Source organism: Eretmochelys imbricata, chromosome 1 (assembly GCF_965152235.1).
Source record: "Eretmochelys imbricata isolate rEreImb1 chromosome 1, rEreImb1.hap1, whole genome shotgun sequence".
Taxonomy (NCBI): domain Eukaryota; kingdom Metazoa; phylum Chordata; order Testudines; family Cheloniidae; genus Eretmochelys; species Eretmochelys imbricata.
In genome coordinates, this window is record NC_135572.1 from 167,057,012 (window position 1) to 167,201,190 (window position 144,179).

The 144,179-nt window shown below is 42.4% G+C and overlaps 1 protein-coding gene across 1 annotated transcript; it reads right to left on the minus strand.

The window, feature by feature from the left end:
- Positions 1-30,070: 30,070 nt before the first annotated feature.
- HUNK (hormonally up-regulated Neu-associated kinase) lies at positions 30,071-113,931 on the minus strand. The gene is made up of 10 exons (XM_077807266.1): positions 113,674-113,931; positions 82,116-82,408; positions 72,400-72,455; positions 66,623-66,758; positions 61,623-61,750; positions 48,013-48,148; positions 42,380-42,548; positions 40,073-40,156; positions 33,026-33,206; positions 30,071-30,738 (listed from the first exon to the last, which is right to left on the minus strand). Exons 1-10 carry the CDS (start codon positions 113,929-113,931, stop codon positions 30,071-30,073), a joined length of 2,109 nt encoding a protein of 702 aa, XP_077663392.1.
- Positions 113,932-144,179: the final 30,248 nt, after the last annotated feature.

The following is a 144,179-nucleotide window of genomic DNA, read 5'->3' on the forward strand; positions in this document are numbered from 1 at the left end:
TATAATTTACAGTGTAACATAAAACCCTTAACAAATATATAATATAATAAGTCAAAATTATAATATTAAAACAAAATATCTCAACTCAATTAAACCAAAACATTTCAATCAGGTCAAAATTTTGGAATATGATGTTATGAAAATAATAATAAAATAAGAATAATAAAGGCAGAGATCTCTACTTTTCATCCAGATGCAGCATGAAATGAAATCTTGGAATTTCCCGTGGAACGGGAATTCCATTTTTTAAGACACTCTAATATTTAGGTTCCCTTATGTTCCCCTTATAGTATCCACAGAGTATGATGATGGAAAATAGATTCATGTATTTTATTTATTCATGTTTTAGGAGCCCTGGTGTTTGAAAGATCAGTGCCATGGAGTAGCTGAGAGAGTCAGGGAGAGTTGTTATCTGGGGAGTTGGAGTAATTTGCATTCCTCATTATGCAATCTCTGAGCATTTTACAAGTGTGATGAATATAATTGGCTGAATAACTGATTAATTCAAGTTCACAGGAAAATGAGCCAGAGGCCCCTCACACTGAAAATCACATACCTTTTGGCAATTCAGAGTCTCCTAGGCTTTCCCAGCAAATACTAAAATATATTTGTGGGGAATGGGATACTTAACACAATTTATTGTCATAGATCAGGAAATGAGGGTAAGCCAATTATTATTACCCTAGGCAAGCATTTACCACCAGCTTGTCACAGGCTCTTACACAGGTGCCTGAGGGTGACAAGAAGTCGGGGGGGGCACAGGTACAAGAAGTCTGTTCCCCTTGCACAGCCCATTCAAGCACCCATCTCAATTGCATCGCCGTGTGTGGTGGAGCACAGGAACTGCTCCTTTCGAGCACCCCAAAAGTGGGGGTGGGGAGGTGGCAGGGCCACAGCCTTGTCCCCCCTTCCTGTCAACCCATGGACTGGGCCTGTGCATAGCAAGGAGCAGGTTGCACCATCCAGAGACAGCCTGCGCACCAGGCTGCTAAGGGAGGGATTGTGACTCCCTGAGACCCAACCCCTTCCAGAGCCCCTCTTGGGGCTTGGGGCTGACACAGCTCCACACTATGCCTCACTCAGACCAGAGCAGAAACAGCACAATATGGCCTATACATTTACCAAGCCTTCTTAGGCAGTGGGTATAAGAGGCCAGCGGGCCCACTGCCTTTGGAACATGCCACCATTGAAAGGGTGGGCGTCCCAGCCATGGCCCTGCCCATGCTCCACCCCAAGGCCCCACTCTTGTTCATCCTCTTCTCCCCAAGACCCTGCCCTCCCTCCACCTCTTCCCATCCCCGCTCCGCCTGCATGGGGGCCTCAGGGAGGGGCGAAGAGGCGCAGGTGGAGGGGGGCTTTGGGAAGGAGGCTGAGCGGAACTGGAGGTCGAGCATGGGGAGGGCTTTGGTGAGGAGGAGGCCGAGTGGAGTGGGCCTTGGGGCAGGGCCATAGTCCGGGTGCACCCAGCCTCCCCAAATGAAGGAGTTACTTGCTACCCATGCCAGCCTTTTACAATCCTAGAAAAGCCATGCTCCTTGCCCAGAAGAGCATGCAAATCCAAATGAGACAAAAGAAACAAACAAGACACAGGTCTGGGAGAGAGGGGCCTGAGGATGACTGATGAGGGGTGGGAGGGAGGAAGGATTGCTTGAAGAGGGAGGTATGACCTAATAGAACACAATGGGACAATTTTTTATCCATCTATGCTTCTGCTTTGCGTGACCTGTGGCAAATCCATTCAGCCCTGTCTGTGCCTCTGGGAAATGGGAATAACAATACATAGATGTCTGTGGAAACCTTGGTAATTCTCAGATGAAAGGTGCTCTGTTAGCATCAGTATAATCATTTATTGTTATTAGCATGGTAAGAAATCCATCTCCTAGCAACAGAACAGTAACTCTCCTCTCCCTCCTCCAAGCTCCCAAGTACTCGCCCTCATCTCAGCTTTCCAGCAATCTTTTCAGCTGGGGCAAGTTTGCAGGTCATGACTGTTGGTAATATTACCCCAAACCTACCCTGTCCTGGACATTCACAGCTGGTGCCATTTCACTCCCTTCCTCCTCCCCCACTCTCCCCCCGCATCATTGTTATCTTCTTGCAGTTCTTTCTTTCCCTTTTCCCTTTTCTCCTTCACTTCTCCCCTCCTCCATTTCCTGCTTTATCTCCCTTTGTTCTCAAGCAATTGTGCATTGAGGCTCATGACCCCCAAGTCCCAACCCTTTGGTTGGGTGGTGGGATTGTGACATCAATAGTCATTCAGCCAATCACCACACACAACAGTTTTACGCAGTGTAGTTGTAGCAGTATTGGTCCTAGGATATCAAAGAGACACAAGGTGGGTGCGGTAATATCTCTTATTGGACCAACTTCTGTTGGTGAGAGAGACAAGATTACAAACTGAAATTGGTCCAATAAAAGATACCCACCTTGTCTCATACACAACAGCTGACATTTGATCCTGTTGGATAAAGTGCCAAAAATGTCTTCGATCTTTTTTTTTAATCAACTAAATCTGTGGTCCGAATTTTTTATTTTGCATGTATTTATTTTAGATTACAGGAACAGCTGCCAAAATATACTATTTAGGTGACATCTCACTCACCTAAATCCAATCAGATCTGTAGGAGTAGCTGGCTTCATATATGTGCAGTACATCCAGACAAACAGCTGGACATTATTTTTATAAGCTAGGGAAAAGATTTGTCTTTATTTTACATACTAGTGTTAGGATAGTCAAATTACTCATTATTATGATTTTGGCAATTTCATTAGCCAGCATGGTGCTTTAGACATATACAAGGACAATGACCCTACCCTGCAGGAGCTCACAATGTAAATTAAACAGATAAAATATCAAATAATGACAACAGACCAAGGTCAAGGGAGAGAAGGAAGGAAAGGAGACAACCAAAAGACATGGATAAAGAGAAAACTATTCTTTATTTTACATGGTCAGCAATTCCTTGCATCTGTTCTTTTAGCAATGTACCTTTTATCTGTCTAGTCTTGTATCTAATCTAGTTGGTTTCTTGTTTTGTTTCTTTAGGGGAGGGAACAAATCAGAACCTCATATCCCAGTCAAGCCCAGAATTTGGAGAAGTTTGGATTTTGATCTGATTCTGAATCCAAATGTTGAAATCCCGACCTATTTCTATGGGTAGATCCCCAGCAGGTGTAAACCAGCATTGTTCCATTAAAGTCAATTGAAACAGCAATTGCCGCCTTGTGAAATAATGGGTGTCATTCTTTATGGACAGATTCTCAACTAGTGTAAACTGGGGTCATTCCATTGACTTCAATAGAGCAACACCAGTTTACACCAGCTGAGGATCTGGCTACAGTGTTTTTGTTACTTTAATTGTAATGATCAGATACACACACACAAAAAAACCCCAAAGCCTGATTTTAAGGAGGATGTACCTACAGTCTAAAAGAAAGAGAGACCTGCTCTCTTGCTTGTTATTCCAAAATGCTGGAGGGAGCAAGGACTTGGACTCTTCTACCCTTTGGGAGAAGAGTCCAATGCTAGCTTTGGCTTCATTGCTGGAGAAGGGCAGCTCATCGCCAATAAACCAGAATGGTCCCTGTAACTTCTCTGCTGATGTCCGGAGGCTGACACTTGACAGGAGAATAATGCATAAACTGGACATTTATTGCACAGTAAAACCCATGCTGCTCCCTTAAATAGTCATTAAAGGGGGGATTGTTGGAAATCAGCATTCAATACATGTCCAGCCAGCCCCCACGTAAAGGACAGTGAGGGACCAGTCATGCATTGCAAATGTTTCTTGGGCACAATACCATGAAGCAAACCCACCCTTTGTACCACACAAAAGATCTCTGAGGGGTGGAGGGGCGGGGAACACTCACAGAGCTTCTGATGTATCTGTCCATTGTGAAAAATCTGTATAGAGAACGTTTTGTTTATCCTTTCCAGGAAAAAAATTTCTTCCCTTTTGTTAATTATCCTGTCACATGCAGGAAAACAGGCTCTTTATTTTATTTACATAGTTATATCAACATTTTTCAATATTTCCTATGTTCTTAGATGGCATCCATCAATCTTAAAGATATTACTGCTGTGCTGTATATCTTTGGTTAGAAGCCACGCTTGGTTAGTGGCTACACTCTTGTTTGGTGCTCTGGCAATGTCCAGATCCTCATCACATTCTTTCATCCCCACCTTCTGCATCAAATGTAATATCCCCCACTCCTCACTCTTACAACCCTCAACAGGTTAGCTCCAGTCTGTATTCACTCTTATCCCTTGTCACCATTACCCCACCCTTAGGTTCTTTGCTCCACCCAAGCCAGAGAATTACCCCCATCCCCCTCCACACACTCTCCTCCCTATATCCTTCCTTCTCATACAATCCCCTTCCCTGAGCCTGTCTGTCATGGTTCCATCCACTCCTCCATGTCACAACTCAAAGGAGACTTCTCCCAGAAGACCTATAAACCCCAGCACCCCTTTTCCCTTACTCATCACCAGATAGATTATAGGAAATATTGCTGAAAAAAACCCAAATTGTGTAACGAGCAAGACTCATGCAAAGCTTCACTGCTTACTCACATTGCTCTTTCCTGCATCCCTTCCCATCATCTTCCATTCATACATTCTCCATCTAGATTGCCACTCTTTGGGACTTTGACTCTGTCTTCACATTGCCAGTACAATACCTAGAACACTGTTGGTGCTCTACATATAACAGGAGCAAGCCAGGGGAAAAGAATTCCATTGAACAGAAGACATGCATATTTCCAGAATCCCCTTGCCACAACACTGCTACAGGAAGCATCTTAATGGAAGCTAGGGCTCCTAACTGAAGATATACAAAAAGAAAAGGAGTACTTGTGGCACCTTAGAGACTAACCACAAGGTGCCACAAGTACTCCTTTTCTTTTTGCGAATACAGATTAACACAGCTGCTACTCTGGAACCTGAAGATATACAGTGTATACAACTCAACATCAGAACACTCATTTGAGTTAGGGGCATGATGATTAATCTAGGGGTCATCAGTAAGACTTAGTTTAAGCTTTCTGTGTGTGTCCAGAAGAAATATTACTTTAATTTTACTTCCAAAACTGGCCAGAAGGCATCTTAAATCCCCACAGCAGCTCCTCATGGGCTGTGACTTACTTACAGAGCACTAATATAAATTGGGGAGAAATACAGAAGAGGAACTCTTAACAAGGATCTTACAGACTGCACAGAAGACAGATGGGATGATCTACCTTCCATTGGAATCAATGCAAGTTTTGCCATGGACTTTCTTGCAAGTGGGACTGGGATGAGCAGTTCCGGCACTAGGCCTAAGCAGACTAAGCAATTGCTTAGGGCCCTGAGCAGCTCAAAAGAGCCTCTTATTCACTTTTTTAGTATGTGTTGTGTGGGGAGATATTCCTGGCTTATAGACCCCAATGGGGTAGCACCACCTCTGGGATTGGGAAGAGGCATTTGCCCTCCAGATATTAAATCAAACCTGCAAAGGTGAAACTGGAGTAGAATCCAGGCCTTCAAAGGCAAAGTCAGCACCATAGTGAACTCTCTTGGTGCAATATAGACCCAGCCCATGCAGTGTAGGCCATTCTCAGTGTTAACAGGGTTGTCACTGAGTTATATTTATCCACATGAAATCAAGTATTGCTGGGGGACGGGAAGAGAAGTCTTGAGGGGCTTGAGGGAAGCTGAGGGAGAAGACAATTGTGACTCATTCGGATGCCTGGAGTTAAAGGAGGTGGTTTTGAGACTTGAGAGTAGTGGTTGGAAGACTGGGAAATGCTGATGGTTGGTGATGAGAGCTAGAGTTTGCACTTGGTTGATGGAAATTAATATATAATATTCTATGGTCATGGAAAGTGCGAGGAAGTGGAAATCAGGACCCACTGCATGGACCCTGGTGAAGGAGGTGTGTGGGTGAGTATTGGTACCAGACTGAAAAATGCTGATGAAAGGAAATTGGGATTTGAAGGGTATCTGGAGAAGCATGGACTTTGGACTTGCCAGGAAAAGGGAATCAATCTGAATGGGGTATGGGAAGTCCTGGGAGAATAGGTACAGAGCCAGAAAGTTTGAAAATGTTTACTGATTGAAGCATAAATGTGAATACAATATAAAAATAGTTGAAAACCTGCATGCTTGCACTTGTTAATGGGGCATCAGCCATCTTGGGTGACACACCAAGGTTTGAAGCAAGTATCTCCAGAGCCGAAAGCATGAATTGCTATAGCTTGAGTTAAAGCTTGCTAGTTGGAGCTGCAGCTAGGGTTCCCAACCCTCCGGATTGTCCTGGAGTCTCCAGGAGTTAAAGATTGCTCTTTAATTAAAGATTATTTCAAGATTATATAACGATTTTCTCAGTCCCTGAAAAATCACAGAGCAGGTCCTCAAGGAATCAATTCTGAAGCACTCAGAGGAGAGGAAAGTGATCAGGAATAGTCAGCATGGATTCACCAAGGGCAAGTCATGCCTGACTAATCTAATTGCCTTCTATGACAAGATAACTGGCTCTCTGGATGAGGGGAAAGTGGTGGACGTGTTATTCCTTGACGTTAGCAAAGCTTTTGATATGGTCTCCCACAGTATTCTTGCCAGCAAGTTAAAGAAGCATGGGCTGGATGAATGGACTATAAGGTGGGTAGAGCGCTGGCTAGATCGTCGGGCTCAATGGGTAGTGATCAATGGCTCCATGTCTAGTTGGCAACCGGTATCAAGCGGAGTGCCCCAAGGGTCAGTCCTGGGGCCAGTTTTGTTCAATATCTTCATTAATGATCTGGAGGATGGCGTGGATTGCACCCTCTGCAAGTTTGCAGATGACACTAAACTGGGAGGAGTGGTAGATACGCTGGAGGGGAGGGATAGGATACAGAGGGACCTAGACAAATTGGAGGATTGGGCCAAAAGAAATCTGATGAGGTTCAACAAGACAAGCGCAGAGTCCTGCACTTAGGATGGAAGAATCCCATGCACCACTACAGACTAGGGACTGAATGGCTAGGCAGCAGTTCTGCGGAAAAGGACCTAGGGGTGACAGTGGATGAGAAGCTGGATATGAGTCAGCAGTGTGCCCTTGTTGCCAAGAAGGCCAATGGCATTTTGGGATATATAAGTAGGGGTATAGCGAGCAGATCGAGGGACGTGATCGTTCCCCTCTATTTGACATTGGTGAGGCCTCATCTGGAGTACTGTGTCCAGTTTTGGGCCCCACACTACAAGAAGGATGTGAAAAAATTGGAAAGCGTCCAGCAGAGGGCAACAAAAATGATTAGGGGACTGGAACACATGACTTATGAGGAGAGGATGAGGGAATTGGGATTGTTTAGTCTGCAGAAGAGAAGATTGAGAGCAGATTTGATAGCTGCTTTCAACTACCTGAAAGGGGGTTCCAAAGAGGCTGGATCTAGACTGTTCTCAGTGGTAGCTGATGACAGAACAAGGAGTAATGGTCTCAAGTTGCAGTGGGGGAGGTTTAGGTTGGATATTAGGAAAAGCTTTTTCACTAGGAGGGTGGTGAAGCACTGGAATGCATTACCTAGGGAGGTGGTGGAATCTCCTTTCTTTGAGGTTTTTAAGGTCAAGCTTGACAAAGCCCTGGCTGGGATGATTTAGTTGGGAATTTGTCCTGCTTTGAGCAGGGGGTTGGACTAGATGACCTCCTGAGGTCCCTTTCAACCCTGATATTCTATGATTCTATGATCATGTGATGAAACCTCCAGGAATACGTCCAACCAAAACTGGCAACCCTAGCTGCAGCATGCAGGGAGACCTCTAACACACTCTCACCAGTGGATTACAGTAATATGTACCAAAAAAATGCCAGACAATCAATTGGGCTTTAGCATCATTGAAGCCATGGTAGCAGCTCCAATGTATCAATTACTTTGTCTTTAAAAGAACACAAACACACATTATCCTTCCAGCTAGGTATATGAACATAGGAGCTGCCAGCATGTTGCTACATGGGAATCAGGAAGGACCAAGACACCAGCAAGTCTGTTCTTATTTCCACCAACAAATATAATCACAACAATAGACTTGTATAGTTTTGGAGAGATAAATTTTGATCTGAAAACCGATTTTGTTTAAATTCTCAGGGATTTATTAGTAAGAAAGCTTAGTGTAAAAACATTTAAAAGAGTATTTCAAGGATGTCAGTGTCCCTTTAACTAGAACCACAGTATAATCCTCTATAATCACAGTATAACCCACACTTCTACATGGGAAGCGCAAGTAACTAATTGGTTTTATAATCTGGCTGTATGCTGAGGATTTGATTTCTTCATACAAAAAGTGTCAAAGGTAACTGAATAAGGACTTAACTGGACTTATCAAAAATGACACTTTTCTAACAGGCTACATCCTAGAAGCCACAATTTGAGCAGAAATGGGAAATACTTAATCAAAATGTAGTGGAAGGCAGCTGTCAAAATAAGCAGACCCTATGCTTTCCCAGATAGTCCACAAAGATACAGATTTAAGATACTTCTTTGCTTTCTAACAGATCTCGTGGCTATTGATTTACTGTCCTTCAGTCATCTTAATGAAGTGCTCATCATAGCAAGACAAAACCACTAATTAACCAGTGGACCTAGGTGGGCTTCAAGCCCTTACTTTCTAGAATGAAGTTTAAACTTCTCCTTCAGTACCTGCTAGGAAAGCCTAGTCTCTTCCTGAGTTGCCAGTCTCAGTCTTTTCATTACTGAATCTTTTGGTACAGGTACGGTAGACTTGAAAGATGGCTCAAGTGTCACCTTCTGTGACGTCAGTACCTCAGGTGTGAAGAAAGTTTCCATGGCAGTGTCAGACTTTTTTTTTTTAATACTTTGACAGTCTCCACCAAATTCAAGATGGACAAATCAAAGAAGAATGAAAATGAAATACAATGTGATTCCACAAAGGCTACAGAATGTCCTGTCTCTGACAGGGGGATACCCATCTCCAGACCTTTATATCCTAGGGGTTCTACTCTGACTTTTTATTGACCTGTCCAAGTCATAATCCTCTGTTTGTGATATTTCAGTGAATTGCTATGGAGATTATTGCAATGTCACAAACAGAGGATGAGGGCTTCAACTTTCTAATACGCCGCCCAGAGGCGCTCTTAGGAAACAAGAATATTGCTTTCATGCAGGTGATCTTAGTAATAACAAATGAAGGGAGAAATTCTCTCTTTCCTTCCCCATCACCTTGAAAATATGTGCACAGGCAGAATCATTTCTGTGAGGCATTAGCTGCTTATTCAAGGCCTGATCTCAAATGGTGCAGAAGTCAGTGTGGGTTGGAAGTATTCAGAACTTCCCTGGATCTAGTTTAAAGTCCAAAATGCAAGGATACAATCTTTCCCTAGAAAAACACTGAGAAGGTTGGTCCCCTTGTTGTCGTTTACGCACATGACTGTACCATCCCATTTAAATTATAACTTCAGACCACCAGCTAGCCTACCTCTTAACTCAGGGGCTGGGGCAGGAACATCTTTCATCTCTCCACCTACAGCTAGGAGAATGAGTTTTCTCGTGAAAGGAATCTAAACTACAAAGCTTGATGTGAACATACTTTTGTATTACAGAGAACTGAGATTAGAATTTAACTTTGAAATTGACTTATTTCCTGCAGACTCAGCCTGAGCAATAAGTCAGCCTGTTGCCAATGAGTGCACACTGCAGAACAGTAATCAGCTCCAAGCAGTTTAAACTGTCCTTCTGGAGACTAAAGCTAAATGTGTCGTCTTTTCCATTTGGACAAGAAGGCTCACGTCTGAGCTAAAGAAAATGCTGAACATCCACAGGATTTACAAGATTAGTGACTTACTGTGCCAATAAATTTTAAACTTCATGCTAAACACACTAGGAAGTCCTCCACCTCCCCATCCCCCTCTATATAAGTAAATCTGACATATGACCCGCAGGAGTGGGAGAGCTCTAGATATGCGTTACAGTGTATGAAAAGCAGATGAATCCCCTCTGCACTACAGCAGTCTCTGAACAGCTGAAACTACAGTCTGACAGGCAAGGGTGATGAATAAATGCATCCAAAGGCCCCATGGCTATGTAAGTCAAACATTTCATAAGCAGGTGCTTCTGATTTAAAGCCATCATCACTATAACATATGGAACTTGCAGCACTGTCAGCAATTGGGATACTTATCCAACCAGTTTAAAGATACAGAAGGGTCCAGATAAATTCAGGGATGCAATGTTTACATAGATTACTATGAAAGGGGCTTTGAAGTCTGTTAATGAACTAGCCTTATACTATTGAAGACACTGAGCCTCATTCAGCACATGGGCCTCATTCAATCCTTGGATAATTTCCCCACTGTAGAAGAATTTCCCCCAGTGTGGCAGAGACTACTCAATATCGACATAACAGCTTTGAATGTAAAGGGGCATGGTCAGAGCACTGCTGAGGTCTGGCTATGCTGAGCTCTGGTTGCTGTAAAGGCCCCTTGGGGCATATACAGCCAGGCACAAGGTAGAGCAGACCCAAGGTGTAGGGGCTGAATCAGTCACTGGGCAATCCCAGACTAAAGTAAATGTAAAGGAGGTGTAAAACCACCTTTGCCTCCCATCCTTTTGGGTACTGCATCAAGTTCAATGTGAGTCTACTAATGAAACTGGCCCATTGGCTTTATTCAGCAATAGGCAGCAAACCTCAAAAGCTTTGATGGTTCAGAAGAGCACCCAAAATGTAGATGTTTATCCAGACTCTTATAATCTTGTGTGTCTGAAATATGACGTCCCCCCCTTCATGGTATTTGAACACTTTCTACACATGCAGAGGCACAACATTAAAACCATCAACCGAACATTTTCAAATCTCAGAAGAGGTTAGGGTTGGAGCTGGGTTGAAGATCTGGGTCAGTTCTGATTTTATCTGAGTCCCTTCATCCAACCTCGGTTTCAGACCTACGGTAGGTCACCAACAAAAGTAAGTTACGTAATAATTTTTGAATCCCTAGTCTATGCCACAAACTAGCCTAAATATAAAGGAATAATATGATCAACAGTCTTGGTTTAAGACTGCTCAGCTGGTTCGAACGGCGGTGAACCAGCTGAGCAGCGGGGGACAGCAGAGCAGCTCACAGCAGGAGTTTGCCTGGGAGTTCGCCTGGAGTGAGCCCAGTGAGGCTTACGTCTTGCAAACTGCTCTGAGGAAGCTCATAGTAGGAAGGTGATATGGAAGGGGGGGTTCAGCTGTTGTGACCTGCACTGGATGTGCCATGTTTGTCTTTCTTCCACAGGACAGAAGCGACTTTGTCTGTACAAAATGCAAGCTGGTCTCCATATTGGAAGAGAAGATTGAAGGTCTGGAGCAACAGATAACAACCCTGCGTTCCATACGAGAAACAGGATTTTCTGGACAAAACTCAGGATATGCTTCAAGGGGCACAAAGCTCTAAAGATATAGAGCAGGTTGCACAGAGGAGCCAAGAGGCCAGTGAAGAAGCTTGGCAACATATGACCTCCAGAAGAGGTAAGCGGAATGTCCGGGTTCCAGTAACACAGACACAGGTAACTAACCGCTTTCATGTTCTCTCCACAGGTACCGTTGTGGAGAGTGGACCAGATGATATGTCTGGGGCGAGAAAGCAGAAGGAGACTCCGCTGGTTGGAAGGCATGAGATGCGATGTCCTGAGGTTGGGGGTTCCACGACCACCACTCCCAAGAGGAGAAGGCGGGTGGTGGTGGTCGGGGACTCTCTCCTCAGGGGGACTGAGTCATCTATCTGCCGCCCTGACCGGGAAAACCGAGAAGTCTGCTGCTTGCCAGGGGCTAGGATTCGCGATGTGACGGAGAGACTGCCGAGACTCATCAAGCCCTCGGATCGCTACCCCTTCCTGCTTCTCCACGTGGGCACCAATGATACTGCCAAGAATGACCTTGAGTGGATCACTGCGGACTACGTGGCTCTGGGAAGAAGGATAAAGGAGTTGGAGGCGCAAGTGGTGTTCTCGTCCATCCTTCCCGTGGAAAGAAAAGGCCTGGGTAGGGACCGTCGAATCGTCGAAGTCAATGAATGGCTACGCAGGTGGTGTCGGAGAGAAGGCTTTGGATTCTTTGACCATGGGATGGTGTTCCATGAAGGAGGAGTGCTGGGCAGAGACGGGCTCCATCTTACGAAGAGAGGGAAGAGCATCTTTGCCAGCAGGCTGGCTAACCTAGTGAGGAGGGCTTTAAACTAGGTTCATCGGGGGAAGGAGGCCAAAGCCCTGAGGTAAGTGGGAAAGCGGGATACCGGGAGGAAGCACAGGCAGGAATGTCTGTGAGGGGAGGGCTCCTGCCTCATATTGGGAATGAGGGGCGATCAGCAGGTTATCTCAAGTGATTATATATGAATGCACAAAGCCTTGGAAACAAACAGGGAGAACTGGAGGTCCTGGTGATGTCAAGGAACTATGACGTGATTGGAATAACAGAGACTTGGTGGGATAACTCACATGACTGGAGTACTGTCATGGATGGTTATAAACTGTTCAGGAAGGACAGGCAGGGCAGAAAAGGTGGGGGAGTAGCACTGTATGTAAGGGAGCAGTATGACTGCTCAGAGCTCCGGTACGAAACTGTAGAAAAATCTGAGTGTCTCTGGGTTAAGTTTAGAAGTGTGTGTAACAAGATTGATGTAGTGGTGGGAGTCTGCTATAGACCACCGGACCAGGGGGATGAGGTAGATGAGGCTTTCTTCCGGCAGCTCACGGAAGCTACTAGATCGCATGCCCTGATTCTCATGGGTGACTTTAATTTTCCTGATATCTGCTGGGAGAGCAATACAGCAGTGCATAGACAATCCAGCAAGTTTTTGGAAAGCGTAGGGGACAATTTCCTGGCACAAGTGCTAGAGGAGCCAACTAGGGGGGGCGCTTTTCTTGACCTGCTGCTCACAAACCGGGTAGAATTAGTGGGGGAAGCAAAAGTGGACGGGAATCTGGGAGGCAGTGACCATGAGTTGGTTGAGTTCAGGATCCTGACGCAGGGAAGAAAGGTAAGCAGCAGGATACGGACCCTGGACTTCAGGAAAGCAGACTTCGACTCCCTCAGGGAACGGATGGCCAGGATCCCCTGGGGGACTAACATGAAGGGGAAAGGAGTCCAGGAGAGCTGGCTGTATTTCAAGGAATTCCTGTTGAGGTTACAGGGACAAACCATCCCGATGAGTCGAAAGAATAGTAAATATGGCAGGCGACCAGCTTGGCTTAATGGTGAAATCCTAGTGGATCTTAAACATAAAAAAGAAGCTTACAAGAAGTGGAAGGTTGGACATATGACCAGGGAAGAGTATAAAAATATTGCTCGGGCATGTAGGAATGACATCAGGAGGGCCAAATCGCACCTGGAGCTGCAGCTAGCAAGAGATGTCAAGAGTAACAAGAAGGGTTTCTTCAGGTATGTTGGCAACAAGAAGAAAGCCAAGGAAAGTGTGGGCCCCTTACTGAATGAGGGAGGCAACCTAGTGACAGAGGATGTGGAAAAAGCTAATGTACTCAATGCTTTTTTTGCCTCTGTCTTCACTAACAAGGTCAGCTCCCAGACTGCTGCGCTGGGCATCACAAAATGGGGAAGAGATGGCCAGCCCTCTGTGGAGATAGAGGTGATTAGGGACTATTTAGAAAAGCTGGACGTGCACAAGTCCATGGGGCCGGACGAGTTGCATCCGAGAGTGCTGAAGGAATTGGCGGCTTGATTGCAGAGCCATTGGCCATTATCTTTGAAAACTTGTGGCGAACGGGGGAAATCCCGGATGACTGGAAAAAAGCTAATGTAGTGCCAATCTTTAAAAAAGGGAAGAAGGAGGATCCTGGGAACTACAGGCCAGTCAGCCTCACCTCAGTCCCTGGAAAAATCATGGAGCAGGTCCTCAAAGAATCAATCCTGAAGCACTTGCATGAGAGGAAAGTGATCAGGAACAGCCAGCATGGATTCACCAAGGGAAGGTCATGCCTGACTAATCTAATCGCCTTTTATCATGAGATTACTGGTTCTGTGGATGAAGGGAAAGCAGTGGATGTATTGTTTCTTGACTTTAGCAAAGCTTTTGACACGGTCTCCCACAGTATTCTTGTCAGCAAGTTAAGGAAGTATGGGCTGGATGAATGCACTATAAGGTGGGTAGAAAGCTGGCTTGATTGTCGGGCTCAACGGGTAGTGATCAATGGCTCCATGTCTAGTTGGCAGCCGGTGTCAAGTGGAGTGCCCCAGGGGTCGGTCCTGGGGCCAGTTTTGTTCAATATCTTCATAAATGATCTGGAGGATGGTGTAGATTGCACTCTCAGCAAATTTGCGGATGATACTAAACTAGCAGGAGTGGTAGATACGCTGGAGGGGAGGGATAGGATACAGAAGGACCTAGACAAATTGGAGGATTGGGCCAAAAGAAATCTGATGAGGTTCAATAAGGATAAGTGCAGGGTCCTGCACTTAGGACGGAAGAATCCAATGCACCGCTACAGACTAGGGGCCGAATGGCTAGGAAGCAGTTCTGCGGAAAAGGACCTAGGGGTGACAGTGGATGAGAAGCTGGATATGAGTCAGCAGTGTGCCCTTGTTGCCAAGAAGGCCAATGGCATTTTGGGATGTATAAGTAGGGGTATAGCGAGCAGATCGAGGGACGTGATTGTTCCCCTCTATTCGACATTGGTGAGGCCTCATCTGGAGTACTGTGTCCAGTTTTGGGCCCCACACTACAAGAAGGATGTGGATAAATTGGAGAGAGTCCAGCGAAGGGCAACAAAAATTATTAGGGGTCTAGAACACATGACTTATCAGGAGAGGCTGAGGGAGCTGGGATTGTTTAGTCTGCAGAAGAGAAGATTGAGGGGGGATTTGATAGTTGCTTTCAACTACCTGAAAGGGGGTTCCAAAGAGGATGGCTCTAGACTGTTCTCAATGGTAGCAGATGACAGAACGAGGAGTAATGGTCTCAAGTTGCAGGGGGGGAGGTTTAGATTGGATATTAGGAAAAACTTTTTCACTATGAGGGTGGTGAAACACTGGAATGCGTTACCTAGGGAGGTGGTAGAATCTCCTTCCTTAGAGGTTTTTAAGGTCAGGCTTGACAAAGCCCTGGCTGGGATGATTTAACTGGGAATTGGTCCTGCTTCGAGCAGGGGGTTGGACTAGATGACCTTCTGGGGTCCCTTCCAACCCCGATATTCTATGATTCTATGATTCTAAGAGAAACTGAGGAAAAGGATAGCAGCGGGGCTGCAGGTGAAGATGGAGATCAACTTTCTTTCACTCTGTTATCTATATTGTGACACATGCAAACATGCATGTTTTCCATTTCTATTTGGCTTGTGGCCATTTTGGCTTAGCTTCTCAAGGTATTAGGTGCCTAAATCAATGGAAGTTGGGTGCCTAAATACCTTTGAGGTTCAGGCCTTTATGCTTTCTTTATTCTGGTTGTACTGGGGTGGCAAACAGAATGATGTTGCCCATCTGAATTATAAGAAAGAGAATGATTAAACTGGAATATGGCCTAAATTCTGCGCTGGTTTACACCCAGTGCATTTCCATTGACTACAGTGGAGCTGAACAGTTTGTGAATCAGAGTGCAATTTGTTCCAGTGTCTTTATAATTGGGATCCTTTGCCTGTGCTGTGCTTAAAGTGGTCTGAACAAGATGGCAGGGCTTATCATAACCTGGAGGCAGCAACTTTGGTAAGAGAGTGCTTAAAGTGAGTCCTTGAACAACCCAGCTTGATTTCTTTTCTGAGTCTGCAACCCCTTTCACTTTAAGCCCTGGGTTTTTTCACAATCTAAACATTAAATCCTTTCCCCTGTGCACAGCTCACCTAAGTGAACATATTTTGCACAGGGGAACTCTGTGGGTGAGAGGATTCCCAGTTGACGTCATTCTGCAGCCTCTATTACAGCCTCAGAACTCCCTGGAAGATTTTTAGTTGGTGGAACTTCATGATTTCCGCTGGCCAAACCTTTACCCGGCCCTAAATCCACCCCCCTCCTCATCCCATATTACTATACTTTTAGCATCAAATGAAGCACTGCTTCATTGCAGACAAGGTACGTGGATCCCTTTGCTCAGGCTGTCTCTGCATCCGAACTCCCCAGCACAGTGGCTCCACATAGTTTTGCTACCTTAGGGCCATGTGCACTCAGGCAGGGTTGGGCAAGATTTGCCCGTAAGGCTGAACAATTGGTACTAAAATGAGCAATAATGACCCAGTGAGACAGCATTATCTGGAAGATAATGACTGGCTGGGAAAGTTCAATGCCCAAGGCAAAGTGGAGAAATCTTACCCAAACCACTTCTTAACTGTCAAGAAAACCTCAAATTGGAGGAGGCAAATCCCATAAAATATTATTTTCCTTTCTTCTATCTGTTGTTCTGACTGCTGCTGCGGATGTGAAGGGTTTCTCTGTTAATGACACCAATCTTTTTCTACAAGTTAATAGCCAGTACAGTAAACAGTGGGAAAGCAGAACTTGCATCTTCTGCTGGGTTTATAATACAGTAACTCCCCACTTAACGTCCTCTCACTTAACGTTGTTTCGATTTTACATCCCGGCTCCCTTACAGAACATGTCCGTTTAAAGTTGTGCAATGCTCCCCGAGAATGTCGTTTGGCCTGCTTTGTCCACGGCTGGCAGCCCCCGCATCAGCTCCACTATGCCCCCCCCAGCACCTCCCGCCCTCCGGTGGACCCCGCGGATCAGCGCCTTCCCCCTGCTCCCCCCGCCTCCTGCCCGCAGCAGTCAGCTGTCTTGCAGCATTCAGGAGTCTGGGGGGAGAAGCGAGGATGCAGCGCGCAGCATCCCCCCTCTCTCCCCTGCCCGCAGCAATCGGCTGGGTTGTGATGTTCAGGAATCTGGAGGTGGGAGGAGCGAGGACGCGACATGTGGAGCAAAGGGGGAGGAGGTGGAGCGGGGGAGGAGAAGAGGCAGGGTAATGGTGGGGGCTTGCGGGAAGGGGTGGAGCGGCCTGGCCTAGGGTTGAGCCCCCCCCCCGGCAAAGTCAGTGCTCTGCTTGGGAAGCTGCTGCAGCTGCTGCACAAGGTGCTTCTCCGAGCCGACGGCACCTTCAGCCTCCTTGCCTGCCTCATCGTCTGCAGTGCCAGTGGGCGGTGCCTGTGTGGGGTAAGGCGAGGGCACCTCCCAACGATAGTACAGTACCTGTATTAAATTGCTCCTTTAAAATTGTTTAAAATGTATATAATGCCTTTTGTCTGGCAAAAAAAAATTTCCCTGGAACCTAACCCCCCCATTTACATTAATTCTTATGGGGAAATTGAATTCGCTTAACATCGTTTTGCTTAAAGTCGCATTTTTCAGGAACATAACTACAACGTTAAGCAAGGAGTTACTGTATGCCTTAAGATGGATCCTGCTGTGCCTTTGATTTACGTAGCCACAACCAAGATATATGGACCTGCCCAGCAAAGCCTGTCATAGGATGGGTTAAAATTAGATCTTTCCACTTAGCACACAGAAAATAAGCCCAAACCAGACAGAGCTACTTCTCCCTTTGCTAATAAAGTCATCAACTAGCAGTGATCGCAGAGCGGGAGGTCATATCCTTATATCATTTACACTCAACAATAAATGAACAGGTTTTTTTCTTTCCCCTTGGACGCCTGCCTCTCTGGGAGGTGTTACTCATTAACTTTTCTCTGCTGGCCTCCATTTCTCCCTTAGGCACTACTGATACTGTTAATGTGATGGGTGACTCTTGGTGAGTTACTGACAAGTATGCACACTGTGCCATCTGCTTAAAGTGTGGTTCTACTCTAGAAAGAGTCTGTAAAAACGGCACCTTCTTACTCATCAGATCAGCTCCTTTGTGTATTCAGAGTCATATGTGCTGCCTTCAGGGACAATTAAATGTTTACTCCCATTGAACTTGCAGAACTAACTGCTAAGAGTGAGAGTTAGCTTGAGTCTAATCCTTATGTTGCATCATCAATAAAATTGGCCCTGCCATTGGAATTGGGCAGCCCATTGAAGTCAAGGAGGTTGCTGCATAGATGTAAGAGCTTGGACTGAGGGACCTTTATTACTGCTGCTAATACATAAGGAGGAAAGAATTCAGTTGGACTTTCAGATCTCAGGCTGAGTTTGCAAGGCTGGCTGTAGGGAAGTACATGTAAACAGTGCAGAGTTCGCATGGAAATTATTAAGATACATATATAAAATTTGCTTGCCACAATGCCAGTTTTAGTCACTGCACAGAGCACGAGAGACCACTGGTACCGACCACCACCCAACAGAACAAAATCTTCAGGTCACAATTGGACCTTGCCTCCAATCCAGCCTCCAACCTGATCTCAATTGGTCCAGGAACCCTGCCTGCATGAAGAACTAGCCCCACAGTCAGCTGAAAGCTAACACTAACCCCCCACCTAACAATAGAAGAGATACCTATTCCTTCTTCCTTCTCTCATTGCCAAATGGAGTTGATAAAACTAACAGCTGGGTGAGTTAGAATGTCGGTTGCAACCCCATCAACATCATCTAACAAAAAGGATTTAAAATAAAAGCTGGTTTTGTAATTTGTAATTTTGCTGAATGCCTAAGTTACTAAATAAAAAGGCTTATGTCATGCATGTGGTTATTAAGAAGTTAAGCCTTAAACCGTAAGTAAAAAGCCTGAAGATTTTAGCAGTAGCCATGGGGTTCCAAGTAAAATCTAATTAATCCATAAATCACAGCAAATTGGTGGCTTCTACTGGGACAAGTGATTTAAGCAATTTACTTTTGGGGTGGCTGACTTCTCACTATGGAAAGCACGCTGTGAGAAAGTACGTGTTTCACTTCTATGAAACTGTTTTGCACTATTGCTTTTCTAACTTGGTCTTTGGAATGTGGTAATTGGTCAAGTGCGAGAAAGAAGCTGGGAGAGTGATGATGAAGGCCCTAATTAAAACATTAACGTTGATGACTGTCCCATGTCCATTAAAATATTCTCTGGAGTTTATTCCATATAATCTTCATGGGACAGCTAGAATTCCAGTCTTCTATTTCCTGGGCTTTTAAAGGGACACTGCACCTATTTTCTTCAAACTAATATATTGATCTTTCAAATGAAAAAAAATACCTCGCAGTAGACTCTTTCTAACACCCATTGAAGTTACTTGGGAGTCTTTCCATAGACTGCAGCTGGTATTGGATCAGACTCAGTCAGATCAACTCAGAAATGGATTTGAAAACCTATTTGATCTAATCATTTGAAAAGTCATACTTCTCAAATGAGCAAAATCTCTTACCCAGTTTTCACTTAATTGTTTTCCACTACCATGTCAGAGATACCAAGAGAGAGGAAATTGTTTATCTTTAGGGCTGTCAATTAATCACAGTTAACTCACGCAATTAACTCAAAAAAAAAAATCACAGTTTTAATAGCACTGTTAAACAATAGAATACCAATTGAAATTTATTAAATATTTTGGATGTTTTTCTACATTTTCATATATATTGTATTCTGTGTTGTAATTGAAATCAAAGTGTATATTGTTTTTGATTATAAATATTTGCACTGTAAAAATGATAAACAAAAGAAATTGTATTTTTCAATTCGTCTCATACAAGTACTGCAGTGCAATCTCTTTGTCGTGAAAATGCAACTTACAAACGTAGATTTTTTTTTTGGTTACATAACTGCACTGAAAACCAAAACAATGTAAAACTTCAGAGCCTACAAATCCACTCAGTCCTACTTCTTGTTCAGTCAATCACTAAGACAAACAGGTTTGTTTACATTTACAGGAGATAATGCTACCTACCCTCTTCTTATTTACAGTGTCTCCGGAAAGTGAGAACAGGCATTTGCATGGCACTTTTGTAGCAGGCATTGCGAGGTATTTATGTGCCATATATGCTAAACATTCATATGACCCTTCATTCTTTGGCCACCATTCCAGAGGACATGCTTCCATGCTGATGACGCTCGTTAAAAAAATAATGCATTAATTAAATTTGCTACTGAACTCCCTGTGGGACAATTGTATGTCCCCTGCTGTTTTACCTGCATTCTGCCATATATTTCATGTTACAGCACTCTCGGATGATGACCGAGCACATGTTGTTCATTTTTGAAAACACTTTCACTGCAGATTTGACAAAATGCAAAGGTACCAATGTGAGATTTCTAAAGATAGCTACAGCGCTTGACCCAAAGTTTAAGAATCTGAAGTGCCTTCCAAAATTTGAGAGGGACAAGATGTGGAATATGCTTTCAGAAGACTTAAAAAAGCAACACTCCAGTGTGGAAACTACAGAATCCGAGCCACGAAAAAAGAAAATCAACCTTCTGCTGGTGGCATCTGACGCAGATAACGAAAATGAGCATGCGTGGGTCCGCACTGCTTTGGATTGTTATTGAGCAGAACCAGCCATCAGCATGGACGCATCCCCCCTGGAATGGTGGTTGAAGCATGAAGGGACATATGAATTTTTAGCACGTCTGGCATGTAAGTATCTTGTGACACCAGCTACAACAGTGCCATGACAACACCTGCTCTCACTTTCAAGTGACATCGTGAACAAGAAGCGGGCAGCATTATCTCCTGCAAATGTAAACAAACTTGTTTGTCTGAGTGACTGACTGAACAAGAAGTAGGACTGAGTGGATTTGCAGGCTCTAAAATTTTACATTGTTTTATTTTTGAATGCAGGTTTATTTTGTACATAACTCTACATTTGTAACTCAACTCTCATGATAAAGAGATTGCACTACAGTACTTGTATTAGGTGAATTTAAAAATACTATTTCTTTTGGGTTTTTACAGTGCAAATACTTGTAATCAAAAATAAATATAAAGTGAGCACTGTACACTTTGTATTCTGAAATCAATATATTTGAAAATGTAGGAAACATCCAAAAATATTTAAATAAATTGTATTCTATTATTGTTTAACAGTGCAATTAATTGCAATTAATTTTTTTAATTGCTTGACAACCCTATTTATCTTACATATATGTGGGGATTGCTGCAGCATATACAATATTACATGCACACGCTCACACACAACCCCCTGTATTAAAAGAACACTATTAAGGTTGAAAAGTCAAGCACTCAAAAATTAGGAAATGCCAGAATTAAGATTGCCTGTACAACCTCAGTCCCCTTGTGTATATGTATTATGGTACAGTCTTTAATTACATGATCACATACTATTTTTTCCACAGGACCCCTGCTTCATTCAGATTTTGATATTCAAATACAAATTTTGAAATATATTTCTTTATGAACTAAGTCTGCACAATCATTCTGGTACTGCTTAGGATCTTAACCTTATTTTTTTAAACAAGCTTTGCAGCTCACCTTTAATCAAGGCAGTTTTCCTTATTCCTTCTCTCGGGGGCATACCATTGCCAAAGCATTAGCAAGCCACAGCAGAGAAAGTCAAATGAATTCCTAGTCACATTTTGCATTCTATCCTTCTGTCCCTTGGAATTGTGTTAGTTGTCTGTACCTAAATAATAGAATGTATAATATTAAAAGTTTCTTTTACTGCTAAATATTTAAAGGACAACAAGTGATCTAACCTATCTCCCGCCCACCGTGAGTCTGCAAGTCATTACAGTGAAAGACAATTGTGTGTAATGAAACCATGTCCATGGAAAGATGTGCAAATGATAACCCATTTGTCTTTCAAATCAAATGCTTAAGAAGCTCTGTTGCAGAAAACTGCTACAAATAATACACTCATTTACTGCTGAGGGAGCATGTTTTTCTCCTTGAAAAGAGATATTAAATGAACCAGCTCCCAGGATTCCTCTGAATTATCCTTACTGAGTCTTCAATGTGAGAGAAGAAAAACAAATAGTATAAGCAGGGGGGACTTACAGACCACAGAAGTCACAAGTACTTTATGATTTTGCCACACATTGTTATATTTCTGCATACCAAGTGATTTATATGTTTTATTCCAAAGAACTATGATGACTGTTTAGTAGGAAAAACACGTGTCTGCAGTGTACTCAGTAGTTTCATTGTGCTCTGGAGTTGAGATGGGGGAAGGAAAACTGACCAGATGAGGAAAGTAAGCCCTGGTCTACACTAGGAGTTGAGGTCGAATTTAGCAGCGTTAAATCAATTTAATCCTGCACCCATCCACACGACGAAGCCCTTTTTTTCGACTTAAAGGGCTCTTAAAATCGATTTCCTTACTCCACCCCCGACAAAGGGATTAGCGCTGAAATTGGCCTTGCCCGGTCGAATTTGGGGTACTGTGGACGCAATTAGACGGTATTGGCCTCCGGGAGCTATCCCAGAGTGCTCCATTGTGACCGCTCTGGACAGCACTCTCAACTCAGATGCACTGGCCAGGTAGACAGGAAAAGGCCCACGAACTTTTGAATTTCAATTTCCTGTTTGGCCAGCGTGGCAAGCTGCAGGTGACCGTGCAGAGCTCATCAGCAGAGGTGACCATGATGGAGTCCCAGAATCACAAAAGAGCTCCAGCATGGACCGAACGGGAGGTACGGGATCTGATCGCTGTATGGGGAGAGGAATCCGTGCTATCAGAACTCCGTTCCAGTTTTCAAAATGCCAAAACATTTGTCAAAATCTCCCAGGACATGAAGGACAGAGGCCATAACAGGGACCCGAAGCAGTGCCATGTGAAACTTAAGGAGCTGAGGCAAGCCTACCAGAAAACCAGAGAGGCAAATGGCCGCTCCCGGTCCGAGTCCCAAACATGCCGCTTCTATGATGAGCTGCATGCCATTTTAGGGGGTTCAGCCATCACTACCCTGGCCGTGTTGTTTGACTCCTTCAATGGAGATGGAGGCAACACCGAAGCAGGTTTTGGGGACGAGGAAGATGATGATGATAAGGTTGTAGATAGTTCACAGCAAGCAAGCGGAGAAACCGGTTTTCCCGACAGTCAGGAACTGTTTCTCACCCTGGACCTGGAGCCAGTACCCCCCGAACCCACCCAAGGCTGCCTCCCAGACCCGCCAGGTGGAGAAGGGACCTCTGGTGAGTGTACCTTTTAAAATACTATACATGGTTTAAAAGCAAGCATGTGAAAGGATTAATTTGCCCTGGCATTCGCGGCTCTCCTAGATGTACTCCCAAAGCCTTTGCAAAAGGTTTCTGGGGAGGGCAGCCTTATTGCGTCCTTCATGGTAGGACACTTTACCACTCCAGGCCAGTAAAATGTACTCGGGAATCATTGTACAACAAAGCATTGCAGTGTATGTTTGCTGGCATTCAAACAACATCCGTTCTTTATCTCTCTGTGTTATCCTCAGGAGAGTGAGATATCATTCATGGTCACCTGGTTGAAATAGAGTGCTTTTCTTAAGGGGACACTCAGAGGAGCCCGTTCCTGCTGGGCTGTTTGCCTGTGGTTGAACAGAAATGTTCCCTGCTGTTAGCCACGGGGAGGGGGAGGGGGGAAGAGCTAGCCACACGCTGCGGGGAGGCAAAAGACAACCTTGTAACGAAAGCACATGTGCTATGTATGTAATGTTAACAGCAAGGTTTACCGTGAAAGAGTGTACACATTGTTCTACAAAATGTGTCTTTTTAAATACCACTGTCCCTTTTTTCCCCCTCCACCAGCTGCATGTGTTTCAAGGATCACAGGATCTTCTCCTTCCCAGAGGCTAGCGAAGATTAGAAGGTGAAAAAAACGCACTCGCGATGAAATGTTCTCTGAGCTCATGCTGTCCTCCCACACTGACAGAGCACAGTCGAATGTGTGGAGGCAGACAATGTCAGAGTGCAGGAAAGCACAAAATGACCGGGACAAGAGGTGGCGGGCTAAAGAGAGGGCTGAAGCTGAAAGGTGGCGGCAGCGTAATGAGAGGCGGCAGGATTCAATGCTGAGGCTGCTGGAGGATCAAACTCATATGCTCCAGCATATGGTTGAGCTGCAGGAAAGGCAGCAGGAGTACAGACTGCCGCTACAGCTCCTGTGTAACCAACCGCCCTGCTCCCCAAGTTCCATAGCCTCCACACCCAGACGCCCAAGAATGCGGTGGGGGGGGCCTCTGGCCACCCAGCCACTCCACCCCAGAGGATTGCCCAAGCAACAGAAGGCTGGCATTCAATAAGTTTTAAAGTTTTAAACTTTTAAAGTGCTGTGTGGCCTTGTCCTTCCCTCCTCCACCACTTCTCCCAGTGCTTCTCTCCTCCACCACCCCTCCTGGTCTACCTTGGTAGTTATCCCCCTATTTGTGTGATGAATTAATAAAGAATGCATGAATGTGAAGCAACAACGACTTTATTGCCTCTGCAAGCGGTGATCGAAGGGAGGAGGGGAGGGTGGTTAGCTTACAGGGAAGTAGAGTGAACCAAGGTGTGTGGGGGGGTTTCATCAAGGAGAAACAAACAGAACTTTCACACCGTAGCCTGGCCAGTCATGAAACTGGTTTTCAAAGCTTCTCTGACATGCACCGCGCTCTCCTGTGCTCTAACTGCCCTGGTGTCTGGCTGTGCGTAACCAGCAGCCAGGTGATTTGCCTAAACCTCCCACCCTGCCATAAACATCTCCCCCTTACTCTCACAGATATTGTGAAGCGCACAGCAAGCAGAAATAACAGTGGGAATATTGGTTTCGCGGAGGTCTAACTGAGTCAGTAAACTGCTCCAGCGCGCTTTTAAACGTCCAATGCACATTCTGCACTTGCTCAGCCTGTAGTTGAACAGCTCCTGACTACTGTCCAGGCTGCCTGTGTACGACTTCATAAGCCATGGCATTAAGGGGTAGGCTGGGTCCCCAAGGATAACTATAGGCATTTCAACATCTCCAATGATTATTTTCTGGTCTGGGAATAAAGTCCCTTCCTGCAGCTTTTGAAACAGATCAGAGATCCTGAAGATGCGAGCGTCATGTACCTTTCCCGGCCATCCCACGTTGATGTTGGTGAAACGTCCCTTGTGATCCACCAGAGCTTGCAGCACTATTGAAAAGTACCCTTTGCGGTTTATGTACTCGGCGGCTTGGTGCTCCGGTGCCGAGATAGGGATATGGGTTCCGTCTATGGCCCCACCACAGTTAGGGAATCCCATTGCAGCAAAGCCATCCACTATGATCAGCACATTTCCCAGGGTCACTACCCTTGATATCAGCAGATCTTTGATTGTGTTGGCTACTTGCATCACAGCAGCCCCCACAATAGATTTGCCCACTCCAAATTGATTCCCGACTGACCGGTAGCTGTCTGGCGTTGCAAGCTTCCACAGGGCTATTGCCACTCGCTTCTCAACTGTGAGGGCTGCTCTCATCTTGGTATTCATGCGCTTCAGGGCAGGGGAAAGCAAGTCACAAAGTTCCATGAAAGTGCCCTTACGCATGCGAAAGTTTCGCAGCCACTGGGAATCGTCCCAGACCTGCAACACTATGCGGTCCCACCAGTCTGTGCTTGTTTCCCGGGCCCAGAATCGGTGTTCCACCGCATGAACCTGCCCCATTAGCACCATGATGCCCACATTGGCAGGGCCCATGCTTTGACAGAAGTCTGTGTCCATGTCCTCATCTCTCACATCACTGCACTGACGTCGCCTACTCGCCCGGTATCACTTTGCCAGGTTCTGGTGCTGCATATACTGCTGGATAATACGTGTAGTGTTTAATGTGCTCCTAATTGCCAAAGTGATCTGAGCAGGCTCCATGCTCGCCGTGGTATGGCGTCTGCACAGAAAAAAGGCGTGGAACGATTGTCTGCTGTTGCCCTGACGGAGGGAGGGGTGACTGATGACATGGCTTACAGGGTTGGCTTACAGGGAAATAAAATCAACAAAGGGGGTGGCTTTGCGAGAAACTGAATGGTCCCCTCAAGGACAGAACTCAAAACCTCAAGGACAGAACTCAAAACTGGGTTTAACAGGCTGTTGATTTCACAGAGGGAGGAAGGGAGGAGAAAATGAATACAAAACAAATTTGGTCTATTTCTTGTTTTGAGCCACTTAATCTATCTTTATACATCTTGCTGGCAGCAGACTGTGCAGTACGACTGCTAGCCATCGTCATCTCCTGGGTGCTCGGCAGAAGATGGTGCAGTATGACTACTGGCCATAGTCTTCTGCTGGCTGCTGATTAAAAGACAGTGCACTGCCGGTAGGACTGAATCACCATGAGACGAAACAAGGGAAATGACCCGGCTGAGTCACTCCCATGTTTGCCCAGGCGCCCGGTTAAAAGAGCACCTAAGACTACGTCAACGACGGCTACCAGTCATACTCACTGTCTGCTGCCAAAAGGCAATAAACTGCTGCTGTGTAGCAATGCAGTTGTCTGTGTCAAGGAGCTAGTTACAGCTCCCTGATCCTAAGTCACAGCTCCTGCCCAATACGAGGAAGCAGCAATAAGATGTGACACTGACATTAGGTCTTTAATGGCCCCCATGCTAAGTGGAGGCCTAACATTGTGGAACTATGCTCTGCCCTACCCTGGCCTTACCCTTTTCCTCCACAAAAAGGCTCCCGTTACCAGCCATAGGTGCAGATCCTGCTGTGTGTTGGGAATCTGAAGGCAGATTACCTTAGTGGTGCACAAGGGCCATGACCTCTGGCCCACAGATTGAAATCGTTCTTTTAATTTGCATTATGCCATGTTATGTCAAGATAAAGTCTGGAACATTAAGTGTGGAAGTATGCAAGCAATGTTGGCTTTAAGAGCAGCATTTCCTTTAGCACTCATGTTCCCTAGTATTTTACTATTCATTCCTGGGAGAAAGTGAAGACCAAGTGCCTTAGAAACAGATGCTAAACAGCCTTCTCTGCCTTGCCGAATAAATCTGACATTTATTGTTATAGGTTAGGCGAATCTGGACAAAGTCACCATACTGTATATTTTCAGCTATGGCGCAAGTTCATTATGGACTTGATGAAAATCCCTTTGAAGTCAATGGAAAGTTTTCAACTGATTTCAAAGGGCTCTGGATCAGGCCCTATGACAAAAAAAATGTTGTGGGAATAACAACCAAAGAAATATTCTGAATGAAATACTAAGTTTGACAGCCAGGCTGTATGGACCAATCCAGCAAAGCGTTAAGCTTACACTAACTTTAAGTATGTGAGTAATCCCACTTACTTACTGTCAATGACGCCATGCTCACAGTAGATGCTGATCCAGCAAAGTGGATCAGCACACATGCCTAAGTATAAATCAACAAGACTACCTATGTCCTTCAAGTTAAGCATGTGCTTAATTCGCTTCTTAGTTGAATCAGGGCCTATACGCACCAGTCAACTGCAGGATTTAAAGCAACAGCTTTTGATGGGTGAAGTTAATGTAAGTGATAATCATCTAGATCCCTTCATTTTTTGTGTAGTGTAGATATTTGCAATGTAAACATTTAGGTACATATGCTGCTGGGTGGCCTGGCACACAAAATCAGCATTCCATTGAGATCTCATTTAAAAAGCACATATATTTAATAACGATAGTAAATACATTCTTTGCTAAAAAATGAGAAAATGGATCAGTCGTTTTTTCCTGGAATTTACACTACTATAGTTCTGTAACTTTCTTCTGTAGTTACTGCAGACTGATGGTAAATAGCTGCTGGCTAAATTGGATACATATTTATGCTTACCAATGTAATACTCATATATTCTATATAAATATAATAAAATAATAAAAGATTTAACATTTTTTGTTTTCATTCTGTTACTTACATATATTTACTGTGAGTTCACAAAAATACACTTCTCTTTCCTGTCTCCCCCAATCTTCTATTGGGTTTCAAAGAAACCTGAGTTTATAGTTCAAGTTAGTATTTGCAACATATTTAGGTACACAACTCTGAAGCATGCAAGGGATTCTTCTCACTACACTGGACTTGAATGCAAGCATTTTCATGTTCTTAGTGTAAGTATGTTGTTGTTTTTTTAAAAAAAAAGATACCTGATGGTTTACACAAATGGCAGCGGTAAAATGGACCCAGAAGACGCACAGGTGCTTGATGCAAATAAAATAGGACACTTTGAAACCCAAAAATGTGTAAAAATGCTTTTAGTTATATTTAAAAATACCATTTGAACTATCTGGGGGACATTATATATCTATATATTTTCTAGTGCTGGTCTGACAGCCCCAGAGACTTGAACCCTCTGTACATCAAACAGAGCAAGGCTCCCTATACTGACGTACCACATAACTTTAGCTGTGACCTGAACGGCTCATCTCCAGGGGTAAGAAGGTGTTTCCTCCTCCATGCCCATTCAAGTCCTGATCCTCTGTTGGCATTGCCAGCAATGGTTCCCAATGTGGGGATTATTTGAGTGAGAGGGCTATCTATCTCATCAGTAGCTAGACTAACCATTACCTCAGGTCACATAGGCCATCAAGCAGGGGTAATAATTTAGGAGGCAGTGTGACCTAGAGAACAGGGTGCTGGGTTGGGTGTCAGGTCATCAGATTTCTACTCATGGCTGTCGCTGACCTACTGTGTGACCGTGGGCAAGTCACTTCACCTCTCTGTGCTCCTATTTCCCCACCCGCCCTTTGTCTTTTCAATTTAGACCAAAAGCTCTTCAGAGCGGGTAAGGTTTCTTACTATGCTTTTGCACAGAATCTGACACCATGGGGCCCCAGTGTCAGCTGGGACCTCTACTGCTACCGTAACACAAATAATAACTATGGCCAAGAAGATATGGGTTGGATTCAAAATGATGATCTTGAGATGAAGGTCCCCATATTTCATTACCAATCCCCTGAGCCATTTTTTTTTTTGCTCTTTTTTCTGCCTTGTCTTTTAAAAAGGCATTAGAACCCATTGATTACATGTGGAGGGGGCGGGGGGAAGGAGAAGCACATACATAATTGGTGGTTACCTGCCACTGACCCGGGTTAGTGATATAAGTTATCAAACAATCCTGTACACACAACTCATATGCCAGCACAGTACAGACAAACCACAAAATAGTCTTTGGTTAAACCGTCTAAGTTTATAGCAAATGGTTTGCAAAAAAATTAACCAAAAATGTTACCCCCTTTATTCAGATGTATTGTTTACTTAGGAAAAGAATGCCAGTGTGTAGAGTATGTTGCCTGTTAGGAAAGTTAATCTTCACATCTCAGAATACTACTAAATTTTTGGTAACCACTGCATTATCATCCTTGCAGTCTGAAATGGCACTGGTGTGTCCTTTTAACTCTTTTAAATTTACTGCAGTCTCTCAGAGAAGCCTTCACGTATGGTCAATGCTATTTTGCTAAAACAGAGGTTAATGTAATTCTCCCGTTATGTCTTCCACAGAATTAGTACAAATACAAAAGTCAGAGGTGACTGGATTGTTTAAACGACCAAGTTGCAGTTTTGACTATTGTTTTAATCATCCACTTGCAGACCTGTCTTATGAGTTGAGCAGGAAAATGTCAATTTGACCAAACTAGTTTTAAAACAATGTTTCTTTTCCATAATACCTCCTATAAAATGAACATTTTCTTTAAGAAAAAAAAAATTCAACTATTATCTAGTTTGTAAGGTTAACAGTAAAATCTGCTTTGACAATCAAAGCCTTCACTTGCTCTGAATGTCTAGAACTCATGCTGTTATCCAAGTTCCCACTGATCTGCTTTTCCTTCTTGGTGGAGCCTGTTCTTGAATTAGAAGTGTAGCTCTTGGTCTCAACAATACAATCTCTAGTGTTTTGCTTCTACTTCAGCCACATGAACAATACCTGTGTCAGTACGATACGAGACCGACTGTAGTCTCAATCACAGTTCCTAGCTGGGACCAGCAGTCACGGCAGCAGAAAGCCAAGGGCAAGTTTATTAATGCAGGTAACACTGGTGAATCAAGCTGTTATGCTTGCTCTTCTTTTGATGCTAAAAATTTTAATGTAATACTAGATTATAGCATCTCCTTATGTAGATTTTCAGTAGATCTTTTAAGACGCATTTCACTGTAGAGTCAAGCCAAATGAATGTCACCTTTGCTAAATTTTCTTAACAGCATTAAGTTGGGCCCTCTTCTTTCAATTTCAATAACTAGAACCCATCAAAACATTACAAGTAGACCTTTGATTTGCCAGGCTGGCTGCTATAATATATTACATAGGGAGACCAACATGCCTGCAGTTTTCTCTTCTTCTATAACATTTGAAGCCCTAGAAAGCAGCACTGCAAATCCTGGCTTTCAAGAGCGTCAGATTAACACTGGCCGTTCACAGCATCTGCTGCATTAAATGAAATCTGTGCTGGGTTCATTTGCTGCAACTGAGGCATTCTTGCTTCCAGCGACTTGTCAGTGGTTGACTGCATTGTCTGATTCCTTTTCCGTAACATCTGTCCAATCCCCATCATGGGGAATCTGCCTCTGCTTTTAACACAGTTAGGGCTCCCCAAAGGATTGGAAAGATTATTTGAAGCTGGCTGAGTAGGAGACATGACTTCTTCTCTCAAAGGACTTGTCTTTTCTTCATATGTGAAAGAGACTTGAGTGCCATGAACTGGAGTTTTGGCAGGAGATGCGCTTCCAGGCTGGAAAAGTGGAGATAGTGTCCTTTCACTTGAGCTTTTATAACTAAAATTCACTGGTGAACTTAAAATTCTATACTGGTGAGAGGGGGAAATCTGATCTATTTGGTCCTCTCTATCAACAGATTCAAAAGAATGCACAATATTCAGGATCAAAGGAGCATCCTTTGTCTGACTTCTGATGCTTGTAGACTCTTGCTGAGGAGAATCTTGCCTCTTAAGGAGTCTAGGTGTCCTTGGAAGAGGTGGCTGGATTTCCAGATATTCCAGAGAACAGGAAGTGACACAGCCCGTCTTGGTTGCCATGGGTTCATGGTAAGGGCTTAAACCACTGGTAGAATCTACAGAACAAAAGGAAAAGAAATCAGAAAAGTGAATGACATTCTCTAATACTTGCTCTGGCCTAGGGCAGAGGGTGTTTGACCTCACATTCCACAGAAGTTTAGCTGGCAGGATGGATGCAGCATAAAAACCAAATGGCCTTGCAGCATATACTCAGTGCAGTATATGGAGCTGATACTCTGATTTTTATTTTGTACTTACATGGTTGTTCTGTGGGTTTGTTACCTACCAGTGATCTCAGTGGCAGGACAAGTGCATTGACTTAGTAAGAAGAGGGCTTGAAATATGCAACCACATGCTGATGATGTCTTAATCGTTTGAATTAATCATGAACTTCTGAGCAAAGTCTAGGAAGTATGATATTTCCTTTTTATTTTTTTTTAAATCTTATTAGAGCATTGCATGATTCTTAGCAGGAACGGAACACTTTACCTATCAAATGCCTAGAGATACATGTAATAATAATGAGGTTAATCCTGAAGTATTTACTCCCATTGGACGAAATGTGTCCTCAGTTTCACAGGTCTACATATAGAATAACTGCATTCCAGATTTACACAGTTATAGCTGGAAGCAGAATTTCATTTGTTGACTTCAGAGGGAATTTTGCCTGAGAAAGGACTGAATTCAAATGGAATAAGGTTTTCATGATCTGGCCCAATAATAAAACAACAGTGCAATCATGAGATCTCCTTGGTTTTCGCTGAATGTTCGCATCTACCTACACCAAACTGATTGTAACTAGAACCAATGTGAGGCAACACAAATTTTTCTTGTGTTTGTGAAAATCAATCCACAGAGACTCTTTAGCTGGATTCCCCTTGATTTAGAGGAGAGAGGACTGGCAATAAAGCACTCTCCATAAGGATCCCATGCTTTAAAGTATCCTTAGTCTGAAATAGCTCAGGTCTGCTGATCTTCAGGACACACTGCAAAGTTTATATCTATTTCTTTGGGACATTAGGAAGGGAGGAGTCTGGGCAGGGGGCTGAGATCTGTGGGTGGGTGTGAATGTTCATTACTTGTGTTGAGTTTAATCTGGAATACATTGATGGAGTTTTGTCTGATTGGTCTGCTTTCTGAAGCTGGTCAAAACTTTTTGTCAAAATATTTGTCTGGTGAGTAGAAAATTTTCATTCTTATTAAAATCTGAAAGATTTTCAGATTTTAGTTTCAGAAAAGGGAGAAAGAGAAAGAATATAAATGGAAAAAATAATTTTATTTGCAAAAAAATCTATTAAAAATTTCAACAGAATTAAAATTTGCCATTACTTTTGAAATTTTTCATGGAAAATATGTACCATTTCTGACCAGCCCAATGGATTACTGTTACCTTATGGCAGACAGTGCCACGGCCTGATAATGCCCTTTATTGGACTTTTTTTTTTTTTTGTTATGAAACCTAAATAATCAAATGAATAAAATATCAGATTACTGGAAAGCGTATGATAAACACAGGTTTAAATTTATGTGTGTCTCCACAAACATCTGGGTCTAACCTCTCCCAAACACATTATTTACTCCCTTCTCTCACTGCCACTCCCCCAAAGTCCTTGCTCCATATACACACTATCCCATTTTCCCTCTTGAATCTCTTCGCTTCAATTCCTTTGTGTTGTCACACCCTGCAGTGCTCCCTCCCACCTATTCTCTCTCCAGCTTGCCTCCCCTCCAGCATGATTAACACTTTTTCTTACCTCTCTCCCTAGTCCTACATATTTTGCTTTCTCCCTTTGTTTTTGTTTCAAAGGTTTATTGTGGTTTGGGTTTTCCCTCCCCTTCCCTGTTGGCTGGCTGTTTATCCTTCCTTCATCACCCAGTCATTCCCCTCTGTTTTCTCCAGCTGCTCTTGGTTACAGGAACTCTCCTCCTCTGGCTCAGTGGTTGCTTTCCTTGCTCCTTTCTACTCCACTCCTACTGCATTTCATGGGCAGCAAAAAGAAATCTCTTTGTCAGGTTCACTCATCTGCTGACTAAATCAGCAGGGTGCTGGGGAGGGTGCTGTTGCTTTTAAAGTGCTGGTATAAAATAAAGGTGATTTTGCATGCATTTATGTGTGTAGAGAAAGGAAGACTTTAAACAAAGCCATGGCAACTCTATCACAAGGCAAATCAGAAGAGAGACAAAACCAAGAGTTCATGATTATCCAAAATTGTCATTGTGTCTTTCAGAAATTGTGTTTAAGCATGATTTTTTTGTTCAATCCTCTCTTATTTACAACTTCCTTCTACGTGTGGTAGATAGTGCGCACACACACCCATACCCACACAAAACTCTTTCACTAACCTTTCTCGGGAACACCAGTCTTGGTGATTTTTCGCTCTTTCAGCAGTGCCTTGGGGTTCTGTATCTGTGCAATAAGGCAGGAGGACGGCTGTCTGTAAGAAGGTGAATTTTTCTCTGTTTTCTTTGGGAGTGGGCGGTGGAGAAGCTCCCCTTTCTTTTCTTGTTCTTTTTGCTTTTTGTCCTTTAAGTTATAAAACAAACAAAAATAGTTTGGTTTATTTTAGAAAGTTTATGTGCCCTAAGAACAAAACGAATTAAAAACACCGCTTATCTAGCTGAATTCAAAGATTTAATGGGAATACATCTGGCTACCCAAAATAACTAAATCTTCCATGTAACATTTTCTTCTGATCTGTTAAACATGATTTCATGGCTCTCATCTACATTGAAAACTCATGCAGTGTGAAAACTGTTTTCAGAAACTCAAACAAAAGAAAAGCTCTTTCTTCAGAGGCCACTCAATCCTCTGACATTTTAAAAAGTGAGTTATGAAGCTTTGAAGAAGTTTAAACTTCCAAGTCATTTACAGTCTGTCTGGGCCCTGACCTGAAGAATATGGACCTGATACTGCAGATTTAGGGCCTGATACTCCATAGTCTTGCACCTTGCATAGCCACATACACCTGTGAAAAATGAGTCCAACAGGATATAAAATACTGCCATTCAGATTTGGTAACATTTTAAAGCTGTTACGCAAAGGAGTCCACACAAGATGAACGAGAGTTGAGAATTAAGCCCGTAGGCTTCAATCCTGCCATGAACGCTGTGTACCTGACTAGCACTCACTGCATAATTGGGGCTTTGCCCTTTAAACATGACAGAGCCATACATCTTAAAACAAACGATTTTATATTAACTGACAGTGGGGGGTGGGAAGCACATACTGAGCTTTAGGACTCAGAAGGTAAGTAAAAACACCCTAATTTTCAAAATTTTGTTTTAAAATGTAAATGAATTAGCATTTTTTCTAACACAAGGGGCTTGATTCTGCAAGGCATGGAGAGCCTCCACTCCCTTGATTTTAGTGGAAGCTTCAGATGCTATTTTACCTTGGAAAAATCAGGCTCCAGATTTGCAATTCACATTTAGATTTAGTTGCTAGACTGCAAGAATCTTACACTTTCCTAGGAAGACTTTGCCTGGTCCAGTTTTGGACCTATCTGTTCTTTCTTTCTTTCGGGGGGAGGGGCTGAAAAAAAGTCGTGTGTTGTTTTTGAAGCAACACTCTTCACGCTGTTATAAACTCTCTATTTAGCCACCTTTTTTGTTATATTCAATTGAAAAGTCTGTAAAACTACAAGTCTTTTTTTAAAGAAATGCTTCAGAGCTCTTTCCCCCATTAAGTCTTTACGTATACATTTTGATAGATAAAATATTAACTAAAAGGAGCCCATCTTAAGATTTCATTATAAAAAAAAATCAGTGGTACCAGCTGAGCACTCATTTCATTGCCATCCCTACAGTAACAACTCAGTACTCACGTAATAGCGGAAAACCAGTTCGAATGAAGAAACAGACATTTGTTATAATAACCCCTAGAAGATTTGAAACTAACAACTATAAGACCAACACATTAGGAAAATAGGTGGGCAAAGTCCATTTTAATCATTCCCATGGCTCAGGTACTTCATTGTTGCCATCCATGGACCAAGAAAAGGAGCTCTCAGATTTTTCCCCATGCTTGCTGCCCTTTGAACTTTGGAAGGTTAAATACTCCTGAGGAAGGGCATCAGTGACTCACAGAAGAACAGCACTCTTTAGGCTTTATGACCTATTACAAGGCTGTAAAGGAGGAATTTTTAGGGCTGGCAAAGAGATCTTTCTTAGAATCTAAAGCATCTCTGAAAATCTCTACTGAGCAACAAAACCTCTTTCACACAGGCTGTGGATTACGTGCAAACAATCAGATTAACTCCTACATGGATAATGCATTGCATGTGGTTTTAGCTGCACATCTCTCATTCGGTCTATTCTGTCAATTCTTTGAAGCAGATACCTGGCCTTCTTGCATATCTGCAAAATACCATGCACACACATGGCACTATATAAATAATAGATCATAAAAATAAAGTCAATGGGAGTTGTGCAGTTAATTCCCTGCACATCATGTTGAATAGTTACATGAGGCTCTGCAGCTATGATGCCAAGCCCAGCAGAAATTGGGCTTCTTTCAGAAGCATTTTTTTAAAGGTACTTGGGATGAGAGGACCAGATGGTGAAATATCAACACAAAAAGGCCATCAAGACTCTCAACAGCTATTTGGTATTTTGAGGGAAGGATTTGCATTTTGGTTGATACAGCCTCAGCGAGAACATTTCCATACAGCAATTATTTTTAGTCTAGTGATACAACAGACAGAGCTAAACCAGAACTCTGCCCTACTCTGAAACACATTCCAAGTGACCCTGACATTATATTACATTCATGCTGCTGTAACATTTTCATGGAGCAGTAGCACAGCTGTCTTGTACAGACTCAAGTACCCATGTGAAAAGGAAACCCACATATCCTGTGTTATCAGTGAGTTACTTCATCCTGGCGACATGCTGGAAATGGTCTTTTAATTATTTTTAAAATTTATTAGGACTATTTCCTCTAAAAAGAAAAAAAACCTGAGTCCCAAGGTGCCAAATGCCATTATATTTTGAAAAGGAAAGGAAGATTTTCTTTAGCGGAGCTATAAATGTTCAGCCTTCAACATACTGTATACATCCAGCTCACACAATGAAAGAGCTGTACCAGTAAGCTATACTTGGGAATATTTGGCATTACCTCATTCTATGCTATTTCCTGTCCTGACCTCAACCCCAAAAGCTACCCTAATCCCAGCAATAGATTTAAAAGGAAGATAACTGGTGTTTATATTGTCTTTGTCTGTTGTTATGATAGGACCACAGCACTAGCTCTCTGTGCTAGAATTCCTTCAGCTCCCTCCAAACCTGAATCTGACTCCGGCAGCTACTTTACATGGGGAGCATCACACCCAATCCAGCCTCCAGGGATCCCGTACATGGGGCACTACTTTAGCACTACTGTTCCCAATCCCCCGAGTCCTCCCAACACCCCTTCTTGCTTGCCTACACACCTCTGCTAAATATAAATATGAAACAAGGCTTTAAAAGACCCTATGTGGGTAGGGAACCTGTATCTTGGAGCTCTTTGCACCCCAGTTCACAGCTGTCTTAGTGACACCACTGCAGAGCTTGCTGCTAACTTCCCCCTCCAGTGAGCCCTATGGGAAAGGGGACTTGCCATGCTAACAGCTACAGCCCTATTACAATACTTCCTCACTAGCAATATGGGGCACTACGAGCCACAACCACTATGGTCACAGTCACTTACATTTGCATTTTTTACATTGCTGCTAACGTGATGTGGAAGAATTTCAGCCAGGTGCTGCAGAACCTTAGGAGACGTCTGCATGGCATCTCCATGGCAACACAGCTACATCATTTATCTAGGGACTAGTCTCCCATGTTTCTCTTTGGAGCTGAAAGGCAGACTGAGAGGGATGCTGATACTTGCAGCAGTGGTGGAAGAACACAGTCAAATTGGGAGATCCCAAATAGCCTAACAAAGGTTAGTTTGTAAGTAAACCTTTCCTTCTTGAGAGAATAAGGGGATGGACCCTGGAAATTTCCCAAAGAATATGAAAAGACACCCAAAGGATGTCTCCATCACAAAGCATTTGTTAAGAGTCCCTATAGAAACAGGTTTAGTTATAGGCTAGTGATTATTTTTAGGTAGGTTACTTCTGAAGCATTTCTTTTTCTGTTTCAGTGTGCTAACAGTTCATCTTCTGTTTTAGAATATTATTATTTATTTGTATTGCTGCCCAAATGCCCCAGTCAGGATTGGGCCCTAGTATGCTAGGCACTGTACAAACACATAGAAAGACTACCCAAGATTTTACAAGCTAACTTCAGTTTCTATAATCTGTCGTCTTGTATGTACCAAGGCCCCGCTCCTGCAGGATTTGAAGTTTATGGGTTTACTCATGTGCTCAAAAGTAAACACGTACAGACATTTTTGCAGGCTTCGACAGTAATTTTTATGTTACAACTAAGAATGTATTTGATATGTCTTTTTCCCTCATTATAAGACAGATTTTAATATTTATAAGGTACAGTAATTTAAGAAGGGAGAGAAGAAGGTTTCCATGTCCACCTTCAAAACATGTTGCAACAATATCATCGGGTTTGTCCACAAACAAAAGCTGTACTGTTTCAACTATCCAGGTACTGTAAATGCGATACAGCCCACCTAGTGTGGACACAGCTATAGTGTTATAAAGGTGTATATAGTTATTCCTGTGTGGGAAGGTGAAGAAGCTATATCAGTATAACTGCATCCACACTACTTGCTGTACCAGTATAGCTATTCCAGTTAAAAAAAAAAAATCACACACCTAACCAAAACAGTGATACTGATATACATAAAACTTTGTCTCCAGACCAGGCTTCAGAGGGAATAAGCAGCAACCCCTTAGCCATGAGAATGTATACTGCCAAAATAGGCAATTGTGGTAGCACTATCATTAGTTCTTAATTTTTCGTATAGAAGTCATACATCAATTCTCTGGTGGCAATTGGCTTTTAGGGCTGCAGAAGCAAATGCACTTCCATTTTAAAAATAACACCAAAACAATCTGTGTGTTTCTATCGTTGCACTATTTGCCAAATAAGTTTTCTTTCACTTGTGTAGAAATACAAGTTGTATGTTCTTATATATTACTATACATACACATATACACAATACACACATGTAAACAATAAGCTAACAGCTAAATTCGCATCTCAGAAACACATAAGTGGCTCCCAGTGATTGTACTGGGAACCTATGGGTATACAGAGAAGAATTTGGCTCTAAAGAGCCCTCAGGCACATCTTGAAATATATTTGCTCAATCTATCCACAGCTGATGTTTCAAATAAAGTATGTGCTCTTTATATAAATAAAATGCAGCACGTGCTTTGCCCTGATACTTCCATCTGGCTTGCAATTCAACTTGTCTATTAAATTGGTAAATGCATTTAAAAAAAAAAAAAAAACAAAGCCAGACACAATATAAATGTGCCCATGTAATTTTGGGCTTGGAAACCATTTTTAATAATACAGTGACCACCACCATCATAACTGTGAAAAGCAGCTTTAGAAAGAGGTGATCTTTTGGGAATACTGTAATTTATCATATGGTTGTTAGACCTGCACAATGCTTGCACCACTGTAATTCCTCCCTTCGGCAAAGAAAGGAAAGGAGAAGGAAATCCTAAAATCAAAGGGCCCTGGTATCTGGAGTGGATGCCTTTAAAACCCAGGCAAAAAGGATAGAGACAGGCAACACAAAAGGCAACACCTTCTATCTAATGAATGAACAGTATCTTTGTGATCACTGAGAGGGAACCATTGAGTGTAGGCACTCCTCATCAGTCAGCGTCCTAATTTACATGACCCATGTCTTCTGTCTCCAGACAGAACAGTACTAGCAGATTGCAGAACACAATAAAACCAGAGTGGCTTTTACCAATAGTGTTTTTTTACACTCCTAGGTCCCAACACAAGGATGAAGCACAGTTCCTGAGGGCAGAGAACATTTGTACAGTGCCTAGTACAATGATGTGACTAGGAATTCTAGGCACTACAGTAATACAAACAATAAATAATCATCAAAGCCACTGGTATGCAATGATAGGCCCAGACAGGCATTTCTTACACGGAGCTCTCACTGAAGTTTGGATAGTAAGACTGGGCATATAACAGGCCAGCAGTGTTCCTGTGAAACCAGGACCGACCTGAGGGGCGGGCGATTCGGGCAGCCAACATCCAGGAGTGTCAAATCCCCATTTGTTGTCCTGTTCCTTTTGCTTGCATTTGTTTTGTGGGGAGGTGGGTGTGCAGAATGAAGTGATGAACACCACAGTTTTCTACCCTGGGCCACAAAACACCTTGGGCCAGCCCTTCCTGAAACACTTCTCCTCAATGTTAATAAACATTGATGCAAAACCAAATATGTTCTGGGCTTGGAATGACATTTTTTTGGCTTTTGCTTGACTAAAACGGCAAGTTTTCTAGTTTTTTTTAATCAAGTCTAGAAAAAATTGAAAAAAAAAAAAATCTTCACCAAAATTTTTCATCGGGAAAAATACCCATTTTTCAAACAGCTCTGCTCACAGCCTGTCAATGAACCTGGGCTGAACATTGTCTAATTTTTGAGTTACATTGCTCAAATGCAGTGAAGGCTGTGACCGTAGGCAAGTTACTTAAGTTCTTGGTTCTTTGGTTTCCTATTTGTACAATGGGGATGATAATACTCCTTCTACCTCCCAGAGAGCTCTATTCTTCCTCAGAAAGATACATGCAGCACCGATTGCCTTCAATCATGCAACACCAGTTGCCTTCAATGGGAGCTACTTGTATCTTAGAGTTGGAGACTAGCCCTCATAAATATTGTGAGGCTTAATTTATAAATTCTTGTGAAGTGCTTAGAGAGAATCAGCTAGAAGATGTTGTAGAGGAGCTACGGTGGTTTTTTTTATATCCCTAAGAAAATTTCACACAGCCCCATGCAGCCTGTATTACAGCAGAATATATCTGAGGAGAAACACAATAGCTTTAGTGATTAGCAGTTATTATGAACTCATCAGTGTTGGGAGTGTTCTCAAAGTCAAATTGTGGGGTTCAGAATACCTAGATGGACAAATGGAATTTGCTGTCTAGAACATTCACATCTCTAACTTCTATTCTTCACTGTCACTGAGATTCACATTTAGGCTTACATGTTGGGGTATTATTCTGACCTTTCTGTCCATTTGTTCTGTGCAAGCAGATCAGTCACTTTTTTAATGAAGATGCCCAAACCTCCCTGGCAATTCTTTTGAAATGAGTCATTTGGTAACTTTCTCTCTTGTAAGCAACTTTCCCTGTTTCTCTGGGCTTGGAATTATTTCTGTTTCCCCCCAGGGCCAGCAACCCATCAACTGTATTCACAATCAGTGGGAAATTCTTAAATTCAGTCCGGTATCAAAGTATCATTATAAAAGGCTCTACCTCATAGGCATCTTGGTTCACCTTGTATTTTTCTATCTGGTATAGCTGGTTCCTATAGCAAACGTTGTCATGGACATCTGACTTCTGTTGAAGAGGGGAAAAAATAATGTGAGATAATTTGAATCAACAAAACTGATAAACTACAACCTGCTGGGCCAAATTCACTGTGGCTTTCAACGGAGTTGCACCGCCTTATGGCAATGATGGATTTGACCCATTATATTTAAATATCATTCTTGCTCATCTGCAAATGGCCAGCGAGACATCATTATTAAAACATCTGAATGGTCTTTCTAATATAACTATGCTCTGAGGAGGAGTGAAGAATCCATGGCCATTCATCAGACAAGGAATCCCTCTGAGATAAAGCAGAAACTAGTAAGTTGAAAGGAAAAACCCATAAAACCCTGCCCCCTTATAAGCAGCCTTGTAGATGCTTACAGCTTCCTCACTATTTACATCTCAGACCCAGCTCGTGTCTCGCTATGCACAGATGCCACGGGAGGACAGAGTACGAGGTGCCTCAGCCCCTTGCATGCCCCATACACTTGTACAGGGGTCACCCATTATGTCGCTAGAGAGCACGAAACTACCCGTACTGGCAGTGCTAGGCTCCCTTAAGCAGGCAGGGAGGGGTAAGCTGAGGTGAGGTGGGGGCAGGATGATGGCCCCCCTCCCTCCTTAGCCAACATACAAGAGTGCACAGACTGTACTCCTTCAAAGAAAAGTGTTAGGATGGCTACTCCAGTGCATGCTTCCCCACTGTTATGGGCTCAAATCACAACTATGTGGACTACAGAATTTTGCATTGTTTTGATGTGAAAATAGGAGAAATTTGCTGGTTTCAATGGCCCTTTGCTTTGAATCCAAACCTCAAAGTCAAACATGGGAAGGGGGGCAATGCAATGGAGAGGTAGAAGTGACCCTAAGGAGAAACTGCAGAACTGGAATTAATTTACAAACTGGACACCATCAAATTAGGCCTGAATAAAGACTGGGAGTGGATGGGTCACTACAAAAACTAATTTTTCCCCCTGCTGATACCCACACCTTCTGGTCAACTGTTTGAAATGGGCCACCTTGATTACATTGAACTCATTAGCACTACAAAAGTGATTTTTCCTCCCTTCTTGTCAACTGTTGAGAATAGCCCACTTCCACCTTAACTGAATTGGCTCGTTAGCACTGACCCCCCCACTTGCTAAGGCAACTCCCATCTTTTCATATGCTGTGTATTTATACCTCTCTACTGTATTTTCCACTCCATGCATCTGATGAAGTGGGTTTTAGCCCACGAAAGCTTCTGCCCAAATAAATTTGTTAGTCTCTAAGCCAAAAGGACTCCTCATTGTTTTTGCTGATACAGTCTAACATGGCTACCACTCTGAAACCTAAGAAGACTGACACCAAAGAACAAAGAAAAGTGTTTGCAAGAACCCTTACAAAGTGAAACTGCCAAATTTCACACAACCCTAGTCATAATCTATGTGAGGGAGACCCTGGGCTGCAACTGCACTGTCAGTCTCTTAAGTCACTTATTGCTCTTCTCATCCCCAGAGTAGACATCTGTTGATGCCAATGGGAGGTTTGTGCAGAAACTGAATGCAGAATATGCAATAACAATCTTCACTGCAAGAAGCCTGCAATGCATATTGGACAGCAGGATTTTTGACCCAAGGTCATATGCAAGAGCTATTTGGTATTAATGCTTTGTGCCATGGGCCAAGAGAGTCAAAAACTAATCAACAAACTCTACATACATATTATTTTTAAGTACCACTTTTATCTTAAAGTTTTCACTTCACAACAAACACACACATTTTAATGGCTATTCAACTGTCCCACCTCTCCTGCCAAGAATCACATTACATTAACAAATGTTTCTTAATAACAGAATAATTGTATCTAAAGAGCATAAACCCGACACAACTCTAGGACAAAAATAAAGCCTTACATGGCAAGGATTTTGTTTCTGTAAGCCAAAAGCCTTCCCAGGAGCCTCTTTGTCCAATGCCTACATTTGAAAACCATGTACATACAACCTACAAGCAATTACTTCCCATGCATGGGAATTCTGATCTGAATTAATGTTATCTATTTACCAGCATTATCTCCCTTTCACAACTAATGTTATATGAACAGTGAATCTCAAGGGGCTACACTTCACTAAGTTAAAGACACTGAATCAAATGTCAGTGCGTGGGAAAATATTTGTATATTACAGCACTCTTTTTATATTTATTATATAATTATTATTATTATTATTGTTGTCGTCATCTTCAAGAATCAATATCAAGCAATACTTACTCTCAGGCCTGTCAAATAGCGCTCTAGTTTCTTATTAAGTAGAAAGTAGATGGCAAGAGTGTTGCTTGCCCTATTAGAGAGGACAGTGTTGATCACATCGCTGTTCTTGTAGCCCAGCTTTTCAGTCATATGGAGCAGCACACTTTGGCTGAGGTCTTCTAGGTGAATTCTACACAAAGAGAGACCGAACAAATTATTCTTACAACCCTCCAGATGAGACATTAGAATGCTTGTTAGCAATGAGGACACCTGCAGAGTATGCACTAGAGATCTGAAGGCCATTATATAGCTAAGTAATGTAAACATGACTAGCCTTACGTTCTTGTGAAGGTAGCTCTAGTTCAAAAAGCAGCCAAAAATTATTTTAGCGATAAAGAATACCTTCTGATACTTTAACTCAGCATACACTCTGTACTCAAGGATTTTGGATACAGTTTTCTATGTGGCTTTCAGCCCTACCACCCTACACTGTGTTCCATTCAGATCTGACAAACTAAAAAAGGTCAAGGCTAGTTATTACTTGGATGGTAGATTGCCAAGGAACAGCTACAGTATGCGCTGTGGGAAGTGACACTGATCATTAAATAGATGGCATTCTTCCCTCTGAGTCAATCGTGAACCAATGGCCCAGCATGGTGTTAAGAGGCACTGTAGTGCTGCAGATGCCACAGTCTGATTAACACATAAAACCCAAGGTCTTGACCACTGTAGTCATTAAACATCCCATGGCTCCTTTTGGAGGAGAAGAGCTAAAATCCCGCTCAGCTAGCTACGTTCTGCTTACCTATATGTTTCTGTTCTTTCCATTAGATACGGTACTTCTTCATCTGCAATCGTTAACTGTTGCTTGGGTGTTTCTCCTTGCATTAAGTAGCTAGCTAGAGTGTTTCATCCCACAGATCGGTATATTTCAACAGTAGGTGAAGTGAGCTATATGTAACATTTCTATAGCAGTTTGTTAAATCTGTAGAAGTGCTTTGAGGTAGAAGGCACTATATAAAGCTAAGTTATACATAAAATATGTGTGTGTTTGCGCACGCTCTCAATAATGGACTTATCTGAGTTGAGGAATGGAGGGCAATAGCCTTGTGCAGTTATAACAGTGCCTTTAACAGTACATTGGAAGGTCAAATTTCCCAAAGAGCTCATTTAGGCTTTTAAATGAATTGGCCAGACTTCCAGGTGTGCCCAGCACCCAGTAGCTCCCATTATTTTAAAAAATAATTGTTTTTAAAAAAAGCTATTCCTTGTTCCAATAGCTATTTTAGCCACTTATTTAGGTGCCTTACTAAGGACTGCTGGGTGCTGAGCTTTTTAAAAAAAACTGACCTCTACTTTTAATAGGTTCATCATTTCCCATCTCACCCCCTGCACTGGTATTTTTAATGTCTGTTACATTCAGCCGTTACTGCACGTGAGATGGGGTTGGCCATAGCAGGACTCTAAATAATATTCAAAATCAAGTCTGGTAAATCTTGACTAGCAAATGTTTACTTTTGTTCAATGTGCTTATTAAAATTAATTTTGTACTTAGGGACTGCTTTTAGGGTTTTTTTTTAAAGAAGTTACTAGGCAAACTGTATCTGCTGCTGCATGGTAAGTAAGTCTATCTTCGGATAGCAAAAAGAACCCAGGCAATTGTTGCTGGAAGTAGTCTGTAAAATGTAAAGTATTTTTTGTCTTCAGAGTATTTCTTTAATAAACGCAAGCTTATAAAAAGCCAGGCAGAATTATTTTATGAGAAATCTCCTGCATCTCAGTTTTACACCCTCCCCCTTCCACTCCTTCTACCAACTCCCTATCTAAGGAGCATTTAGTGATGCCCATAAAAGGGCAGAAGGGGTACCCGTGAGTACAATACATTGCTTTTTGTTAGTTCAATAAAAATAGTGGTTGGGATGAGAGTGGAGATTTCTTGGTGATTAAGCGGTGGATAAGAACTATGGTATATTTCCTGCTCACACACTCTGGCATACATCCAGAGGAACTCTTTCAAAGTTGAATTTAATTGTGTTACTCCAAATTTACACCAATTTAAATGAAAGCAAAATACGGCCCTAAATATTTACAATCAAGAGGATTTTTCTTATCACACTATTGCATAGCAACTTGTAGGTAGGTGAAGTTTGGGACCTAAGCTAGTTAAAAACAAAAAAGCACTATAGCCCAAAGATAGAAAGGCAATAATCTACATGACTTTAATCCTATGGAACTCCACTGACTTCAGCACAAAATGTGGGTCAAAATACACAGGGGTCTAATTTTCTGATTTTCCAGAGACGCGAGTGATGAGAAAAAATGATTCTGTACATACAGTAGAACCTCAGAGTTACAAACACCTCGGGAATGGAGGTTGTTCGTAACTCTGAAATGTTTGTAACGCTGAACAAAACATTATGGTTGTTCTTTCAAAAGTTTTCAACTGAGCATTGACTTAATACAGCTTTGAAACTTTCCTATGCAGAATTAAAATGCTGCTTTCCCTTTTTTTTTTTAAAGCAGTTTACGTTTAACTCAGTACTGTTCTGTATTTGCTTTTTTTTTTCTTTTTTTTTTTTTGGTCTCTGCTGCTGCCTGATTGCGCACTTCAGGTTCCAAATGAGGTGTGTGGTTGACTGGTTAGTTTGTAACTTTGAGATTTTACTGTAATATTTATTGTAAGAGTGATTTTTCTAAAAAAGGGATATCCCTTTAAACTAGACTATGTACAATACTTCCCTTCCCAGCTAGTTCCTTTGCCTTCAAGACAGAATGATTAGTGGGCACTTGAGAAATAAAGGACATTGCACTGCTCTTTTCTTTAACATTTTAGACTCTAGCTTCCTTTACAAGTCACCTAAATAATTATACATACAATCAGTTACACCTGTGAGCAAACTCAGAAAGAACACTTCCAATACAATCTGACAAAGTGCAACTCAAGTGCATGCCAGGGATTTAAAAATATATATCAATATAAAAGTGCATCTTGCACGTGCAAATGGAAAAGAGTTTGAAATCAAACGTATTTCAAGCCGCCCTTGTGTTGTGTTTAGTGGAGATAAGACTAGGAGTGAGAGTATTAAGTTACCCACACGGCTCTCAGTTACAGTTACATTTGCTTAACAGATGCCATGTTTAGTAGATTGATTAGACTCATTATGACAGTGATTTAATTAGCATAATGACTCATTCAGTTTACACTTATTTTCCCTTTTTTAACACAAAATGTTCATATGTACCATACTTTAGTACAGTCCAATGCACCAAGATTCCTCAGATCTGCTGTGTGTGTTTTCTGTTAGCTCAATTAGATTTGGTATCGGGACAAAAATGTTGAGACAATGACTCATCTCATTCTCTACCACATCCCTTGTAAACCAACCACTTCTTTATTCCTTCTTTATAGTCCATCCATTAATGTAGCCAATCACGTTTCCCTGCACCATAACTCTGTGTTCCCCTGTATGCCAGCCTAACGATTCATTGTTTCACCAGCCTAATGATTCATTGTTTCACCAAATCTCTCTTATGAACTTCCATTCCAGAATAAAAGCCCTCAGTCTCACTCAAGTTTGATCCTCCCATTTTCTGAGAACTAGAAGCTGCTATTCTCTATGTGACTCTAGGCTTGCAATCCCTGGGCATAAATAAGCCCACAGCTGGTGCTGAATTGCGTTTTACACAAAAGCTATTGCATTTTGACTAGTGGCTACATCCACAAAGGGGATTTAGACTCGTGATTGCAACACCTAATGTTTAGATGCCCTGCCACATAAAAGAATCCGTAGGTCTGAGGTAAGTACCCAGGCTTCCTGTGCAATGCATGCGAAGAGTTAGGCATCTAAGAATGGTATTCACAAAAGTCACCACGCTGAGCTGCTTAAGCAAGCCAGTAGGAAATGCTGAGAAGAAGGGTGTGGCCAAGCCGCTCAAAATCAGATAGGTGCCTAACTGTAGGCTGGTGGGATCTGCCTGTCTCCACTCAGGATTCTCCCCACGATCCCTCTCCTGGAATTAGGCACCTAAACCAAAACCAGATCTGCTCTTTTCCATAAAAATAAGGAGGAGCCCCCTATAGCCTTCACCCAGAATGTCAGAGAGCCAGATTCAAATCTTCCCCTCTGCCTGATCTGGAACGAAGGCCTGGGCTACACTTGTGCGGGGGGGGAGAGGGAAGAATCGATCTAAGTTACACAACTCCAGTTATGTGAATAACATAGCTGAAGTCGACATACTTAGATCTACTCACCACGGTGTCTTCACTGCGCTGAGTTGACAGCTCATGCTCCCCCGTTGACTCCGCCTGCGACTCTCGCTCCGGTGGAGTACCGGAGTCGACGGGAGAGCACTCGGCGGTCGATTTATAGCATCTAGACTAGACACGATAAATCAACCCCCACTGGATCGATTGCTGCCCGTTGATCCTGCAGGTAATGTAGACAAGCCCAAAGACTTGAACCAGATTCTCACTGTTCTGGGAGGCGGGGGGAAGGGGCACAGCTAACCACTTAGCTACAGAGTCATTCTCAGTCTGTGCCTGGCCCAATGAATGTTTAAGTATATTGTACAAAAACTGAACAGCTTAAGCAAGAGAGAGCCCCACCAGAGAGTGGGGAGACCTGGGTTCAAATGCCCATTCCATATCAGGCAGAGCAGGGATGTGACTCTAGACCTCCCACACCCTAGGTGAACATATAAACCACTGAGCTATAAGGCACAAGGCAAGGGGAGGGGAGGCGGGACACACACCAACCACTCCTCCTCTGATCGAATGCTTTGTGTGGGGCTCAATCCGACAGACAGCCTTTGGAAACACCTACTGCATCAGGCAGTATGGATTAGGTGAGAGCTAGACACCAAGCAACTCAGCAGTGTCAGGACATAGCTGGCACTGCACATGTCCACTGGCCGAAACTTAGGTGCCATAGGAATTTAGGAGCCAACAGTGTAAGCAGCAGGGGGTTGAGGATGTAAATTGTGGACTTAGGTGCGTAAAGTGACATTTAAGCACCTAAATCCCTTGGTGGATCAAGCCCTAAGTGTATCAAAAATAGCACTCTTTTTTTCCTGGCTGCATATGCATTTTGCCATGAGATCTGTCATCCACCCGACCCTGGTCATATGTCTCTGTGTCTGTTGAGGTGTTCAAGATTAATACTCATCTAAGCAAGTTTATCTAACTCTGATCCTCGCCATAACGGTTACCATAATAATGTTGTATTTATCACACAGAATCTGAGCTGGAGTTTTAGAAAGGCAGTAACTTCCAGTGACATAGTAATATCACTCCAACAGCAAACAAAGGGGTGCCAAGACTGATGTACAGTGGGCTTCCCCCATCAATTCTGAGAAGATCGAGGAGTCAACTAAGTATGTGGTCTTGATCCTGGGTCACCATGCAGCAGTATGGCATCTCTCTGCTAGTTTAAGGAAGTAATTTTGACTTTTGCACTAAGAACTCCCTCAAAACTGATACCATCTCCCATTTATTTCAGGCCCAGTCCTGAAATAAGCATAAGCAATCCGTACTCATGTATGTAATCCCAGTGAGTTCAATGGGACTTTGTTATGTGAGTAAGGGTATACAGGATCAAGCCTCTAATGGTTTAATGTGTTCTCACATTTGCGAAGTATTGTATTAATTACAATACCTGTTTGGATACGTGACATTATGCGGTGCTTTCCCAGGGTAATTCTCATTAAGCCAACGATTTGCTAAAGCTTGCTGGATGTTTGGTCTCTTTGCAGGATCTGGCTCTAGCAGAGATTGTAGAAAGTTTATGGCCACTGTGAAGATATTAAGAAAAGACGACAGCTATGTCATATGCTTTACAACTTAACTTAGCAACTGAGTTACTATGGTAAGTAACCTTACCAAAAATATACTATCAAGCAACGGTTTCCTTTATGATATGCTCTAATGTCCCTGAGAAAATTATCTGCTAAGGAGTTAATCCATATGTAAAATAAGTAATGTTTTATAGAATCATAAATGAGAAGAGGGAAAATTATCTGTGTGTGCTCTGAAGGTAACCTTCATGCTTCCAGGAAAAAAACCCAGCACGGTGAGAGGCATTTGTTCCAAATTATCCCCAGACCCTGACTCTGGTCAGATAATACTATTCTAGACAGGAGAATCATAACATGCACCAGATCTGATTTTACATTTTAAAAAAAGGAAAAAATCTTTGATACAAATCTAATCTAGAGACTACCCTGTGCAACATATTTCAATAGCAAATTGTGTGGGACAAACAGTAAGAGAAGTCATCTGGAATTTTACCTGTCTAGAGGTTTGGCCCAATATTAAACATGAGAGATGAGAGAACGTAGCCCCAGATCAGTAAAACACTTTAGCACATACTTCAGTCCTGTTTACTTCAATGGGACCTAAACACATTCTTAAGTGCTTTCCTGAATCAGGCCCTTAGCATTACAATCATTTCTTCATTATTTAAATGTTCCTTCGGCAACAACATAAGGGTTTCTTCCTTATACATCCCTTCAAAAAATCAGCAGAAGTATAAAGTTAGAGGCCCAAGGTGCAATCTAAAAAAGGAACTGCATGCCTCTGGAGCAGGGCTGAGCAGCCTCAACTCCCATTAACTTCCAGTCAGCACCAGTGCTCAGTATCACACAGCATCAGGCCCAGGGGACCAAATTAGTTTCTCAGTTAAAATGGTGCATCCATACTGAAATCAATGATAGGACACGCTGACCCAATTAAAATAGAGCAGTAAACTTAGTGGGCTCATTTCTGTTTTCAGATATGAACCCCTGTATTTCCATTGACTGCAACAGAGTTGCAAGGGAGTATCTAAGGGCGGAAGTGGGCCTATGTGACTCCATTCCTTTCAAAGTTTTCCATAAAAGAATCTCAAAGTGTTTTACAAACATTCGTTGACATCATGCCTTTAAAGTTGTTAGTTACAAGGAGAGAGAAAATGACTGGCCCAAGGCCACACAGGAAGCTGGAAACTTATCTCCATTTTGACTAGTCCTATATTTTAATCTCCAAACCATCATGACTAAAACCTGCCTTCTGCTGGTGCAATCTTAAGGAATTTAATATGCTCTCTAAAATTCTTCATGGAACAGACACAGAAACCTAATGTTGGAGGAGTTTGGGGTTTTTTAAGATTTTGTACACGAGATCACCCAAATGCTTGCAGTCAGCCTCACATACGCAGAAATTGGACACATCATATACACCACAGAAGCCACCAAATATAATAATGTGGCTAGCACACATGGGCTACATACTAAGGAAAAAATAGTCAGCCGAGCTGCAAAAGAATTCTGGATGAATTTCATAGCAAATACCAAAAACATGTACTCTCTTCTAGTTTATAGACCATTAATGTTGGGTCAGTGGATACCACCCAATTGTTTTATGCCATTTTTGTCTTTTACAACTGAATCCATCTTTGCACTAGAGTAGCAATGGCATATCCTCTTCACCATCGTCTCAAATGCTTTACATGGACTGCCATTTACACAGTAATCAATGGGCATCTCAGGGGCCAGAAACACAAATGATAGGCTTCGTTATTTCCGTACCCTCCCTTGTGTTTGGAGAGCAGCATGTTTGCTCTCTAGGCTGGGATGTAACCATTTGAAAAGGGCAAAAATGTTAACTAAAGATAAAGTGTACTTGCCTTTAAAAGGCTCTTGTCTGCAGTCATGTTGTTATCCAGTCCCCACCCTTATGTACATCACTGGTCCTTTTTGAGCATGCTCAGCTCAGGAAGTCACCATGAAGCCTGGTCTATGTGGGGTCAAGAAGAGGAAGTGTGTGCCTATGTTCTAAAGCAGATGAGTGGACAATGGATGACTGAAGTGTGAATTTTCTGTCATATTTTTATGCATGGCAGTGACTTTCTTGACTTAGTATTGCTACCCAGGGGGTGCAGGAAGTTAAGATGCTCCTGGGCCATTGCAGGAGACATGAGGCATTTGGGATGATAGGAATGGCTCATTCAGCGCTGACTAGAACCAACCCATATCAAGGAAGGATCCAGAAAGACAACAGGAACCCCAGCTACTGAACAACTGACACTTAACAGTGGGAAACTTCAGCAGATGGAACATGTGAACTCAGCAGCGCTCCCCAGGAGGAGGACAATGGACCAAAAGGTGTCAGATGTCTGCGTTAAGAGCTGAGCTCACAGAGACACAGGAAGCTCTCGCCTGGGACTGAGAATGCACAAAGACAGAGAAAAGAAACCCTGATGGTTCCTATAGCAGGATGGCTCAAGGGAGCCTGGGTGTGGGCTACTGTCTTAACCTTTGCTTCTCTACGCCAGCTAAGGACTTCCCAGTGCTGCATTCCAGTTGACTGATAAACCCTAGTCTGTTTTGAAAAGACTGCCTGGTGTCACCGCAAATACTTGCAGAGGTGCACTAATCCCTGAAGAGGGTGCAACCCTCTCTGAATAGGAATCTTTCCCAGTTGGACTTGCTGGACAGAGCTCAGAGTGAGAAGCAGGAGTGCTGGAGCCCAGTGGTTGAGTCTCAGGCCTGGTCTACACTGTGGGGGGATCGATCTAAGTTACATAACTTCAGCTACGTAAATAACGTAGCTGAAGTCGATGTACTTAGATCTACTCACCGCGGTGTCTTCACTGCGGTGAGTCGACAGCTGACGCTCCCCCATCGACTCCGCCTCCGCTTCTCGCTCCGGTGGAGTACCGGAGTCGATGGGAGAGCACTTGGCAGTCCATTTATCGCGTCTAGACTAGACACAATAAATCGACCCCTACTGGATCGATTGCTTCCCCTCAATCCTGCAGGTAATGTAGACAAGCCCTTAGAGGCATTGAGGCCATGTGGTCTAGCACGTTGAATGGGGGACTGTTTAAAAGCTGGGCCACAGCACAAATCCTATAGATTGTGACACAAGGAAGGGAGAGACTTGTATTATATAAGTCAGGAGGAGGTTCTGTAGGTGCTGAGCCCTACCAACTTGAGGAGCCTCTGTGTTCAACATCCTACAGAAACCAAATATCTCCTGGACAGGGCCCTGAGAGACTATCCAATTTAGACAGGCCTACTGTCAAGAAGTTTACATTTGGCAGACGGAGAGAATTACGATTATGCAGTTACCAGGTCACCTAAGCATGAACCAAATTTTTGTAGAGTTATTTCTATCTTCATAAATCATTAATTACCATGGGCTATTTTAGCTTAAATCTCTCCTGACTTTTCTGTATTTTCATACAGCAATAATATTGCAGTAACAGCAGGGAAAGATTAGAAATCTGTCCATAAATCTTTTGGAATTTGATGTTATGGCTGTTCCATGAGCGTGCTGCAAGCCCCATGTCACGTTTCTTAGATAAAGAATTCTCTATTGTCAAGAACAACAAATCCATTGTTCTTCTGTTTTGGCTTATGACTTTCCATTTTTCCCATTTTCCCAATTATAAAATGCACCTCCAACAGATTCTGAACACAGTTACAACAACAGTGCACAATGCTTATTGAAAGTGTTATGTAAATAAACTCAGTCTCCAAATGAGTTCAATTCCCTATACAAGCTCCCTTTTCCTCCAGCAAATGACTGACTAAGTGGATGAGACTTCTGCCATACTATAAAGATCAAAAGATTCAGGCTGAATGAAATGAATTCCAGAGCCAAGAACCCTCCACTGAGATTGCTCTGCATCTAGTATCTAGAAAAAGTACCTCAGCTGATCTTAAGTGTTGTGATGGCACAGATGGAGAGAGGCAGTTTCTCAGTTAGCCAGGATCCAAACCCTACAGGCATAAGTAGGGCCCTACCAAATTCACAGCCATGTAAAATGCATCATGGACCGTGAAATCTGGTCTCTTTGCATAAATCTGTTTTTGTGTGTGTACTTTTTCCTTATACTATACAGATTTCATGGGGGAGCCCAGCGTTTCTCAAACTGGGGGTCCTGACCCAAAAGGGAGTTGCAGGAGGGTCACACGGTTATTTTAGGGGGACTGCAGTATTGCCACCCTTACTTCTGCACTGCTGCCTTTAGAGCCGGGTGGCCAGAGAGCGGCGGCTGCTGAGGGCCCAGCTCTGCAGGCAACAGCACAGAAGCAAAGGTGGCAATACCCTACCAGGCCATTCTTACTTCTGTGCAGCTGCTGTGGCAGCGGCTCTGCCTTCAGAGCTGGGCTCCCAGCCAGCAGCCGCCGCTCTCCAGCTGCCCAGCTCTGAAGGCAGCGCCGCCGCCAGCAGAAGTAAGGGTAGCAGTAATGCAACCCCTCCACATAACCTTGTGACACCCCCCCCACACACACCCACACACACTAACTCCTTTTTGGGTCAAGACCTCTACAATTACAACACCATGAAATTTGAGATTTAAATAGCTGAAATCATGAAATTTACGATTTTTAAAATCCTATGACCGTGAAATTGTCTAAAATGGAATGTGAATTTGGTAGGGCCCTAGGCATAAGTTCTAACACCATGAATTGTACGGAAAAGCAAACATGAAGCCAACAGATCAATCTTTGGAGGTGGAGCATATTACATATGAAGTCAGATGCAAATAAAACTGTTATATCATTCCCTTGGTCCATGCTGAACAAAGTCGCTGAGCTAACAAAGGTATAACTGAATTATCCAGCCAACAGTTGTCTATATACACAAAGCTGGGGCTTCATCTATGAAATCAAGGATGGTGCTAATCTGGTTAGCCAATCACCTTACACTTGGCAGAATTTTCTTTCTGTGGTATAATTTTGGGATAATGTTTGTTCTCTTTACAGTTTCAAGACTAACATCACTGGAAATTTAGTTTCTCTTTAAATTTCATTCTGAGACCAAGCTCAGTTTTAAAAAGTTGTAAAATGAGTTTTATTAATAGGAATACAAACATTCTTCTGTTTTGACACTGAGAAGCCACATTTCTTGCAGTGGTCAGAAACAATTTGGTTTCTATTGTTTTTAGAGAATGCCGAACGTGAATGTCTGCCTGGTGAAATTATGCATAGAGTTGCTGTCTGTACTACTGACCACATGAAACAAGCTAAGGCAATTTCATACCACTGAGCCATAAGTTAGACCCAATTTTTAAAACCCCTTATAACTGTATTAGCAATAGAGGTCATTACATGATGCAACTCATTTACGGAATTTTAATTATCATTTGCTCAGCCGTCATAAATGCTAACACCTCATTTTCTGCTTCACAGGGTTTGCTTAATGGCGCATACGCTTACACACCCTGGAGATACTGTCTGATAGGCTTTACAAACAATCGTTGGGATGCAGTGATTAAAAGGTAAAATATCAGTGAATTTATGGACTATCAGCTGTGAAAAACTTAGAATTCTGTAACATAAATAAGTTGTAATAAGCAGAGAGAGGGAAAATAAAAGAAAATGAGATTAAACTTGAATGCTCTGCAGCCGTGGTTCCCAAACTTTTTAGTACTGCAGTTTACTTACAGATATTTTAAAACTTGGTGGCTTCCCACAACCAAATACCTTTGTTTTTTAACCAACTCAGGACACTAGATTCAAGAGAGACACTACAGCCTGGGCAGTTTGGGGACTTTATTCAACCACATACAGTTTGTTTAATGATATAATCGAATCTAATCCATGTTTTTAAAACTATAATTAAAAATATGGATTTTGGGGTGTGTTTGGACATAGTCCAAGATTTTAGTGAGAAGATTGGGTCTGTTTCAAACTGCACAGTTGCATGATGTTTGGTTGACTCTCTGATGGCACCGGACATAACTCATTTTTCCAATTTAGATTATTTCTGTGTTTAATTTTCACAGAAATCATTGCTGAAAGCCCAGACTCACCGAGTATGTTTACACTGCATTTAAACACCTATGGCTGGCCTGTGTCAGCTGAGTTGGGCTTGCGCAGCTCGAGTTGCGGGACTGTAAAATTGAGGTGAGACGTTCAAGCTCTGGGACCCTCCCCCTTGTGGGGTCCCAGAACTTGGACTCCAGATTGAGCCCAAATGTCTACACCTCAATTTTAAAGCCCTGTAGCCCGAGCCCTGTGAGCCTGAGTCAGCTGACATGAGACAGCCATGGGTGTTTAATTGCAGTGTAGACGCACCCACAGAGATTAAAGGAAGCAGCACTTTTATAGCTTCTACTGAGTTTTTCATGCTCTCCTTTAACGGAATTCTTTGCTTTGTTAGATTTGAAAACTTGGTCTTCAGTGTGTGATCAGTTGTCCATTCCAAGAGATTTTCTTGAGCTCAGAAGCTTGAGGTTGGAATGGAGTCAAGTATCTGGAGATTCATGTTCAACTCCAGAAAAATATTAATCCAAAAGGGAATACAATCCAGACACGAGTTAATATCTGGTCTAAGAGGTTTTCATCACTTTCACTCTGTTCTTTTTAAAAGTCTGATAACACTGGAAACATCTTGGTAACTCCCTTTTAAATGTGGCATCTTCAAAGACAAAGCTTCAAGAATCCCCTGATTTTCTCTAGTATATTTTCTCAAATATATCTAGTATACTTGTATTCCTTCCTTGAAGTATTAGATTCAATATATTCAATATGCCAGACATGTCCACCAGGTAAACTAACATAGTCATGTCCATATTTATACATGTAATCTGCAAGGTCTGTTTTCCGAAGGAGGAAAATTCTGATTTTGTCACACAATTCAAGGATACATTGTAACATTTTCCCATGTGACAACCACCTAACTTCAGTGTAAAACGGAAGCTAAGTGTGGGCAGAGCTCTTTGCTTCACACAGAATGTTGAAACAATGTGTTCACTGCCCAGGATTTTATAAGTAGGGCCCTCCCAAATTCATGGTCCATTTTTGGTCAATTTCATGGCCACAGGATTTAAAAAAATCATAAATTTCACGATTTCAGCTATTTAAATCTCAAATTTCATGGTGTTATAATTGTAGGGGTCCTGACCCAAAAAGGAGTTGTGGAGGGGGTGGTCATAAGGTTATTGTAGGGGGGGTTGCGGAACTGCTACCCTTACTTCTGCGCTGCTGCTGGCGGCAACGCTGCCTTCAGAGCTGAGCATCTGGAGAGCGGTGGCTGCTGGCCGGGAACCCAGCTCTGAAGGCACAGCCACCGCCAGCAGGGTAGAAGTAAGGGTGGCCTGGTATGGTAGTGCCACCCTCACTTCTGTGCTGCTGCTGGCAGGGCGCTGCCCTCAGAGCTGGGCACTCGGCCAACAGCCGCCCTCTCCAGCAACCCAGCGCTGAAGGCAGCGCAGAAGTAAGGGTGGCAATACTGTGACCGCCCTAAATAACCTTATGACCCCCCCCTGCAACTTCCTTTTGGGTCAGGACCCCCAATTTGAGAAACGCTGGTCTCCTCCCGTGAAATCTGTATAGTATAAAGTAAAAGCACACAAAAGACCAGATTTCACGGCAGGAGACCAGATTTCAGTCCGTGATGTGTTTTTCATGGCCGTGAATTTGGTGGGGCCCTGCTTATAACATTAATGATTTAAACATTGAGGGCCTCATGTACTTCAGGTTGCAACTTCTTTGAGCCAAAGTTTGGTGATGAATCATGCAGTGTGTCCAAATTGCTGCTTGTGTCACGTTCTTTACTTATGCTTCAAGCCCACTGTTCTTTCCAGCCATGGCTGCTGCCCCATCAGTGCATAGCCCCACACACATAGACCAGTTGAGACCTTCATCTATGATGAATTAATTGAGGATTTTGAACATTTCTTCACCAGTTGTTCAGATTGGGATTTCTTTGAGGAAGAGAATTTCTTCAATACTGTACCTACTTTGACAAATCTTCACATAACACTGAAGCTGAGCCTGAAGCTTGGCTATGTCTGCAGATTCATCAAGCTGCAGTGCAAAATATTAACTCTTCTTTAACTTGTTCTATCAACTGGTCCTGGACATTCTCTGCAAGAGCATCAGTGGGTCGACGGATGGTATTATTTGGCATAGGAATGGTTTGCAGTGTCATGGCTGCATGTTCCCCAATCATAATTCTACACGTGTCTATTGCTGCTGGAAATCAATGGGACTTGCCAGTAGTGTGTGCTTGTTTGCATTTCGCAATTCACGTGACCACACCAAAAGATGATTCTACGGCTTTCTGAGGAACAGTTGCTCCTTTAGACATTACTTTTTTTTTTTTTTTTGGGGCCACTTTAATTCTTCTGGTTTCTGAAGGAAAAAATCACAGCTCTTGTTTACACATTCTGGGTGTTTGGTTTCTAAATGTCTCTAGTTTCCCAGGCCTTGCACTCTTAGTTACGAACACTTGAAAACAAATGACACGCTGTGGCTGTGGATTTTCCACAGTAATAGCAAGACATAAAAATCCAAACATAACGTAACTTGTCATATTATCTACTTTGCTTCCTTTTCTGTTTAACTTTATGAAAATCATCTTCCTCTTCAGCCCAACGATTGTTACATATAGGCTGAGCATTTGGCAAAAATCATTCCATTATAAAGACGAGATGCACCTATCTCTACCTCAGCCCCCTTACCCCATGTGCTAGGGCTGATGCTGCTGGCCTCTCTTTGTCCTCTGCTCCAACTGTAGGCTTTCAGCTGAGAGACTTCCAGCTGACTGACTCCTCCAGCAGGAAGTCTCTCTGCAGAAGGCTCCCTGCAGGAAAGAAGGGCACAGCGGGTGTGTCTATGCTACAGCTGGGACAGAGTCTCCCAGCCCAGGCAGACAGACTTGTGCTAACTTCGCTCTAGATAACTTCGTTGCAGCATGGATGGTTGCTCAGGTTTGCCACCCAAATCCAAGCCCACCTGATCGGGTGCTAGCCCAAGATGCCACCAATGCCACAACATCTACACTGCTATTTTTAATGTGCTAGCTTGAGTTTCCGCGAGCCTGTCTACCCAGGCTGCAAGGCTTACTCCCAACTGTATTGTAGATATACACAGAGAGACTCCCAGCCCTGATAGCAGCATCAGCATAAGAAACAGAACCCTTAGTTAAACCACAGGTGATTTTTAAGCCAAGTTTAATAATCTCTTAACTAGAAAACAAAAAATGGGTGTAGCAATTCCATTTTTCTCCCAAACACTCATGGGATCCTCATGAACCCTTTGTGGCTCTCCAAGGGAAGTATGGCTCACAGTTTGGAAAGCATTGTGTTGATGAACACCCTTTTGGAAGTATTCCTGTAGTCCTCACTTCATCTCTCTATTCCCAAAGGAAAGTATTTGAGGTACAGAAGAAGTAAAGAGAGAAGCCAAGAGTCTCTGTGAGGTTGCTGTCAAGCTCTTTACCCATGGAAATATTGTTCATCTAAAACCAATACCAGGATGGCTCTGTTGTCTAAGAGGCCGAATGAAAAAAGGATTCCTAGAACGAAGATTGAACACCAACTTCAAATTCTGGCCCATTGTTGCCATATAGTTGCTTTGGGTGCTCATGGTCACTGAAAATTTTAATTTTTAGATAGATGATTTGTTATCTTTTGCAGATTGAAGTGGCTGCTTGTTTGATGTAACTGACTTTCTATTCATGAAATTATATGTTGACACAACATATACTGCACAGTTAAAGACAATCTTCTGCAAATAATTTCTCCTCAGACCGCTACATGCATCAGAAAAATACTTAAACCGTTCGTTACATGGCTAAAGAAAAAAGGCTGTCTCCCTAAAGAGTTAACAAATTCAATAATTTGCCAAGCAGAGGAGCAGAACAGCTGTTGTCTACTGACCCACAGCCTAATAGTGGCAAGAAAAATGTCATCTTAAATCACGGTTTGCCAAATCAGTGAATGTACAGGTCCCCTGCCTTAAATCAAGAACTGAGGCATACCTTTATGTACAGTAGGGTAAAGGCTAACAGATTTAAGTCTGTTCCATTAATCTTCTATCTCTGAAAGCTCAAAGTAACTACTGTAACTCCCACTGGATAAATGAAATGTTACTTTCGCTGTAGAGACTCATGTCAGATAGCTACAAATTACACAAAGATGCAATTTTTGGAAGAATTCTGATCCTTACAATGAAAATGAATAATGGACAAAGCCCACTGATCCAAGTACACCAGAAAATACCCAGTAAGAAACAGACCTGCATTGGCAGATGCCTCTCTGAATCCCGGCTTTGTATGATTTTAGCTCCACATCCTGATCCCACTGAGGTCAATAAGAGCTTTTGTCATTGACTTCAAGAGGATCAAAATTTGGGATCTCATCCAGTACAGCATAAAGCAGTTATTATAAACTTACTCATAACCCAAGTACTCAGTGGAGCTTTAGAAAGTGGACTAGGATATAAAAATGTCAATTTAATGCAACAGAATCCTACCAGGAAGACTCTGGAATGGAAATAGCAAACACTCTAATTGTATCAGATAGATACTGAGACTTGCAGCATCCCAGCTCACTCATAAAACACTAGCACATGAATCTTGGGCAGAAGAGGAGGGCCACACACAGGTCCGGGATGAACAAGGAGCAATGCTGACAGACTCCAAAGGGAGCCTTCTTTAATTCTCCTCAGTCAGAAGACAGAGGCTGGGATTCAGGGCCTGGAAAGCATGGATGGAAGGGATTTAATAGTAAACAGTGGTAATAATACAGTATTTACCACTTCTACAAACTTGCAATAACTAGGGGGATTCTCAGGCACACAGAAATCTCCATAGGAGCAAAACACTTTTACAGTGAGTTTCTATAGTGAATGGGAAGTAAACGCTGTAAATGTAGTGCTTCCATGCAGACCCTACCTATGCCAATGGAGGGATTCTCCTAAGGGTGAAGGTGTCCACCTCCTTGAGAGGTGTGGATTTTTCACACACCCGAACGATGTAGTTATACTGACCTAATTTCCTAATGTAGACCAGGCCTAAGTGAAATTCACCTAAATACCTTCACCTATACACGTCTGATTGTGAACACGAAAAGTTCCAACCAACTGCACGTTATGAAGGAACAAGTACGATTACATTTGAAAAAGCAAAACACATTCATACATTACACACGTTCATAGATTCCAGGCCAGAAGGGAACATTATGATCATCTAGTCTGGCCCCTGTATAACACAGGCCATTGAATTTTACCCAGTGATTCCTAAATGCAACAAATCATCTAAAATAATGGCTCAGTGATCGTGGGCACCTTCTACTGTGAGGAAGGGAACCAGTGGAAAATCCACACCTTACTTGTGCTTCCAACATGCTCTCTATCTGTGTTCCTTATCCACCCTTGAATGTAGGACCTAGCTGCTCCTCCTCTGCAACTGCCAACATGCCTTCTCTCCCCAACTCTACACAGATAACTGCAAAAGGAGCACCTACTCAACATGTCCCTAGATCAGTGCAAACTTTTTGGCCTGAGGGCCACATCGGGGTTCCAAAACTGTATGGAGAGCTGGGTAGGGAAGGCTGTGCCTCCCCAAATAGCCTGGCCCCTGCCCCCGACTGCCCCCCTCAGAACCCCGCACCCATCCAATCCCTACCCCCCCGTTCCTTTGCCCCTGACCGCCCCCTCCCAGGACCCCCTGCCCCTAACCGCCCCCCCCAGGACCCCACCCCTTATCCAACCCCCCGCTGCTCCCTGTCCCCTGACTGCCCCGACCCCTATCCACACCCCCACACCCTTATAGGCTCCCCGAGACTCCCACGCCTATCCAACCCACCCTGCTCCCTGACTGCCCTCCCAAACCTCTGCCCCATGCAACCCCCCCTGCTTCCTGTCCCCTGACCTCTATCCACACCCCCGCCCTGACAGCCCCGCCCCCCCCCCCGGCATTCCCATGCCTATCCAACCCCCCCACCCCACCCCGTTCCCCATCCCCTGACCGCCCCCACCCCCAGAACCTCTGTCCCATCCAACCGCCCCCTGCTCCCTGTTCCCTGACTGCCCCCCGGGACCCACTGCCCCTTATCCAACACCCCCCCCCCACCTCCTTACCATGCCGCTCAGAGCAGCATGTCTGGCAGCTGTGTCGCCCGGCCAGAGCCAGCCACGCCGCCGCACTGCCCGGCAGGAGGCTGCGGGGGAAGGGGGACAGCAGGGGAGGGGCCAGGGGCTCCCCAACTGGGAGCTCAGGGGCTGGGCAGGATGGTCCCACAGGCCAGATGTGGCCTGCAGGCCGTAGTTTGCCCACCTCTGCCCTAGCTGGTATGCTGCTAATCTGTGGGAGGCAGTCCTTGCTTACAGCCCTCCCCACTGTTCACCATTTTCCTGTCCCCTTCACCATTTTCTACCTTCACAGTCCCTCCAATGACCTGCACAGATTCAATAGTCCCCCTCCCAGCTGCAGCATCAGACCCACTTCCTAATCAGCAACCGATCCCCAATCAGGATTCTCCAACTGCATATCCTTACACTCTACCCACTACCCGTCACCCAGCAACAATCCAGTACTACTCCCCCTCGGTACCATCACCCACTTCTCCCTAGTTAGTGTCTTGACTATCCTAACTCCCACACACAGAGTGCTGATCCTCCAATTTTCAACTCAACGCTCCCAATCCCCACCACAACATTCCCATGCTGACAGCTGGTGAAGGTTCAGCAAGTCCCTCTGTCCTCCAACCTGTCCCTCAACTAGCAAAGGTGGGCAGTACCTAATAAAAATATATAAAATGATGACTGATACAGAGAAGCAGGTTGGGAGCATCTGTTCTTCATCTCTGATATCTCAAGAACAAGGGAACATTCAATGAAATTAAAAGGCTGCAAACTCAGAGCTGATCAAATGAAATATTTTTTCCCACCGTGCATATTTTGAATGTGGAACTCATTGTCACAGGAGGTTGAAAAAATTAAAATTCTGTCTCAAAATACATGTGTTTGGTGAATAAGAGGAAAGACCAAATTCTGTCCAGGCAAATAAAACCTAAGAAAAAAGCAGGGTTTTTGACACACGCTGACACAATTTGTACTGAAGTTTAGCAATGATACTGTTGCAAATGGCAAGGATCTACTGTGGGAACAAATATTTTATTATGATTATTAATAATAATAACAACTAATAATTTTGTAATCTAACTAATTTGAATCATTTGAAATGAAAAATAGACCAAACACACCAGAAAAAGCAGAGCAACTCCACAAATTCCTCTCCACAATATTGCAGCATGCTCATACCTCAGATTCACTGCAACATTGTCCCTCTCTACCTTGTGTTCAGAAAGCAAAGCACTATGTTATTGTGAGACATGCAGATCTTTCCTTAACTATAATGAAAAAAATACCTACATTCTTTCACAGTTAACATGTTATGCTAGTGGAAAATCTTGAAATCCACAGTTAAATGCGATGGTTCCACCTGAATGAATATGAATAGACTTGGGGATGCTGTGCTGATTACCTGTGGAGAGTTGGGCAGGGAAGGGGTTCATTTCTTTGTCCACCATTTTCTGGTACAAAGCTCTCAGACTGAATGGCTCCACAGTGAAAGGTAAAGTCCCAGTCAACATAGCATACATATTCACTCCACTGAAAAGAGAAGCAGAGAAGAAACAGTTAAGGAACTAAAACTATGCCATCAGGAGTGGGGAAAGGCATGTAGAAAAGCATAGATGTTGTACTTATCTGCAATACTTTCACTTTAACGGTCAACAACTGTAAAACTAATGTGCAACTTTCATTTCTCTAGGGTCCTTAGAACCTTGGAATAGGAACCTGATTTCACTGCTGCACTGCATGTGGAATAGTCACTGATGTCAGTGGGAGTTTCATATAAAGGTCCCGATCCAGAGCCAATGCCACTGAAAAGACTCCCATTGATTTCAGTAGACTTTGGATCAGGCCCACAAAGCAGCTATATAACAAGAGCTGAACAATTCTTGGTATTAACTCCCCAAAACTGGCCAGTTCACTGATGAAAACTCGGTTATGCTCTTTCTATTTCTCCTCACTCCTAAAAGGGCCTTTAAACTGAATTCCCTTGGAGAATTTACTTTTTCCATTTTGCTGGCAATCTCAGTAACTCGTGCACAGCATAGAAATGAAGTCACAGAATCATAGAATCATAGAATATCAGGGTTGGAAGGGACCTCAGGAGGTCATCTAGTCCAACCCCCTGCTCAAAGCAGGACCAATCCCCAATTAAATCATCCCAGCCAGGACTTTGTCAAGCCTGACCTCAAAAACTTCTAAGGAAGGAGATTCCACCACCTCCCTAGGTAACGCATTCCAGTGTTTCACCACCCTCCTAGTGAAAAAGCTTTTCCTAATATCCAACCTAAACCTCCCCCACTGCAACTTGAGACCATTACTCCTTGTTCTGTCATCTTCTACCACTGAGAATAGTCTAGAACCATCCTCTTTGGAACCCGCTTTCAGGTAGTTGAAAGCAGCTATCAAATCCCCCCTCATTCTTCTCTTCTGCAGACTAAACAATCCCAGTTCCCTCAGCCTCTCCTCATAAGTCATGTGTTCCAGACCCCTAATCATTTTTGTTGCCCTTCGCTGGACTCTCCAATTTTTCCACATCCTTCTTGTAGTGTGGGGCCCAAAACTGGACACAGTACTCCAGATGAGGCCTCACCAATGTTGACTAGAGGGGAATGATCACGTCCCTCTATCTGCTGGCTATGCCCCTACTTATACATCCCAAAATGCCATTGGCCTTCTTGGCAACAAGGGCACACTGTTGACTCATATCCAGCTTCTCGTCCACTGTCACCCCTAGGTCCTTTTCTGCAGAACTGCTGCCTAGCCATTCGGTCCCTAGTCTGTAGCGGTGCATTGGATTCTTCCGTCCTAAGTGCAGGACCCTGCACTTATCCTTGTTGAACCTCATCAGATTTCTTTTGGCCCAATCCTCCAATTTGTCTAGGTCCCTCTGTATCCTATCCCTACCTGCCACCGTATCTACCACTCCTCCTAATTTAGTATCATCCGCAAATTTGCTGAGAGTGCAATCCACACCATCCTCCAGATCGTTTATGAAGTGCCCTTGGGGCACTCCACTTGATACCGGCTGCCATCTAGACATGGAGCCATTGATCACTTCCCGTTGAGCCCGACAATCTAGCCAGCTTTCTACCCACCTTATAGTGCATTCATCCAGCCCATACTTCTTTAACTTGCTGACAAGAATACTGTGGGAGACCGTGTCAAAAGCTTTGCTAAAGTCAAGAAACAATACATCCACTGCTTTCCCGTCATCCACAGAACCAGTAATCTCATCATAGAAGGCGATTAGATTAGTCAGGCATGACCTTCCCTTGGTGAATCCATGCTGACTGTTCCTGATCACTTTCCTCTCGTGTAAGTGCTTCAGGATTGATTCCTTGAGGATGCTCCATGATTTTTCCGGGGACTGAGGTGAGGCTGACTGGCCTGTAGTTCCCAGGATCCTCCTTCTTCCCTTTTTTAAAGATGGGCACTACATTAGCCTTTTTCCAGTCGTCCGGGACTTCCCCTGATCGCCATGAGTTTTCAAAGATAATGGCCAATGGCTCTGCAATCACAGCCGCCAACTCCTTTAGCACTCTCGGATGCAACGCATCCGGCCCCATGGACTTGTGCACGTCCAGCTTTTCTAAATAGTCCCGAACCACTTCTTTCTCCACAGAGGGCTGGCCACCTATTCCCCATGCTGTGTTGCCCAGCGCAGCAGTCTGGGAGCTGACCTTGTTCGTGAAGACAGAAGCAAAAAAAGCATTGAGTACATTAGCTTTTTCCATATCCTCTGTCACTAGGTTGCCTCCCTCATTCAGTAAGGGGCCCACACTTTCCTTGGCTTTCTTCTTGTTGCCAACATACCTGAAGAAACCCTTCTTGTTACTCTTAACATCTCTTGCTAGCTGCAGCTCCAGGTGCGATTTGGCCCTCCTGATTTCATTCCTACATGCCCGAGCAACATTTTTATACTCTTCCTTGGTCATTTGTCCAATCTTCCACATCTTGTAAGCTTCTTTTTTATGTTTAAGATCTGCAAGGATTTCATTGTTAAGCCAAGCTGGTCGCCTGCCATATTTACTATTCTTTCAACACATCGGGATGGTTTGTCCCTGTAACCTCAATAGGGATTTTTTGAAACACAGCCAGCTCTCCTGGACTCCTTTCCCCCTCATGTTATTCCCCCAGGGGACCTACCCATCAGTTCCCTGAGGGAGTCGAAGTCTGCTTTCCTGAAGTCCAGGGTCCGTATTCTGCTGCTTTCCTTTCTTCCCTGTGTCAAGATCCTGAACTCGACCAACTCATGGTCACTGCCTCCCAGATTCCCATCCACTTTTGCTTCCCCTACTAATTCTTCCTGGTTTGTGAGCAGCAGGTCAAGAAAAGCTCTCCCCCTAGTTGGCTCCTCCAGCACTTGCACCAGGAAATTGTCCCCTACATTTTCAAGAAACTTCCTGGATTGTCTGTGCACCGCTATAGTGCTCTCCCAGCAGATATCAGGATGATTAAAGTCGCCCATGAGAACCAGGGCGTGCGATCTAGTAGCTTCTGCGAGTTGCCGGAAGAAAGCCTCATCCACCTCATTCCCCTGGTCCGGTGGTCTATAGCAGACTCCCACCACTACATCATTCTTGTTGCTCACACTTTTAAACTTAATCCAGAGACACTCAGGTTTTTCTGCAGTTTCATAATTGAGCTCTGAGCAGTCATACTGCTCCCTTACATACAGTGCTACTCCCCCACCTTTTCTGCCCTGCCTGTCCTTCCTGAACAGTTTATAACCTTCCTGACAGTACTCCAGTCATGTGATTTATCCCACCAAGTCTCTGTTATTCCAATCACGTCATAATTCCTTGCCTTCACCAGGACCTCCAGTTCTCCCTGCTTGTTTCCAAGGCTTTGCGCATTTGTATATAGGCACATGAGATAACCTGCTGATCGCCCCTCAGTCTCAGTATGAGGTAGGAGCCCTCCCCTCACAAACATTAGTATATTATAGTCAGTATGTTATAAGGTCAGTCACACTCGCTAGCATTAGTGTGGTTAGATACAGGGAAGGCTAGGCACTAACTATATATATTTTTTAAATTAAAAAAAATATCGGCACAGGGTATTTTTGCAGGTAAAGGTTAAGGGTTTAGAAGAATGGCAGGCTTCTGATTGTCTGCATTCCAATCACAGTAAGAGTTCCTGCATTCCACAGTGCTGGTAACCCCCACCATCCCTGATGCAGATGGATGACCCTGTGCAGGAGTGAGAGATTAAGTAGCTGTATGATAGTTTAGTTCTGGATCTCCTCAGAGCAGGGACTACAAATTAGGCTCCAACTTGTAAAGCTCCTAAAAAGTGGTTAGTTGTAAAAAGATATGACTGGATCAAATTCAGCCCTGGTGCACTGACATCAATGGAGTTATATAAGAAATTAACCCATTCTACCCATTGTACATAAGCATACATTTGACTGTTTCTCTTACTGCTATGTATATCTATGGTTTATCCCTCTTAGCAGTAATAATAACTAGATAATACTTTACGTTTTCAAAGGGCTATAAAACGTTAATTAATGAATGCTCACAGTTCAGGCATGTAAGTTTTATGATCCCCATTTTACTGACAGGGAACCTGAGTCACAGAGAGCTTAAATGGTTTGCCTGAGGCTGCACAGCCAGTCAGTAGCAGGGCAAGGCTAGAGCTCCAGACTTCTAGTGCTCAGAAAGGCACTACCTCATTAATGTTTGACCTTATGCCATTTTTTCCCACCTCTTCCTGCTCGTAGACTACAATTGTGTTTATTTCCAACCAGGAGAAGAAACAAGGTTCTATATATACAGCTGACACCACATACGGGCCAACAGGAGGGCAAACAGAGGAGTGCAGTACAAGCCTTTCCAGTAATGCAGACACATACATCGGCCCCAAACATCCTTAGCATTCCCCTACCTCCGGCAATGGAGTCTTTTGTCTGCACTGCATGGACATTAAAAATCTCACAACATTTCTTGTATTTGTATGAGAAAAGGCTTGTCCAAGTTTCCTCAGCTGAAATGTCTTTTCCCTTTACTATTATGCTCTTTATACAGTGATCCGGGTAGCTTCCAGCCTTCATGCCAGAGCTGACTGTACACAATATATGGATTTAGTGGGAGCATTTGGAGATCCTTTGGTGTAAAAGGAACTACATACAGTAGATTCTATGCCCTTCAGTGTAGAAACCATATCTTCTTCTGTGTTTGGAAAGTTCTTAGCACATTTTCAGCTCCTCCAAATCTAAATAATAAATATAAAATATAATAGAGTCCATTTTCTAATCCAGACGTCCCCCAGGCCATAAAGCAGTGGGTCATGCTACTCCTAGAGAGTTTGGTTGATCACGGAAACCAAACACTTTAATATATCTGATATGAGCTACAGTAAAAAAATAAAAATAAAAAATTAGCTGTTACAAGCTACATAACTCACATGGACCAAACGTCTATTTTGGGACCATATTTTTTCCTTGCAAGAAGTTCTGGGGCTGCATAGGCCGGGCTGCCACACTGCGTGCTGAATGGATCAGAGTAACCCAAGATACCCGCACAGTTGCTCAAGCCGAAGTCTGTGAAAATGAAGGAAATACTAGATCATACACACACGTTCACACACATATGCACTGAAACATTAGTGAAAAGAGCACAGGTTTTCCAGACATATGCAGTCTACTGCCATAAGAAGAAATCGTCCTGAAAAAGAAACTTTCAAGAGTTTGCTGTCTTTATGGATTGAAAGAGTAGAAGCTTTTGTCAAGTAATTTTTTAATTTATCGGAGAAACAAAACTTAGGATACTTTCTGTTGTCAGATGCACACTTGCAACTGCGTGATTTCAATGGGTGTTGCATGAGCACAGCTGAGAGCAGAATTTGGCCTGTGTGTTCATGTGTATGGGGCAGAAGATGACCTTAAGATTGTCCAATATTTTATATTATTGCAAAACGTTGCTAAAAGGCAAAGTCTAAATGTTATGGCTTCAAACTTTTCCACTAAATGGCATAAATGAGCTGTCAACCTTAACAAGAGGTTTTGCTTTCTAGGGCTGTGGTGGTAATATATAAACACAAGGTTGCAGAGTCAGCACTCTGACTCTAAAATGGCAAATAGGGGAAAATATGGGAGGAAAAAAAAATTGGGTTTTTTTTGTTTCGGTTTTTGTTTGTTTGAAGAATGTATTTGTAGCCCTTAGTGATATCTGATCTATCCATGTAAAGTCTCCATTTCCAGTTGAGTGTTTTTATTTGATTCATGCTTCTTACAAATTCCCAGAATGCATACAACACATATGGATCTCAGGGTGATTTAAATGAAATCAGTGTAGACAGGAAAACTGAATAATGCCTAGGAAAAAATAAAATTATAAAGATTACCATGTGAGCTGAAGTGTCTAAGTGAATGCACATGAATACTTTCCACTTGACTGACTATTTGGGAGGAAGGCAAGCACAGAATGCATGTACACTGCCCTACATTTGAGCATTCAAAATGTGCCGGAGGGAGTCTGCAGGAGCACATTGTTAAAACTGAAGGAAGGGTTGGCACTATTCCTTGCCTCTGATGGAATCCTACCCTGTCTGGATACTGATTAATCATCCCTGCCAGAGATGACTTATCCCTCGAGTTTATACAAATACTTCTGAATATTCTTGTTGTTAGTGTTATTATTTTGTGCATAGACTGGACCAGATTACTTCTGGTCTACATTTTTGAAGAAGCTCTTTGCTAAAATATTGGTAGTATATGCAGTGGGCTTTTAAATAAATATTTACTTTTAATCTTAATGAGAGAATGTAATTGGCACAAACACTGATAATTGTAATGCTGGTATTGTCTTTATCCAATATCTTTTGTAATCTTTGCTGTTTGCAGAATTAAGATCAAAGACCATGATTGGTTCCTCAAAGTAAATATTATGGCATGGGGAAACTCCCCCACTGTTCCTGTTAATGCTCAACCAGGGAACCATCACATTACACTTCTATGCTGTAACACCTTCAGGAACACAATACTGAGCTCAGCATATGGGCTACTGATTAAACTAGACTGTTACAGTGATGGGAATGTTACTAAATAACAGGGCCATTAGTACTCTCAGACATTTAATATAAGAACTTATGGGATATTTCAGCTCTTGTGCAAGCAGGCAAAGCTGCAGCAACTTCAGTGGAGTTGCATCCACTTACACAAGAGCTGCTTTTGGCCCATTATTTCTTGAACAGAATGCCAACCTGTGGTACCAAGAATGCCCCAAGCCCCACCCAACTAGCACTACAATTGTGTCTTTATCAGATACCTGTGATCAAGGGCTGCTGGCTACAGAGAAGCACATTTATTTCACCAAGACCTCAAAAACCCACTTCTCAGATCTGAGTCTTAGCAAGCAGCTGACAAGGGCGACACTTCATGCAATAAAAGGAATATATATAACAGACTATAACCAATGCACCTAATACAAATCACTAACAACTTACTTTAAATCATCTTAATACGGAGCAAAGAAGAACTGACAAAATCAGAAGCCATCATTTTGGCAGTGTGATGCAGAACAGGAGTCAGACTCAAGGAATTAAGCTCTCATTTGTATGCATGAGTAAGCAGAGGCGTTCTGTTACTGAGATAACTTGTATTAAGTTCCTTGGGGCAGGCACTGTCTTTGTCTGTGTTTTGTATAATGCCAAGCACACTGGCACCTAATACAGAATATAACTCTTATGTTGGTCAAAGTAAAAAAAAAAAAAATGTTTTGGTTAATTGAAGACCAATGACCTAATACATTCATCTGACTTTGAAAGTTCCTGTTTACTCATGCATTCCAATGGGAACTGAATTTCCAGAGTCCTATTCCACATCAGACTGCAGTCCCTGCCCCAAGGAGCTTAACATAAGTTACCTCTGCATATTCATGCATACAAAGGAGAGCTTAATTCTCCAAATCAGACTCATTGCCACTCAGAAGCCCTTGCTGGGAGCCATCCATTCAATGACAGCCTCTGCTGAGAGACCTTCCATAGTTATGGAGGTATAAAACATTTCATTATCATGTATCATCTAAATGAGAGAGTGCACAGGGGAGCCAAGAGGGGCAGATTCTCTTGTCCACTGAGGCCATTTTGTGCTGCACAAGCAACACACGTCAGCCTTCAACCAGCCAAAGACAGCTGGTGGAGAATTTCCCCTACACAGAAGAGTTCCTTTAAGGGAAATGTGAGGGCATGGCCGGGGCAGGACAGGGATCTCCACTACACTCAATCCTCCACTTGGTGTAAGTTAGAGCTGCCTCTGTGCCCTAACCTGGACCAGGGCCAGGGGTTCTGAATCAGGGAGCTGCAACCAGTTCCCGGTGGTCCCTTTTCTCTGTTCCACCCAAAACGTAGTTCCAATGGAATGACGAATCAAGGCCATAAGGCAGTGGTTCTCAACCTTTCTTCATTTGTGGACCCCTAAAAAATTTCGAATGGAGGTGTGGACCCCTTTGGAAATCTTAGACATAGTGGGTCCGCAGACCACAGGTTAAAAACCACTGCCATAAGGGTTTCAGAACAAAATTTTCAGAAATGCTTGTCTGCGTGTTGTAAGAGGTATGACAATTTCCCGCAATATCCAGGACAAAACTTACTGAATTAAGTTTAAGTAATTTAGGAGCTCATTGTATTAAAAATGTTTGTGTTGTTATGGGATTGTATGTAATTTGCCTAGGACACAGGACTAATTCAAACCTTGGGAAGCGTTATAAGCTTCAAAGGACTGTTGGGTTAAGATAAGAATGAGCTGTTAGTTGAGTAGGTTTCCTAGGAAATACTTGGGAGGAGGGAAATGCAAATGCCTACCTCCTGACCTGATCTTTTGAGTTTTACCATGGGGATGGGACCTGTGTCTATAAATGACCTATTCCCAGGATCAAAGGGCCCAAACGAAATAAAGGAGTAACTCACAGATTCATGGGAGTGCTTGTTCTGAGCTAAAGGAGTTATGAACGGGTAACCACAGGAAAACCCCGGGGTTAAAGTTTGAAGGACTGTTCACCAGCCAGAAGCCTTGTTAGAGTGAGGGGGTGATCTCTGGTAAGCTGATTAGTATGCATGTAGGTTCTTTTATTGTTTTTAATCCATTTTCTCTGTAGTGCTTTTACCTTAAGAGTAAATGTGCTTGATTAGAAAGAGCTGTGTGATAACTAATGTGGCAATTACACTGTGTACTCTTTCTAAAGAGAAAAGTAAAGCAGGCTGGCTTAGACGCCTCACTTTGCTAGGGAATTTATAGTGAAGGCAGGGAGCTGTGTGGCCTGGAAATACCCTCGTCAAGAGGAAGAGAGACACATGTCTCCACCCAAGAGAGTCAACAGTTTGGGAGCCAGAAGCCTGAAAGTGGACGTCCTTGCTGGACGATAGAGGGGGAATACAAGTGCAGTTGCCCTGAACTGGTGTCACTAAGGTATCAGGACCAATCACTACAGGTGTCATATAAAGAATTGTTCAGAGGAGACACATTAGCCAACAAATTGGTGGATAACTTAAAAGATAACTCATATCTGTTTTGGATTGCTTCATCAAATGGTGGCCTTCTCAAGAAAATTAAATCCAAGGATTTCCTTATAGAATAGGAGAACCTGAAACAAGAGCTGTTTGGATTGACTGTAAATCTGCTTTTACTTTTAGTCTAATAAACTATTAGTCTAATAAAAAGCTCTTTATGTTCTATAACATATACAGTTGGACAATGGGATTTAATTGCCTTGTTTTAAAAACACATACTGAGCACAATCTGCTACTGTTAAGATGTTGTCAGTTGTGAGGACTAGAGGACAATTTACTTTAATGCTAGCTAGTCTAAGGAAGATCTAAACATCTCCTTCTCTATCCTTTCCACACCACCCACCTTACTTATGCAACTGAAGCAAGTAAGACTGTGGAAACAGTTTGGAAAATTTTTCTTTTGTTTTGGCACACCAGTTTTATATTGTATATGAATCATCTGACTGTGTCTGTATTTGGATGTCAAGTGTATGTACTGTTGGGTAATCAAACACCGAATAACAAGAAAGTTATAGAAATTCTTTAAATCCATCAGATGTTCTCATTACAGTGTTACAAACCATCTGGTCTCACTTAGCTGCTAAACTGAGATAATGGGTGGTATCCATCATTACTGATGAATGATTCATGGTAACATATCAATATCCTCTTGACCTGCAATTGAGGCAATGCAACATTTTGTTTTGCTATTATCTTTCCAGAGTTACTTGATTCACTAAAATGTAGTGACTAACAAGTCATGGCCATTTTTCAAAACACCGAATTCCTAAGTGGATTTTGGATATTTTAAAATATCCCTTCTTGTTTGCACAGAGATGTGTATCATTCATCTAGATGACCTGGCGCACCTTTTGACCTAAGTTTAGTCAACACTTTTCATCAAGTATGAGATGACGAAACCTCTCTTTCAAAGACAGAGTGAAAGAAAGAATCTGGCTTCTAAGCAGACAACTAAAGATACTGCTGTTATAAAATGTGTAGGCATGGAAATAAATATAAACAGATGTTCTTTAATAAGGGGCATATTTTCCTTTCAATGCCCACATTAACATAAATGGGAGTTACACACAGGCAGTGAGAAAAGAATATATTCATAGATGATTAATCTACAATGTCTGCAGGACTTGAATGAATTAAGCACTGCATACAATGGGCGCCTTAACACAATCAAGAGTCCATTGTTGATTTTATTTTTTTAAACATACTTCTAAATCAATTTCTCATCTGATTTTGGAAATGAGTTTACTGTATATAAACAGATGACCAAATGTTGCCAGCTGCTGTGTGCGCGCACAGCTCCTGCTGACTTCAGCAGAAGCATGTGCATCTGGGGGCAGAATCCAGCACTTAATAAATATAAAATTAACAGGATAAAACAAATGATTTTTGTGGGGTCTCTTCAGTAATCCTTATTCTGGCAATGCTCCCACTGATTTCAATAGCAGCTTTGCCTAAGTAAAGGCTGCCGGATCAGGCCTTTAATAAATAAATCTGAATTCACTGGAACGTTTTTCACGGGGTGCTTTCAGCAACAGCTTGGATGCTATTTGCACTCTCTCAGCATCTCTCTGTAACACCATTATGTGTTGTCACGTGGAGGATTGTGAGGACTCAAAAATTCCCTTTATATGATTGCACAGATTTCAATTATTGGAATGGTCAAAAGAGTTTCATACCAATAAGCTTGATATTGTTGTCTTCATCTAGCAGCAGATTTTCTATCTTCAAGTCTCTGAAAGAAATAAAATGTTTTGGGTGAGCGTCTGAAATGATGAAACAACTTTTAGTCATTCTCAACTGTTTCCTTACAAGAGTCAGAAATAGTGATCGATGTTATGAAGTATGGAAGCAGTGGACATGGTTCCATGGTTAAAGTTGAGTTTAGTTTGACACTTAAAGCATTTTCTTACATAAAAAGAGGCCATTACCCTCTGATCCCACTGAGGATTACCAAAAGAAACTACATCATATGCTCAAGAAACTCCCTGAAAAAGCACAAGAACAAATCTGCACAGACACACCCCTAGAACTCCGAACAGGGGTATTCTATCTGCTACCCAAGATCCATAAACCTGGAAATCCTGGACGCCCCATCATCTCAGGCATTGGCACCCTGACAGCAGGATTGTCTGGCTATGTAGACTCCCTCCTCAGGCCCGACGCTACCAGCACTCTCAGCTATCTTCGAGACACCACTGACTTTCTGAGGAAACTACAATCCATCGGTGATCTTCCTGAAAACACCATCCTGGCCACTATGGATGTAGAAGCCCTCTACACCAACATTCCACACAAAGATGGACTACAAGCCGTCAGGAACAGTATCCCCGATAATGTCATGGCAAACCTGGTGGCTGAACTTTGTGACTTTGTCCTCAACCACAACTATTTCACATTTGGGGACAATGTATACCTTCAAGTCAGTGGCACTGCTATGGGTACCCGCATGGCCCCACAGTATGCCAACATTTTTATGGCGGACTTAGAACAACGCTTCCTCAGCTCTCGTCCCCTAATGCCCCTACTCTACTTGTGCTACATTGATGACATCTTCATCATCCGGACCCATGGAAAAGAAGCCCTTGAGGAATTTCACCATGATTTCAACAATTTCCATCCCACCATCAACCTCAGCCTGGACCAGTCCACCCAAGAGATCCACTTCCTGGACACTATGGTGCTAATAAGCGATGGTCACATAAACACCACCCTATACCGGAAAACAACTGACTGTTATTCCTACCTACATGCTTCCAGCTTTCACCCAGACCACACCACACGATCCATTGTCTACAGCCAAGCTCTACGATACAACCGCATTTGCTCCAATCCCTCAGACAGAGACAAACACCTCCAAGATCTCTATCAAGCGTTCTTACAACTACAATACCCACCTGAAGTGAAGAAACAGACTGACAGAGCCAGAAGAGTACCCAGAAGTCACCTACTACAGGACAGGCCCAACAAAGAAAGTAACAGAACGCCATTAGCCATCACCTTCAGTCCCCAACTAAAACCTCTCCAGTGCATCATCAAGGATCTACAACCTATCCTGAAGGACGATTCCTCGCTCTCACAAATCTTGGGAGACAGGCCAGTCCTTGCCTACAGACAGCCCCTCCAGCCTGAAGCAAATACTCACCAGCAACCACACACCACACAACAAAAATTCTAACCCAGGAACCTATCCTTGCAACAAAGCCAGTTGCAAACTCTGTCCACATATCTATTCAAGGGACACCATCATAGGACCTAATCACATCAGCCACACGATAAGAGGCTCGTTCACCTGCACATCTACCAATGTGATATATCCTATCATGTGCCAGCAATGGCCCTCTGCCATGTACATTGGCCAAACCGGACAGTCTCTACGCAAAAGAATAAATGGACAAAAATCAGATGTCAAGAATTATAACATTCAAAAACCAGTTGGAGAACACTTCAACCTCCCTGGACACTCAATTACAGACCTAAAAGTCACAATTATTCAACAAAAAAACTTTGAAAACAGACTCCAAAGAGAAACTGCAGAACTGGAATTAATTTCCAAACTGGACACCATTAAATTAGGCTTGAATAAAGACTGGAAGTGGATGAGTCATTACACAAACTAAAAACAATTTCTCCATGCTAACTTTCCCTGTACTGTTATTCACAACTTCTTGTCAACTGTTTGAAATTGGCCATCCTGATTATCACTACAAAAGTTGTTTTTCTCCTGCTGATAATAGCCCACCTTAATCGATTACTCTCATTAGTGTTGGTATGGCAACCCCCATTTTTTCATGTTCTCTGTATATATATATATATCTTCCTACGGTATTTTCCACTGCATGCATCTGATGAAGTGGGCTTTAGCCCACGAAAGCTTATGCTAAAATAAATTTGTTCGTCTCTAAGGTGCCACAAGTACTCCTCGTTCTTTTTGCTGATACAGACTAACACGGCTACCACTCTGAAACCTATAAAGAATACAGTGTCTCCTCTCCAAAATTATAGCCCTTACCCTTTGGGCCTTAGATATCTACATCTCATTTCTTCTTTGTCTGATAGCCTGTACACACAGACTTTCAGAGAGGCTGTCATATGCTTAACAACCAGGTAGATACTGACCACTGGGAATTAACAGGGGCAAAGCACCAGGAAAAAGGTTGATCTGGTATGAAATCAGCAGAAGCAAACAGAATTTCATGCAGTAAAGTGAATTGTCCAGTACTAGACAATACTACATCTCTGAACAGGGAGAGAAATGATTTGGAACTTAAAAGGAAGTTTTAGGATTAAGACAAAGTATTAGCGAGAAAGAGGTAAGATTTTTAAAAAGGAGAGAGAATTGCTAGATGAAATGAAAGCTGAAAATCAGTGAAAAGCAGACAAAACGCCCACAGAAGGAATAAAAAAGCCACAAAGGTAATTAGAATAATGAGATAAATGAGAGAAAGAATAGAAAGACTAAAAATACATGCAACTAAAGACATGTAAAAGAAATAAAGTTTAAGAAAAATAAAAACAGATAAAGTAAAAGTGTCATAGACAGAGAGAAAAATAAAGTAGCTAAAAATAGACAGGCTGTACCATAGAGTGCAGTCAGACCTGGTTAATCCATGCTGTTTACCCATATATCTGCATTCTCAACAGATTTACCAGTAAGTGGTAACTGATCTAGTAGTCCACATGTACCACTAATTTGTTAATCTGAAAGTTTTTTAAAATGCAGCACTGTGAACTAGATCAGTATAGCTCTACTTAGGGCTTGCCTACACTTTAAACGCTAGCGTTTCAAGTGTAGAAACTACCTACGGCGACAGGAGGGATTCTCCCATCACTGTAGTTAATCCACTTCCCCAAGAGCAATAGCTAGGTTGACGAAAGAATTTTTCCATTGACCTACCACTGCCTACATGGGGACTTAGGCTGGCTTAACTACATCGCTCAGGGGGGTGGATTTTTCGTATTCCTGAGTGACGTAGCTGGGTCAAACTAATTTTCTAGTGTAGACCGGCCCTTACCTGGTGAACAATTCAGCATTATGACAGTGGAAATGATTATTGCCTCTTTTATACCTGACAGCTGCTCTATTTCTTTTTAATCCTTCTTTGAAATAAAGAACAAAAACCCAAACCAGTAAAATCAGAAACCAATGCAACACCCACCTCCCTGCCAAATCAAGCCAGACGCCCACAGTCATTTTTGCTTTCAGGGATGTGGACTCTGAGCATGTGAATGAGTAAGCCCACTTGGTGTACAATGACCCTGTTCAATATGCATGGAGGAGATGCATACACACCCTTGGCATCAGTCTTTTTGACAACAATATAGCAAATCTGGAGAGGGGTACGTTTGGAGAATATTTTAAAAGGAATATGGTCAATAGAAAGTGGTAGTAACTGAGGTACGGTCCCCTTCTTGTCCCTATAGTCTGTTTATATTTCAAAGGGATAGTTCCCAACAAGGATTTTTTCATTAATATTCCATTTTAGATTATTACAAGCATATCACTTTTAAAAAGTGATTGAAGTGAGTGGGGTTTTACCAAAGGAGATGCTGGATCAGGCCCAGTGAGTGCATGTTTCTTTTTTTAACCTCAGTGGATGAACTCAAAATCAACAACAAAATTACTTTTAAAAACATCCAGCTTATTATCTACCAACAAGTGAACTTTGGCTCCAATTAGTTAGACACGCCTTTCTCATCAAGTAAATTATGTCTGAGGTGCTGCAGAAGGAAGCAGAGTACCCCAGAGGAGCCTTGTCTACACTATATCTTTTGGCTGGAAGATATCCCACCATTGCTTATGCTGTATGAGTGTTAGCATTAACATAGACAAGGCACCCGCCAGCATTTACACCACACAGACCTACTCTAAGCAGCTTTAGATAACATGGTGCTTAAGGCTCCAGGCAGTCTCTGGCATTTGACCTCTGATGCTTCAATGGAGCTGCAGTGGTGTTAGTAATGATGGGAAATTTTTCAGGAAAAGAGCCACACAGTCAGTGTGGGGCCCTTTCCTAGCAGACAGAGCACTTACAGAATAGAATATTAGTGAATGAATAGGTCAGTGCCTTGGGAGAGGTGGAGTTGACATGCTATTTATCTCTGTTTGATTACAGCTGGTTTTATGCCTGGCTTGGGCTCACCCTCCAGGAACAGGATTGACTGTTATTGCATTGAAGTTTCTTTATTGTTTTCTTTTGCTCTGCTCTGTTAATTCTGTTTTGAGTGAATGTGTGTGTCCAAATTATATCTTCAGCTGAGAAGGTTCATGATAATTCATTTGAACTGAGGACACTCAAAGCTGTATTTGTAAGAGAGAGAGAGAGAAAGTAGGAAAACGTATTGTGCTGATTTACAGAAAGTAAAAAACAAAAATAAAAACAAACACACATCTAATCTACTCTGATCAAGGGTGCTTTTAAAATGGCCAAGACACACAGCGCATATACAAATTATGGAGGGACACAGAAACCAATATGGCCCTGATTGAAATCAATGGGACTACCCAGCGTGTGTAAAGTTAAGCACGTGCAGAAATCTTTGCAAGATCAAGGTCAATGTTGCAATTTTTGCGACTTTTGCAATTTTGGCATGAGTTTCACGCTTTCTGGTGTGTTGCTTAAAGTCTAGGTTCCTGGAGTGGTGGCATAAGATTATGGAAAAATATCAGTTTTCATGTTTTGGTTTGTTTCAAGTTTCCAGCCTTCATGAGTGAAAAGCTTGAACACATGGCCTGGGTGCACTCTCCAGGTTCAGAAACCAGGAGACTTCAGTAAAAGAACCCAGCATTCTTTTTTGAAATCTCCTGATTTTGCAGGGGCTAAGACAACACTTGGTGCTGGCAATACTGCTAGTTACTAAGGTCTAGAAATGGTCAGACCTTCAGCACAGACCAAGCTATGTTACTGTAATACCGAGAAATAGAGTATATTTATATTTTCCTGCGCTGTGAAACTACGAACATGCTGTCATCATTCCCTGGTTTTGAAAATACATTTCCTTGTTTTGGTTTTTTTGTTTGTTTGTTTCTTGCATAACTTTAGGGCCAACTTTTGATATCCTTATTCCAGCCAGTCTATAAAGCCAAGTCTTTAGTTGGGCAGCTTAAAATAAGTTTATAAATATTCACTACCATTGCAGGTGTCACACAGCAAAACTCAGGCTTCTTTTGCATTTTATTTTTATGAGAGGTGGGGGGAAGGGAGTCAATGTGTTTGCTGGAAGCCAATGTTTTGTTATCAGCAGGCAGATGCAAAGCAGTAGTAATGGTGGATGCATCCTGCATTACCTTCTCCATCACAAGATAAGAAAAGAACCAACCCAACACTAATCCACGCACCCTCAACCACTTTATAGCCACAAGAAGAGCTGGAGGTGAAATAGGCAGCAGACTGCATGGATCTGTGTCAGTTATAATGCTTATATACATTCCAAAGAGACCATTTTCGTTACCAAATAATATTCATTGTGCCCAAGACCATTGAAGTCAATGTGGCAGTATCAATGTAAGTGAAAAGGGAATTTGGACTGACATCCTTAAAGCAATGCTTAGTTTGTTAATGACATTGTGCTCCAACAGAGAATGACTAATGGCAACTTTGAAATATATCACAAAATAGAAAGACAAACCAGCTTTGCATTTCAAAAGGACACATTCTTTTCTAGTGCAAAGATTTGTCATAAATATTGCACCAGCCACCAGATTACTTGTACTTAAAATTAACAGGATGAAAGTTATCAAAGCTAACACATCAAGCAAGGGGTGTCAAAGCACGAATCTTACGATGTCCTAAACAACCAAATCCTAGGACTCTACCTCTACTCTTTCTCAATGTGCTTTTTTTTTTTTTTTTTTGGGGGGGGGGGGGGGGGAGTGGATGAAAAAATATAGATACTCCATTCCCATCCATATATGTTTCTCTTGTCTTCAACAGTTCTGATCTTTTTAAATTGCACAATCCTAACAGAAGGTCTGAATATATTTCCATGAAGAAAAAAAGATAGAAAAAACAGGGTATACAGAAAGCTATCTTTGCTCCCAGTACATTATTAAATTCCTTTCTTTGACATTCTGACAGTAATTGCACTGAATAGGATTGAATTTTGTTAAAATTACTTTTAAAAGGTTGTTGAGAATTTCCTGTGGGATGCTGTTGCAAGCACCCAGGCTTTCACTTCATTTTCTTTGTTGTCCTTACGCTCCCAAGGGGCTTAATGTTCATCCTGGTTTTTGACAGCATGAAGGCCTGTGTAAACACCCTCTGAAAAGAGAAAGCTTCACCATATACTGCCATTTGGGTTTGTTTTCTTCTGTCAGAGGTAAAGATAACGATTCCTATCTGAATCATATTTGAGCTTGCTACTTGCACAATTTTAACAACTAACCAGCTCTTCTCATCATAACAATGATCCACAATTTTTTTACACAGTTATATTTAGGGTATATATTATCTTGTATTCCTGTAGCGGCTAGAGAGTTCTCAGTGCTGGGTACACCTTCAGGAAAAGACAGTCCCTGCACTGAGGAGTTTACCATCTACATCCTTCACAGTCAGTATTGGCCTCAGAAAGGTGTAGGAAAGCATGTGTCTGTGGCAACACACATCACTTACAATACATATACACAAGCAATTTACTTATCTCTAAAATAAATGAGGCTGCTTGGAGTTTCTGAATTATAAACTGTTTGCATGTCACCATACTCTTAAAAGACACATTTCCTTTGAATTCAGGGTCCCATATCTGATCCTGAGATCAGAGTGATTTCTCACCATACCGAGACTTTATCATAATCAGTGGAGCTCGGTAAATAATATCCATCAGATAGCTTAGCTGAGTTTCATTATAATATTTCAAATATGTTATTTAACTAATTTTTTTCACCCAGCTTACAGAACCGGGAAAATAATTTGTGACTATATTCAGTAAATAATTTAGCTGACAAATTTGGTGAATTTTTGGAACAAAATATTCAACAATTTACTTATTTGCTTTAAATGCCCATCTCCATTCAAGAGGATGAATGATCAAAAGAACCAGTTCTGAAAGGGGCACCAACAATGTCAGCCCACATTAGATCCCAGCGGCTGTGTTTTCTTTATCAAACAGGGAATGTGAACACCCACAGATCACAGAATAGATTTGAGTGCGGCTATTTTTGAAACAGTTTTAAAAATAACAACAACAACAACAAGAGAATATTGTCATTGCATTCAGGGTGAGAATGAATCAGACTTCTGCACTGATTCTTTCTTGCTTGCTTGCTTTCTTGCTTTTTTGATGCTTCTGACTGAGCAGTCTATTTTCAGAGCTTTTGTAGCCCAAAGCCCAACAGGCTGAATGACAACTCCAGAGGCAGCTATTAGCATTTCTCTTTCTTATGCAAACAGAGATCCAATGCAACAAATTCTAATTATCCTTCCAGTGGGCTTTCTTGTCTCTTTATGATACTCCAAATATCACATTCTTAATGAAAGACAAGATATTGAATAGTTAAGCCTCAACAGAAAATACTTACAACTATACTGACTGTGATCCTGCCAAATTGTATCAGTTAAGCAGGTTTGGACTTGGTCACTACTTGGAGTACTTGGTCACTACTATAGGAGACTTCCAAGGAAAAGTTATAGGCAGTATATTGGTACTAGTCATGTAGTAGATGGCACTTTTTCTTCTAAGTAAACACTAGACTAATGTCATGGGACAGATCATGCCCTCCAATAACTGCACGTCCATGCATGGAGCTCAGCCCCTCCATGTAGATGGGAATTTGGGTGGTTCCAGGGCAGCTCCCACACTTTCCCTAGCCCCTCTGGAGAGTTCTCTGTGCAGAAGAGTCCTCCTCCTTTCAGTCCCATGAAACCTGTCTGGAAAAGTTAATATACCCCAGGTCATATCTCCCCTCTTTGGGGGCGCTGCAGCCAGATGGTGCATGGCAGCATGACTCCCTTTGATGTGTGATGGTGAGGAGTTGAGAGAGGGGAAATGAGGCCAGAGCCACCACTGAGTCTCTTCATGGATAACCTTGGCCTCCCATGAATCCTTGAGATCAGCTAGGTTTTGGAGCAGGAGAGGGACACAAGGGGGACACGAGGGGCACACAAACCCCTCCCCCTCAGAAAAAGATGACACAGGAATCTCAGTGAGGAAATCCTTGCAGTTTTCCTCGCCCAAAGCCCCCACTTGAGACTTTTATCCTTGAAGGGCACAATGTGGACATTGTGTGTGAAGGGATACTGTGCTGCCTCAATTCCTGCCTATACTTTTAGAAAAAAAATTTAAAAAATCAAGGCCCAGACCAATTGTGGCACTTTTCACAAGGGCAAGGACAATACTCCATGTTATGGCTCTATTTCAACTTGAGTCAGTACGTTCAATTTACCTAATTATTGCAATGGAACCAGTAGAGGAAATAACTTTTCCCACACTTATTTATATTACAGTAATGCTAGAAACTTCAGCTGAGATCAGCCCCATTGTGCCAAATGCTGTATACACACACCGTAAGCCCCAAAGAGACTGCAACACAAATAGACAGGACAGACAACAAGTGGGAGAAAGGAATTATATTTATCCCCCTTTTGACAGATGGATAACTGAGACCTAGAAACACTAGGGCCCAGATCCTCTTAGAAGCTTATATACCTTGGAGGGCCTGGGTTTAAGTGACTTGCCCATGGTCACACAGGAAATCTGAGGCAGAGCCAAGAATTGAACCCATACGTATATTTAACAAGATCATCCTTCCTCTCTAACAGCGCTCTGCTCGATTCTTTGCAATGCTCTTGCCATGCCAATTCTGGATTTATCCTCAGAAGAGATTGTGACATGGACTGAAATGTGCCAAATTCTGTGGTTTTTTTTATTTTTAAATCATGTGGAAGTTTTGGGAAGCAACACAATCTAATGGAGTGAGTAGAGAAGTAGGAACTACCATGTTCTAATTCAGTTTTAACTACTAGCTCAATGTGAGACTTTGGGCAAGTCAGTTGACCTCTCTGTGTTGCAGTATCTCTATCTTTAAAGTGAGACTATACCTACCTACCTCCAGGGATGGCTGGAAGACAACTTATGTTTGTACAGTGCTTTGAAGATGCAAAGCTCGAGCTATAAAGAGTAGAAGTAGAGCCCTGCTTCAGCAAAGCACGTGCATAACTTTCAGTGTGTGAAATCAATGAGACTACTCGTGCTTACTTAAGTTGCACACATACTTAAGAACTTTGCTGGGGCTCAAGTGGGCAGATGCTCACTATTGTCTAGGATAAGAGGAACATCAAGATTAGCTACAAACCTGAACAGAAAATTTTATATCAAAATTTAAAAAAAATAATAAATATATAAATTATCATTTAAATGCTCCTGGGTAAATTCTCACAGGCAGCTATTTCTACCTTACCTGTGAACCACCCCGGCCCGATGAAGATGCTCCACTGCTAGAATAAGCTGCCTGATATATTTACGTGCTTCGTATTCTTCCAGTCTTTTTTTCTCATAGATCTTGTGCATTAGATTGCCTCCAGGGCACAGCTCCATGACAAGGTAGTAGCTGTTTTCAGTTTCCAATATATCCAGCAGCTGAGCTATGTTGGGATGTCGGATCATTTGCTGGATCTGCCCCTCACGTCTCAGATTCTTGGTGACATAGGTATCCTTCTTGGCTCTCTTCTTGTCAATAACTTTCACTGCCACCTGATAAGAAACAAAGGAGGCATGGTTGACATCATACAGACCAATGATTTATTAGCTCTGACCTTGTACAAATAACTTCAAAATAAATCAAGGGATGTAAGTACCAACTGATAAGCTGTTTGGGGCACAACAGCCAAGCACAGAGAAATAGCTGTTCTTTTTTCCACTGAGACCTAATTGCTTTCCCAGCTCCTTTTATGGGATGACAGACAAAAGTTGATGCAAAAATATGGCTATCAAAGGGGCGAAAACACTTCTGTTAAGCAGACTTGAAAGCTTAGTCTGAACATGCTGTACTTAGTCTTTTTCTTGTCTATTTGCTCAGAAGTTTTTGAGGATCAGATTTACATGCAACCATGAATGTGACCTTTGTAAGTGATTTAGACATGCGTATGGCATTGGGCTTATGTTTTGAGATGTCACAATTCCAGCACAAGTTTCTTAAAAGTTAACCAAACAAGGAAAAGTAGCTGGTTATGTACTCCAAAATAAATATATAAATAAATAAAAATAAAAAAGAGCACCGCTTCCAGCCCCTGGTCAACCTTGACAATCTCTTTAAAAATATACTCTTAAAACCACTCTCTCTATTACCTCCACAACACAATAACCACTTGTGTCTTCCACGAACAAAAGCCTTGGATGCATTCTATGATGCCATTGTTTTACACATTGAGAGGCACTGGTTCTATTTGTTGTGTTGGCAGGTTCATTGTAGTAAAAACCCAGTCACCCCTTTAGTTGCTTCGTGTTTTTAGATATTTATTTAATTCCTAAGCTTTCCCATTTAGACATAGGGCTGCAGACTTCCAGGTCATTAGCACCAGCCAATGATTAAACAACATATGTCAGCTGAACAACAAAAGGCTATGCTCAGTCCTTCCCTCATGTTCTACATTTCCTCTGCAACAACAGGAGTCCTTTTAACTCATGCACTGAAATCAAGTAGCTCACTAACCATTTCTACTGCGACACTTGTTAACTTTTCAGAAAAAAGAGCTTGGTGTTTTTGCATGACAACAAATGTTATACGTAGTTTATTTGAAAGGTTCCTGTCTACATAGGGCCAAATTCAGGCAAGCGTGTGAAATGTGGCATCTGTACCCTCAAAGTGGCATACACATGTGCCACAAACAGCATTATTGTGTGCCTGTATGAGAGTCACACGCAACTCTTGTGAGCACTACCTTGCCTTGTCTATTCCTATTAAGAGCAGAAATAATCAATGCAGGACAAGTATCTGAGTTTTACTGGACTAGTCATTAATCCAGACAGTAATGGTAGTGAAAATGACCTTCCTTCTGCCTCCAGCTTAGCAGGCAACTATGTCCATCCCTCCTCCGGGATGATGATCTAGCCATAGTAATTCATACTTTCAACTGCCTGCCAACTAAACTATTATAACTCATGGTAGTTGGGGCTGATGATTAAGGCAACAAGTATACTGTACCTTGTACAGGTTTCAGAGTAGCAGCTGTGTTAGTCTGTATTCGCAAAAAGAAAAGGAGTACTTGTGGCACCTTAGAGACTAATTTATCTGAGCATAAGCTTTCGTGAGCTACAGCTCACTTCATCGGATGCATGCAGTGGAAAATACAGTAGGGAGATTTTATATACACAGAGAACATGTATTTTCCACTGCATGCATCCGATGAAGTGAGCTGTAGCTCACGAAAGCTTATGTTCAAATAAATCTATTAGTCTCTAAGGTGCCACAAGTACTCCTTTTCTTTGTACCTTATACAGATCACATAAGATCACTTTCCTACCTGGAAACAGTGCCAAAAACATATCCTCCAATGGCTCCAGGTTTGCTTCCAGTTTCAATACAAAGCCCTAGTACAAATATTCTCAACAGGTTTGGACCCTTCACAGAAGTCACCTCTCTGTTCACAAACTACGAAGACAGCTGCATTCCTCTGAGATGATGCAGCTAACAAGCTAACCGTGCCCAAAGTGAAGCTCTCAAGAGCTGAAAATAATATAGTCAAAGGGGTTCATTTGTGAAGCCAACTGCTGGAAGAGGTCTGGATAAGCCAAAGTCTAACCATTGTTAGAGTATATTTCAAGATATGCAAGGGCTGCACTAACCAAAGACAGGGAATTACAACAACAAGATGACACAAACTAGAAATATATACCATACCTGAGAGAGACAAATATTAAAGTCCACTAGGGACAAGTATGCAAATTTTAATTACTGTATTTGGCTGTCAGATACTATGACGATGGACCACAGAGAAATGCCTAAGATATCTTAAAACTTTCTTTCTCTGGATCAGCATATGGCTTATAATTTCAGCCAGTGGTTCTGTTGGTTCCCACAGTCAACCGCTATGTGTTCTGCTTGAGGGGAAAAGACTTCTCTGTATTGTTTTACTTAAGTATGTGTGTGATCCAGGGACCTCTGGGTGCCAACTGGCAGAGGGCATGGGGGTCGTAGGGATCCCCTAGTATCTACATAGTAGTTCACCAAAGAATGTCACATAAGGTCTCCAATGAAAGCCTGTGTCACACTGCTCCTCATAATCATTGTGAAATATAAGTACAGATAATATGTAAGGAGTTATGTCTATATACTGAACATTATATTCTTAAGGTCTCTGACTTGGGGCTGGTCACCAAAAGGTGAGAAACAGGTTTCTTTCAGGCAAGATGTGTTTATGTATCTGTCTACATGTAAACTGAGTATTGTATGCTTCACAATGAACACCGATTTACTGTCTGAGCAAAATGCTAATCAAGTGATTGCAAAGTCTCCAGGGGAGAGTCTAGACAGGCAAACACAAGCAACAGGGTATAACCCTGTTCGCAAGTAATGACAATGGATTTTTGGACTATAACTGTAGGGACAGAGACATATTCTGGATCTTTCCCTTGAGGAGGCAAGAGGACAATGTGCTTGTTTCATGAACAGAAGATCACAGCCAAGCCTGCCTGTAATACACTGGAAGGATTTTGGGTGAGCTTTTGCTCTCTATGACAGGACAATGTCTTGTTAGTTAAGTTTAGGCTCTAGAAAGCATGTTATGATTTGATTTTATAAAAAAACTCTTTGTTTCTAATATTTCTGCTTGTACAGTGTGGTCACCCACTCCTGCCCTAAAGGACTTGAAATCAGGCCTGGGAGAGGGCTGTGGCTGGGAGCAAGCAGTTCCCAGGGTGACTGGGGGAAGCAGGCTCAGGTGTGGCCACGCCCCAATCAGGGCTCAGCTGGCCCTTATAAGAGGGCAGTGGGCCAGGAACAGAGAGTCTCCTTTAGCTGTGTAGTGTAGTGTAGTGTAGTGTAGTGTAGTGTAGTGTAGTGTAGTGTAGTGTAGTGTAGTGTAGTGTAGTGTAGTGTAGTGTAGTGTAGTGTAGTGTAGTGTAGTGTAGTGTAGTGTAGTGTAGTGTAGTACCGTACCTGAGGTGGAGAAGGGCTGGGGGAAGGCCAAGGGAGCTGGGGAGCTCCAGCCTGGAAACCCTGTAGGCCTAGTGTAAGGCTGGATAGGTACTGGGGTTACAGGGGGCAGCTCAAAGGTAGGCAGAGGCAGCAGGTCCAAACTCCCCTTGCCTGTGATGATTGGCTTATACAATGCAGTCCACCCCAGTGTGCGGGGGCTCAGTGGAGACTGGCATTAGCCAAAGGCTGAGGTGGGAATAGTGGGTTGGGGTTCCCTGGGGAGGAGAGACCCAGAGACTGGGGGGGTACTGCCAGGGGGCAGCACCCTGGGACAAAGGGGCACTGGGATCTGGGAGGGACATGGGGGCCAGTGGCAAGCGGGACACTGGCCTGCAGGAGTGCTCCAGAGGCTGGAAGAGCTAATTCCCTGAGAGACCAGCAGGAGGTGCCGCAGGGGTGAGTTGCCACACTGTGACATTGCTTACCATTTGAATCTCTGTTCTTTATTAAATAAAATGTATCCTTGCTTTCTCTATAATCAAATCTAAGTGCTGTGTGTTAAGTGGAGCCAGACTCTACCATGTAACTGGTAAGCTGTGGAGTACTGTACCTTTGGGAACAGAGGACCTACATATATTGTGAGTGTTCTGGAGATCAGAGGCTGGCCACTCCAGGGAGATGCTCAGAGGACTCAGGGCTTGGAGTGTGCCTATTGTTGACCTGCGAAGAAAGAGCAGGGCCTACAGAGGCCTGGAAGCCAGTGCTTGTGTTGACTGTGGCCGCTGAAGTTGAGGAACTGATCCACAGCAGGCACAGACAAAGCTTCCTCACACGAAGGTCAGGTGGTAGTGATATGCCTCACACAACCCTGGGTATCCCCAAGAAGTATCACAAACACTTTTGCAAATGCTTTCTCACTCGCTTGTGAAGATGGTATCTTGCCTGGAGCTCCAGAAAATATAACGCAGCCTACATTACTTCCACATTAGGAGGGGGTGGTGGTAAGGTGTATGGGGAGGTGTTTGTAATTATTGTGGGTGGAATACTTTATTGTTACAAGGGTTTTTTTTCTCTGCATACTAGGCCATATGTGGTGGGAACCATAGTGGCCTTCACACCATATAATAATATTTAATAATGGATATAAAGAAATGCTTATTTCTATCTTGAAGAAAAAAATAGACCTAGAAATTTGTTGCTTTCTGCCTTATTCAGAAAGCGCTCTAAGCCCACTTCTTAACCAACCTAGAGAACATTGGCTTTATCATTCTATGGTATGATAAATAAATGCTTTGAATTGTTAGACTAGAAACATGAAAATTGCTTGTAATTAGATTAAATCACATCACTAGGTATAACTAGCCTCACATTAATGAAATAAGCAGATAAAAAAGGTTAAATTCATTAACTTTTTTTGAGGGAGCGGAGGGGGAATGCTATGATCTGAGAGTTTTACAACAAAAAGAGACCCAAAAAAGACCTGACTACTGTTCTCACAGCCAAAATTCCCATTTAATTCAAGTTCATAAGAAACTGAAGAATTAAGCACTAAGTTTGACTTAATCAGAAATAACTACTGACCTTAAATTATCTGGATAAATTATTCACGTAGGAGGCTGACTTTAAAAAAAAAAAAAAAAAAAAAAAAATAGTTACAGTGAAGTGCTGCACAGGTGAAACGTATAGCCTAGGACTGTGGCAACACTCCAATAAAGGTCTGGAAGCTACATTCCTGACACATTAACGTCAAATTAAAGAAAAATCATTTCATTGTAAGGTAAGATAACAGGGAAATCAGATCTTAACAACTTTTAAAAGCCTGCGGTGATTCACCAAGAAATCAGCTTGTTCTCTACCTAATGAGATAAGAGCAATAACACAGACTAGTGTAAACTATTCAAACAGCAAACTACAAGAGTTAGTCAGCTAAGGACAAACAAATTCATTGATACAGAAAGATTATGTGCTGGTTTGTATCATACCAGCAGGAAACAACATCTGCAGAAGAAAAGATGCTGGTATTTTTCATAATTGAAAGATACAAAGTATTAACCACATGGAACATAAATCTGTTGTCTGAGGCGTATTGTGAATCATCTCTCACTCTGATCAAGTCATCCCTAATTCATTGAATATAAAGGCACATTGCTGAGCACATGTGTAACTCCCACATTCACTATATTTGCTATGGGGAGGCAGAGAAAGCCATGTGAAGGTGGGACTCCTAGACAGCAACTTGGCCATATTCTTTCACTTTTATTTAGGAATTTGGACCCTGATCCTGCACCATTAAAGTCAATTGGAGCTTTGCCACTGACTTCAGCAGGTGCTGGATCAGACCCTTGGTATGACTGCACACCACCTATTCAGACAGAATTGTAGGGTTGTTTTAAGTCCATCCCTTCATTCTGGGCCACCTTTCCCTCACATTTAAGTTCTATCAGCTCCATCCTGTCCACACCAGTTGCCCCCCTTGCATTTGGCCTATAATGTAAGAGTCTAACAGCCATGGCTGATGTAAAGCAGACAAGGGAGGCACTGGCAGCTTTGTTTCAGCAACACCCCCACACAAGTGAGAGAAAAAGAGAAAGGAATAAGTTAAGAATAAGGAGGACTGAGTCACCCAGCTCAGAGGAAACTACCACTACTGTTTTTTCTCTTGGCTGGGGAGAGAGTGCATCCTCCTTCCTAGCACCAAGTTACTGCAAAGGGCACCAGAGAAATACCTACATATATGGTGCTTTGCTATTAGATGCTTCCATTATTCTCCCTTGGTTTGGTTTTCCCCTGGCATAAGGCGTCCCTGCTAGCTCACTGTAAAGAACATTAGGCCAAGCAAGCCCCACGCATTTTTCCCTCCCGTCTGCACTGCAGAAGTCCAGTCCACTCTAAACAGTGACACCCCTGCAAACCCTCTGCAGCCTGCTGCCCCACCCCAGCCACAGGCTGCTAGAATGCCTTCCTGCCCAGGGGCCAGCTTCTGACCTCAGGGCATACACCTACTGCAGCAGGGAGGTCAAAGAGCACAGCACTGAGACACTCTGTAGAGGAAGTGGAAAAAGGAGATGTGGGGAAGAGAGTCAAGAGAAAAGGAGACTCAGGATGGGGAAAATGCAAATGGCACAGACTGTGGGGAAGAAGGTGGCAGGATTTATGGCTCCATGTGAAGAAGGAAAGAAGGCCCATAGGGTAAAATACACACAATCTGAGTGAACAGGCTTTGTGCCGCAAAGAGGGGTTGCAGGGACGGAATCTTTCTCTCTGCCAGTAGCGGTTCTGCAGCCCCTTTTGCAGAAGCTATTACAACTCCTGGGCTGAAACAGGGGGCCCCCCAATACCTACACAACCCCTACCTGGAGGGGTATGGCTAGTGCAGGAGTTCTCAAACTGGGGATCATGACCCCTCAGAGGGTCACAAGGTTTTTACATGGGGGGACGCGGGCTGTCAGCCTCCACTCCCAAGCCCTGCTTTGCCTCCAGCATTTATAATAGTGTTAAATTTTTAAAAAGTGCTTTTAATTTATAAGGGGGGGGTGCACTCCTCTGTGGTTTGTGTGAAAGGGGTCACCAATACAAAAGCTTAAGAAACACTGGGCTAGTGGATGTGTGTAACTGTGACCCCAGTGGCTCCACCCTGGCACCCACCACCTGAAAGGATACTTTTAAGATGCGTGTGTTAACATTTCCTAAAGATCCCCTGAAATGGGGCGAGAGTGGGACTGCTCAAACAGCCATTTGGAAGATACATATCTAACATCTGGAATCCAGTGCAGGCCAGTGCCATTGGTCTGGGGAAGAGGCCCAAAATAAAATTTGACTTAATTTTATACAGTCACGATCTTGCATCAGCAACACCTGATTACATAGCGCCTCCCACTCTCACCTGTTTCCATGAACAGGGCAGGCCTGGCCAAAGGGCAACAAAGTCTAACCAGCATTCACTGAAGTAACACATTTCAATCACTGCCACCAGAAGAGAGAGATGGAAAGAAATGGGGGAGCACTGAGCAGATACTGCAAGCAGTGATCAGCAGAAATGAAGCCAGCAACTGATGGAGGGGAAAAAAGAAATGACCACATGGACTGTTCAGAAACCTCTGTGTTTAAATAAGCCTGCACACACTTAAAAAGAAATAACAGAATAAAATACACACCTACCCTGGCATCTGGGTATTTTCCTATAAAAGTTCTAGCTCTTTTGTCTCTCGTTTCTGGCTAGCCCATTCCTTTTTTTTTTATTGCCCCTTTTACTCTATTCTTTTTTCCTGTGTGGCTCTCCTTCCTGTGTTTCTTTCCTTTCCTCAAAGAAAAACCCCATTGGTGCAAGGGGTCAGCAAGGGTCCCCTCCCATGAGGTAGGTTGTTTTTGTTTTGATATTTTATATAGAGAACATACATGTTCCTCTCCCCCCACCGCATCCTCATATTGTACCATGTAAAAGAAAATTGAAGGACCAAACTCTGCTCTTGGTTAAACTAGGGAGAATATGGAATTATCCTATTCACTACAGTGGGGTTACTCCATATTTACTACAGTATAGATAAGTAGAATATGGCCCTACATATTCACTATACACCATTCCCTCCTCCCCCCTCCCCGCCATGTTGCAAACCTCACCCACCTATAAAGAAAAAGGCATGTGCCACAGATATTAGCTAAATAACAAAACAAATTTAAGGTTTCAAAATCTACTCAGGGAAGGTCTTTTCATTTTATTTTATTTTATTTATTTGCTCTCACAAACCTTAGACTGGGAGCTCTCTGAAACACTGTCTTTGTTTTGTTTGCACAGTGCCTAGCACAATGGAGCCCTGATCAGAGTCCTTAAGGTGTATCATGGCAGAAATCATAATAAATAATAAAGCAAGAGATTAAAGTGAATCGGTAGAAACAGTAGTTCTTGACATCCCACACTTCACTTCTGGTTAAATCTTTGCCATGTAAACAAACAAATGGTTTGGGTTACTGTGTGTTTTGAGATACACAGATGAGTAACAGGCCATATTTGGGTTTCAGTTTCTCAGAATTATATTGTTAGAATCACTCGCTTTCCTGAAGTTTGTTCTGTGCTGTGACACATCATATGAGTAAATTCTGCTTATTGGGATTGTGGCAGTAAAATATTGTGGTGAGTGTATATTGAGGACGGTGCGTAGTGGGAAAGGAAGGGGCCAAATTAATCCCTAGCTTAACTGGTCCTATTGAAGTCAATGGAGTTATATCAGGGACAAACTTGGCCCAAAAGTTCTTTGTCAGAAATGCTCCTCTTTGGTCATATCTAAATGCCATACAACAGTTGTTGTAAAGATAGCACTGAGTATGCCTGAAATGGAAGTGCTCTCACAGCTTCCTTTGTCTCCAGTGTATGTGTCTGGGGAGGAGAAGAGAGGCTTTTCTTTCCATCCTACCTTCTCCTTCCTCCCCACCCAATCTCCCAAAGTGTGGAATGCTTCTGGGGGAATGTCTTATCCTACAGATAGGTCTTGCATTTAGATTTGAAAGCAGTCAGGCTTCCTCTGATCTCACCTAAGCAGGTGTTCCACATACAGTGCCCAGCTGCTCAAAATGCTTTGCCCCTACATCAGAGCATCTTGTCTTGGCCCAGTCTAGAGTCCAACAAAAGTGTCTTATCCTGGGCCAGTCTCACCGTTTCCTGATTGAAATCCCAGCACAGAATCTACCAGGTTGTGAGGGAAGCACGCTGCCTGGATCAGGTACTACCCTCTGACACCAACCCAAAGCCCAGCAGTTGAGCTATTACATAGTGTTGGAGATGAGGAACTTCCACGTGCTCAATGGATGTATGCCAGAAAGCCGTTCCCTCTCCCCGACTTTCTGGGTGTGCCAGCCACTGTCATATCTGGCTATTGTTTGCTCCCTTCCTTTTGAATCAAACAGTGAATTGGGGGAAAATGGGAGCCAAAAAGTTGTGCTTCTGTTTTTGAAGACAAATATTTTCTGGGACAGTACAAATGCACAGAGCTAATTAGGTATTTTCCTAACTGTTTATTAACTGTTCTATGCTAGCATGAAAGCAATATAGCTCTGTTTAAACAAGGGGCTCAGTCTTATTTAGAGACAGATTTTTCCTTAAGCCAGTTCTATATAAACACCCCATGATGCTAGCAACTTGCTGCCAAAAAATTTGTATTCTTTATGCCTAAACCTCAGTCCTATTTCGATAAGTAATTCAAGTCATGGCATCTTTGAAATGTCCTGCTGGTGGGAAACCAAATGTTGGACCCCATCACAAAGTAGGATGCTAACAAAAAAAGTTTATTTTAAAAAAAAAAAAAAAAAAAAAACCAAAAAAGGAAGACAAGCTCACTGCAGAGTTGATCTCCAAATACATACAAAATTGCTAGAAGGCATTAGTATTTTTAGCAGCTAAAGCTTTATCTGAGATGTTTTTACACTAAAAATGCCAATTCCTCTACATAACTTTCCATGACAAACCTCAAAGACTTGCTTCAGTTAAGACACGCTCTCATTCTACCTGAATAAGTACGTGGAACCTCTTATAAAACATTCCAGTGGCTAGTCAGTAACACTCTGCACTAGTATATGGAAAAAACAGGTTTGGTTGTCAGACAGGAAGGTGTAATGCACATCAATGGAAGCATATTCTACTGGCTGCAGAACACGAAATCCCTGGAGGGACTGGCCCTGAGGCTGGGGTCAGGGTGTAGTGGATAGGGTCTGAGGTGAGATGCTTAAGAGTCTCCCCTCTACCAAAAGAAAAACAGTGGCACACTTAAGCCCTGATCCTGTAAAAACTTAAGCATATGTGTAACTTTACACTTGAGTAAAAGCAGGTTTCAGAGTAGCAGCCGTGTTAGTCTCTATTCGCAAAAAGAAAAGGAGTACTAGTGGCACCTTAGAGACTAACCAATTTATTTGAGCATAAATTGGTTAGTCTCTAAGGTGCCACTAGTACTCCTTTTCTTTTTGAGTAAAAGCGCGCACGTGCATTTGCAGGCTAGGGGCCTAACAAAGTAAAGATAATTTTGAATGACTCTCCCCTTTATCCCACATACTTTATCTTATAAGTTCAAATAAGAGTCAAATCTTGCAGTCCTTTACTGAGGCAGGACTCCCACAGAATTAAAAGGAGGTATGTCTTAGTAAGGGCCAAATAAGCATTGTAGGATTTGGCCTTAAGTAATAAATATAACTTGAGAGAAGAAACTTCATGGGCTGCAGTTATGGGCTGATGTAGATGTAGCATGGCACCCCCGGATGGCTTATGAGAAGCAGAGAACTAGGTCCTCTAGATCTGAAAGTACGAACCTTTACTGACTGAGGTAAAATACGCAGCTCTACAGTGGCTGGACTTCTTAGAGGTTTGAGTCAGTTTAGAGGGAAACAAAGAGGCCCACCGTGTAAGCATAGACTATATTACAAACATTTATGTAAGTTCATCTCCATTTGTATTTTTTAAGATACACATAAAGCATGTCTTTGTGATGTATGCCCTTTTTTGCCCTGTGTATTTTCTTTGGGCTACATATTTTACATCACCTGTAGCTTTGCTTTATATTTAACACTACTTTAACTAAAAAAAATCTGACATTTTCAGGATTGACTAGTGATTTTTGGGTGTCCAACTTGAGACATGTTAAAAAGGCCAGATTTTTAGACTGTAGGATGCTCAGAGCTTTCTGAAAATCAGGCCCTTTTAAGGTATCTCAGGTTGGGCACCCAAACACTGAGGCACCCAAATTGACTAGTTGTCACTTTTGAAAATGTAGGTCTCTGTTACTCAGATTTTTCTTCAGTAAAATGGCTACTGCTTTCAACAAATGAATTAGAAGCATCGAAGGATTAGAAAATGTCAGATTCATTAAGTTTTGGGTCTTTACCATTTGTTCTAGAAGACTGTTCAGGCTCTGTGGTGTCTTTAGTTACTTGTTGCTAAATGTTGTCTTTCAGATGACAGGTTCCAAGGTCTTAAAAGATAGGTGTGCAAATTCATGGATTTTTTTTTTCAAGCAAATCCATTACTGAAATTGACTGACATTGCCACTGTTTGAACAAAAAAGAAAATCCTTTCATGTAAGCTGCCAAAATGTGAAAAGTGTACATCCAGCTGTGACTGCTCTGTTCTCAAGAGATGGAATTCAGAGTTTTGCTGTATCATAGTAAGACTTCTTGCCTCAGGGCCCCAATTCAGTAAGGTACTTAAACACATGCCTAACTTTAAGCATGTGAGTAGGCCCACTGAAATCAACAAGAATACTCATGTGCTTGAAGTCAGGCATGTACTTAAATACCCTGAGGTTTATAGCACCCAATTCATACAGCATTATTAACTATTTGTGTCTGTAAATTTTAAAGTGGCATATTTTGTGAATCCCTTTACTACAATTTTCTAAGGGATTTTTCGACCATCCTGTGTAACATCATATTTTTCCTAGCAACAAGTCTCCTTAATAAATATTAGTGCTTTATGTTTTTATGCATCCTTCAAGTTATGATTTCTGAGGAAATTGCAGACAATCCTTAAAAGTATCAACAGAAAGTTAACCAACTCTTTATTCACCCTATTTACAGGTTAGCTGTTCATTTCAAGGAAAACAGAGATAAGCCAGGCCAACAGCAATCTGCAAAAGCAGACTTGTCCACAAGTATAATCACTGTCTGTTTCGCCTCCACTCTGATAGACTGACAAATATCCATGAATATGTGGATCCGATGCAGGAGCAATGAGTTGCAATATTTTGGTGTCACATAGCCAGTGTATGGCCCAGTAGACTGGAAAGCAGTATTTCGAGCTGCTACATTGTAAACCTGGGTCTGAGAGGGATGATGTGACTCTCCATGGACAAGTAGGATTTCAAGAATCATGGAAGAGATCTACTCAGTCTTAGACAGAAAGAAGGTCGTTCCATTGACTTCTCAGTCTCTCCTGGTCAACCAATGAATGGGGTGGCCCTAATGGTGTCCCCAGTGACATCAGCAAATTTTCACCTCTTGGGTATCTAAGGCTATATACAAGAAGACTAGGATTAGGCAGAGATGGATGGAGGTCAAGAAGGAAGAAGGCCAGAGACAAAAATAAATGATGGCTCCATAATGATGGTATAGACTGGACAGGAAATCCTTACCAGCCTGTCAAAACCAGCCTTAAGCCCTGGATTAGGCAAAGCAAGGAGAAAACACACACTTGAATGTCTGAAACAACATGATTTGCCTGGCAATTTAAAGTGTTCATCAAATATCACTCTCCAAATATTGAATATTTTTCAAAGAAAGATTTCTCCCCATACATAAGGTAAAGCTCACATTGCTATAATACTCTGTCACTCAGCAAGAAAACTAGTTGGAGCACAAAGTAGAATCAAGTCAGAGGAAAGGAATTTTCAGGGGCTGTTACACAAATGAATGAGGAGTGATATGTGATCACCATGGCAGATGGAAAACTTGTTAAGGCAAGTGTGGTCCCTATTCTGTGTTGACCAAACTGATTGCTACACATGACTGGTCATGGGGGAAGCCAGTGTGACAACTGTTACAAAACAGAGGTCCTCTTGAACTAAACCTGGCCCTTTTAAGTTGTAAGAACAACATAAAACAGCTATGTCTAAAATACAGCAAAGAGTCGTTTATGCCTCAGTCACAAATGAACCATATCCTACACAGCTGTTTCTGATAAAGTAAAACTTGCCTTTTTAATGCTTACAATTTTGTCTGTCATAGTGAGATGGATGAGGCTCTCAAGTTACATGTAGGGAAACAAAAATGGAGAACTGATACCAGATAATAATGTTGCGTTAACAGCAACCCTCGCATGAGAGCCCCTGCTTATGAATCTTCTAATATCCACATTCATGGACTTGTAATACATTACACATTAAACTGTCCCAGTTTCACATTTCAGTGATGAAATGCATAACTAGGTATGCAGAAAAGTCAGGGTCCCTCATATAATAAATGGTTTTAATACTGATGTAGCTTTATAGTTTTTCTAGAGGAAAACTTACACTTACCAGAGCAATAAATGCTTCTGCTTTTGATGCACAGAAGGTTTAAGTCTCAGCACCATTATTTGTGTGGTGTTATAACTTGAGTGACCGAAAGTTCACAAATGTTGAGAACCAAGAGAAGTGTTTCAAGGCAGCACAATGATTCCATATTCTGTCTCTCACAGCTCCCTGGATATCACACACAGAAAACTGAATATGGAAGATTTATATTTAAAAAAAAAAAAAAAAAAAGGGCAGATAGCCATGAAACTTTATCTGTGTATTACTCTTTTCTAGTCTCTTCATTTGGAAACCTTTTCCAAAGCAATAACACTTCTGATCCTATACTAAAAGAAAGAACAGCATTACATGATCGAAAACTAAAAATCATTTCTAAGGACAGGGTAAGGGAGTGAAGCATTCATAAAAAAAGGAATCTTTAGTAAGTGCAACTTCAGCTTTCTGTTTATTTTTTAACAGGTAGTTCTCTTCACAGGCCCTGTTAACCTCTCATAGGATCTTTACTGCATTAACCTCCCCTATAGTGAAGGAAGGGCTAGACTCAGTTCCCTTCATTAAGAGCTGGTCCACACAGTTTTTGTATTGTTTTAGCTATATCAGTTTAAAACAGGTCTGATTAAATTAGTACAAACCCCTAGTGTGGACACACATTTTTACTGGTGCTCATACTGAGATCAGTGATTCCAGGAAATATACCAAAATAAGCATTTTCATTCACTTTATTCGCACTTCCTGAACCAGCCAGCTAGAAGAGTCATAGGCTGTAACCCACTGCCCACCAGCAGACAATGTTGTTTCAGAAGGCATTAGGGAAAGTGTTTGAGACACACTACAGTAGTTAGGAGATGGTTCCAACTCTAACCTTTATGACCATACAATCCTCAGCCTCTTCCTGAGGTTGCTACTGATGGGAGGGATAAGAAAGCCAATGTATTTATTTACACTGTCTATTTGAAATGTTTACCCTCAAAACATTAGATTTCAGCATCTCGATCTTGTTTGTGATTTGATTTCAAATTTCAAAAAGTGTTCAATGGAGGTGGACAGAGGTTGTCCAATGCAGCTTTAAATAACCCTAGTACTGAATCTTCCACCACTTCCCATGGGAAATAGTTGGACAGACAAATAAATCGCGCTGTTAAGAAGTATTTTCTGAAGGCCAATGCAAGTTTTCCTTTGCTCTGTTGTATCCCTTTATTCCTACTGAAACACCCCAGACTACCCTGCATAATTCCTCTTCCACCTTGGCACTGACACGCTTCAGATAATTGTAGATATTCCCTTGAAAAACTTGGAGAAGGGTGTAATCAACATAATAACTAACAGATCATTTTTTATATTGCTGTTTATACAACATGTAACTACTCAGTTTTAGATAGACTATTACAATTCACTTGTTACAGGATGGTTTGTCACAACAGTTAAGTGGCTGCTTGACTTAGGAATTTACATCATCCCCCTAAATAAGATAAATGCTATACACTATTACCTTCCATTTTCCTGAGTTTGGGATAACCACACAACTTGCAAAGGGAAGGGGGAATATAAGTGAGTTGCTTTATGTCTTCTGAAATGTATGAAGATAAATAGAAGCATCCCATTATTCACCAGTGCAAAAGCAATCCTGGTATAACTTCAAGAGCATATATCAGGGATGAATAAGGCCCATTCTGAGACAAAGAGAGCAGGACACACTTTAATTAACAAGACATTTATATTTAACATATGCCACCAAAACCAGGCACACAGCTTTACACTTCATTAAAAATGTTAAAAATACAAAGCTTTCAAGAGCAAATACAAGGACCCAGATGTGAGAATCACACAAAAACTTACACCTGGTGTCAATTTAATCTCAACACTGGATATTACCCCCATTTGCCACCAATAACTAAAATTATGATAGTATATATGAGAAGCAAGCACTACTGACATGCACTGTTAGCGATGCCTTTAAAACTGCTGAATGTAAACTTGAAAGCAGATTATCTCAAGAGGATAAGCAACTGCCACATGTGCATCAATTCAGATCATTGCAGAACATGTGAGAGCTACAGCTGAAAAATATTAAAACAAGCTTCCTGGAAGACAGATTGGAATAGTGAGCAGCCTCTCTGACTATTAAAGACCATTTTACTTACTCCAAACATGAAACATAGAACAATAGGGGGTTAGAAGGAAGAGTTCAGCTTTGTAATAGGCTCCTGTTGAAACTAGTTATTTTCCAGATGAATCCATTGCAAGCAGTTGATTACATAAGAAATAATGAACAGGTGATTGAACATCAGCAGCCTGGTGTTTATCCTGCCTTATGTTAAAATCCTTAAATGCTCCATAACATGCGTAACGCCACACTGTGTTGACAAAGTGCCAAATCCTACAGTCCTCATTCAAGCAAAACTCCTACTGAAGTTACTGTAACCTTGACTTAAAATCCTTCCAATTATATTCTAACTAAAATTATTTGATAAAGTATTTCACATTTACATAAGCATTTGTTCAATAATTTAAATAAAAATTACATACAAGAAAACTACATTAAAAGAACATTATTACAACTGCAAAGTCAAGCACTCAAAACCTAAGCAGAATTAAAATTATTGGTGAACATTAATTTGGCCCCCTTGTACATCTGTGTTATTATACGATCACCTAGAATTTGTTCCACAGGACCTCTGCTTCATTCCATGCGCAGAATGGCCAGTCCTCACTTAAAGAGCAGCTCTTCAATATTTTGTTTTAGCCTAAAAGTTTAATGTATACGTGGCCCAACACCACAAATCTCGCTCTGACAAAAGAATTATTAATTTCCTCATGGGTTTTTCTATGGTGCTCATCACTGCAGTATCTGAGTGCTTCACAAACATTTATGTCAGGTATGTGATTTTTCCCATCCCCTGCCAAATTCCAAGTTCTTGCTCCAAAGAATGGGGGCTCTAGAGCTTTTCAAAGAAAAGGTCACCATAATTTACTAATATGGGTCTGGAAAGCTGCTGGGAATACCCAGAGCTGTGAGACTCTGTGCTACCCCTCTCAGCCTCAGTAAGTGGGAGCTTTGTGGCACCTAAGCTATGTGACAACTGCCTGACACACCAGCTTGTCTGCCTTGCCAACAAACTCTTCAGGGCTCTCCCAGCCCAAACCTTGCCCAGCATATAACCATTAGTGAACTCCAGCCCCCGAGCTCCTCAGAGATGTCTCTCAGCAGTGCACAGCCCTTACCATGGTGCAATAACAAAAGCGATTAAGTTTGCTGCTCCTTTAAAGACATAAATAATGACTTGTTGCCTTGACTGGAATTAACAATCACTTCCATACAATCAAAGCACTGGGTTGGTCTAGATAAAAAGTAAAAAGGTTATTTAATTAAAAAGAGATTGGTTTTAAGGAAATTCAAATATACAGGATAAAGATAGAAGGGGTTAGAAAAAAACAGTAGCTCTAATGGCTAAGAGCTAACTTAACAAGCTACATTCTTTATTCAAGCTGGTTTCCTCAGCAGTCTTCCTTTTCCAGCAATGGCTGATTAGCTTTTGATCAGGAGCCCCACAGGGATTCCCAAGGCACTAGTTTTCCATGTCTCCTCAGGTGAAGGATAACTTAGGGGAGGGTCACTCCCTCTCTTTTTATAGTCCCATAAACCTTCGAAATACATTCTTCTGAAATGTATCCCCAGGTAAAGTTCCTTTCCCTGTATGGGTGTGGATGCCATGCTGTCTGATATATATTCCATGCTGTGTTCTCCCCCGCTGGTGAGCTGGGTACATGAAGCCGGTCAGGCCAACTGATACTTACTACCAGAGACCAGGGAGGCAGTTGCCTCCTGATACACGGATGCTTTTAGGGTCACAATGGGGAAAATATTTTTTCCTATCCCTGTTCTCAGAAACATCTGAATCATTTTGGCTGAAACTTCCTCTCAAAATATCATCCTCAGACAGACACCGAGAATGGAAAAATTTCATCCCAAATGGTTAAAATAGCAATCCCCAAACTTTTGAGGGTCATTTTCCCCCTTACCTCTGTCCATGCCCCTCCCCTGCCCGCCCAGAGCCAGGAGCAGGGTCATGGCTCCAGGCAGGGGGAGATGCTGGCCCTGGTCTCACTCCCCTGGACATTCCTCCATGCCCCCCCCGGAGGGGGGCGTGCCCCATACTTTGGGGACCTCTGGGTTAAAGTCTGGCAAAGTTCTACACAACTGAAAACAGCATCTCATAATGGAAAGCATTAGGGAAACATAATATTAGGTAGCATTACCAGCTCTAGCTACAATAAAGAATTAACCTGTCATGAACTGTTCCTTAGCAGCCCCACACCTTATTTTAGGTACTTCTTCTGTCTTTGTTATACTCCACTTAAGTTCTGATCCTGCAAACACACAATTGCTTAGTTTTACTCATGTGATAAGTTAACGGGACCACAAGGTACATAAAGTTGAGCACATGAATTCTTACACAATCAAGGCTTTAATTAAATGGTAAAGTCCTCAGGATAAAAAAATTTCTTTAATTACTATGTAAAACATCATGTACACCTATGGGGCTATATACACTGTACATTGTATATTTCCATTTATGAGATGGGGGAATTAAGTTTTGCTGCTTTAACTTAAGCTTTTACGAACGAAAAGGAAAGATTTCTCACAAGTGGTAGCTTTTAATGGAAAAAAGAGTTCCTGGAAGAAGGTCACTGTACCAATTTTACAGTAAGTATTTTTCAAAACAAGCTCTTCTACATCTATAAAATTTTAAAAATGTGAGAACCCACTGACAAATAAAGCCACTAATTGAATGTTCATGGTGAGAAACAGAATGCATCTAGAAAACTAACATTATACACGCAGCACTGTGGGGAAAAAGGCAAAAGAATAAGCCAAATTTCTAACTAAGGATCTGTGCCCTAATGCCATGAGTCACTAAAAGCAATGAGTCTTGCCAACTCTCACAATTTTCAGGCACACAATATCTGGGGGTTTTCTTAAAGCCCTGCCTCCAGGAGTCATGTGATTATATGTGTTCCTCAGTTTCATTTTTAAAAAGTAAGTTTCTAGCCTGAATGGTTGAGGAGAAAAGCTTGAAAACGTGACCTGAGTGCATCCTAAATGCTCAGAAACCAGAAGGCAAAGAAAAAGAACCCAAACCATATTTTAAAAAGCTCATGGTTTTAAAGCTAATCTCATGACTTGGGGGGGCGGGGAGTCTGACTCTTTACTTTTGAACACTTGGGGTTGGCAATGACTCATTTGGGTGCACAGCACCTTGCTTGAAGCACTCAACACCTGTAAGAACCAAGCCCTAAATTTCTAAAAGATGGCAACAATGACTGGGGAGACGGTACAACTAGGAGATGCACTGACTCAGCACAGCTTCTGCTGGCAATACTCGTAGAGTCTTGGCCATCAATGGAAGCTCCCCTCCTTTGGACGGAATTCCAAGACATTGCAAGTAGTCAAAGAGTGACTCCACAACCACCCCTGCCTCTTTGAATTTCTCCTGCAGTGCAAGTGATCACATCCAGTGGGTCTGACCCAGCATGTTTAAAACTGAACCAAAAGTATTGATCTCTGAAGGACACTTGTAGTACAGAACAAACAGGTTAACAATCTAAATGTATAATATTTGTAGTATTTGACACAGAGTCACAATCTTTCGCTGGTGTAAACTGGTACAGCTCCATTGATGTCAATGGAGTTGTGCCAACTCACAGTAGCAGAGAATCTGACACAATGTATTTGCAGGTTTTGACATGTATGGTCTTCAACACAGAGGCAATGGTTTTGAGTATAATCTTACATTCTCCAAGACAGAGATACTACTGTATCAGAACATGAGTGTGCACACTTTCCTTAGAAAGCTAGAGACCACAGGCCAGATTTCCCATTGCTTCCTGTTCTTGTGCGTAGGACAGCAACATGCATCTCCCATATTCTGACATCAGTCCCCAGTGCAATTTTACACCAGCCTGCAACAGCTGGGGTCCAGGATGTTTTGGCCAGGCCCATTCCCTCCACTGGCACACTCCCTAGATCATTTAAAAAGAAAATTGGTTCATACTTTTTTTTAGCATAACTTGCTGTTCTTTGGAATCTCATTACAAAGATGAGGAGTACTTGTGGCACCTTAGAGACTAACCAATTTATTTGAGCATGAGCTTTCGTGAGCTACAGCTCACTTCATCAGATGTATACTGTGATGAAGTGAGCTGTAGCTCACGAAAGCTCATGCTCAAATAAATTGGTTAGTCTCTAAGGTGCCACAAGTACTCCTTTTCTTTTTGCGAATACAGACTAACACGGCTGTTACTCTGAAACATTACAAAGATGATTTTTTTAAACTGATATTTTAAGCAAGACCTGGGTGTTGTCAATTTAAAGATTTTAAAGGCCAGAATGAACCATTAGATCATTTAATCTGACCTCCTATATAACACAGAGCACAGAATTTCATTTATCCCTGTATTGAGGCCAATAACTTGTGTTGGATTAAAGCATTTCTTCCAGAAAGGCATCCAGTGGAGACTTGAAGATTTAAAGACTTCAAGAGATGGAGGATGCACCACATCCCTTAGTAGTTTGTTACAATGGTTAATCACCCTCACTGTTAAAATTTCTAATTTGAATTTTTCTGGCTTGAACTTCCAGCTATTGGTTCTTGTTATCTGTTTCACTGGTGATGATCTGACATTTAATACAGGTCTATGCTACAATGTTTTGTCAGCATAGTCATGTTGGTCGGGGTGTGAAAAAACCCATGTTAGCATGGTTCTTGTAATGGGAAATTATGCCTCACCAACCTCTTAGAATTCTTTGAGGAGGTCAACAAATACGTGGACAAGGATGATCCAGTTCAGTTAGTGTACTTGGACTTTCAGAAAACTTTTGATAAGGTCCCTCACCAAAGGCCCTTAAGCAAAGTAAGCTGTCATGGAATAAGAGGGAAGGTTCTCTTGGATCAGTAACTGGTTAAAAGATAGGAAACAAAGATAGGAATAAATGGTCAGTTTTCAGAGCAGAGAGGTGTAAACAGTAGGGTACCCCAAAGATCTGCACCAGGACCTGTACTGCACAACATATTCATAAATGAAAAAGGGGGTGAACAGTGAACTGGCAAAATCTGCAGATGATACAAAATTACTCAAGATAATTAAGTCCAAAGCTGACTGACAAGAGTTACAAAGGGATCTCGCAAAACTGGGTACGAAAATGCAGATAAAATTCAATGTTGGTAAGTACAAAGTAATGCACATTGGAAAACATAATCCCAAATCTAGATACAAAATGTTGGTCTAAATTAGCTGTTACCGCTCAAGAAAGAGATCTTGGGGTCATCATGTATTGTTCTCTGAAATCACCTGCTCAATATGCAGCGGCAATCAAAAAAGCTAACAGAACATTAGGAACCATTAGGAAAGGGATAGATCAGGGATCAGCAATGTTTGGCACGCAGCCCGCCAGGGTAAACCCCCTGTCAGGCTGGGACAGTTTGTTTATCTGCTGCATCCGCAGGTTTGGCCGATCGCAGCTTCCACTGGCTGCAGTTCGCCGTTACAGGCCAAAGGGGGCTGTGGGAAGTAATGTTATAGGTTATGAGGCTGAAAATGTGTCCTCATGGCTTAAAACAAGCCCAGGAAAAAACTCTCCAAGAGCAGAGGGGCAGTTCATGCCTCATCAGGGCAAGTATGGGACAAACCCAGCCTAGCCTTACAGGAACAAAGGACGCTGGCCTAGGCAGCAACAAAGGATCTGTTGGACTCTTGAGAGATTCACCCCCCTTTCCTTGGTCAGTCAAGGACTACAATGAGATAATGTTCACCTGACCCTGAAGCGGGGAGGCAAAGCCAAGAGGGAAGAAAGAACGCGATAAAGGGAGAGATGTTTGCCATGCTCTTCCTTTCTCTTCCACCTCTATCTACAGACATCACCACCAAGCAACTGAAGCACTGATCAAAGGGGAGAGCCTGGCTGAAGGGTAACCAGCCAGCCTCTGGTGAGAAGCATCTAGGTTTGTAAGGGCACTGAAAGTGTTAAGATCAGCTTAGAATGCGTTTTGCTTTTATTTCATTTCACCAAATCCGACTTGTTGTGCTTTGACTTATAATCACTTAAAATCTATCTTTTTGTAGTTAATAAATGTGTGTGTTTATTCTACCAGAAGCAGTGTGTTTGGTTTGAAACATGTCAGACTCCCCTTGGGATAACAAGCCTGGTACATATCAATTTCTTTGTTAAACTGATGAACTCATATAAACTTACAGCGTCCAGCGGGCATAACTGGACACTGCAAGACGGAGGTTCCTAGGGTTGTGTCTGAGGCAGGAGATATTGGCTAGTGTCATTCGGTTGCACAATCCAAGGAGCAGCTTACACGCTAGAGGCTGTGCGTGAAAAGTCCAGGAGTAGGTGTTCTCACAGAAGAGCAGGGTAAGGCTGGTTTCCACAGTCAAGGATTAGAGTGACCTAGCAGATCACCAGTCCAGATAACACCAGGGGAACATCACAGTGGCACAGTGAGCAGGGTGTATGTGTGGCTTGTTACTCCAAATGAAGTTCACACTTTAAGCACTGATATTTGTGATTTTAAGTGAGTCTTAAGTGCAATGGCTAAGAACAGTCAGGAAGAGGTCAAAGTTTTGTTATTTTCTGTTTGTTTATTTCGGGTGAGGGAAATAAGCACAAGAAAGCAGAAAAACGATTACCAGTGAGGCAGCTACAAAACTAGAGCTGGCCAGACTGGAAGCTGCAGAGAAGGAAAAGGATAGCAAGTTTCAAATGTGGCAGGCAGAAATGAGGCTCAAAGAAGCAGCTGCGGCCAGGGAAACTATGGAGGCGGAGGCAGCCAGAGAGGAGGCTACATACAGAAGGGCCATGGAAGAAAAAGAGAGTGAGCGGGAAGAAAAAGAGAGAGAGAGAGAGAGAGCGCGCGAAAACACCAACTGGACATGCTAGAGTTGCAGAACCAGAACCCCACAATTGCAACAACTCCCATCACTCCAAAAATCAGAACACTTATGTCCTGAATACAGTGAGGAGGACGATATTGCTGAATATCTGACTACCTTCGAAAGGCAGTGCGTAATATATGAAATCCCTGATGATAAGAGTTCCTACCCTGCTCGCTGCACTACTGTGACGTTCTCCTGGTGTCATCTGGACTGCTGATCTGCTACGTCACTCCAATCCTTGACTCTGGGAGTCAGCCTTACCCTGCTCTGCTGTGAGAACCCCCACTCCTGAACTGTTCACGCACAGACTAAATATAAGGGAGTAATTCTTCACACAATCCAGTCAACCTGTGGAAATAATTGCCAGGGGATATTGTGAAGGCCAAAACTATAAGTGGGTTCAAAAAATATAAGTTCCTGGAGGATAGGTCCATCAATGGATATTAGCCATGATGGTTAGGGATGCAACTCCATGCTCTGGATGTCCCTAAACCTCTGACTACTAGAAGCATGGAGTGGACAACAGCAGATGAATCACTCAATAATTGCCCTGTCCTGTTCATTCCCTCTGACACATCTGACATTGGTCACTGTCGGACAACAGGATACTGGGTCAGATGTACGACTGACCAGACCCAGTATGGTCATTCTTAAGTCTGTCTCACCCAGAAAAAGACTGGCTGCAATCTACAGCCTCTTCAAGTGTTTGCATATGGAACAGTAGGGTGGTGTTGGGATATGTAGGTGATACGAGAGAGAGAGAGAGACTTACCCTCTTATATACTGAATCTCCCAACATCCTTAGGTTTCAGAGTAGCAGCTGCGTTAGTATCCACACACACTTAAATGTAAATGGATGTTAATATAGCAGCCTATGTCTTTTCAGTCACAGTAAATTCTTGGCACATGATTGCCTTGGCTGCTCTAGAACAGACAGTGTAACTGCCTCTCTGAGTGAGCCTCATTTAGACTCTATGGAAGCCAAATAGCACTTCTATGACTCAACACCTGCTGAGAAAATCTAGAGCCATACTATTCCCTATACGCCTATTTCAATCATTCATAAGCACTTCAAAAGGGAAAGCAGGCCATGAAGTTCAAAAGGGAATGCGCCTGCTACAGTAGCATGTAATTTTGTAATCTGTATGCAGAGCAACCTGTCATTGACAGATGACAGATTCTACAGGACATACTATGCAGGTGCGTTTTACAAATACTTGCTTCATTCACGGAGTACCTGCTGAGGGTTAATAGGAGTTTCCAGCTCTCTACAGAGTGCTTGTTCTTCCCACGTATCCCACCCCTGCATTTCCAGGATTCTAAAATACACAAGTTAGCATTTGTTTGCTACAAAAATGTATTCTGAAAACAGAACTTCCCGTGAAAAGGCCACCTCTAATATTAGTCATTTTACCTCTATGGCAGAACCTAGAAAACTATATTTTTAGTAGCTACTTCCCACTGGGTAATCAGCATTGTCATGGAAAACACTTGATTACCAGGACCTAAAAATGCACCTTTTTAAGATCAACAATATCTCTAAAGAAACCAATAAATAGGTTTTTCAGTGGGTTAGGAATCAAGCAACTCAATTTCTGCAACTACTTCTGTAGTGCCTAGATCTATCCCAGAATGAAATTAAATGTAATTTCAGCTCAAGTTCCTTTATATAACCTTCAGCACTAAAACATTCTCTAGCCCTAATATATTGTCATTCTGTGATATGACACAGAGGCTTTCATATATTTTATTAGAGTACATAATAGATCATCCAGCCTCCTCAATCTACTGAAAGTACAAACAGTCTCACTCAATTATATTCAAAGGGACATAGCCTTTTCTGTCTGCATTAATGCCATAAGGAATAATATCTTGTGAAATCTATTTCTGGCAAATTTTCATTGCTCAGTGGCTGGCCATTCTGAGTCTAAAGACACTGAGTTTGAGACTACCTCAGAAAATACCATGAGTGAGCCTCCTATCATTCATTGAATGACAATAGAGCTAACTCAACAAGGATTTCATCATCACAATTTAAGAATAAATCTAAATTAGCACGCTACCAAAAGAGAGACTGCTTCCTTAGAAGTAGCAAGAAAGATTGTCAGAACTGAGGAATCTTACAAATCAATCCTTTCCCAAAAAATTTTCAGATTGTAGGCTGTGATATTTTCATCTAAACAGCAATGGAAAAAAATAATCTGTTCAGTATTCTCCTGTGCTCAGCTTAAATGCATTTACTTGCATTAAGCATAACCACTCCTTTTTCAAGACCAGAAAGTAATCACATGCCTGTTATTATGGAAACCTTAAACCACAAAAAGAACAGTAAAAGGTTTGACCTAAAACCCTCAAAAAGTAAAGACATTCATAGCTAAAGCTGTAAAATTTAACCTTAATTCACCCTGTTGTGCCTAGGCATTTGCAAGAAGTACAGGACCAAATCCAGGTTATTTTACTCACAAGTGTAGTCCCATTAGTTTCAGCAAGACTACTCTAGGGAGTAGGGTAACCAGACAGCCTGTGATATTTTATTACTTTGGGCCAAATCCTGAAGGTCCCTGCAACACCTACCGATGATGGGGTGAGGTAACCGCAGAGTTTTGGCATTTACTTTGTATTGCCTTGATCTTGTGCTATAACACAATTGCATCTGAACCTAGTTGGGGCCTCATTAATTCAAAAATGTAATGCCTAAGTACATACATTTATGAAACAATAATATGTATTAACTCCTCCAGAGCTATTGGGTCTCCTGCATCGTGCCTCTTTGGGTACCTTAATTTACTTGGAATTTGAAAGACTGTAATAGGCTCAGGTTGTGCCAATGCAGCCACCAAATATTAGCACTAAGCGTTCACATTTTTATGGCATTTTTATTGAAATTAAGTCAGTGCCCTTGCTCAATAACTGCTTTAAAAAACAAAATCGACTGTCAATTTATTTTTCCTTTTTCTAAAATATATTAAGGGCACTAATCAGCATCATGGAATCATAGGCCTGAAAAATGTCAGTTTAGAAAAATTCAGCAACTACCATGATCCTGCAAACTGTTCCACATGAGAAGACCTTTATTCCAGCAGGAGCCTCTCTGAAGTCAGTGGGACTCCATCTACAGGCACACATGTCTGCCCACACAGATCATCTTACAGCTTTGAGCCCTAAATTATTTCTTTTTTAAATCTACATGGGCTAAAACGTTTTACACAATGGTCTTCTGGCCGAGTGAGAGGGCTGTGCACTGCCAGGTAGAATATCTGGATATTAGTCCAGACTCCAGACCCAGCTCAACATTCCCTCTTAACTGTACAATGAGACAAGTAAGATGTCACACCTAGTGAACATTTCTTGCTAAGCAATCAGAAATGCAATTTGGAGGGGCAAGGGGAAATCAATAAAGTAACTGTCATATAGAGGCTGGTCATATGTGCCTTAAAATAGAGCTCCTATTAACTTCAATGTGGCTTTGGCTGTCTGATCTGTGTAAGGAGTGCAGTATTGAACCCTTAGTCGTTTAGGGCAAGATTCTGGTACCCTTATGTTGAGTAGTATATTGCTCCTCAATTTGCCCCACTGCAGTCACTGAGAATTCTCAAGGAACTACTCAATATAAGGCTGGTAGATTCCAGCCCTAAAAAATTAAGGCTTGATGAATGAATAAATTAATCTGCCTCTTAATATATTACCAGGCACGTGGGGAAGGACATTGACATAGCAACAAACTACTTAAGTAAAACTTCCCTTTTTACTAACCCATCTCCTGTGCACTGGTGTCATTCCCTTCCCACTTTTATTTCTCCTCCCCAAGTGATACTCTCTTCCAATCTCATTCATGGAGGTGCTTGCTCTAATCTCCTCCCCAAAACCCCACACACCAAGCAAAGGAGTCCAGGAAAGCAGATGTTTGTCTTTCCCACCTCATGCTGCAGGCTGGGCTCTGTGTAAGCTGGCTGGAGGCTACATCAGAAGTTCAGAAGAGGAGTATGAACAGGAGAGCTGCGTGTTCATCAGCTCCATATAGGGGCTGAAGTTCAGGTCTGGGGTCATGTGTGCACCTGAAAGGGAACAGTGTTGCGGCTCTTTGTTCCCAGGGCAAACAGTAGATATGAGAAAACTGATCTGGCTAAAGTTCAACCTTTTGGGGGTTCAGAGAAGTTCAAGTAACTATCATTTTTATTATTTCCATACACTCCTGCTCTTCCTTAGTTTCAGCCAGAAATAAAAAGTGGAAATGCTAAATATCACAGGAATTTTCCCTGTACTTCCAACTCCAGTATTCCAAAATGTACTCCAATTCTCATCAAAACATTCCAATTACTCAGGCAAAGAGGTTCGCGTCAGTTTTGGATAATAACTTTAGAGGCTTACTTGACACAAGCCAGCCAGGGCTTAGAATGCCAGGGAGGTGGAATGCTCAGCCTCTAAAGAAAGATGGATGTCTTGAACACTCAACATCAATGCTTCTGTCCAATCTGAGGGCAACACTGACAGGCTCAGAAGAAAGTCATATCGAGTTCTCCACTGTATGAAAGATGCTGATCCCAGAAAACAACTTGGGGACTCAAGGTTGGGGGCCCTGACAGGTGTAAAGCAACTTGCCTGTCCACAAATAAGGACACTAGCCCACATAACTGAAAAAGCTGTTTCTCCAACACTTTTCACTGTTTGTTTCTTTTGTTATAATTGCTGTTATTCAAGACAATAAAGAAACTGTGGGTCTGGAAACTGAGACAGCGTGGCCAATGGTGGGTCTCTCTCTCTCTTTTTTTTTTTTTTCTTTTTTTTGTTAACAGACTAAAGTAAATATAGCAATCCAGAAAAGGGGAGGTGGGAAGGGCATGCATGTGTAGGTGTCTTACATCCAATCCTCTGGTTGATAAATTTGTTACTGAGGAGAAGCATGAGGTTGGTAACAGAAGAGAGCAGGGAAGGAATTTTTTTTGCACTCCTATAATATCATAATCACTAACCCTATTATTGTTCCCATGGTGAGTTTCAGGGCAAGTCTCATGTTAAATTTCAGCCCATAACAAATTTCTTTTACAACTGGAGTTAAAAACTTGAGCACAGGAATTTATAATGGAAATTATGACAATCTTAATGATAGCTGCATTTACAGTGCCACTAAAATTAGAGTACATTATACTCTTGTCATTTGCTTACCGTGATCTAACTGGTTAAAATAAGCTGTCAAACCCACTCTGAACAACTGTAGAGAAAACCCTTTTTAGGATTTTTTAATCCATTTTATTATTGTTTGTATTTGTTTGCATTACAGTAGCACTAAGAGGCACCAATGCAGGTTGGGGCCCCATTGCATGAAGCACCATACACAGTAAAACAGCCATTGCCCCAAAAGAGTATACAGTCTCAATAGACAGTCGAAGGCTAGGAAGTGAAAAAGAGGCTTACTGAGATGAAGTGACTTGCCCGCAACCCCCAGTAGCAATGCTGGGACTAAAACCCAAGACTCCTGAAACTCCATGTAGTATGTTAGCCACTAATTCTCAACCCATTTACCAGTATGGGCCGCATATGCAGCTCTCTGTGTATTATGGGGGCCACATCCACACAATGTATATTATACCTGTATGGCCCTGAGGATGTCACATGGGTCGCAGCTGTGTGCTGATTGGGCCATGGGTTGAGAACCACTGCATTAGACCACTGTGTCTCCAAAGTAAGCCTCCATTTTTGTTACTTAACTATATTTCTACAGGCTGCTTGTAAAAATTAAAAAGATTTTAAAAGGCTTATGTGAAAACCTTCCTTCGAAAGACGTTTCAGGTCGGTGTGGGACACCAACAGTCATTTTTTCATCACTTGTTGCACATAACTAGAAAGGCCAGATTATATCAAAATTAATAGTTTTGCATTAGCTGGAAGGTGCTCCTTCTTTGGGTGTTTGCCGCCATATCCATTTTATCAGGACACATTTTATGCAATAGACCAATACACCCATGATGAATAATTCCTTTGGCTTCATGGAGTTACGGTCAGGAATAAATTCAGCTCAATAAGTCCAATGAGGGTTATCACAAAGCGTCCTGCATTAGACAAGTCTGGGTGTTCTCCATTGACAAACTGGGAGAAAAAGGCAGAGACTTATGGGCTCAGAAAAGGGCAGACTAATTGTATTGCACTTTGTCAACAAGCTAGTTTTTCTCCAATGCTCCTAGTACTGACAAACCAAGTAGTTATGTTCTTAATAATATTAGTGACCTCATGTTTGATCGCTGTAGGATCTGGAATTGGAAAAAGTACAAAGAAAGGCAACAAAAATTATTCAGTGTATGCAAGTGCTTCCATATGAGGAAAAATTCAAAAGACTGGGACCATTCAGCATGAAAAAGAGATGAATAAGGGGGGATATGATAGAGGTCAATAAAATCATGTATGGTGTGAAGAAAATGAATAAGGAAGTTTACCCCTTCCCATAACATAAGAACCAGCGTTCACCCAATGAAATTAGTAGGTAACAGCTTTAAAAACAAACAAAAGGAAGTACTTTTTCACACAACACACAGTCAACCTGTGGAACTCATTGCCAGAGAATGTTATGAAGGCCAAAAGTATAACTGGGTTCAAAAAATAATTAGGTAAGTTCCTAGAGTATAGGTCCACCAATGGCTATTAGCTAAGACAGCCAGGGACCCAACCGCCATGCTCTGGGTATTCCCAAACCTTGGACTGCCAAAAGCTGGGATTGGATGAGACGAATGGATCGCTCAGTAATTGCCCTGTTCTATTCATTCCCTCTGAAACATGACACCAGCCACTGTCAGAAGACAGAATACTGAGCTACATGGACGATTGGTCAGACCCAGCAAGGCCATTCTTATATTCTTATGCTAAAAGATTCTGTACAAGATAGTAATAAACAAACAAAAGTGAGTCTCCATGAGATGACTTCATCTCTTACCAATGTCCTCTAAAAACTAAACTGCTACACCTTCCAGTGTGTGACAATGTCAACAACTTCTAATCATAAATACAGTCCACCCAAAAAACCCTAGCTCTCATTTCAATAAGCAAATAGTATCTGTCTTGCTTGCAGACACACGAAATTACACAGAGCGGCCAATATTGCAACAGTTTAAGAGGCTGTGTTCTTTACCACAATGTTTAAAGCATATTTATAACTAAAAGCAAAAGGGGAAGATAGAGAATTGAATAATCTATATTGTATTATAGTGATTAAGACATTAAAAAAACCCAAAATCTATAATTATCAAAGATCTTAGTTTATTGACAAACTGAAAATACTATTTTTGTGTTGAATGTTTAGAGAGTCAAACTAGTCACAAAGTTCAGTATACTATAAATTCAGATATTTTCTTTTCACTGTCATATAGAACCACATTTATTTTTTCTTAGGCATAAAATGCTATCTATCAATGGAAGTGACCCGTCAGAGGTTTTGCACCTCTGGGTGCTGGATTAATAGCCCTCCTGCAGACACAAGTACCCATCTATCTAAATAGTAGAGCACAGGCATAATGCCCAGCCAATGAGCCTCAATCCAGATAGAGAGACTGCCTCTAGCAAAAAGGACAGTTTAATCAATTGCTGTCCTTTCAATCACAGGTAACTTCAGTCCTAGTGGAAGCATCTCTCTGCTCAGATTGCCAGCAATTATACCAATTGGGATGTGGGGAGGGAGTAGCGTGGCAGACCCTTATCTGCTCCCTGCAGAACTGGGAATACCAAATTCATTTCACATACCGCAACCAAATCCCAGGAACAAATACAATCTGCAAGAGAGCTGTCCACAAACATGCAAGCAACAAGGAGAGGGGGAAGTTGCCTCAGTTCACCCTTAAATAAGTGGAGTTGACCCAAAACTCAAATGGAAAAGTGCATTCTCCTTGTGAGCGGCTAGCAGGAGAGCTGCTCCCCAAGTGTGGAGGGAAGCTGCCCATGGGCGAGGTGGAGGGGGGAGTGAGGGGAGGAGAATTTAAACACAAATACAGTAACACTGCGGTATCACAACTGTAAATGGAAGCCTTTGGGGCCATAGCTATAGGGAGACTGCAATACTCCTTGCCAGAAGAGGGGCTGGTTTAAGAGGGATCTCCTCCGGGGGGGAGAGGGAGAGTAAACTGGCGGAGCTGCCCCTTCTAGTAAGACTGCGGGGAATGGAGTGGCGCCAGCCCTTTGAGCACACTGGAATGAGATGAGAGTGGGGAGTTGCCCTCGGGAGTCTAGTTGCTTGGGGTGCACAGAAGGGAGCTGTGCCTATGCCCAGGGTGGGTGTGGCTGGGGAGGGACAGTGGGGAGCTGCCCCTGTGGTTGGGATGGGGTGTTCAGCGGTGAGTTGACCCGTGGTGGTGGTGCACAGTGGGGAGCTACCCAGTGTTTAGGGTGAGTGTGGTGGATGGATAGTGGGAGCTGCATCCGGGACCGGGGGTGCATAGTGTGGGGTAGCTCCCCCCGGGATCGGGGTGCAAGGCGGGGGGGGACTACCCCCGTGGAGCGGGGTCGTGGGTGCATAGTGGGGGAGCTCCCCCAGGGATCGGGGTGCATGGCGGGGGGGAGCTGCACCCTGGGGAGCGGGGTCGGGGGTGCATAGTGGGAGAGCTCCCCCCGGGATCGGGCTGCATGGCGGGGGGAGCTGCCCGCCGCGGAGCGGGGTCGGGGTACATGGGGGGGAGCTCCTGCCAGGGAGCGGGGTCGGGGGTGCACGGGGGGGAAGCTGCCCCGCGGGGAGCGGGGTCGGGGCTGCACGGGGGGGAAGCTGCCCCGCGGGGAGCGGGGTCGGGGCTGCACGGGGGGGAAGCTGCCCCGTGGGGAGCGGGGTCGGGGGTGCATAGTGGGGGAGCTCCCCCCGGGATCGGGGTGCATGGCGGGGGGAGCTGCCCCCCGGGGAGCGGGGCCGGGGTGCACGGGGGGAGCGGCCGGGGCTGGGACGGATGGGTAGCTGGAGGGAAGTGGCGGGGGAGCGGAGGGGTCGGTACCTTCTCGCCGGTCACCACATGCAGCCCCTCGCGCACTTTGGCGAAGGACCCCTCTCCCAGCTTCCTGCCGATGAGGTAGTTGCCGACGCGCTTGGTGTGCTGGAAATCGCGGAGCCGCTCCCGCGCCCCCGCTGCGCTGACCCAGGCGGGCAGGAAACTTCCCTCCGAGCCCAGCGGCGGCTTCCTCGGCTCCCCGCCATCGCCGAACCCCGCCGCCGGCGGCTCGCTCAGCAGCCCGTCGCCCGCCGCCGCCGGCATCCTCCCGCCCCGGCTCCGCTTCTGCCCTGCCCGCCGCCGCCGCTACTGCCGCCGCCGCCGCCGCCGGGCACCTTCCCTCGGCATCGGGGCCAGTCCCGCCCCTGCAGAGTCCCCCCGCGGCCAGCGGCGGCGGGCGCCCGCTCCCAGCTCTGCGAGCCCCGCGGAGAGGCTGCGGCCAGGCGCTCGCCTCCCGAGCGCACGTGGGGCTGGCGGGATGCTGGGGGGTGGGGGGGGCTGCTCAGGCGCCTGCTTGAGGCAAAGCGAAAAGTTCCTCCGACCGGCCGCGGGCTGGATTGGGGGGTAGGTGGGGCGGCCGCTCCAGCACGATCCTCTCCGGAGAGCGCCGGCAACAATGCAACGTGCAGCCAGCCCAGCAGCTACTGAAGGCGAGCGTGCAAGGCTGGCACACAGCGCATCACGTTGAAGAGCAAGCGAGAGCCAGCTCCCGCAGATCAATTGTCTCCAGTCCCCGTGCAAGCCGGTTTCCCTATTGGGTCTGTCTCGCTTTACCCCTCCCCTCTGTCTGTGTGTGTCTCCCTCCCTCGCTCTGTGCCGAGAGAGGTGCTTTCTCTTTGCTTGAGGCGCCCTCTCGGATGGGGGAGGGGGGGAGCCTAATTCCGTTTGAATGTGCAGTAATTTAATCCGATCACACGCGGCGGGAACAGATGTGATCTAAACTCAGCACAGCAGCCTGAACATTTTCAAACCCTGGTCGCCCCTCCTTCCCCCTCTGCTAGTGCAGGGCTCTCAAAACAGAACACCCCCAAACCCCTCTCCCAGAGAGAAAAGCAACCTGAAAGTCATGACAGTGCACCTCTCTCTGGATAATTAGACTACAAATCCCAGCTCCCAGCCGGATACAGACATTCGCCGTGGTTCTTTTTCTGGACATGTATGTGTGTGGTTTTATTTTCTCGTTATGTTTTATTCTTGCTTGAGAATATTTGTATCCTGCGCCGCTTTCCCCACCTTTCTACTTGTGAACACTTCAGGGGGTGTGTGTTTTTCACTCCTTTGTTGGTGGAATGTGCTCCAGAGCTGAGATCGTGACAGCTCTGCTATTGAGTGCATGAATACCCCCTCCCACCCACGACGTTGTTAAAAAATCCTGAGAGTGCCAATGTAGTTCCTATGCAGCTTTTCGATGTACCACCCTTTTGCTTCAGTTCAAATTATTACTTTATTTACAGGTGGGTTCTACATTTCTAAGTTCTCTACCCTGATTTTGTTTTTACCAATTAATTCAAAGTTGCATTTTACAACATAACTTTATTTGGTATAGTTTCTTTCCTATAAACTGTATCCTAAAATGTTTTTCAGTGCTTCATAATACACCTGCCTGCAGTATTAGGTAAAACAAGAGGGCAGACAGACATGGAGGCATGGGTTCTGATCCCCTGCCCCCTTAGTGGAGCGTGGAGAGAGGGCAATCCTTTCTGTAGAGATCTTCTTCATCCCAGGCAAAGGGAGAAAACGAATCAGACTGTTCCATTCTCCTCCCTTCCCCTCTTTTGTACACAGTATGTGCAGGTATTTACAGAGGCAATCAGGGACATATACAAGGGAGGATAATAGAATCTAGAGATTTAAAAGACCTATTGGATCAGCAATGCACTGAGGTCCTAATCCTAAAGCTAAGCACCCCTCAACTTACACTGAAGTCCCTGGGAGTTGAGGACATTCAGTACCTCACTCAGGGGCTGAATTCCTGTGTACACATAAAAGCCGTTCCTGAGCTGGCCCAGAAGGTCACTGACCTCTTCTCATTTAAATTCCTACCTAAACCTTCCCTGTACCATGACACCCACAAGAAATCAAAGATGTTTCTCTTTATTTACACTTAAAAAGTCAAAATAGCTTTGCTCCACCATGTACACTAACCTTTGCTAAGTAACTGAATAATCTTTTAGTTGTTACCCCAGTGCTTCCTCCAGTCCATTTACACCCTGCTTTTTTGCTGCCCCCTATGTTGCCTTATGTGTCTGAAACTGATTTGTAAGCTCTTTGCCTCAGAGTACAAATAAGAAACTGCCCCAATTTAGCATAGTATTAGAGACTGTGAAATAATGAATACTGAGAAAACCCTTCCCCCTCTGTGTGCAGGGTAGAGTCATTCCCCCAACAAGGCTACATCAGATATATTATTGGTGAAAAGATAAGTTTTCAGCTGAGATTTCAAATGAGATGGAAAAGTAATGAGGGGAAATATGGACAGGAACTGAACAGAAAGGTCTAACACCAATAGAGCTTATTTTGATGGTTTCCTTTTGGTTTTAAAATATACACACATCGCACGCTCTGGATACATTTACAGTATTACAATATACCCGAACAGAAAATAACAACCAAATTACCCACCAGCTCTCAATTCCCACCCCTTTTCCAGAACTATATCCTTCCCTTAAGGAAAAGTCTGGGAGAACAAATGGCTCTTTCAGCTTGTCCTGAAGTTTAACACTTTCAGGCTCTGGCATGCCAAACCAGGGAACAAATTCCACTGCAGATGATATCTCACCAAGATTGACCTGCTCATGCCCCCTTTCAGTTAAACCAAGAGAGACGATATCTTGAATGCAGCTAGTTAGCTCAACTGTGGTGGTATGAAATAGGAGAGAATCTGTGTGACAGTCCACAGAAGGTGTCAGTGCAAGATGAGCAGAGGAGCAGAAAGGGAGTAGAGAGAAAGATAAAGTCCATGGAACAGGCAGCAGTAAATTCATGGAGGGTTTTAAAAACAAGGAAGATTGATATTCTCTGCCCATGCAAATAATCTGGCCCTGACCAACTTTCCACACTTCAAACAAACCACACAGCACTCACAGTTCCTCCCAACCCTAGCAAATCACATGGAGCTGATAAACTCTCCCCTCCCTTTCCCCCTCCCCCACTTCAGATATAAGTGTTGTAGCTATTCCCTGACTTGGAGCAGAAAGTGGGAATGCTTCAGGACCATCCTCTTCATTCACACCAAAAGTGTTAAGCCCTGCTTGCTCTACCATTAGGAACAGATTGTCAGGAGGAGGGACACCTTCCGTGACTGACACCAGGTCTACACTAGAAACTTTTGCAGGTATAGCAATGTTGGCTGGAGCTGTGATTTTTGTGTGACATTTTTATATTGGCAAAAGCCAATGTGGATGTGGTTATGCTGGCATAGAAGTGCTTTTGGCAGCATAGCTCATTTTATTTGGGCAGCTGTAATAAGGTATACCAGCAAAAGCAGTCCAGTGTAGATGAGGTTAGACAAGGCCTTAGGGACTTGCTGTGTTCAGGGAAATGGCCTTAGGAAACCACTTCCCAGCTGACAGCAGGCATTAGGAGAACTACCCACTATCTGAACATGTGAGGAGTACAGCTGACCAAATAACTGATTTTTTAGTTTTCTGGCCGTTCTGAAACATCTAAAAAAAGTGGTTCCGTTTGGGTCGAATTGAAACCTTTCTGAATTTTCAGCAAATTGAAATGTCAGAAATTTTTCATTTGGGGTCATAGAAAACATTTTGTTTCAGGCATTTTTAACATAGGCAAAGGCAACGAACAACTACACACACAGAATTGGAAGAGGACTTCTAGCCCAGTCGTTAGAGTACTCACCTGAGATTGTCACAGACCCAACCCAGAGCAGGAAGCAGAACCTAGATCTTACTACTACCAAGTGAATACTCTTACTACCAGGCTAGAGGGTATTCCAGAGTGAGGCTCACTCAGTCTCTCTTGGGGCAGCCGTTCCACTTGAATAGTGGAGTAGTCATTGGGCCAGAAACAGGCAATTGCCAGGTGTTTAGAGCACTTACCTGGAAAGGTGAAGACCTAAGCCCTGCTCCAGAATGGGGATTTGAACCTGGGTCTACATCCCAGGTGAGTGCCCTAACCACTAAGCTAAAGATAATAAGGGTAGAACCTCTCCTTCCTCCTCAGTTTTGTAAATGGCACCTAAATCAATTTGTTAGTCTCTAAGGCAGTGGTTCTTAACCTTTACTGCAGCCTGCACCCCTTTGGTTCTCAAAATATGTTCTCGCACCCCTTATCAAAAACCAAATTTGTTCTTGCGTCCCTTATCAAAAATCATTGAAGTAGGTCAGTTCTTTAAACCTAGATATATTTTTGTTTGTATATTGCAGTAATCGTTAAAAAATGTATAATGTTATAAATACATAGGTGTGATTAAACCAAGTAGTTGTACTTACGTGCCTGTGCTTAATTTGTGTTTTCGATGATTTACCTTCTAAAAAAATCTAGCATGTCTCGCACCCACAGAAAGGGCATCTCGCACCCCTGGGGGTGCATGCATCCTAGGTTAAGAACCATGGCTCTAAGGTGCCACAAGGACTCCACGTTATTTTTGCTGATACAGACTAACACGGCTACCACTCTGAAACCTAAACCCCTTTGTCACTCTAGCCTAGAAAATCAAAGCATTTAGTTTTGGAAATGCATCAACATTTCTGAATATTTTTTTGTTTTGATTGAAACAATTTGCCAAAATCAACAAGAAATTGCAAAATGTTTCAGTTGACGTGAATCTGCATTTTTTTGGCAAAAAAGGTTTCAGCCAAAAAATTTCACCCAGGTTTAGTCAGGAGCATAACAGGTGGAAAACCCATCTGGCCATTGGGATACACTTTAAGGGAGGGGCATATATTACTGTGTTTGTACACACAAGATAAAGATACATGTCAGCTAACATGTATGTAGCTAACAAATGTAGTTTTGGTCACTGTGGATAGAGAGTTCAATAGATGTTAAGCATATACAGTCATTTAAACTTTCAAAAATATTTTTTTTAAATGAATGTTGCAGAGACCATGAGAGGAAAGGGCCTGGTGACTGTTTTTAAATTTTACTAAACTTGGGAACTAAATAGCTTGACAGTCTCTTTTTAAACAAGCAAGCCTCTCACCTCTCTCTGGTTTTTATCCTATCCAGCTGTGCCCATCAGGGTGCAGTCTGGATGTAAGGGGATTGCTGGGATCAAAGGCTGCATTTATTTCTGTCAGTGCTTTAATTTAAATTTAACTCCTGTGTGCTTCAATCTGAGCTGTAGTTGTCCTAGGTAATGACATTTTCTGACTAACTGTTGAAATTACTAATGAATTAAAGGTACCAGCATAGTTACAGGTTGAAAAAGGTGTTATAACCAGCTACTAAAAATAAGTAAGATCCAGATTTCTTCCCACAAATGCAAAGAAATTCAAAGTTGTTTTGTCCTTCACTAACTTCATTGTTCTAAAATATTGCAGTAGAATATGTCTCAATCAGTGCTATGAGATCTTTATAACAGCTAGGAACAACTGGGTCATTTAGGCCTCGGTCCTGCAAAAGGAACTGCATGGGTCAGAGCAGACACCGCTGCAGGGTCAAACCCCATGGGAGCCTTAGCACAAAGTTTAATCATTAACCTCCTAGCTACTTCATTTTGCTACACTTGTAAAAGCAGCATTCTAAGCACTTTTATCTAGCAGTTGAAGCAGTAGATTGGATGCTGGGACATCTAGATTCTATTCCCAACTCTGCCACTGGTTCTTTCCATGACTTTGGCTGAGATATGTAGGCTTTCTGTGCCTCAGGGTATGTCTACACTGCAATATAAGCACAGGCTCAAATACAGGCTTGAGCCCAAACCCGCCCTTCTATCTACACAGAGCTCTGTATGACTTAGACCCTGACCCCAACAACGCGCAGGATGGGTGGGTTCAAGCATGGGTCCTGCTAGGACTCAGGCCCAAACTCCATTATTTTGCAGTGTGGATGCAGCTTGGGTCTATGCCCCCTGGACTCAGGCCCTAAGAGTCTGCCAATGCTATCCCACAATCCTACTGATGGTGTTGTTCGTCCTCTCTATTGCAAGGGTAGTCAATCAACTCCCAAGAAATGGTAGCAAACCCCGCCCCCCCTTGTTCAAGTACAGTAGTGTCCATTTTATTCTGACCTCTGAACTGCAAACACAATGAACCTTCTCCTGCGTTTGAAATGTCCACCTACCAGAGGAAGACCTTTGCCAAGTGTGCTGCTTCCTGGTCATGGGGGTTATGGTGTATCTCTGGTGCGAGGCAAGCAACAAGCGTGATTTTACTAAGAGCACCAGGAATGACTACACATACCAAGAGACAGCAAAGAAGTTGGCAGTATTGGCGATTCACTGGACCAGTGCAGGAAGAGGATTAAGTGACTCAAGACTGACTACTGGAAAGTTAGAGATGAGAACTGCACCTCTAGGAACTCACCAGCATCCTGCCCCTTTTATGCAGTGTTTGACTGGGTGCTGGCTACCGTGCTCGGGCTGCCAATTTTGGTTGGATGTATTCCTGGAGACTTCATCACATGACATAATATTTAATTAAAGATTAATCTTTACTCCTGGGGACTCCAGGCCAATCCTGTCGCTGTGGAGTTCTTTGCAAGTCCACATTAGTGTGTGTGTTTGCATGCAGTCATAAAAGGCTCTATCAGAAGCCATGGGGAGGCAGTAATCCATGTGGACACTAACGGAGCATCCTGCTGATTCCTCCAGGAACTTTATCCCAATCCTGGGTGCTGACAACTGCAAACATATGCCCCTAGCGGGAACTCCAGAGAGAGAGTCACATTTTAGGGAAGGGTGTATTTTCCAAGGCCACTGTGGTAGCTGGCCAGCCCTCTCCACTTGTAGTTGTGCTTTTCAGTTACCGTAAGTTTGAATATTTTGGTGGCATACATGGGGCTAGCTTGCCACCAGAAGCTGGGAACAAAGTCTCTCTTTGTCATTCAGGAACCACAAGAATTGTTTTGTCCTCCAAAATGTGGAATGCCTGAAATGATAGAGAAGGCTTACATACTACACCACAGCCACCCACTTCCCCCAGAACGGTCGCAATTTTTAAACAAAATTGTGATTTTTAACTTACCATTCTGTGGGCACTCTTTTCATTGTGATTAACCCAGCTCTGTTCACGGAGTTTTTGGGATCTGAAGCATTCCTCTGACAATATACTGACATTCAGTTTTGCAAAGTATCATTTTTTGTCCCTGAGATTCTAGAAGGATTGGCTTGTTGTTTTTTGTTTGGTTGGGGGAAAGCAGGTTGTGCTCTTGCACTGAACCATTTCTAAATAACAGAGACAATAATGCTCTGTTTTATGTCTGCTTGCAGGCACCTCTAGCTCTACTGGCCATTGTACCCAGTAGATCGCACATACTCCAGCCAAGCCTGGGTCGCCATAGAGTTATGGACCAGTCCAAGAAGTGATTTCCATGATGAACTTAGGGTTGACATTCTGAACATGGCCAACAAGCATGTACAATGCCAGAAAGAGAAGGATTCATGGCAAGGGGAGAGGCAAGTAGAGAGGCACAGGCAGGCTGCAAAGCCTGAGGACAGAATTGCAGTGTGGGAACAGACACTTCCATCGCCATTCGAGGAACGTCGGTTGAGGGAAGATGACATAGTGCAGCAGAAAGACCTGTTTGAACAGCTGCTTTTGCTAATGGCCACAAGAGTGCAGGCTCCAGCTGCCCCCACACTGTGGCCTGAGACTGAGTCACCTCCTCGGTACCATGTGCTGCATACCAGGAACACTCTGGACAATTCCATGTTTAGGTGGCCTACGCAACTGGGACTTAGCAGCTGGACAGGGCATATCTACCCCCCTGCATACTTCTACCCCTGCAATGACCCCCACTCTTCTGCATACTTCTATCCCATGCTGTCCCCCACACCCAACTGCATGCATCCGCCCCGGCACAGACCCCTCCCCTGTGCAGTCCACAACCCCCCTGCAGGCCTCCAGACCCATGCAGCAGCGGTAAGTGCATGCTAAACACACAAGAAAGGGAAAGGAGAACATGCCAGGGGACACACCTAAAATTAGGGGATTTTTTGATTGCATTGTTTGCCCTGTTCAGTGTTTGGTTTCTGCATTTTGTTTTATTACTAGTTGTGAAGTTGGTTTGTTACTGCTATTCCAGTGTTCTAGTGGCAGCTGGCTTGCCTGGCAATACTTTAATATCTTTATTTTTGTAATACAAGTAAAAGCTTTTATTTTATTAAGAAAATTTATTGCCATCTCTGCATCACATCTTATAATGTGTACTTTGAATAATAAAGATAAACACAGGATAAGGCACAATTGGCAAGTTGTATTCAACCACAATACCTCAGTACATCTATATTCGCAAAAAGAAAAGGAGCATGAAGTGGGCTGTAGCTCATGAAAGCTTATGCTCAAATAAATTCGTTAGTCTCTAAGGTGCCACAAGTCCTCCTGTTCTTTTTTCAGTACATCTGTGTACATCAGTCACTAATGAAAGTGCACTGGTCCCCCACCCTCATTACATTAACAGTCATATCATCCAAAATAAAAATGTGGGACAGTCACTGCCCCCCTAGTCTCTATGTACACTGACAGTACCCCTTCCCATTTCATTGCATGATGTGACAATACCTCATTTACTGTAAACATTGCTGTACAAAAACATTGACAAACATACTATTCTCCCTCTTCCATTGGCCCATTCCAGTCCATACTGTGGGAGCACAGAGCATCCTTGATGTCTGTTGCCCAGGTGCATCCTGTTCCAGCTATGATCAGTGCTCTTTCTGGCTGAGTGTATCAGTTCAGCAATCCACTACTGTCATAGGATGATTCAGGGGCAAATGGCTCATCCTTGGCTTCACAAAGATTGCAAAGAGCACTGCAAGCCACAATAATGCAGACAGCACTGATAACGCTGGAATCCCAGTGGGATTTCAATCTGCCAAACGCACATTCACCCACCATTCTGCACCTTCTTTTGCCAGGGCCTTTGAGCTCAGGATGTAGTTTCAAAAGACAAAGCAAAAGGGGGTACATGGGATCCCCAGAATAACGATGGGGACAATAACTCCATTTATGACCATGTCATTTGGTGGGAATAGTTTCCCCAGCCTATCCATGAATGTGGACTGCCAACCAATGGAAAACTTCGGCATCATGAACCTTTCCAGTGCAGCCCACACTGATATCCGTAAGTCATCCACAAGGACCTGCATAATAATGGCATATCCTTTGTGGTCCATGTACTCATTTGCTCCCTGAGGAGGGCAAACTATGGGCACATGAGTCCCACCAGTGGCCCTGGTGTAGTTTGGAAAGCCCATTTTCTCAAAAGCAGCAATTACTTCAGGAATATTATTTATGCCCCCCACCACTGGGTACATCCAACACCTGACCACTTCCATCCTTTCCACCACTTTATCCACAGTTGACTTTCCAACACCGAACTGATTAGCAATGGACCTGCAACAGTCTGGGATAGCTAGCTTCCAGACAGTTATAGCAACCTTATTCTTAACTGATATGGCCACCCTCATGTGTATGCTGTGATGCTGGAAGGTTGGGGCAAGCAAGGCAGGTTCTGGACCCATGGATGGTCATCCTAGGTCCGTATGACAATGTGATCCCATCAGCCTACACTTATGACCCTGTTCCAGAAGTGCCAGTCAATGTAGGGGACATCAGCAGCTATATTGAGAGTCATGAGACACATCAGCCAGTTCAAGTCTTCCATCTGTATCATCTTCCTCCTCCTCTTTCTGTTTCATCATTAGCCATCATGGACTCGGTGGGTCAGAAAACACTGCCAAAGTGTCCACTAGTATCTCATGGAATCTCTCCCTGATTCCTGAAACAGGAGCAAAAGCCCAAGCAAGGGAAGTTCTTCCTCCATGTTGCTGGCTCCGGTTGCTGGGAGTGTTCAGACCAAAATGATGGCTCAGCAGAATGTGTTGGTTCTGCCACATTGAACCACAAACAAAGGGCGCCTACATCACCACATTTTGGGAGGGCAATAGGCAGTCTGGGATATGGTTAGTTGAACTTGGGTCTGCATACTGCAGTGGGGATGCTGAAGCACCAGTGTGGGGTGCGGACTTGAAAATACTTATCCAAGAGTCACCAATGAGTGTGGATACTCAAGTCCTACGCTTTCAAATCCAGGGTCTTCAGATTCAAATCCCATTAACTCTGAGCTTGCATTGCAGTGTAGATATACCTTCAGTTTCCCCATCTGTAGACAAGGCATACAATAATAGCTCTTACTTGCCTTTCTAATCTGCTTTGAGATCTGAGAGTGAAGGAACCAAATACCTAAATCCCTTTGAGGATCTGTGCCTGTGAGTGCAGACAGTGAAATCCTGGCCCTATGGAAGTCAATGGGAATTTAGCCATTGACTTCAATGGGACTAAGATTTCACCCCAAGTATTATTAAAGAGACACTCACTTCACTTCTTGACTCCTTTTCCCATTTACATGGGGGCAGACGTGCCCACATTCTTCACCACTCCTCTGGTCCATGGACAGGTTCATAGATCTTTGAGATCCAGTTCTTTGCTCTTCAAACTTCTCTTGACAGAGTGTTTCCATTGTTTCCTTCCACATCCTTTCTTGCTGTCTTCTTCCTCCTATGCTTTTCTTTGCTAGCCATTCTTTCCCCATTTTTATCATATGGCCAGCGTGCCTGAAACATGCTCTCTCCAGCCTTTCTATCACTGAGAGTACCAAGTTCATTTTCCCTCTAATTTCTTCCATGCACACTCTGTCTACCCTCCACTTGCCGTCAATTCTCCACAGTATATTATTAGAGACATTGTCAAATTAAAAACTATATGCTGAAAACTTTACTGATATTACTAACATCTTATATTATTAAAAGAGGAAAGAAATTAAAGTCAAGTTGTTGTTGTTTGCTGTCTCTTATTTCTTTCAGCATGGACAATGAAAATCAATAAAGTCATTTTTGTTTATTGCTAATTTTTCTTTCAACTTTTCAGTGCCGTACTGTTTGGGCTTCAAACACTGCAGGGGGAATGTTTATTTGTTTTGGAACAACTGTTTTCTTGAATTTTAAAAAACAATTTTGGAAATATTTTTGTTTGGGTTTAGGTTTTATAAAAGCTTGTTTTTACAGCATTTAAATTCTGATCTCTGGTCCAAGTTTAAGTTCATAGGATCCTCAACTTATTGACACTTCCTCAGTGACATACTAGGTGCATGGTGCAGCACCAGAGGTATTTTTGCCCTGCATATTGTGCCTAATGAGGACAGCAATGAAGAATTTAGCTCTTTTGGTATTTTATTGATGTGCAATATAAGATAATGGTATTACCTGTATGCTCATACAGAAATGCATATGACAACAGTCCTCTGACATTTGATATGATATATTTACAAAGAGGCAGCTTTGAATACCCTTACTCAAATTGAATAGTACCTCACTTCTTGATTTCAGTGCTAATACATAAGGAATAAGGAACTTACTGTAAGTAAGGGTATTAGAATCTGTCCTGCAGATTCACACACACAGCCACATGTAATCTATAGCTTCAGAATCCATTCTTGCTTACTCCTTGTCACAGAACTGTGCTCCAGAAGTGAAATTTTAATTTGAAAAATGTTATCAACCAGATTCTAATCCCATTTATGCCAGTGTAAATCTGAAGAAATTCCATATGAACTGTGAGATGGGTTGGATCATAGAAACCCCTTTGGGGCTACCAACTACTGGACTACAGGACTACTTCTGACCTGCTTTCCCTGCCAATTTGGGACTCCAGAGTCCTGCCTGGTTGTGCCAGACACACTTGCCGGCTACAAGCACAGACCTAGGTCAGAACCACATCCCACAAACGACAGGCTTAACTGAAAGCAGTGTAAGAAGTGTTCCTGTCTCTAACACTCAGATGCCGAACTCCCAGTGGGGTCCAAACCCGAAATAAATCCATTTTACCCTGTATGAAGCTTATACAGGGTAAACTCATAAAATGTTTGCCCTCTATAACGCTGATAGAGAGATATGCACAGCTGTTTGCCCTCCCCCCCAGGTATTAATGCATACTCTGGGTTAATTAATAAGTAAAAAGTGATTTTATTAAATACAAAAAGTAGGATTTAAGTGGTTCCAAGTGATAACAGACAGAACAAAGTGAATTACCAAGCAAAACAAAATAGAACATGCAAGTCTATGCCTAATACAGTAAGAAAGCTGTATACAGATAAAACCTCACCCTCAGAGGTGTTCCAGTAAGCTTCCTTTTACAGACTAGTCTCCTTCTAGTCTGGGTTCAGCAATCACACTCACACCCCCTGTGGCTACTGTCCTTTGTTCCAGTTTCTTTCAGGTATCCTTTGGGGGTGGAGAGGCTATCTCTTGAGCCAGCTGAAGACAAAATGGAGGGGTTTTCCAGGGGTTTAAATAGACTTTCTTTTGTGGGTGGACACCCCTCCCTCCCCCTGTTTAGAATCCAGCTACAAAATGGAGTTTTGGAGTCACATGGGCCAGTCACATGTCCATGCATGACTCAGAACTTACAGATAGCAGCCATGGTTCACATGCTTCCTTGAATATCCTCAAGTAGACTTCTTATGTGGATTGGAGCCTTCCGAGATCCATTGTCCGTTAAGTGTTTCTTGATTGAGCACCTAATTTACACATTCCTTTCTCAAGAAGCTGACCAAATGTTTTACTAAGGCTACTTAAAATCAAGCAAGTACACAGCCAATATTCATAACTTTGAGTACAAAAATGACACATGCATACAAATAGGATGAATATATTCAGTAGATCATAACCTTTACAGAAATATGTTACATGGCATATGTAGCATCAAACATATCCCAGTTATGTCATATATGCATTCATAAGCATATTCCCATAAAGCATTATGGGGTCCAACGTCACAAAGTGTATTTACACCAGGCTAAAAAATGAAAGGAAAAATCAGGCCCTGTGTTTCTAACCCTTATGGTTATGAAGAAAACCTTGAGCACACAGAGTGTAAAAAGATACACTGTTTCCTTTCTGAGCTTGGAAAAAAATACCTGAGAGGTATGAAATGACCTATTCATCTCCATGGTTTGTTCATTCCGAAATCTCAAGATAACATTAAATGTAAACATTTTAAACCATTTGATGATGATTTTAACAGAAATGTCTAGGTAATGGGTTTACCCCACAATTCCACACAACCTGCCCAGGTGGCAAAAGCCCCATCTGTCCTTATGCAGCCACCAAAACCTCCAGCTCTTCCACACCCACAGCCCAATAACTTCAATGGTGCAATTATGCATTGTCAATACAAAAGACAACAGTATGTTGAAAACATGGAGACACTATAAAAACAAATCAAATTTAATATCAAAGTAAATAGCAGGTGGCTGCTGATTGCATTATTAATTTTCATATTTCATTAAGTTAAAGTATCTATGTAAACATTTAAATTAAGCTGCTGCAAAACCTCTAGTCTGATGCATCAGAGTATCATAGAATACAAGGACCTTGAATTTAAGTTCCATTAGCCAGAGAGTAATTTGTATAATTATGCATATATGTGTACATTTCATGATTTTGGAAAGCCCTTACATATTGGAAACAATATGAGAAACAAAGGAGACCTTAAATGTTATGGCTCATTAGAAATTTTTATATTTAACTTATAATAAGTTTTATAACAATATTAAAGAAAAATAATCTCTCACTCAAATCCAGGAAAGTTGACACAACAAACTAATCTGACATAAATATCAGAAATTTAAAAACATGGATGGGCAAATTCTGCTCTCAGTCACACACTGACCTTGCTGAAGTCAATGGAGTTGCGCTGGGAAAAGCGTGAGGAGTGTTTGGGCAGTGTTATGTATGCAGACAAAGCCATTCCAGTTTATTTTCTGGGTCAGTTCATGTTGTGGTACTTACACATTGGTAATGTAGATATAGGAGCATAGGCGCTGACTCTGTGGTTGCGCAAGTGCTGGGGCACCCAAGGGGAAAATTAGTGGGTGCTCTGCACCCACCTGCAGCCAAGCTCCCCTCCCCCCACCCCACCTTCTCCTCCCCCCAGCACGCCGCATCCCCCCTCCTCCGCCTACCTCCCAGCATTTCCCGCCCAGCCTGCCAAACCCCTGTTTGGCAGCATTAGCAAGCTCTGGAGGTGGAGGGGACGAGCGGGAACATGGCGTGCTCAGGGTAGGAGGTGGGGAAGAGGCGGGGCCAGGATGGGGATTTGGGGAAGGAGTTGGAATAGGGGCTGGGAGGGGGCGGAGTTGGGGCAGGGACTATGGGGAAGGGGTTGGAATGGGGGTGGGGAACGGGTGAGAAGAGGTGGGGCAGGAGCGGAGCCTCATGGAAGGGGTGGAGTGGGGGCAAGACGGGGGCAGGGCAGGGCACGGGCAAGCACCCAGGGAAAAGAGGGGAAGTCAGCGCCTATGTATAGGAGTACATTACTAATATAGATATATGGGCATATTTAAATACACCATAAAGCTAAGGAGGAGCAGATATTTGAAAAAAAGCTTTGGGTTTAATGCTGGTGCTGAACTGAAGTCTAAGTGGTTCTGTACAACTTATCTCTTAAAAATATATTCATGGGTCAGAGGACATGCAAGTGGCAGACCCACCACAACACAGTGTCACTGGAACATGAATGCCTGCGGGTTTTTGTTTGTTTGTTTGCTTTGATTTGTAAATCAAAAAAAGATCCCAGCCTAATACACCTTTTCAGGACCTAGTTTGGGTTTGTTGACTCAGTATTTGGGCTGAGCCACAACCAGGAGGCATCTTTCATATTCCTGTACCCACAGCCACAGCTGATCTTTGAATTTCAGTACTTCAGCCATTTAAATGCTTTTTCTAACAAATTTCCCAAACCCATTGTTTACATAGGGGGAAAAAAATCTATAAGCAAACCAAGTGATTCGTTCCTGGGCTAAGGATCTACATGCTTCATTTAAAGCCTGAAGCAAACTTTTGTAACTGAATTATAAACTCTTGGAAAACAGAGTTTTATAATGGAATTGCAGCTAGATCCTAGTATATTTGAACTGTGTAAAGGCAGTTACTTCGGCGGTGGGTATGTAGAATTAAATGCTTAACTCAAAAATGGATGCATGACAGCTGGTCTGGAGTATTTCCACTTTAGCCCTGCTGCATACCCTTCTCTACCTGTTTCCTTTTCTGCAGGCAATAGCAGCCAGGTGATTCATGTACCGCATGCCTGTAAAACTAAGCTGGCTCTTTATTAAGAGAACTATTTACACAGAGGCTGCAACTTGTGCCATGTGCATACAGACTAACTTCCTGGTGCCTAAACCAAACACTTCCCTCCTGTGCTCTTCCATTCAAGTTCCATATAGGTTGCTGTACCAGGAGCGTACAGAAGGAGTGAACAGGTGCTATCCAACCTAGGGCAGAATGTAGCATAGCCAGTGTGCTATAGTTGGTTGCCTGCTTTCATACTGGGAATTATGGACCAAGAGATCACTAGGGCGCACAGCAAGTAGGTCTGCATGTCCCTGTGCAGGACTGGGCTCTCCCCAAGTTTTATAGTGGTGCAGGAGTGCCATTTATTCACTGTTTACCCAACAGACATTTGGATTCTTGTTGGCTCATAATAAATCAGATTTGTTGTCTGTCAGCCAGGAAGACAGCACCTTATCCATGAAATTATATTTAAATCAACTAACACTACAGATTTCTATCTGGTATGAAAAAAACAGTAAATAATATTTAGCTAATCATTGGTTTGATTGTTTTGCACAAATTCTAAAATATAATGTATATCTATACAAATCCTATTAATAAATTCAGTGTTAAGTGAGAATTTAGGACACATTATAGTTTTTAATCAGATTATAGCCCTTGAAAGGAATGCAATCTTGTTCTAAGCTATGAAAATTCATCTTGGTGCTTTGAAACAGAAAACATTAATTTTCTCTGTGTCTTCTTTTGTATACAGATAGACTTGCTGCACGATTATTGTTAAATCTCATTTGCAAGTCACGGTTAACTTGCTGCAGTCATGTCTCTCTATGCAATTCTCCCAGGTACTGAAACCACGAGAAAAATTTGGAGATGAGGGATTCAATTATGAAGTGCACGGTTGATTTTCAGATGTGAACATTTCTGCATGCACATGGGACTCTGCCTGCTTTGAAGCCATATTTTACAAATGACATTGGCTTATTAACAAAGAATGTAAGGCAAGGTTTAAAATATGAATCATTTCCATGTGATTCAACTAAGTGCTGAAATAGTTTAATTTAGGTGGAATTTGGTATATTCAGTTTATGTTCCTAATAATTTACAGTTAACAAACATGACAGTAGGGGACTATTATTAATTATATTTATATATATATATTATATAAAACACAGGAGTGTATGGTGCTTTACAAATATAAAGTTAGATGTGGGGCCAAATCTCAATTTCTTTATTAATGAGATTATTCTTACTGGCTTTCATAGAGTTATTGTGCAAGTAAAAGGGAAAAGTTTTGGCCTCTGTTCCCTGCTCCAAGTAGTTATGCAAGGAGGAATTAAAGGAGGAAAGCAGGAGCAGGCAGAGGCATAGTTGATCAGCAGTGGAAGTGTGGACAAATGTAGTACATTTTAAAAGAGGATTTGATGAAAGAGAGATGCCACACAGGAAGAAGAAGCCTGTGCCAAGTACAGGGGGTGACATGAAGGAAGGCACGAAGACAAGAGCAGAGGAAGTAGACAAATAGATCTCCAAGGATCTGTAACAGCTTTCAGGATGGGCCACAGTGAGCTTCCTATAGGATCTGGAGTTCCTCTTGGAGATGTTCTGAGAACAGCAAGACATCCTCCACATTCCCAAGAGACTTTGGGTCCATTAAAAATGTTTCCAATAGTGAAGTGATATCTGTTTATTCCATCACCTTCCATTCATATTATTGAGAGCCCATGTGTGGGGACATCTTGATACCAGGCTTGCTGTTTTCTCTATCCATTGCCTTAAAGGGAGACTAACTAGAATGACCTTGAAAAGAGAAAAAACGTTTGACAAGAAGTCCTTTATTTGGCCAATGTGCTTCTATATTCCCTTAAAATTATATTTTGTTTTACTAAGGGCTTCCTACCACAGAGGCAAACTCTTCTGTTTAATGATTCAGTGATGGTATAATCCTGAGCATATACTATATCACAGTCTGTTGTCATGGAAGTGATTGTGAGATGGTTTCTCTGCAGCATCAAGAGAAGATGGTCTAAGAGGAATCAAAATTCTTGTCTAAATATAAACACCAGGATAATTAGCATACACACAAAAATCATTGTGAAACGTAAGGTAAAATAATTTTATTTTTAAATGTATTTCTCAGACACTCTGAGTACCTGTACATAGTTTAAAAATAAGATACACAATGTACTGACCAAAGTCAGTCTTAAATAGACTCCCCCAGAACAAGCTACATATAAGCATCTCTGCCAGCCCCTCAGGCAAAGCCCTGAGAAAACAGATAGGCCTTATACTGTGCCCTGACAGTCAATAAACCAAGGGGGGGAAGTAAATTCCAGAGCTGAGTATTCTCCACCAAGAATGCACTGCTTTCATTCACCAGATGTTCAAATGCAGGGCATGTCAACAAAAGCACCCTGACTGGTCTCAGCTGTCATGATTGTCCACAATGGCACAGGCAATTCCTTAGGCAGATAGGACTCAAACCGCATGGGGGTTCATCAGTCAAAATCAGTACCCAAAATTGCTCCCAAAACCAAACAGGAAGTCAAGGTAGATTTTGGAGGAAAATTTTAATGTACTCTCTGTGCCTAGCATTACTAAATAAACAGGGTATCTGCATTCTGCACTATATATATAGCTTAGAAGTGGTGCTCCTGGGTAACTCCATTTAGATACAAATTTGATATATCTGAAAGTTTTCTCCAGTATGAAAATCCTTTTTTAAAGTATCCCTTTTTTTACAATAGCTCAGACAGACCGTTTAAAGTACTTTCTCACAGAGCTTGTTGGCATCCTGCTCCGAGCTACCAATGGTCAAGTCACATTGTGGTCTGCATAGGGATCTTTTAACGTTTGATGATTTTCTTTTATATACAGCCACCAGTCTACTCAAACTCTAGCTTTCTGGCATCAGTGACTAAGACTGCCACAGTGTGGTAGCAGCAAGATTGTGAAGCTACTCATGATTTCACTACAGCAAAACCTGGCCAAAACCACGTTAACTCATCCCTTGTTTGCCGCTTACTCAGCAGAAAGTTTACTCCCATCTGCGCTCTGGCTCTCGTCAGGTTGTTTGTTGTTTGTTATTTTATCCCCTGAAGTAGTAGCTATAAACTTCATTCTCTGTAGAAATCCAGAAATTCTCAAATACTGTAATTATCCCATTCAGTTTTTAGAGACACCAATGGCACCAGAAATTAAAACCTGTGGGACAATATACAATTTAGAATGTTTGGCCACTGTCTCCACCTCCATAACCCCAGGTTGATTAAGGAACCCTTTCCCCAAGGTTTTGTTAGCATCTCTCTCATTTTTACAAGTAGAAAGAGATGGGTTTTCCTAACCTTGTCTTCCTTTTTGTCCCCTGTGTGGCCACTCGGCCCTTTCCTACTCACATGGGGCAAGAGCAGGATTTCTGCTGAACGCTCCTAGGAGAGGGTGAGGAAGAGTCACTCAATGCTGGCAGCATGGAAGTTGAATGGACATTAAAATGGATGGCAGAAAACCAGACTCAGCAGAAGCAACAACAGTTTCTTCAATGGTTGGCTGCCCAGCTGCAACAGCAGCAGCCAATTGCAGCAGCAGCCATGGAAAACAGCTGGTACAGCAAGCGGCTGCCGCAAGGGCAGGCTGCAGTCCTAGATGCCACAGACCCATAAGTACTACCAGATGTGTCTTGCTGACCACTTAAACAGCGGGCAATCCAGCAGGCTTCATATCTGATGGGGTAGCCCAGGCTTGGAAGCTGCTGTTGCTATTCTGGACTGCCAAATATCAATGAAGAAATGTACTGAGATGTTTTTGCAAGCAGAAATATCTGCCTAGAGTCTGTTGCTATGTGGTGGCCCAGAAGCTACAAGGTAAAATGTTCAGAACCATCAAACTCCCCATGTTCAAAAGTGACCGGTACATCGTAGCCTAACTCTCACTGAAAATCAATACAAATGAGGCTCCCACGTACCTAACTGACTTTTGAAAATGGGACTTAGGTGCTTTTGAAATTTTTACCACAGAAACTATGTTGGTGCTTGCTAACACCTGAGCATGCAGAAGTGATTACGGTGGAATAATGGTTCACATGGATAATTTCCATCAAGAGGAAGTGACTGGATCTACAGGCATCAAGCAAGCAAACATCACCTTGGAAAGTGGGGGAAGCTATGTTTATAGATCCTTCCCCAGCCAAACTGGAGTTGGGGTTAGAAATAACTACTGCTCTGATAGTAGGAGAAAATCTAATCCCTGAGCAGAAAGCCAAGACTGTCCAATTAATGGCAAAACTTTTGTACTGTGTTTTTGGCGCTGATAGGATGATCACATGAAATAAATCACCTTATTGAAAAAGAGTGTGTAAAGGAGCTTACCACTTCTCATGGAAAATGCAGGAGTTTGCAAAAGAACTCCAAAACATTCCTGAGTCAGAAGTCACTGAGACAGGTCATAGCAAATGGTAAAGCTCCATAGTCCTCATCCCAAAAACCTCATGGATCCAGGAGGTTCTGCATCACCTTCCCCCACATTCCTCCAGTGCTGATCTGTGGCATGTCTTCCTCTGGCATTCTGTTGTGGCCACCTAGCCCCCTCCGACTGTGATGCCATGAAAAATGCTTCATATTAACACTACCTTGCATTGCCAGCTGCACGCATTCAAAAATCATGAGTCAGGGCTCCCAAAATCATGGGATTGGCTTAAAACTGTAGATGTTTAAAAAATTATAAATGTTGGGTTGTTTTTATTTGATTTCTGGATTTCTGAGCATTTAAGGTACACTTGGGTTTGTGGCTAGAAACTAGAAAGAAAAGAAAAGAAAAGAAAAGAAAAGAAGTTTGCATGTGGAAATGAAGCTTTGAGAAAACCACCAAATAACACAAAACTTACAACAATATTGTGAATATTGGCAATAGTCCCTAGCCCTCCTATTGTTTCATATCTCAGGGTTAGATACTCAACGTTCGGAAAGAAAGTTAATTTCCTTGCATTAACTGCAGTGTCTCCATGTTTAGAAACCTACATTTGCTATGAGTCAATGACCCTATAAAATTTTTTTTCTTCATTTTAGAGTAAAAGGTCATTGTACAGAATAATATTTGATTATTACACAGCCTCTTATCTCTTGAAACATCCCAGGGCACAGTCCAAAGCAATGAATTAACATATTAAAAACAAAGAGGATATGAATGAGTTTTCTATGTCTGAATTTGTATGCCCATCTGTTTCTACATATTACATCAAATCAGCTGGTGACAAATTTACACCTTTTCTAACTACACCTATGTTCAATAGATCTGATTCATGTGGATTCTCCTTTTAAGACAGGTTAGACAAACACCTGTTAGGAATGGTCTAGGTAATACTTAGTCCTGCCATGAGTGCCGGGGACTGGACTAGATGACCTCTCAAGGTCCCTTACAATCCAATGATTCTGTGATTCAGTAACTTGTCAAAAAAATACGCATTTTCCAGCATTAAAATATTGTGTCTTATTTACATTAGAAGTTTAAAGATGGATAATTAAATGCAAAAATTTACATGAATGCAACTTAAAGTTGGGGATTTAAATGCAGAAAAATCAGGAAACAAAAAGATAAAGTTCTCACAGAAAATTTACTTCTGACCCATTGCACATATGTCATATGTAGTATTTGGATTGTTGTTTATGCCATTAAATGTGGTCCATAATACATATGATCCTGCAAACATTTGTTCACATAAGTCCTTACTCATGAGTATGCCTGTCAAACTTAATTGCGCTATTCATGTGAGTGAGGTTTTGCAAAATCAGGCCCTAAATACGTACAGTATGACCAAATTAATGTTAATGTGGAACCTTAATTTCTAAATGTGCTGACTTCTGTACATTCAAGTCATGACCCAAAGCCCATAGAAGTCAGTGGAAAGACTCCAACTGGCATTGAATAAGGCCCTTAAATTGTCAACCTAATTATTACAAGGAGACTTTTTAAAATTTGATTTGCCTTTTTTAAAAAAAATAAGAGCCACAAAAGAGGAGAGAGGCAGAATAAAAGAGAGAAGGAGAAGAGAACTGTGCTGTGTTTGTGTATGTATTTGACTGCAATATCACACAAAGGCATATTTGAATATGTGGAGACAACCGGTTGGTTGTTATAATGCCCATAGATAAGGGCATTACCTGATCCTGTAGAAAATGTACTCTTCCCCAGGCAAAAGCACTGATGGATGGGTGGGCTCTGAGGTATCATGAAAAGTTTGGCAGATGAGAGGTATTAGCCACAAAACCTTTGGCTTTGTCATCACTGCAAAAAAGCATGTTCTTAACTCAAGCTAACTATTTTATTTGTTGTAGTGAAGACAAGAGGGGAAGTCAGGAGGGTGGCTTATGATGGAAAGGGATTAGGAGGCTGGTCATGGTCCCATCAATAGATTTACAGAGGGAGGGAATCGGTCTTGTAATTGAAGTTAAGAAGTTGGTACTGTAAGAAGAGGTTGGTAACTGTAGTGAGGGCAAGTGGGGTGTGGTTGGGTTTCTTTGATGGTATGACCCTAAGAACCCCTCAGTGCCAACTGGCAATGGGTTCACTGACAGGTCTGACAAACTCATTACCCCTAGCTCCCTGCTTTCTACTTAACAAACCATACTTGGTTTAAGATGAAGTCGCATACCACATTTCTAGTAACACTGCTGAACAAATTCTCAAGTCCCATGGCTATTTCTTGTATCTTTTTAGGTGAAAGAGAGAAGAGGATAGGGAGAGATAACTTGGGGTGTTTTTGCCCCTCACATTTATAGCCCAGTCCCCCTTTGAGATATGTTTTCCTGAAGGTTACCCCTCAAAGCAAAGTTTATTCAAACAATAAAGAAGGCAATGTTGTCTGGTAGTGAAAAAGGATGTACGCTGTTTCTTCTCACCTCCGTTTGCTGAAGTAAAGATTTTCTTTTTCTCTTGTCTTCCCCCGTTAGCTATCGGAGGACCCTATTTACAACTTATATGTAAACTGAGGTAAACACACATTCCTTTGCTCAAGACCTGCTTAACCAGTTCTGCCTAATCGGTACTAGATGGGTTTGAACATGTGCCATCAACATCATTCAGGGAACATTCAAAATTTTACATATAATGTTGCTACATACATTTATTTCATCATGATATTATTGACCAGTGAATGATTAGTTTTCAAATGACACCTCTCAAGGCATATTTTGTACTAAGATTATTACAATAATGTGTAGGGTTTGATTGTAGGGGTGCATTCGGTCACAGTGGCTAATAGGCTGGTGTTATCAGGGAGCAGACACCCAGTTAAGCATCAGCAAGTCTCTTTTGCAGGAGGCAGGGGGGCAACAAGGTGACTCACAGGCCTGGGCACCCTGAGAACCATCACAGATTGGTCTGAACATATTGGTGTATTTGAATATCCAGTCAATAGGTACACAAGTTCTTGTTCTAGATGACCCAAAATATGATGAGCCGTTATAAGTGTGTGAAACTTTGAATAGATATTTGGGGAAAAGTGGGGAAGACTAGATCAGCCTGGCTTCTTCTGAAAGAAGGAAGATATATGGAAGATAACAGTTCTAATCCTCCTTCCCACAACCCTTCACCCCATATGCACACCGCTCACATGGCAACTGAAGGAGCCGAGCAGATTTGGTGGAATTTCTGCTCACCATCTCAGCCAAGTAATTCAAATTTCACACATTCTTAGGTGCAATGCATTCTGTAATACAAATCATCAGAGCAAGTAAAATTTTAGTTGAACGGGCAATATGATGATCATCAATTTATAAACAGACCAGAAGGAGTGATGGCTGGCCATGGTGTGAGGCAGGTCCTGTTTTTCAAGGCAGATGCTTCCACATAAATGTATTGTATCATGCAAAACTATTAGCCCTTCAGGCCTAGAGTTGCCCAAGCTTTAAAATCACTGTTGATGAAAAGCGTCATCACGATGACCTAGCTGGCTGAGTTTATAAGGAATGCTCAAATGCATGATTCTTGGCAATTTTAGTGCCCTGCTGGCCCATAAAAATGGAGTTGGATTGGAACATGGAGATATGGTACAACGTGTGCACATGCATATTCAACATCATGAACAGGTATACAGTTCCAGCAAACCTGAAAGCCCCTCACATAAATAGGAAGACTCTACATGACAGTCAAAATTAGAATGAAAAACCAATCACCTGTCTGACAGAGCCAGGAAAGATTATGTAGAAAGATTATGAGGAAATATCTAGTTATTAAATACACTGCAGCATTTTCAATCACTTACAGTTTTCAGTTAGTATACGTAAGCATTTTATGGAAAAGCAAGTCCCCTGAACTATTATAATAACCTACCTTAAGAACACATACAGATTAAAAAAATATAGAGTTTTGTCTAGAAATAAACAGAATAAGTATTCTTAAAGGGATCAAAAGCAAATATGATTATATTTAAAGGCTGATGTTCAAAATGGGCCAAATTCTACAAACCCTTACTCACGTAAGTAGCCCTGTTGAAGTAATGGGACCACAGTACTTGTGTGCATAAGGACTACTGCTGTAAAGGCTTAAAGGATCCAACTCTATGTGTGAAATCCATTGAATTCAATGGGAGTTAGGCCACTGGCTTCAACGAGGCCAGGATTTCACCAATGTTTCTAATTAATAAGGAATATAAAAAGAGATTCCAGCAAAGTTTCACAGTCAGCACAATAACAACAAACACAACAACAACAAAAAACAACCCTGCATTAACTTGGAGTTAAGGTTGTCATCCATTTCTAAATAACACATTACTAAAAATAAAGGAAATCCTGAGATAAGTTTATCTCCCAAACTTTAGAAATAATATACGCTTACATAATATTTCAATCAATACACTTAAGTACAAATAAGAAACCAAAAAATTACATAGCAATCTTGAACTCTGACCACAATATGAGTTCAACTTCCCAGTACATATAACTATGTTTGATATGCTTACATGACACCTTTTCTGAAGAACTTTACGTGCATAATCATAATTTTACATCATATCTCAAATCCATATGTAAACATTTGTTAGTGAAAATATATATTTATAAACACCACACCATGGCCAGAATTTTGTAAATACTAATAGTAGTAAAGTCAAGCAGGTCTCTAAGTGTTTTCAGGATTGGGGCCAAAATAATTATTTTAGCTACAAGAAATGCTCTACATAAATGTATAACAAATTAAAAGATAGAAGTATCTGATTTACATTTGTTTCATGAATTTTAAGATAACTTTATATTTCAGATTTTATACTACCATTTTCACACCTACATCTATGATATTCCTACACAAAATAATGCAATTAATCTTGAATTAATGACAGATTTTAGGAGGATATCCTAACAACACCTCTGACATATAAACTTCTTAATTGTTCCTTGAAATACAATATTACATCTCTGAAAATCTAGTGTCTCAAGTTCGGCACATAAAAATAAAGACACACAAAATTAGAGCCCACTTGAAAATATGGGCCCAAGTTCACAGAGCAAGTGGCAACACTGGGAATAGAACGTAGGAATCATAGACCCATAGAATCATAGGACTGCAAGGAACTAGTCCAGTCCCCTGCACTCATGACAGGACTAAGTATTATCTAGACCATCCCTGACAGGTGTTTGTCTAATCTGCTCTTTAAAATCTCCAATGATGGAGATTCCACAATCTCCCTGTGTAATTTACTCCATTGCTTAACCATCCTGACCGCTAGGAAGTTATTCCTCATGTCCAACCTAAACCGCCCTTGCTGCCATTTAAGCCGATTGCTTCTTGTCCTATCCTCAGAGGTTAAGGAGAATAGTTTTTCTCTCTCCTCCTTGTAACAAACTTTTATGTACTTGAAAACTGTTATCATGTCCCCTGTTGGTCTTCTCTTCTCCAAACTAAACAAACCCAGTTTTTTCAATCTTCTCTCACAGATCATGTTTTCTAGACCTTTAATCATTTTTGTTGCTCTTCTCTGGACTTTCTCCAGTTTGTCCACATCTTTCCCAAAATGTGGCACCCAGAAGTAGACACAATACTCCAGTTGATGCCTAATCAGCGCAGAGTAGAATGGAACAATTACTTCTCGTGTCTTGCTTACAATACTCCTACTAATACATCCCAGAATGATGTTTGCTTTTTTTTGCAACAGCATTACACTGTTGACTCATTTTTCTTGTGATCCACTATGACCCTCACATCCCTTTCCGCAGTACTCCTTCCTAGGCAGTCATTTCCCATTTTGTATGTGTGCAACTGATTGTTCCTTCCTAAGTGGAGTACTTTGCATTTTTCCTTACTGAATTTCATGCTACTTTCTCCAGACCATTTCTCCAGTTTGTCCAGACCATTTTGAATTTTAATCCTGTCCTCCAAGGCACGTGCAACCCCTCCCAGCTTGGGATCATCCACAAACTTTGTAAGTGTACTTTCTGTGCCATTATCTAAATCATTGATGAAGATATTGAACAGAACCCAGACCCAGAACTGATCCTTGCGGGACTCCACTTGATACAGCCTTCCAACTTGACTGTGAACCATTGATAACCATTCTCTGGGAATGGTTTTCCAACCAGTGATGCACCCACCTTATAGTAGCTCCATCTAGGTTGTATTTCCCTATTTTGTTTATTGATTGCCAATCCCCTATTCTAACCATATTTCCTATATCAGTGTAACGTATCCTAGCCTTTTTCAAAGAAGCTTTCTGATTTAAAAAAATCCGCATTAAATTATTTTATATGAGGGAGATTTTCAAAGGCACAAATAGCTGTTAATTGCCATTGGAAATCAGCATGAGTTAGGTGCCTAACTGCCATCTATGCCTCTGAAAATCTGCCTCAATACTATTGGAAAGAAGATGGTCACCACAGCTTTGGAATCTTTCCCAGAAATAGTTTCCTACACTTTTAGATTTAGCAGTGGGATTGTAAAATTACTAGGGCACACGTTATCACAAAGATCATTTTTAACATGGCATCCTACATTTAAAATTATTGCTCATAATAACGTATCTGTCACACTAAACCTCTAACCACACTCCCTTCTCTACCCTTGAATGCTCTTCTGTCTTCAGTAAATCAAGATGATCTCAGGGTATGTAAAGTCATATTTTTCTTGGTGCTAACATTTCTACATCTCATTTATTACTAGATAATTTGCAGTAGCTCACTCAGCAGCAGCTTCAAGCAGCATTAGGAAATGAGGCAGCCATTCAGGCAATCCTTGTTTGTGATTGGTTACATGACCACACTAATGCCTGCATATTAATATAATCCAAACAATGGGTTATGGAAATTGGTATTAGTATTTAGTTGCCTGGCAACAGCAGAGTGGATACAGAAAACAAAATATTGCTATACTACTATAGTGAGCTCTCAAAAGACAGAGCACTGCAAAATAAAAAGACAAAATATACAAATATTACTCATTTTAAAATGTAAAACTCCTGAAAAATCAAAATTATTACTGTATTTTCATTAGACACACAAAGCTGAGGTTAGGGGGAGCTAGATGCTTTAGGTGAGAGGAAATGGGATTATTGAGCCTCTCACTTCCAGATCTTTGTTCAAATCTAATCCAGGAGCCCTGTTCTGCATTTCTTGAACATTCAGAATTTTAATTCTGGTTATGGAGGTGTTTAGCATAAGCAATGCCAGATCAGGCCCCAGGTCAACAGTTACCAAAAACTGTTACTTATCTGATGGCTATTTGGTGGTCTATGTGGTCTCAGTCCAAGTGTCCTCAGGAAAAAATTTCAAAAGCACCTAAGCACTTAGGAGCCTATGTCTCATTGAAAGTCAGTGGGATTGAGTGCTTTAGGACCAGATTTTTCAAAGGCATTGAGGTACCTAAAGTTGCAGTTCAGTGGCTAGTGGGATTTTCAAAAGCAACTAAGCAGGTTAGGTTCCTAACTCCTATTTAAAGGCACTTTTGAAAATTCCATTGGGCACTTAAATGCATCTTTAGTCACTTTGAAAATCTGAATTTGTGGCTCTTTTGAAAATGGAATTTCGGCACCTAACTGATTTAGGAGCTTTGAAAAATTTGTCTTCAAAACAAAAAACTGCCAATGCTATAATTGGCACACTACTGGCAATCTCACAAAAGGCTCAGAGACTGAACTACCATCTCACCTGTGCTGATGGGCCTTCTAGATCAGATGTGTGGTACACTGGAAGGAACTGTGCACTTCTCCTGACTATATTTTAGCTTTTCTGTGGAAAAATATAGGATATCACTCTATAGCAGTGTCTATCTGGCACCCTGCATGAGCATTCAATTCATATGCACACAATTTTTTTTTTTCAACTGAAGACCGTCTGCATATATTTTGTAGAAGGCTATGTCACTAATTCAAAAATTCAGCTCAAGAGCATATTGTCACTTTGACATGCCTATTTCCAGTTAATGGAACCGGAAGTTACACTTGTCCATCCTACCCACTGAGATGAAAATATACCCTAAACCTGGGCTTTCAATATGTATTGGTGTTCATTAATGTTTTATACTTTATTGGCTGTTTTGCACTGAAAGGTATATATTCTGATCCTTAGGTTAACAGGTCCAGAGAAAGATTATAAAACTTTGCAGTCATTTAGCACCTTCTAGCTGGGGTTCTCAAAATACTTTATGAACATTGGTGAATTTAACAATACATAACCTCAAAGAGGTAATCTACTAACCACATTTTATGGAAGGGGCACTGCAGCAGGGAGTATGTGGCAGGGCTGTGTACAGAAATCAGGTCTCCTGTCCCGCAATCTATGCTAAACTCATAATTCTATTCTATTCTGGTTCTTATACCACCCTCATCACTGTAGTATCTGAGCTCATTCCAGGACTGCATTAATTATAGCAGACTTGAGGACTGAAGCATCTTGATGGCTTGACAACAATTTGACACTTTCACTTCAGTACAAAGTGCTCCATCTTTGCTGTTCTTATAAAAAGTGATGCAGTTGGGCTGAAGGAAGTCTGAAAATAAATCAGTGTTAAAAAAACGTGTGTGGGGGCAACAGCATGGGTCACCCCATCCTGGATCCTGTAAACCAGGTGAAAGGGCCAGAGCAGTGCTAAGGGGCCCTAAACACCTTGGTTCCTACCAGGGGAGAATTCTTCTGGCACACCACTGTGATAGAAAGTAATAAATCTGTCCTGCCACCACCCTGGGGCTAGCCCTGGTGTAGGAGGTGAGAGGGGCATGCCAAGATGGTACTGCAACATTTCACAGATTCCAGGCAGCACTGCAGCCCACAGCACAGTCTGGGGAGGCTATTGTAATTTAGGCAGGAATCCCTGGTTGCCTAAAGTATGCTGTGAGCCCTGGATCAGACCAGGATTGAGAGGATGGAAAGGTGACTGCCACCATACCTTAGCCCCCCACTGTTCCTAGGTTGTGGGCTCTGTACTGGGCCTCTTACTGCTGGTCTATACACAATAGCACTGCTTTAACTATCCCAGTATAGTTAAAGCAATACCAGCCTCCTCTGTCTTCTTTCCATAAGCCAAGACAAATAAACTATGCTGGTATAACTATGTCCACAGTAAGGACTGTACCAGCATAATTATTTGGGTGGGGAAAAACTACACCCCTAACTGACTTAGTTGTACCAGTCCAAAATCTGTGTTTAGACTAGGCCTTACAGTTGCAGCCCAGAACCTTACCCAGGGTGGTGAAAGCACTGGAAACAGCTTTTAAATTCTATTTTTTATTGACAAAATTTTGAACTGACAGTCTCGTAAATGATAATTTCATTATTTTAAAAGAATAAACCTTACTGTAGAAAGGAAAATACAAGTTTCTATGTGGAACAACACATTCCTGGACTTTGAAAGCAGGGATTTAGCCATCTGACCAACGTACTGCAGGCAGAAGTGATATTTTATCTTGTATTTCACTGTATGCCTGAAGTGTGTCTATCTGTAAAATGAATAAGTATACTTTCCAGACTCACAGTGCAAGTAGTACACATGTTTATGTTCACACAAGTGGATCATGTTTTAGGCCACGATCCTACAATTAGATCCAGTGTGGTAGACTTTTGCACTTCTTCAGACTCCCTAACCTTCAATGGCACTTCATGCGGTGCAAAGGGCAGGCTTGCACAGATTAGCTTGCCGGTTTGGGATTTAATGCACATGTGTATAATATAGTTTATACTTGTGTTCCTGTTCAAAAAGTTATTTTTGCACAGATATAAAATTTCAATCTGAAATAAATTACTTAAACCTTCGTGTCTCCTTTTCAGTGTGTACTCAAGTGCCATCTACTGGTCACCAGGGGGAATTGCCTCAGTACACAGAAGTGGAAAAATGAAGTTTAAACAGATAAGCACAACTCTTCATTAGTTTATAGAATTTAATTATGAAAAGTTAAACTAATGTAATGACAAGAATTATTGTGCCAGTGTTGTTTCCCTGTAGAAACCAAAGCAAATGTTAAAGTCCCTTTCATGGCAGTTACTCTGATAAGTGGAATTTCAGAAAATCTGACGTTTCATTTGCTATGCTGTCGCCCTGATGCGGCAACAGATCACGCTACAAAATTAAGTAGACTTAAATTACCCACTGCAGTAATTAAATTGGCTCTTCACATCCACACTACACTCTTCTGTCTGTGGTATGCTTCCTCACCAGGAACGCTTGGGGCTCTGACACCCAGAGCCCCGCCACCCAGGGCTGACAGCCCCAAGCCTCAGTGTCAGCCCCAGGCAGCCAGGCTCCAGGTGTCAGCCCAGACGGCTTCCGGCTGTCAGACACAGGTGGCGGGGCTCCAACTGCTAGCCCCTGGCAGCTGACAGCTGGAACAGTCAACGCACTGGCACAGACACTTTGTCAACTTAACTGCATCGACCTAAGCGCTAGGGAGAGTTACTAGGTCAGTGTAGTGGGCAACTTACATCAGACAGAGCAACATTGTAGTGTAGATGATGTAAACTGCCTTACATCGACCTAACTCTGTAGTATAGGCCATGTGGACAGACTGCTACCGCTGCGTGAAACCTGACAGGGCTACACCGAGGACAGCAGTCTGCCCACATACAGTCCACTGCAGGATCGGAGTCTATATGATAACATAACACTTATTTTATATGCCCAAAACAGAGAAGAATCATTGTCAATTATCCTTTTTTCCCCAGTTATGACATCATTTTAAATACAGCATACTGTGTGCAACTTGATTTTCATAGAACCTTGCTGATACCACCCAAGTCTGCAGAAGAGAAGAATGAGGGGGATTTGATAGCTGCTTTCAACTACCTGAGAGGTG

Excerpts from the sequence above, each read along its gene's own strand:
- HUNK (XM_077807266.1), bottom strand. The coding sequence starts at position 113,931 with ATGCCGGCGGCGGCGGGCGACGGGCTGCTGAGCGAGCCGCCGGCGGCG. Across the intron at positions 82,409-113,673 it reads ATGTGGTGACCGGCGAGAAG|GTGGCAGTGAAAGTTATTGA; the intron begins GTACCGACCCCT and ends GTTTCTTATCAG. Across the intron at positions 61,751-66,622 it reads AAAATAGACGTTTGGTCCAT|TGGAGTGAATATGTATGCTA; the intron begins GTGAGTTATGTA and ends TTCTCTTTTCAG.